This window comes from Nelusetta ayraudi, unplaced genomic scaffold, assembly GCF_046127955.1.
Source record: "Nelusetta ayraudi isolate G7.1 ecotype Tasmania unplaced genomic scaffold, CSIRO-AGI_Nayr_v1 ptg000135l, whole genome shotgun sequence".
NCBI classification, from domain to species: Eukaryota; Metazoa; Chordata; class Actinopteri; order Tetraodontiformes; family Monacanthidae; genus Nelusetta; species Nelusetta ayraudi.
The window spans coordinates 5,948,668-6,092,846 of NW_027466185.1; the positions used below are offsets into that span (position 1 = coordinate 5,948,668).

General features: G+C 41.0%; 6 protein-coding genes and 1 long non-coding RNA gene across 10 annotated transcripts in view; 6 read left to right on the plus strand and 1 right to left on the minus strand.

Annotated features, from left to right (window-relative positions):
* Nucleotides 1–16,247: 16,247 nt before the first annotated feature.
* Nucleotides 16,248–28,743, minus strand: sult4a1 (sulfotransferase family 4A, member 1). Its single transcript, XM_076011669.1, has 7 exons — nucleotides 28,460–28,743; nucleotides 22,468–22,598; nucleotides 20,986–21,066; nucleotides 19,759–19,885; nucleotides 19,572–19,666; nucleotides 18,011–18,149; nucleotides 16,248–16,918 (listed from the first exon to the last, which is right to left on the minus strand). Exons 1-7 carry the CDS (start codon nucleotides 28,626–28,628, stop codon nucleotides 16,806–16,808), a joined length of 855 nt encoding a protein of 284 aa, XP_075867784.1. The 5' UTR covers nucleotides 28,629–28,743; the 3' UTR covers nucleotides 16,248–16,805.
* Nucleotides 28,744–30,127: 1,384 nt separating this feature from the next.
* Nucleotides 30,128–43,638, plus strand: pnpla3 (patatin-like phospholipase domain containing 3). Its single transcript, XM_076011469.1, has 9 exons — nucleotides 30,128–30,738; nucleotides 32,527–32,759; nucleotides 32,867–32,932; nucleotides 36,691–36,900; nucleotides 39,299–39,359; nucleotides 39,438–39,614; nucleotides 40,308–40,440; nucleotides 41,558–41,665; nucleotides 42,403–43,638. Exons 1-9 carry the CDS (start codon nucleotides 30,552–30,554, stop codon nucleotides 42,659–42,661), a joined length of 1,434 nt encoding a protein of 477 aa, XP_075867584.1. The 5' UTR covers nucleotides 30,128–30,551; the 3' UTR covers nucleotides 42,662–43,638.
* A 2,134-nt stretch (nucleotides 43,639–45,772) lies between these two features.
* On the plus strand, nucleotides 45,773–57,921 carry LOC142876935 (sorting nexin-4-like). 2 transcript variants are annotated; one of them, XM_076011212.1, is made up of 14 exons: nucleotides 45,773–45,888; nucleotides 46,979–47,103; nucleotides 47,315–47,453; nucleotides 48,045–48,194; nucleotides 48,289–48,336; nucleotides 48,895–48,950; nucleotides 50,210–50,282; nucleotides 50,515–50,576; nucleotides 51,888–51,953; nucleotides 52,778–52,867; nucleotides 54,603–54,702; nucleotides 54,834–55,003; nucleotides 57,210–57,324; nucleotides 57,409–57,921. In XM_076011212.1, the coding sequence occupies exons 1-14, from the start codon at nucleotides 45,799–45,801 to the stop codon at nucleotides 57,454–57,456; spliced, it is 1,332 nt and encodes a 443-aa protein (XP_075867327.1). In that variant the 5' UTR covers nucleotides 45,773–45,798; the 3' UTR covers nucleotides 57,457–57,921. The 2 variants fall into 2 exon arrangements, with proteins under 2 accessions (XP_075867327.1, XP_075867328.1); XM_076011213.1 differs by having other exon boundaries at nucleotides 54,858–55,003.
* A 7,680-nt stretch (nucleotides 57,922–65,601) lies between these two features.
* On the plus strand, nucleotides 65,602–77,275 carry ttll12 (tubulin tyrosine ligase-like family, member 12). 2 transcript variants are annotated; one of them, XM_076011401.1, is made up of 14 exons: nucleotides 65,602–65,780; nucleotides 66,465–66,634; nucleotides 69,272–69,470; nucleotides 69,827–69,986; nucleotides 70,623–70,756; nucleotides 71,085–71,161; nucleotides 71,686–71,802; nucleotides 72,085–72,279; nucleotides 73,011–73,122; nucleotides 74,226–74,377; nucleotides 74,897–74,978; nucleotides 75,140–75,208; nucleotides 75,460–75,598; nucleotides 77,080–77,275. In XM_076011401.1, exons 1-14 carry the CDS (start codon nucleotides 65,637–65,639, stop codon nucleotides 77,229–77,231), a joined length of 1,902 nt encoding a protein of 633 aa, XP_075867516.1. In that variant the 5' UTR covers nucleotides 65,602–65,636; the 3' UTR covers nucleotides 77,232–77,275. The 2 variants fall into 2 exon arrangements, with proteins under 2 accessions (XP_075867516.1, XP_075867517.1); XM_076011402.1 differs by lacking the exon at nucleotides 65,602–65,780 and adding an exon at nucleotides 66,223–66,361.
* Nucleotides 77,276–78,694: 1,419 nt separating this feature from the next.
* Nucleotides 78,695–85,089, plus strand: LOC142877149 (microsomal glutathione S-transferase 1-like). Its single transcript, XM_076011541.1, has 4 exons — nucleotides 78,695–78,778; nucleotides 81,891–82,019; nucleotides 82,362–82,453; nucleotides 84,340–85,089. The coding sequence occupies exons 2-4, from the start codon at nucleotides 81,906–81,908 to the stop codon at nucleotides 84,584–84,586; spliced, it is 453 nt and encodes a 150-aa protein (XP_075867656.1). The 5' UTR covers nucleotides 78,695–78,778; nucleotides 81,891–81,905; the 3' UTR covers nucleotides 84,587–85,089.
* Nucleotides 85,090–89,323: 4,234 nt separating this feature from the next.
* On the plus strand, nucleotides 89,324–96,308 carry LOC142876944 (uncharacterized). The gene is made up of 4 exons (XR_012923755.1): nucleotides 89,324–89,537; nucleotides 91,262–94,131; nucleotides 94,325–94,387; nucleotides 94,493–96,308. It is a non-coding gene; the product is annotated as an uncharacterized LOC142876944 (long non-coding RNA).
* Nucleotides 96,309–98,043: 1,735 nt separating this feature from the next.
* The window catches only part of dennd5b (DENN/MADD domain containing 5B), a 50,632-nt gene continuing 4,496 nt past the window's right edge, over nucleotides 98,044–144,179 (plus strand). Inside the window, exons 1-17 of one of the 2 annotated variants that reach the window (XM_076051515.1) lie at nucleotides 98,044–98,512; nucleotides 118,207–118,266; nucleotides 121,766–121,875; nucleotides 123,663–124,341; nucleotides 128,982–129,169; nucleotides 133,923–134,528; nucleotides 135,095–135,326; nucleotides 135,611–135,761; nucleotides 136,200–136,299; nucleotides 137,753–137,884; nucleotides 138,585–138,737; nucleotides 138,952–139,048; nucleotides 139,143–139,224; nucleotides 139,457–139,585; nucleotides 140,530–140,651; nucleotides 141,704–141,849; nucleotides 143,964–144,082. In XM_076051515.1, coding sequence (XP_075907630.1) covers nucleotides 98,404–98,512; nucleotides 118,207–118,266; nucleotides 121,766–121,875; nucleotides 123,663–124,341; nucleotides 128,982–129,169; nucleotides 133,923–134,528; nucleotides 135,095–135,326; nucleotides 135,611–135,761; nucleotides 136,200–136,299; nucleotides 137,753–137,884; nucleotides 138,585–138,737; nucleotides 138,952–139,048; nucleotides 139,143–139,224; nucleotides 139,457–139,585; nucleotides 140,530–140,651; nucleotides 141,704–141,849; nucleotides 143,964–144,082 — 3,215 coding nt within the window. In that variant the 5' untranslated portion in view covers nucleotides 98,044–98,403. The remainder of the gene's footprint in view (nucleotides 98,513–118,206; nucleotides 118,267–121,765; nucleotides 121,876–123,662; nucleotides 124,342–128,981; nucleotides 129,170–133,922; nucleotides 134,529–135,094; nucleotides 135,327–135,610; nucleotides 135,762–136,199; nucleotides 136,300–137,752; nucleotides 137,885–138,584; nucleotides 138,738–138,951; nucleotides 139,049–139,142; nucleotides 139,225–139,456; nucleotides 139,586–140,529; nucleotides 140,652–141,703; nucleotides 141,850–143,963; nucleotides 144,083–144,179) is intronic. The other variant, XM_076051516.1, reaches the window with a different exon arrangement.

The window sequence follows — 144,179 nt, forward strand, 5'->3', positions numbered from 1 at the left end:
ACGATCAAGGATCTGTTGAGGGGGGCAGCGGTGCAGATCGCGTCATTCATTCACTGACCACGATCCGTTGAGGGGGGGTGGGGGGAGTGGCAGCCGGCGGTAGAAGGGGGGGGGGGGCAGTTAGCGGTGGAGAAATTTCTCCGTGCCGTCAGGTTTGCCGTGTCTGTTGTACATGACTTTGCAGTGTTGTTGTTCCGCCGCTAGATGGCGAAACAGACTGTGTAATATGTTGATGGTTCTTTGTAATTTGCGGTGCAATGATCTACAAGTTTAATACACATTTGACACACTAAACATGGTTATTTTGTCATCAAATTCAGCAACACGTGAACGCAGGTCCTGACATTATGCTTGCAAAGTATCAGACGAAGCGGACAAACATCGCTAACTACAGCGCCACAAATAGCTGCCCTAGCTATTCCTCCCTTTTTTTAAAGTGCACACACATGAATGGATGCTTGGGTTCAATTCAATTCAATTCAATTCAATTCAATTCAATTCAATTCAATTAAATGTGATTGAGATCATGTCAGTGCTTCACCAGCTATGAACCTCACCGCACATCACTGAGTGCTTTTGACAGCCTTTCCTAAAAATGAATAAATTAATAAAAGAATAAATAAAAAATAAACACCATACAAAATCTGTATTAGGTGCTTCCACATATGAATCATAAGACTTCTTCCAGTTCTCATTTCACCCACAAAACATGCTTCAAAAGTCATCCAGGGGTGTCGGCAGGCGATGGCATGGGTCGCCAGAGGTCGGCAAGGGTTGACAGCATTTGCAAGGGGTTGGGGGGAGTCAGCGGAGGTCTGCGAGGACCATCAAGCGTAGGCAAGGCTCGACAGGATTTTGGAGGGCTGAGTGGGCGTCACAAGGGGTCGACAGGTGTCGGAGGGGAAGACAACAGGGGTTGCCAGGATTCCGAAGGGGTCGGCAGATGTCGGGGGGCGTCGACAGGGGTCGGATGTCGTCTGCAGGCGTTGGCGTCAGTAGTGGGGCATCACCGGGTTTCGGGCAGAATCGCCAGGCGTTGGGGAGCATCGGCGGGTGTCGGGGGCTCGTGGCCAGGTGGCGGACGTCGCGGCAGGCAGTGGCCAGGTGGGCTCAGTCCCTTGAATGCTGCTTGCAGCTTTAATTATTTTTATGGTCTTCAGTCAGTCGCTGTGTCGGTGCCTTCGAGCCATATATTGTTGACTTTAGAAATGCTGTGGGTGTTTTGGTAACGTTATTGTTAAGTTATTTTAGAGCCTACGTGAAGTATTTACGCCAACATCCAGACCTGTTTCATTTTCCGTGGCGTACAGTGGTTATCCAGTGGTATAACATTCCATTAACACTTACAGTTGCTGTTTAGCAATTCGTAAATGACATCTGCCTTCTCCTTCTCTTTAACTGGGGCCCCTTGTCATAAGGTAACCCTTAACACTTGGTTTTGAGGGCTACTTAAATTGATGGTTGAGCTTGGGAGTGGAAAGGAATTGGGATTGAGCCCAAGTGCTGAGTTTCCTCCACTGTGCTCTCTTCTATGAAAATGTCTTGCAACGCTAACGTGTGCTCATGATAGCTAATGCGCAGCTTGGTCCACAAACACAAGCGACAATGTTGAACAAGCGCAAATGTTACTGTCCCACAGGTTCTGACCTCATCTCAAATAAAATAAAAAAAAATGCTGTTGGGTGCTAATTCAAATTCAAATAACCATTTATGACTTGCACATAACCAAATAAGTCATGGATCCATGCTTCCATCACCACTGGACAAGTCGGTGGGTTATCATGGATACTCCGTACACTTATTCACACTCGTGTTCACACTCATAAAGTTGTCAATGAGCCAAACGTTGCATGTCTCTGGACAGTGGAAGCACATATCCTTCTTTCTGATTAAATTTCTCAGTGCTTAACGGCTGAGTTTAAAAGGTTGAACCATCGATTTAACTCAACATCAACTTGTGCACCGAGGTCAAAGACACTCACAAGGCGACGTTCAGTTGTGAAATGTGATGCAACGGCCCGCAACACTCACGAAAGGCCGTGAAGACAGCCGGAGGTTAGTTAAGAAGAGCTGTCTGTCTGTCAGGCTCGGGGGGGGGGGGGGGTTTAGGGAAGGCGGTGTGGTCTGGTGCGTACATATTATAAAGTATCAGATGTTCCAGTCAAAGAGAACACTGGTAATGAGCGACGGCAAGGAGATCAGGGCGCAGATGGAGTTAATAAATAGTTGTGAAACGTCTTTCATTTCGCTCTCGAACGGCTACTTGAGTGAAGGTGTGTGTGCGTGTGTGCGTGTGTGCGTGTGTGTGTGTGTGAAAGAGAGAGATCTTAATTGAATATTGATAAGTGAAGCAAGCACAAAGGGTGAACATCTGTGGCTGGTGCTTTATCATCTTGCGTGCATGTGCATAACTCATTATCAGTCCCAGCTGGTCCTCTAGGACGAGTCACCAGACAGTGACCACGGACGCGCACACACACACCTACACACACACGCACTCACACACACACACACAGTCTTTTCTCGCACAAAACAAATGACAAACTATTTTATCAGAGATCAAAGCCTCTAAAAAAAAAAGTGTGCCGAGACGGAGGGGATTCCCTCGGTGGCCTTGCTGTTAGTTTAGATGACAGACCTTTGAATATCCAAACATCATTCATCAATATTTTCTCTGAAAACTGAAAACCCTTTCACCTGATCCAAAACTGAAGGATTGCCGCTGATCTCGACGCAGTTACGAGGGCAATTACCGTCAACATTAACGATTGAATGCTGAAGGTTCTGGGAAAGTCTGAAAAAAGAAACGCACAAAGTGTTTTTTTCCTGTTGTTTTCCTGGTAGTAAATTCCACCACTGCATATGGATTTCACTGGAAACTATCTGCATCAAAATGATTCCAAAAGAACATGGAGAAATTTGTCTTTGATGAAATTTTGAAATACTGAAAAAAAAACTGTTGCAAGGCAACCTTTTGTAATGGCGAATAGTGAAGCTGTTTTTTGGGGGGTAATTGGGTGGTATTGTGACATAAGTGAATACTAAAATAATTAGACTAGACGTTAGACAGAAGATCCAATAGGCAAAACAATACAAGATGCCCAAATCCAGTTTACAACCTGCTTTCATTTCAGACATTAATTTTGTGTCTTCTCGTAAATAAATGCAAATTCAAACAATGGCAACATCCAGCAGGTAAACAAACAGCAAAAGAAGGCAGAAGAAGGACTTTCTTATTAAAATGAAATAAAAAAAAAAAAAACTTTGAGATGAGAAAAGACGGAAAGCGTTGCAGAATGCTAAATGATGTGTCATTAGCCGGGGACGGGGGAGACAGAGCGTCTGCTTGCTGAAGCAGAGCCCCAGTAGACGGCACATTACACTGGGCTGCAGTTGTTCTCACAACTTCTTAGACTGTTTGGTTTTTTTCTTTTCCAGCTGTTTCTTCACGCTCTTGTCAGGACAAGCGTTAATAATAAGCAATTTCCCCTCAGTGACCCAACCACCAGTGGCCACTCCACCACCTTTGTGAATTGCAATCACCACTTCTTTGAAAATGAGTTTGCAGAAGGCTGAACAAAGCGTTCCTCTGGATATACGTGGGAGGGAGAGCGGTCGCTGGATAGAAACCTAATGAAATCCTCCATCACATTTTTAGCTAACATTAGCATTAGCATGTCCAGCTCCATCACTCAACATTCATACGCTTACGTCATTATTATCATACTTACATCATCATTTGACATTTTCTTGCTTGCTAAAATGTATATATGTATACACACACACACACACACACACACACACACACACACACACACACACACACAATTACAAGAAAAGCAACAAGTTAACCATGAAATAGTACAAAGTATTAATGCAAACTCAAAAGCTGACTTGTTGACTAAGCATATAGAATGTAGTGACCACCTGTTCGCCAACACAGTGGACAGGATAAACTGGAAAAGGGGAGTTGCTGGTAACAGGGAACAAGTGGGAACAACCTGAGGGTTATATTTTAGCGGTAAAACAGGAAATAAAGACCAAGCATTGAAAAGACAAACAAAAAACTACTCCACATACCAACATTTCTTCCACTGGACTGAAAGGCAGCTGTGTATTTGTACGCATACTTGGAACTACTGTGGCTGCTGTTGGCTGCAGTAGTAGTTCTCCATCTACTTCAGTCTGCATCCACTCCAGCCCAGACCTACTGAGCTAACGGCGCTGGTGATGGCCTCCCAGCGGAGACGTGCAGATGTGTCTGCTCGGCGTCGGGTGGGTTGAGCCGTGATTTTCCCAAACAATGATCCCTGGGAATGTGCTTCCGTGCTGTTTTGGCACATGTGGGAAATAAACTTGCATGCTTCAGTTATTTGTAATTTTCACACACACACACACACACACACACACACACAGGAATATTGTATTATGGAAAAACTGACTTTTTCAGCTCTTTCACATCTTACTGCATTAACTGGCATTACTAGCCTGCATTAACACACTGAGTACAAAAAATTACAACTTGTGCATTTCCCAAAGTGCTAGCTATTTCTTACTGCGCTGAGACTGTTAGGACTGTGCAAGACTTTGTGCGTCACAGGACGAGCTGCAACAAGATGAGAAGTGGTCAGCAAAAGGCTAGTGAGTGTCTCACACGGCTTGTTGCAGCTTCAAATCATCTGCCTATTTGTTATTATTATTATTATTATTATTATTATTATTATTATTATTATTATTATATTATCTGTTTGAAACCTGCCTCCTTTAGGGCATTTTTGACACAGTAAATAAGTCAATAAAGTGTTTTTGTACACTAATTCCAGCCACAATGCTACTTTGAACTCTTTTCTTTTGGTTGTTTTTCTCTCAGTTCAAGTAATAGCATGTTAAATGCTAGGTTGTTGGTTTTTTTTTAGGTTACAGGAAAATGCTGTTTAGTGCTTTGGGTAAGTTCTACTGAAACAGTAGAACAGACATGGGCAAACCACGGCCCGCGGGCCACATCCAGCCCGCTGCGTGTCTCTGTCCGGCCCGCGTGAAGCCAGTAATACCCGGCCCCCCAACGAAACTTTGTTGGCACGTAACCGCACTATGCCGAGTTGGCATAGCGCGATAGCGATAGAGTGCCGCCCCCCAACGAAAAAAAATGCCGGGACGTTAGCGCAATAAAACTTCCATGGCCCGCCGACTCGACGCAGGTCTGTCATGTGGCCCGTTGCTAAAAAAAAAGTTTGCCCACCCCTGCACTAGAATCATTTAATTATATATTTTTTAATGTTTAAAAAAAACATTTAAAGGTTAAGCGTGTAATGTTTGGAGATTCTGAAGAAGAAACAGCAACATCAAGTGATTATATTTCAGATTGCAGTGTCTTTCACTTTCTCTCCCTCTCCTGAGCTTGCCAGTGAACTACGGTAGCCTCACACCAAAACCTGGATACGTTGCCCACCTTCTTCTTCGTTGGTTTATTTAGAGACACCAGCGTTCACTCTTATCACGAAACACTATGTCAGGAAACTGGATTGTCCACACCATGCTTCCTTAGAAATATGGCAATGCAAGCACTATGAGTGCACACTTTTATTAATTTATTTATGTACAGTATATTCAGCTTGTACAAATATAAAAAAACATAAATCAAGTCAATTATTACTCTCTGGCGCACTCTGGACCTTTAAAGTGATGGAAAGTCAAATATTACAGACACATTTTCAACAAAAGCACAATGTAAAGCACAGTTACTGCAGTCAAACTTGAAAGTGAAAGAAAGGCTGGTGTGACTACAAAGATTTGAGCTGTTTTTCCCTAAAAGAAGACAATATAGAAACACTGTTATGCCTCTGTGCGCACACAGACGTCTCAGTCTGTCTCCGGATAAGGACGGGCCTGCGAGCCCTCAGGCAATCATGTACCCACAGAAAGGATTTCGACAAAAAAAATAAAAAATAACATAAAAAATGTTCCACATTTCACACCAACGTCAACAGCCGCCTTTAATATGTGGAACACAAGCAGCACAAATCCAGAGTTGGTTTTGTCACGCTTCCTACGTAGTGTCTGCAATCTGTCACAGCTGGGCTTTTATACTGACGCCTGAATTTACCCCATAAGACGCACGTGTGCACCCACGTGCACACACGCACACACACTAAAAAGTTATCGTGTGACTCATGTTGGAAGATTTTGTTAATCTTTCTATCTGTAATGTAGGGACAATTGCAGTAATACACTGATGTACATGAAGCTGAGGAAGCCGATATCTACCTGATTCTGTAGATGCCGTCAAGTCACGATGGTATTTCAAAGAGAACTTTATGGTCTGTCTGCATTTAGAACTCTGAGAGCTGCATTTTCTGTCATTCATTTTCAAAAATTCAAAGATTTGTGAGAAATGGGCAAGTACAGTTTGTGAGGGTGTTAAAAACAATACAAGGTATTTAATTGCAAACAATAGAATGCAAAATATAAAACAGTACCTAATAATAATAATAATAATGATATTAATAAGGAGAAGAAGAAGAAGAAGAAGAAGAAGAAGAAGAAGAAGAAGAAGAAGAAGCAGAAGTGTTTTATTATATTGTATTGTTGCACTACTGTTTTTGCCTGGAGACTGACACGTTTGTCTTGAGTGCCGTCATGCACATTAACCTGACAAACACATAGTTTCCTGCATTCACTGGGTTTGTGTTACACATTCGTTTGCTAAGGAGCCTGAAGAAAAATGTGAAAATGCTCTGAAGAAGTGCCAGGAAAACACGAAAGGAAAACATGTGCAAACAAGCGTGTTCAACTTGAAAAATATAGTTCAGTCTGTTTGATTTTTATTTATTTTTTCATTTTTTTGGCAAGAGTGTAGTGCAGATGCAGGTGTGTCTTTGTATGCATGCCTCAAAACTACTGGGGGTTTGCCTCAGACCACTGGGGCTCCACTCAGAACCTGCATGTGGTGCACAGTGTCGCCCCCTCTGGCGTCACACACCTGCACCTGCCACAAAGACCAAGCACATTAAGTAAAGCTGCATCGCTATGCAATTGATGGTGAAAGAAGTAAGAAACTTGGTTCTTTCTCATCTCGGATGTGTGTGTGTGTGTGTGGGGGGGTTAATCTAGTCTGGATCCACCCCAGTCCAAACCCACTAGAACCAGCATTTGATGTGATGCTAATGCTGTATAGACCCTGTTACAGTTTGTAAACAGCGGTTTGTAAACTTTGGCAACTGAAGTCCTGCTGCGTTTGTGAGCTTGTCAGGCTACGAGGGGATTAATAGGGCTGGGTATCACTCACATGTTTTTGACACAATGTCAGTTTCAATATTTTGCAGTCGATACCGTTTCAGGAAGGATTTTTTGTATAACAGATGTTTTAAAGGTCCACTGTGTAATGTTTGGCTTGTTTTATGCAAAAATAAGCGACCCAACATGCAATACTGCATGTTGCTTTATTTTGATCCACCTTAATGAAGCTGAGGCACACTTGAGACTTTTTTTTTGGCATGACACTAATTTCCACTCTAGCATAAACAAAAGTTTGCGAGTGTCAATCAATCGCCAGCGACTTTGGATCAGGACACACGTATGCTAAATGATCAAAGATGATTAACTTTTTTTATTTTTTTTATTCCCTTGTATTATTTCGATCATTGCTGGAAATGTATCGAAGTTTGATTCCCAGCCCTTCTGGCCGGCCAATGATCTCGTAATCTACTTATCTTCAGTTGGGTTAAACACCAGTTGCCAAAAAACAATGATTTTTAAGTTTTTTGTTTTATGGGCACACATTGGTGATGAATTTACATGCTTTTGTTCCGAGTGAAGCCACGCAGGTACGCACACGTACAAAACATCGACAAACAAATGCAGCATAACTGGGAAAGCTGCTCAAACGAAACACACACACACACACACACACACACACACACACACACACACACACACACACGTATGGTAAAAATCAAAATATGCAGAGTCGATGATGTACAGGAATTTTCCACAGATAGTTTAAATCTGGATGACAAATGCTTACTCACACACGGGCCGCCACACCCACACAGGGATATACACACACACACACACACACATATATATATACCTATTTTGGTGGCTCATAATCAAAGAAGAGTCCCTGCTGCCTCGCCCTACATCCTTCCTTGGTGTAATCCGGTGCAGCGGCTCCCAGCGGAGCTCCCAACACCGAGTCTTATTATAGACACCACACCGTCCAATTATCACTGCTAACCGCAGTAGCACTGCCTCCAGCTCGTGAGGTGCGGCAGGGGACTGCTCTGTGTTGCACCTGTGGTACCTGTGTTGCACCTGCAGTTCAGACTGAGGCTGGAGGTTAGATCAAGGTCACAGATTAATAGGTTTGAAAGGCCTGATTAAATGGGTTGGACTTCATCTGGAAGGTATTACGTGAGGTTGTTTTATTCTATTGGTGTCTATGATGTCTATTCTTTCTGCCGTACTTCAGTAGTTGCTGTAAATCTGCTGAAACGACAAAGCTCAAAGACTTTATGGTCCTTAATAATTCAAAGAAATATGGCTCTGTTCTGGGATCTGTTTGCCTTTCTGTGTCATGAATTGAAAAGTTAAAAAAGAGCATGCACTCACAAGTGTCTAAAGAATTCTGTTCTGTCTGTCACTTCCTCTTTTTTTATTGTATAACCTTAAATGTACAGGGAGTGACATACAAAATAAGCCCGAGAAAGGTGTGTGTGTGTGTGTGTGTTGGGAATTTGTCCTGAAAAGAGTTTTTGCTCAAGACTGCGCGTGTCCTTTTGACAGTGGGATAAAAAGAAACAACGTCCTGCTCGAAGAATCCAGAAGAATCCTTGTACTGCTTAGCTTGTCAAGGGGTAAAAAAACAAAAACAAAAAAACAACAGAAGGCCGGCCCTCCTGCGACTGTTCTGGCCGCTTCCTGAAGTACCTTCACATGACTTGACTTTAAAACTATTTCCAACAATCTCCTTCAGGAAGCTCAATCTGCTGCTGTTATGAATTATGGATTTTAAAAAAAAAACAAAACCTTTAAAGCTTGAAACTGTCGAGTCGGTTCTGAGGACGCGGGTCGACCGCTGTGACGTTAAAGTGAATCAAAATCAATTCTAATCACACAGAATAAATAGAGACGCTTGGAGCCCGAGAAGGGATGAAAACTCAGCTTCTCTGCATGGGTCCCGCCCGTCACCAGCTTCTACTTTAATAACGCATTTGTCAGCTCAGACTGTCGGTGTCCTCGCATTATAACCAACACTGCTCGAGCAGTGAAGTTTCTCATAGAGACCCATCTTCCAGGGCATATTTATAATTATACTATTACATTTTAGTTTATGTTGGTGCATGTAGGTATGTAAATATGAGGTAAGTGTTTATGTATATATATGTGTGTGTGTGTGTGTGTGTGTGTGTGTGTGTGTGTGTGTGTCTGTATGTATATATACATATTATTTATTTATATTTTGAGAATGGGGTGCGAGCTAACAAGCTATGCCTCTTCTCACTCTTTTTATATATATACATATATATATATATATATATATATATATATATATATATATATATATACATGTGTGTGTGTGTGTGTGTGTATGTATAAATATATACATACACACACACACACATATGCATGTGTGTGTGTGTGTGTGTGTGTGTGTGTGTGTGTGTGTGTGTGTGTGTGTACATAAATTTAGTCAGCTTTTTTGGAAAAAAAAAAGAAATAGGAAGTGTTGCGCAACATGGACGAGACTGACTTGAAAATGAGGGAAGGTGAGCTTGTTGGTCTCCTTGTGGCCTCCAGCACGGGGTGGGGGGGGTCTTTAGTATTAGAAAGTCACCAGAAGAACAACAGCTGCTGCCGCTGCTGCTGCTGCTTTCTTAAAGTAAACTTTCCAAACCCTCTACACAAAGCACACTCACCCACACAGTTTAATGTCTTTTAATGAAAGAGATAGTAAGTGGGAGGTAGTGGGCATCGGTGAGTGGGGGGAGGGGGCGCTAAGTGGTGATATTATGGAGGGGAAACTGTGCCGGAAAGACAGGCAGTCAAACTGTCAGGCTGAGCACCGAGACGGAACAAAGAGGAAGAGCGGAGCCGATTACAGTGGCGGAGCAGAGTGACAGAGGCAGAAGATGAAGATGAAGGCGGAATCCAAGCACACACACACACAAAAAAAAAAAAAAAAAGAACTCATGCACACAACGTACGTGTGAGAAGCGAGTGCGAGCCAGCGCGAGACCTTAACGAGGCCTCGGCAACTTCCTCTGCCTGTGTCTGTCGGCCATGATATTTCTGCCACTGGTGTGTTTTGAGTGTCAGGTGGCGCTACTTCAAGGAGAACATTGTGGAGACTAAGCCTGTGTGGGCTGCTTGGACAAGAGAGAGAAGAAGAAATTTGGCAGAAGACTCTGAGGCAGAGGGGCAAACAGAAACGTCTGCTCCAAACAGCTGCCAGAGTCACTTTCTTTCCTCCTCAACGGTCTGCGGAGCCGCGAGCTTCGTTCGTCAACTGGAGAGGATAAAACAGAGCTTATACTGCCATCTTGTGGCTGGTGCCTGACATTGGCAAATTTAGTCATGCTTTCTGTGTTTTGTTTTGTTTTTTTTCATCTATCGAGCGTATGAATTTTTTTATTTTTTTTTTTAAACAAAATGTTGGCATGGTATATATTTTTTGTTGTCATTCAAAATAATGTTAGAAGTCCAAATAGTTTGATGGAAACTCCTTTTAGTACATCAATATTGTTTAATTCATGTTTGCATGTTCTTCCCCAGGCTCATTAGGTTCTCTCTGTGTGCTCCGTGTATGTATGTTTTGTAAATTCCTTACGAGTGTGCATCAATGTAGGAATACAGGAATAAATGGACAAATTTTGTGACGTTCGCCAAAAAAATACTGCTCAAAACTGCTCAACTAACACAATGCTCGAACCCACAACCCTCGTGCTCAATTGACTGAGGCTGCTATAAACTTAACATTACTGTTTGTCCTTACAACAACAATAATAATACTAATACTAATACCAGTACTACTACTAATAATAATAATAATAATAATAATACTAATACCAGTACTAATAATAATAATAATAATAATAATAATAATAATAATAATAATAATAATAATAATAATAATCACCACGACCACGAAAATGGCTTTTCATTTCATAGAAATGAAAAGCCATAAGATTAGCAGATTAGAAAGCACTTGACCTACCTTATATGCCACAAGATTTAACAAATAATGATAAAAAATAAAAAAAAAAACAGTCTTAATGTTACACACAATTATACATATAAAAAAAACATTATATTCATATGAATATGCCTATATTGGTTTTCATGGATTAGCAACCTCTATAAATCTCCCTTTCCTTGAGAGAGACAGCATAAAACTTTTTGCAAATGTTGGTTCTATTGGAGAAAAAAGGAGACCATATGACATCTCTGGATATTGCCCAAAGACACAACTTTATTAATAATAAACCAGCACGCAAGCAAGTTCAGGAAAGGATGTCCAAGAAAATGGAGGCTGGCATGTATAACAAACCAAATTAATCATGAAAATGTCCATCGGCCACTTGGCTGTAAACACAGAGCTAAAAGAGAGAGAGAACAATGAAAGGGGGGGGGGAAATCAAGCAGTCCAAAACTTGTCAGCGTGAAGAGATGGTGTCAAGGTTTCTGTCTATTACATCCACACAATAAAGACATTCACAAGTGTCTGGTTGAGAACAAGGATGTGAGACTACTACTGAGGCTGCAGGGGGCTTGGAGGAGGTGCTGGACTGACTGGTTGTGAAGCCTTTGGCTGATGGTGGTGAAAATTAGAGAAGGAAGCAGAACATACTGGGTGCTGGTTTTGTCTAAATGACCTGCTTGTTCCTTTACTGTTGCCAACAACTGACATGAATCAGGGAATGGTGGCGCTACTTCAGTGGGGGTTTATGACAGTGGGAAGCATTGACATGCTGGACTTTGACCCCATCCTGGCCTCAAGTCATGTAGGCACCCCCAGATGAAAAATGAATAAGTGCAACAGCTGATTATAAATAATATATGTGTATATATATATATATATATATATATATATATATATATATATATATATATATATATATATATACATATATACGTGTATATGCATATATATATATGCATGTATGTACGTGTATAGGCATATATACATATATATGTAGATATGCATATACACGTACATACGTGCATAAATACATACATATATATTCATTTATAATCAAAAACAATTTTTTTTTTAATTCAGTGTTTCAGCTGACACACTGAACTGCTGAGTTAATCTAGGCATGATTAGCTTCGCTTTGTACTATCATCTGCTAGGATGCTTATGCTAAAGGTTGTTTTTTTCAGTTTTTGCACAATAAACTGGTTAAAGAGTTGAGACATTCGACATCAACATTTTGCTTTGTTTATTTTTTTAAGTGATGAAACTGCTACTTGTTTTATTGCTGATGTAATATTTTAGGGAGGGCAACACGGTGGTGCAGTGGTTAGCTTAGCGCTGTCGCCTCACAATGAGAAGTTTCACAGGTTCGATTCCTGGGGCCTTTCTGTGTGGAGTTTGTATGTTCTCTCTGTGTCTCAAAAACATGCATGTGAGGTGAATTGGGAACTCGAAGTTGTCCCTACGTGTGTGAGTGTGAATGGCTTCATCTTTGTTTGTCTTTCAATGTGGCCCCTTGTTCAGGGTGTCAACCTGCCTTCATTCTATGACAGCTCGGAGAGGCTTCTGTAGACCCCCAGGACTCTGAGTGCAGAGGAAGTGGTTATAGAAGATAGATGGATAATATTTTATCTCCTCATTGAGGATTTCAATCCTTAAAAATAGGACACACTACCCCTCTGAAGTCATGTGCATTTACTCTCCCCTCCAAAACTACTTGAACTGTGAGACAATCATTTGTAATTTGTTTTTGCTGTAAACTGAAAAAGTTGTGTCTGACAACAATAGAAGAATTTGAGGCAAGAGATCAATATTTCAGCTCTTATTTCGAGGTATTTACAACTGGACCTGATCCACAACTTAGAGGAAATATCATCATTCGTAACAGAACACCAACTTTATAGGTTGAGAAAAAACATTGGAACAGATTAACTAAAAATTTGATAAATTGATTAAGACTCAGCATTTAGTTGCAAACCCTTTGTTTGCATACAATGAAATCGAACCTGTAACCCGCTGACGTCACCAAACTCTTCTTTTCTTCTTTTGTGATCATTTTCCAAGCTTGCAATGAGACTTCTTTCAGCTGTCTTTTCAGACTCCCCTTCTGCAGGTGGACTGAAATTTGGACATTGACTTGGCCAATTTAAAAACGACCACTTTTACCTCCTGATCAACTTCATTGCTCTTTTGGCAGTGTGTGTTGGGTCTTTATCTTGCCACATGACGAAGGATCTCCCAATCGGTTTGATTGTATTTTTTTTTTTTTTAAATTGGCAAAGAAAATGTTTCTGTTGACTTCTCAGTTAATTTTGCTTCCGTATTAACAGATGAATGAGTGCGTTTCAGAAGAAGCCATGACATCACCTCCAGTGTATATCACAGATGAGCATATAGGTTTGGGATTGTGAGCAAATTTACCCTTTCCACCACTTTGGTAAAATGTTGTTGGTTAAACTTTGTCCCAGAATATTTGAGGCTCATCTCTGTACTTGATGGCAAAATTCCATCCTGGCCTTTCTATTGGTCTTGTCATGGCTTGGTGTCCTGCACAGCTTCTTCTGTGACATTAATAGACTCATTCATCTATTGATAAGGCAGCAAAATTGACTCAGAAGTATACGGAAAGATTTTATGTGCCAATTTCAAAAACATACAATCAAACTGATTGGGAGATCCTTCATCATGCAGCAAGATAAAGACCCCAGAACACACTGGCAAGACAACAAAGGAGTTCATCAGGAGCTAAAAGTGGTCAGTTCTAAACTGGCCATGTCAGTGTCCAAACTTCAGTTCACCTGCTGAAGGGGAGACTGACAGCTGGAAAAAGTTGCATCGCAAGCTTGGAAAAGTATCACAAAAGAAGAAAACAAGAGTTTGGTGATGTCAGTGGGTCACAGGTTCGATGCATCCTTTGCTTGCAAAGGAATTTAAAGTAAATACTGACTCTTATTCAATTTAAATGATGTTAAGTCTATCTGTTCCTATGTTTTTGCTCGCCCTAAAAAGTCGATGTTCTGTTACAAATGATGATATCTCCTCTAAGTTGTGTACCAGGTCCAGATGTAAATACCTGGAAATGTTGGTTTCTTGTTTCACATTCTTCTTTTGTTGTCAAACCCAATGTTTTCAGTTTACAGCCAAAAATAAAGGCATTTTCCACAATGTTGCAGTACTTTTGGAGGGAAATTGTGTGTTATGGAATTAATCTCAATCCTTAAAATTAATCTCACAAAGTTGGTCTGAAGAAACAGAAGCTGTCTGTAGGGTTTTTGTTTTTATTGTCATTCTTTGATTTCTCTTATAGGGGCGTCTAAATTTTTAAATCCTGTCAATGGTATTTTTCACACGCTATGGATGTTAAAACATTCCACCCTGCATGTCAGGTCCCATCCATCCATCCATGCATCTTCTATACTCTCCTACTCCTGCACTCAGGGTCATGGGGTCTGCTGGAGTCTCTCCCAGCTGTCATAGTTCAAAGGTAGGGTGACACCCTGAACAAGTGGCCTCTTCATCACAGGGCCTCAATGAAAGACACACAAACATACAGCCATTCACACTGACACACACACACACTCACCTAGGGACAATTTCCAGTTCCCAATTCACCTCTCATGCATGTTTTTTGAGACCCAGGGAGAACATGCAAACTCCTCACAGAAGGTTCCCCAGGCCGGGGAATCAAACCCACAACCTTCTCACTGTCAAATAGTCATAGAACATTAAAGGATGAGTGACTGTCTGAGCCAACCAGCTTTTATTTGCACTGGTCTCAAAAAGTTCGACATGTAAGCCAATTCTGAAATAAAATACGGATTGGCTATTATATGTTATTTATTTCAATAAAATATGCAATATTACCTTTGGCAACTTATAATTCAATGGCGCTGAAGAAAGCCACATCGTAAGATGCTTAGGCCTCAAAAAAAAAACAAAAAAAACCCTGATCTGTTAGATCAGTAGATCTGTAGAGTTGTTGCTGCAGTTCTTACATTTTCTGGTATCCTACTAAACCAAGAGTCCCAAACAATTCTGATGAATCCATGATCATGTGAGGGTCGTCATGATGATCACTGGCAAGGTGTACACCTCAAGATATTGAACATGGATGATCGCATTGCACCAGTGGTAATGACACTGGTGCAATCCAAAAAAGATATTTTCAGAAAATATATATATATGTCTGCATAGCACTGGAGCTTAGACCTTCGAGCTGATTGCAGCCTTTATTATTTACCTTCACTGAAAATGTGCAGCACTAAAGCTCAGACTAGGTGTTTTCCTGGAAACCTCGAATTCTTGACAGACGTTATCGTTTACTGAGAGGCAGAGCACAGCTTGACAGTTACATGTAAGGAATGTAAGGAATATCATGTTTAGTGTCAATACACAATATAAATAAAGTCAATTTATTACAAATATTCACACATGTATAGCATGAGACCCAAACCTTAAAATCACAGTATTGGCCATGTCTACACTGGTTATTTTTCACTGTGGTGCTGAAGCCTCCACCCAGTGAAAATGGGAGAAAAAAAAAAAAAAAAAAACATATTGGGTTTTCCAGTTTGTTACCAATGCTCACAAAGCCTACAGCAGGTGTTAAACAGACAGCGCATGGGACACAGAATAAAGAATAAACCACTGAAGATGAGTCTGTTTTATCAATGTCTGCTGTCTTGAAGATGCATTCATACGTACAGTATTTTTCCATGCTTCTAAGAGTCAAAAGAGTGTTGTTTTTTTTATCCATTTCCTCATCTTGATTGTATATCTTGCCAAAAAATCACTGTGAGCACCAAACCTACAGACTGATTGATTATTTAAAGAATCAAGATCTGTGTGTTTTTGGACCAACATCTCCAAGCACTGAATTTTGACTGTTATAATATAAATAGATACTTCTCAACGTAAAATGTTTTTAACGATTCAAGGTTGCCTGAAATGCTGGATAGTCTTGCAAACGTAACTGCCTCATTTGGTGAAGCTAATGTGAGCAAATAAGCTGAATTTGAGTTTTTGGACCGTTTCCATTTAGACACACTCCATTTCACTCCATTTTTTTTTTACAACTTTGGTTTCTACAAGTCCTACAGGTGTACACATTTTGTAACAAAGCCATTTTAGCTTGTTGGTCTGCGCGATGTGTTTTTTGCTGCAGGGAAAACATGAGAATGTACTTTTCCTTTTCTTATTTTCTCGTCTCATTTTCAGGCGCTCGCAATATACATATTTGTTGACAACTCCCTGACATAATTAAGGGTCAGGCTCTGAGAAAAATCTAGAACAGTCAACACTTGGTTTTTATATATATACACATATCTATACAAAGCAGTGGGAACACACTGTGATGGTAGGAGCTCAGGCTGGTTTGCTGATAAGAATATTTTCATGAATGCAGGCCCACCACGGCAGAATCTGTGATGAGCTGTTGACAGAGTGCATTCTGGGAAGTCTTTTCTTTTTTTCTTTTCTTTTTAAGTAACTCCACTATAGTGTTCATTTTTAAGTGTAAGGATTGGATTTGTGTGGACCTGTGCACTTGTCAGTTGCAGATGTGTGGTTTGGAAAGTGGTGGAGCAGTATATGGAGGTGAGGTTGCTCCTCAGACGCCGAAGTCAAAGGTCAGGTCAGACTTGCCCATCTTTTGCCTGTAGACACTTTCAAACTTGTCGTTCATGGACACTGTGAAGACATCCTTCCAGAGTCCCAGGCGGCCTGCAGGGGGAGCACATGGTAATAATATCTTATTGTTAATGATTAACAAATGTCTAATTTCTTTTATTTTTATTTTATTTATTTTTGGGGGGGGTTGTTGTTGTTTTTTTTATCACAGCCGTAAGCATAAGCTAATGGACTCATTTCCATTTTTAATTGACATGAAGAGAAAAAAATGCTTTGCCCACAGTACTTGTGACTCACCTGCTGAGGTGTGTGTGTGTGACAGCTCAGACTGACTGTCAGCTGTGTGTTAAGGGTATAAGAACACCAGACACCAGTCTCCCATGCACTACAACATAAAGGGTTGGAAAACAGAAAAGACAAATACAAAAAAATAGATGACAGAACAACAAATGGAATCAACTGAGGAGTGAAAAGTCATTTAAAGAAATTAAATAAAAGAAATACTAAAGTAAGTTCAGGTGCTAGTTTGTGTGGAAAACGCTAGCATGTCTAGTGTGTAGTGTCAGCATGTAGCCACATGGGGGTAGTATAATCATACTAAACTGGGTATTGAAAAAAAACCTCTAAGAACAGTAAACGGGACTCTATGAGTTTCAGCAAACTAAACCGAGGGTATTATGTCGTGTGTTTAAAATATTATGTCTCAAAGTAAAAAGAGGGCACAAATGTACATGTATTCCTATCGAGGACGCCGCTTGTGTCAAAAGCTGAAAGATCACTTGAGAGGTCAATGACCTGAGGTCACTCCCATATATGACTATACAACTAACACATCCATTGGTCTTTATATTATTATCGAGGAAATTGGTAGATTGAATGCACCTTTCATTCATTATCATTCATTGAATAGCTTTCTAACACTCTTTGGCGGTACCTGGGTATGTTAGCATTTCAATATTAGCGATTTCAAAAATAAAGTTTAATCCCCAGACTCCAATTCAAATTCAAACTTCACTTTAGACTTGAAAACACGTCTGTCCTCAATTGACAAAGTGCTTCTAACGCCTTGAGGGGCTCTGTCATTTTTTTCTTTCTATTTTGTTGTTTGTTGTTGTTTCTTGGTCAAATTTAGGAAGCCATTGTGAAGGGCTGTTTGCTGTGTCTTTCATCTCATCTCTCACTCACCCCTGCAGACCGAGAGTGCCTCCGAGTTGGAGCACTGCTCGATGAGCTGGTTGCAACTCTCCACTAAGCTCTCGAGCTGAGCCTTATCGCAGGTAACACCCAGGAAGCGGGACAGCTGCCCCACAAACGTCCCCACATCCTGTGTGATTGGGGAGAAGATTACAGTAAGAAAAGGCATCAATTCATGAAATACTAGGAAATATGTTCAAAAAGTATCCATCCGCTGGTGTGAACGCAGTGTTCTGAAGGTGCACAGGGTACACAGGGTATACTGGCCTAATGTACAGACAAAAGGCACGCCTCTGTATACAGTACATACTGTCTTGAAATGTAGGTTATCAGTTCATGGGGTTATATAGACATATGTACAGTATGTTCCACCCCTACACTACATGTAATCAGTGTGCAGCACAGACATGTGATATGAGCTGGAAGCAAACCCAGGTCTGCAAACAGGCTGTCTGAACACTTGTGGGTTTATAAATCAACAATGTCAGGTTGTATCAAATCAGAAAATGAGGGATAAATGCAGGATTTTCATAGTTTGAGTTGTTTGTTTCATCAAAAAGTGGTGATTTTATCAAAGGTAAATAAATTGTAAATCACACTGATACATTGCTGCTTTGTACACTACAGATGGCATACACATATAATCAGTGACTTCAGCTTTTACCAAACTCACATGAGTAGCTGAAGGCTTTCAGCTGCCCACAGCTCAGATGTTCAGACAGTACAAAAAGGAGGGGGATCTAAATCCATTAAATAGAAACACTATCGATCCATTATGTACAAAGCTTGTGCTTCAGGCAAAACTGTTTATAGTCAAAGTGTGCTTATGACTTGTTGGCTCTGAAAAAAAAAAAAAAAAAAAACTTCTGGCCCTTTCACACCAAGTAAGACATACTTTTATCTGTTTCTCTCAACTTTCTGAATATAGTGAACACTATATGTTCAAGATTTTTAGCACAACTTGAATGAGCTATGTTTGTATTTTTTGCAGAAGACTCCTTTTTGAAATAAATATAAATTGTATTACTTCATCAGTGACTGCACATATTTTCCTGAATTTGGAGAAGAGACTGGGTTGCAAGTTAGTAGTAAGTAAAGCTCAGTTCCAGTCCTCCAACAGTACACTGAAGGAACTGCACGTCTAAGCAACAAATCATCTCTTCATCTTTGTTTTAATCACAATTGTTTATATATTTCAACACCGATCAATGCAGTTTTGTTGTGAGGAAAAAAAAAATACATTTGTCAAACAAAATTTGTTAGTTTTCAAATCTTGAAAAGTACTTGCCTTGCTCTACACCACCAGTATCAGTGGTATCAGTCTTAATTGTGATTTAAATGCTCCTGGAACTAAGTTTTGCTCAACCAGGTCGCCTATATGAAGGTGATGTAATGTGTGAGTGTGATTCTCTATGGATTCTCAAACCTCAGTGTCATATTGAGGGTAATATGAGTTGCATTAATTTAGGGTGGACTAAATGTGATGTTACTGATGTCCTAAGACAAGAACTGACTCATGTGCCATGTAAATAAGAGAACGTTAAGTGGCCACCTTGTACATGTCTTCATACTTCAGGAAGAGGACATTTGAGTCCATGCGGTGTTCCCAGAATTCCTGCACGTGTTCAAACCAGGAGCCATATCCCACTGTGGGGAAACATGAGGGCACAGAGAGAGACGGCTGACACATGAGGGTAAAATACGAGCACCGATTTAGATCCAGAGGCTAGACCATTTACATTTGTCGTTCATGAAGCGGCGGCAGAACTCCTGGAAGGTTCCCCTGTAGCTCATGGTCCTCAGAGAGCGGTGGAACTGGTAGTAGGACACCACCAGGTCCTTCGGGTTACGGGCCATGTAGATCACCTGGAGGACACACACAATACTGGATTGTTGCCTAAAACTCTGCCCTGTTGTAGTCAGGAGAACCAGGGACAAACACTAAAAGATGTCCTAAGGATTGAGTCCAGAAGAATGTGAAAATGTGAAAATGAACATGAATAAAAACCAATAGGGTAGCCTAATCCAAACCTTAAACCTACTTAATCCCTCATTAAGTGTAAATGCACAATCAGGAAACATAATACTGTAGATGTGCTTACAAATCAAGAATCAATTGCTACCTAAACTGCTACCTAGTTTTCTGAGAAACATGTAACTTTAATGCAATTGCACGTTAAGAGTGAAAGATAGATATGAAAGATAGATAGATAGATAGACAGATAGATAGATAGATAGATAGATAGATAGATAGATATGAAAGATAGATAGATAGATAGATAGATAGATAGATAGATAGATATGAAAGATAGATAGATAGACAGATAGATAGATAGATATGAAAGATAGATAGATAGATAGATAGATAGATAGATAGATAGATAGATAGATAGATAGATAGATAGATAGATAGATAGATCAAAAGTTGGAAAACGAGATTATGGCAGAACTAAGAACAATACAAAAAATGAACTTGACAGCAATTACAATGGATTGTTTAAAGAAATGTTGTTTTCCTATGTAACCTATCTAATCCTTTGTCTGGCTCTGGTTGAATTTGCCACTATCTGTCTCAAAACTAGTGCGGACTTACAATTGAGATTTGATGGCAATCACATCTGAGTGTCTCTCTGATTTTAGAATCATGATTTTTTTTTTTTATTATACGTATGTATACATATATATATATATGTACATATATATATATATATATATATATATATATATATATATATACATATATATATATATGTGTATATATATATATATATATATATATATATATATATATATATATATATATATATATATATATATATATATATATATATACATACATATATATATATATATATACATATATATACAATACTGCCATAATTACTGAGATCAATTTAACAATAAAATAAGTGGATGCAGTTTGCGTTTAAATGTAAATGTATATAAAGCAGATAGAGGAGTCTGACCTTGGCCTCTCCGTTATGCAGGGCTGTGGGGAGGAACCGATAAGGCAGATGGCTTTTGATTAAACGAGGGGACGTCAGTTCCTGAAGAGAGAGACAGAAAGTAGTCATTTCTTTTAAAGATGGCCAGAAGAAGAAACGTGAATGAACAAAGGCAGTTTTCCTCCATCCAGGCTGTGATTTTTTTGGACATGAGAACATGAGAGGCGCTCTTCTTGGCTGCGCCGCAACACTGTTTGACCTTTTTTTTTCATAGGGCCCACATTGACAAAGAAATTGCCCCTAGTCACACAAGCAGCTGATCCAATTTATTTGAGTCAGCTCGGTGAGTCATCGGAAGCAAAGAGTAGCGTCTGAGTCGCTTTGGTTCAGCCCAGGAACACTTTCTCACGCGTGGTGGTGGTGGCTCATCATATATCTCATCAGCTGGCCTTATCCCTCATCCCGTCACATCATGCAACATAAATGTACATGCGTCTGTACATTAATAAATATTTAGAGGTGTTCCCTCTGCAAACCTCTGTCTCTGCCCTGGAGGAACCTGTGGCTTTTCTCATTTGATTTGATGAATTGACTCCGCTGGATTTGATTTAACGCCTTGACTGATTGAGTTATCGCATTGCTTTGTTTTTAATCGATTCCTTCATTCACTCTTGCAGATGTTATTTGTTTTTTGTGTGTGCCTCTCTTCCTCCCTATCGCACCAAACCACCCTACACAAGTTCATCAGCATATCCCTCTCCCACCGACCCAATTGGTCCCATGCAAGCATCAAAGTTCTTCAGCCCGGTCACGCTCTCTGTAGCTGCAGCTGTAATTAACAAAATCTTCATCGGCTGGCTGGTGCTGTTGCCTCAAAGTTTTTATTTGTTTTTCTTCACTTCCTGGAAAAAACTGATTGAAGGGTTTAAAGGTAGAAAGGGCAAAATTTGGCCTACATTTGATTGGTCCGTTGATTGATTGATTGCGTTAGCACTTCAATTAAGTGGCAATTTGCAAAGAAGTTGAAAATTAACTTGAGGCAATTGGATACTGAAGATAGTTTAAAAGGTCCTTAAATCTTCAAGTGCTACGATGACTTTGGCGAATCTTATAACTGTCACAGATCAGACAAATGGGATGGAACAGCAATGGATGAATGGTTTAAAATTAAATAGAGGGTCAAATTGAGAATAGTTCCACATGAAATATTTCTTATGACATGGTCTCTGGGTTATACTGAGATTCAAGAAGTAATTTATGGTGTTTTGACTGATTATAATAAAAAGGCGTCCACTTCTCCTAAACAAGTACAGACTATTGATAGATGGTCAGCATGATTTGAAGAACAATATGTGATAAATCCTTTGGCGTAATCTACTGAATAGAGAGTTCCCTCTCGTGGGTGCTATCAAACTTTTGGTTCTGTCATCATCTCCAATGATCGAAGCCAAGATTCTGTCGAGCGCAACCTAGATGGTCACCTGCTGAACCCCCCTGTGTTACCTGTATGATGTCCAGGCCTGGCTGGGGGTACTCCAGGACGGGCAACTGTTCGTCAATGTTCATGAGGCCGATCTCATCTGGGTCCGCACCTTGACTCACAAGATAAACAATCTCCTGAAGTAAACTGGTCCCTGGAAAGGAAAGACAGAATCACTTCAACTGACAGGCAGAAAAGGAACGATGGGAAAAAAAACATGTTTTAACAATAAATGTCCTATTTGGGAAAACTGGGTGGCTGGACTGGGAATTTTAATCAATTAAAATTTGTTAGTTTTGGTTCTCGGATTTACGGAAGCGTATTGAATTCACTTGGCAAATAAAAAGAGATATCTGTTTTTCAGTTTATTTCTGTTTTTCGTGCTATTTTTTATCCAGCCCAGTTTTTCGTGCTAATTTTTTTCTGCCCTGTTTTTCATGTTAATTTTTTTTTTTTTTTTTTTGCCCTGTTTTTCGTGCTAATTTTTTTCCGCCCTGTTTTTTTTTTATTTTGAAATCCCGCGTGAAAACAGAAGACAGGTGACTCTACGGCATGGATGTGCTCGTAGCCAGTCTGAATGCACTTCAAATGCATCATTTTGTATCCATGGAGCATGCCATATTTATCCAATTGATCCCAGAGAAACATTGCGATGTCGAGAATATCTGAATGGGCTTTCCTTCGAAACAACCGCAAAGTCCTCAGATGCCTACGTAAAGTTGATAAACTGATTGTAATGCCATCTATGTCACTTAAAGACAGGACTATTTCCCAGTGTCTTAAACCCGTGTCAAAATAGAATTTGATTGAACTGAACAAGCTGGCCATGTTTGCTTCCATGATATCTAGCTCTCAATGAAAGAATGGATGCCATTGTTTCCTTGTTTCCTCTAAACTCGGCAAAATAGGGCGGAAAGAAATTTGCACGAAAAACAAGGCTGGAAAAAAAGATAAGAAATAATTACACTGAAAAACAGAGATTTTTTTATTTGCCAAGTGAATGCAATACGCTTCCGTACGAATCCACCAAAAACAAAAACAATAAAAAAAAACTTTTTTGATACAAAGTAAAATTAAACCTCTTAATAGGTCTCACACACTGACACACTGTAAAACCTGAAACTGAAAATCATTGTTTTGTCATGGAGGGAATTGTATTGGTTTCATCTCTTTATCCACAGACAATCAATTTTGCATGGTTTGAAATCATTTAGAAGGGTTTTTCTTCTTATATCACTGCCAGACCACATGCTTTTATAGCAGTTGCATTGTGTGGTAGGGTATGTGGTAATGTCACGTCACGTCACTCCCATAGTCCGTAAACCGTTGGGGCACTTTGCTGTATCTTTTCTTAAAAAAATGAAAAATAGTTGTGTTTAACAAAAGGAAGAGTGGGGACTAGGTTGACTGCATGTCAAAACAAAGTGATCAATTCTTTAGGAATTTCCACTGGGGGCTCAATAAAATCCATCTGAAATCTTAAATTCATCCAAAAGTCTCTTTTGACGTGTCAGTCATATTTTGTAACCCACTGCTCACTAATCACTTTGAGTAATGCAACAACCAGTGCCTCCGAGAAATTGAATTAAACTGACAACTTTCAGCTGAAAATGATGAAATGACTGCCAGGTGAAGTCAGCCGACAACTTATTCAATGAGCGATGAGCGATTGCAATGCGAGTAATACAAGTAGAACCAGAGATGTACAATACGCATTGAAAGAAAAACATCATATTTGTTTTGTTGTTGTTGTTGTTGTTGTTGTTGTTTAAAAAAAAAAAAAAAAAGGTAGCCGTTTGAATCACACAACCATCATATCATTCATATCAAAAATTGCTCTTACTTTCTGAAGAATGACAAACCAATGATTAAGTAAATAAAATGCTCAAGATACACTCCTCTTTATATCAGGAACATATGCCCGAGCATCTTCACTTTCTTAAATTGTACATCAACCAGGAAAGAATTCAAACATTGTGTTGTAGCTCTTATATGGGATTATTGACCATGGCTTTGGGCTTTGGCTCATTCATAGAAACAAAATACAAATCAAATCATGCTGTTATCATGTCCGAAAAGTGAACACGAAAGAAACGTGAATCAGTGTGCCTACAGTTTGCACAACAGTTCTATAAAATAGTGAAGGTAATTAGTGATAACAAAGCCTGACTTATTGGTTTATTAAACACAGGCTCGGTTTTATACACCTTTATTTAAAAAAAATAATCACGGCAGCTAAGTTTAGGGCCAAACTACATTTGACATGTAATAGATCTATGGGTTTTGAAAACTGAACGTGAAATTGAAAAAAATCTATTAAAAAACAATTATGCGGTGCAATTTCTTTATGAGGACGAGTATCAGGAAACACAATAGAATCTTGCCACAGAGCAGAATTCTCTTCTCTGTTGTGTCTGTGCCTATTATTAGAGTGTGGGCTTGCTTGTGTGTGGGAGGGGGCAGAGGGGTTGTTCCAGGGGGAACCATGACTGGGCGTATGGCCGACACCAGAGCAGGCACGAAGCACCATCAGCCTGTAAACACACAGCGAAGGCCTTTCTCTCTTTTAATTTTCTTTTACAGAATCTTGTGAGCCTCATTTTCACCCAGACCATCAGCTAATGGCATCGCAGCTCTGCATCTCCGCCACGTGGCCAGACACGTGTTCGCTCTCATGCTCTCCATGTAGCAGACATGAGGAGTAACACAAACACCGGGCTCTTCTTGTGTCAGGTAATTTACCAGCATCTTGTTTTGAATTTTTTTTTTTTTCTGATATCATCTTACTTATTTGTTAAAATAAAAACAAAGTTTGCCGCGTGTTCATTAGCCTGGTTTGTGTCTGTGTCTGCTCTTACGCAATACTTTTTGAGCTGTCAAAGCAGCAGGAAGGATGTGCAGTTGTGGTTAAAAGCGCAAATAAAGGGAAATTTTCAACAACAAAAAGACAAAAAACAAGCTGTGACCAATTTGTGGAAACATGCTCAAATGTGTAACAATATTGGTTAACGGAGCATAGAAATAGAATTGGCAAGATATGACTGATTTAGATTATGACTCTGTTGTTGTTATTATCTTATGTCATGCAGGTTAATGCATCACCAGGCTCTTTGTTGTGTTGTCGATAACTTTGAATGATCCGACTTTAGTCCCAATTAGATCAAAGCTTTGCAATTAAAGTTTGCAACGCTTACGGCCTATTTCCGGTGGGAATTCAGGATATCAGGATCGAAGACAGGGGTGGGCAAACTGTTTGACTGGTGGGCCACAATGGGTTCCAAAATTTGCCAGAGGGGCCATAGCAGCAACAGATGGATTGAGTGCTTTGGTGACCCACCTCGTAGGAGAAAAAATATACAATGAGATTTGTAAAAAACACATGCTTTCATGTCCATTGAAAATGAACAAAAGCATTACAACAGAATATCTGTCTTCGAAACCATACGGTGTTTAGATCTTTATTGAAATGACTCTTGAAACACTGAAAAACTGGATGAAATACAGCTATTGTATGACTTACTTAATATAAGTTAATATAATTTCTTCAAGTTCAGAGGGCCGGATTAGAAAGCTTAACGGGCTGCATGTGGCCCCCGGGCCGTAGTTTGTCCATGCCTGATCTAAGAGGTCAACAAACTGCCACCGTGTTTGGGGTGGAAATCATAATGTTGTTAAAATCACTTCCAGTCTAGAATTGCTATAGAAGTTGTCTTTACGTCTTTTCCTTCTTCCAGAAGTGGGACTTGCTGAGTGCTCCACTTCCTTTCACAACCTGAAGCGCAAAATAAAGTACGAGAATTAAATGGTCTATAAATGTGAAGCATTTTAATCAGTCATGCCCAATGACCATGGGTTTTTTTTGTTTATTTTGGACTTTGACTAATTACAGTTATAAAGCCATCTTTATGTCTGGGCAAGTGCTTGCAGACATTTGTTCCATTTAAAATATGAAAAAAAAAGTGACTGACTTTAAAGTGTGTTATGCTCTGAGGAAGAAAGAAGAAGAGAAGAACTCTGCTCCAGATTTTGTGCATTAGTTATTGAAAACCAAAACTAGATTCCAAATGCAATTATTTGAGATGTCAAGTGTTGAATTGACATCATTGCACACGGCCAGTGTAAGATGACATTTTCAGGAAGATAAAGGACAAGGGGGCAGGGGGGGTTGATGAGGTGCTGCTGTCAGTCAAAAATCAAGGCACAAAGTATTATTTGACAGTTGGGATGATCAACAGTGAATTCCGACACCCTAATCCAGGGCACCCTGAACCTGGGAGCTACTTCATGGCTACCGGGTCACACGAACCTCTCAACTGATATTCCCCAAACTCCATTATGCTGATATTGTTGACTAAAAAAAAAGTTGATTCAATCCTCAAACCCCACTATATTCTCAATAACTCACTGTGCAGGTTTGTCTTAAGATGTCCATTCAGAACTCACCACTGCCTCATGCATGATACCCTCAACTGGCTTCATCCTAAACCCTGGCGCCAGTTTCATTGGGCCTTGTTTCCTTTGAAATGTATTCACCATTGCTCCACCATACTTAAAACAAATTCTAATACAATCTACATTCCCACATCCTCTTAGACATATGGCCTATCTGTTTTTCACAGTCCCAAAAATCCATAGATAAATGGGTCGCAGGTCATTCGGGTACAAAGCCCCATCCGATTGGAACAATTTACCGTCCATTTTAAAGTCCATCACTTCTTTAGACTAAATTTATTTTCCCATTCAGAACAAACTGTTTGTGTTTTTGATATAATTTCTTTCTTTATTCATTTCATTTATTATTTTTTTTAAAACTTCTTGCCTTCAGTTGCTCTTGATGTTTAATTTTGATGCTTATTTGTAATGCTACGTGAACATATGATTGGCAGGTGTGCATATATGTACTGTGAAAATAGTATTTGAAAGCCTGTGATGTGATGTGGTGGGATATGTAAGTTGGAGAGCACTGTGTTTTGTGTATCTTTGTAATTTATGTCTTTGTGTTATTTGTATGTGGGACCTCCTTGAAAATGAGATGCTGCACCTCAAGAGGCTAAATAAATTGAAATTGAAGGGCAACCAGTTTGCTACACTCTCCTGAAATAACACATTTTCTCAGTTTGTCTTTAGTTATATGTTATTATTAATGTTACTCATCTCTGTGAAGACAAACATCTTGTTAATTTCTCACTATAATTATTAACGGTACAGATACGGACAGTTCAACCAACCCAAACTATACTTCATGTATAATAAAATATTTTTAATCATTTTATTTCGAATATAGATAAAAGTGTGATCACAGAAGAATAGCAACAGAAACGACTCATGTGGTCCTTGCGGGCTACTGTAGCTACCTGGTTGGTTGGGGACCCCCGCCCACACACACACACACACACACACCTCGCCGCCTAAGGAGGGTCTCCTGCTTCGTCTCAGCATGGAGGATCAATATTTCCTCTGCATGCGCCACCAGCACCACCATTGGCGAGCCACGCTCGTCACGTGACCAGACCCACCCTGCGCGCGGTGCTCAGGAATTGCGCAACAAAATCCGCCGCAGATGTAAACATCGAACCTAACGTGGCGGCTGCTGAGAAAAAAAAAACGCCAATTATAGGAGGAGAAATGGACTCGTCGCTTCTTAATGTGACAATTCTTTGCGACAGAGAGGCCTTCAAAAGGCAGGTAGCGACGAACGTAAACAGAGATCATCTGTCGCGTGTAGTTGTTGGTGTGTTTTAATAAGGATCCCCCATTAGTTTTCACTACGTTCACACAAAAACACACAACAAATGACAATAATCACAAACCAGACATTCACCAAAATTGCTTAAAACGACCCGTTAGGACATTTTGCCCATTTCAACACAAAAACAACAAAAATGCGTAATCAATGCAGGTGATGGAGAAGGGAAACACTGGTTGGCTGTTGGCCTTTATTATTCGAGAACTTGATATCTCCCGCAGCGAGATGTGGACGTGCACGGGCCGAGAGAAGCACGGGCCGAGTCGTACCTGACTTGGGGTAGGTGACGATCCAGATGTCGCTGCTTCTCAGGGAGAAGTCGGCGATCTCCTCCATCTTCCCCCTGCAGAAGGGCGGCAGCCGCACTCCGTCGAACTCGAAGTATTTGCTCTCGAACTCGATGGGAGTGCTCGGCGTGTCTGCCTCGCTCTCGGCCATCCTCGCTCACGAGCCGACACCCCCCCAAAAAAACGAAAACACCCCAGAGTTCTCTATCGACCCCCGTTTTGTGATGAGCGGTGATGGAAGTGACGTCGGAAGGGGACGAGGCTGTGTTTTGAGCTTGCCCCCTCCCCCGCCCCGTCCCCTGCCTTCGGTCGGCGATGATGCTCAAGGAGAAGGGCGAGTTGACTCAATGAGCCAATCAGAGGAGCGAGAGGTGACGTAATGCGCGCGCACGGACGCCAGCATCAGGACCAGATCAGTGCGTCGAAGCCGAGGATGCGCTCGTCGGTCATGATAGGCTGGTATAGCCATCACTGCCATCCATAGAGCTGGAATAACACCGTGTGTCTTTAAAAACAAACAAAAAAATCCATATAAACACTCACACTAAACAAATGTTACGGTAATAGTAAGGTGTAAAATGCATTTGGTGAAAAGTAATTCTGGATGTGTTTAAATATATGTATATGTATATACATATAATGTAGACTGTGAATGTCTGCCATGCCTGGAAAATATAACCCTTTTGCTTCCCACACTGTATGAGTGAATAATTAAGAGGACAAACTGCTTGGTGCCATTTGCTAAACTGTCAACTAAGGAAATATTAAAACAACACAGAGGAAATTCCAAGAGGGACATTTGAGGACTTTTGTATTTACTTTGTCACTTGACAATACCCATTACACAGCAATGATAGATTGCATTATATCCATTATGTCCTTGTTTACTCAGTGGATTTTCATTGTTTGGTCCACCAAAGGCTACAGTGAATGTGGGAATGTGTGCTGTTTTTTTTTTTGTTGTTGTTGTTTTTTTGTTTGTCATTTATTTGATATTTGGGATTGTTTTGGGTTTATTTAATACATCTGGTAAAATTATATCCCATATTACCCATTAAAGCTTGACAATTATGGAACCTGGATTAACACTGAGTTGTCACACAAACAAAATGACATTCTTTTATTTAACATTATAACTCATTGAGGTCACATTGTTGACATACAGTGGCCAGGTTTGTTGTTAGCACGTGCTCATGTTGTGTCGAGGGGTTACATTTTACCAAGTTAATTCAACAGAAATTATCAATTTGACATTTTGTGTGCGTGAAATGAAATTATATGAATGACATTAAAATACGTCAGAGAGAATCCCAAAAATAAAAAACTGTTACAGCGTTTTCCCTTACAAGGAACCCGTGACGTCCCGTTCCGAACCACCTGTCACTGATTGGCTGCGTTGAGAAAGCAAAGTGTCCGAATCCAATCACTTTCCAGGGACACATGCCGCTTTTACTGCCCATCGTAAATCGGCACATTCAGCGCCGCCCGCCCCCCCCCCCCCCCGCCCCCCCTTCATTATACACGATTAGTTGCTTAATGTCTATTGAAAATTAACAAAAGCAAAGTTGCGACAAAATGTGTCTTTGAAGCACTACGGTATCTAGCTCTTCATTGAAATGATTCTTAAAACACTGGGGGAGATGATGAAATACATCTATTTTATGACCTCCTTACGATTAATATCGTTTCTTCAAGTTCGGTGGGCCGGATTTGAAACCTTAACGGGCCGCATGGTCCCCGGGTCGTAGTTTGACCATTGCCTGTCCTATGAGCATGTGACGAATAAATTTAATGAATCTTGCGCTTCAGTTAATGCTACTGCTGTAATGACGCTTATATAACAATGCTGCTGTTGCTTTCAGCTGCTCGCAACCTTTATTTTTTTTAACTTGTGCACTTGAACGCACCATGTTGCTCCTCGCGCCGCCTTCCCTCGGCAGTATAAAAACAGTTGTTGACTCGGTGTTCCTCCTGAAATTCCTTCCGTTCTCCCCGCGTCATTCTCGGCACACAAACCCGCGGTTCCCGTTGGTCGACTGGGCTTCCCTGGACTGAGCTGGGGTTATGTCCCGCCATGTTCGACCTTAACGGAGGCTGGAACCTTTCATTCGCCGGCTGCGGTTTCCTGGGGATTTACCACATCGGGGTTGCCAGTTGCCTTCTGGAGAAGGCGCCCTACCTCGTCAAGGGGGCCACCCGGCTGTACGGAGCCTCGGCCGGCGCCCTGACCGCCACGGTCCTCGCCAGCCAGGCATCGATAAGTAAGATGCAGCAACACGCAGCCTGTTATTATTTATCCCAATTGCAATATCAATGCCGTTGTACTTTGTTGGCCTTTTAGGACCTTTATTGAAATGAAACTTTCTTCACCGAAATGAGCCTTTAAGTGCCCATATGTGTGTTTCAGTTAATTTGTCGTGAATGATAGTGAAACCTTTAAATACAATCAGAGGTGGCAAAAGTATTCACATACTTATGTACTTACATGTACGTAAGTGAAAGTGCAGATACTTGTGAGAGAAAAAATACTCTGGAAAAAGTAAAAGTACTGATTTTAACTCCTTTACTCAAGTTAAAAGTAAAACAATACAAGTACTGAAATGTAGTTAAGTAAAAAGTATTATTTCTTTATTTATTTTTTGCCATTAATGAAACAATAAATCTGTTGATCATTTTGCAAAAATTAAAGGTTGTGACAGAATTGTCTGGACTGAACTGACCAGAGGTTTTGATGCACATCATTCTTAACAGCTTTGGGACTGTTGATACTGTGATATTTTTTTTCCTCAATTTTTCAACTCCAGCACAATCAAACTGTAATTACCAGTCAGCCATTCTTCGATGTTGACACTTTTAATAACTATAACCAGTGTAATTTTCTACATTTTTATTTTTCTCTGTCATGAAAACGTACTGAACAGAAGTGAAGTACTTTTCACAGAATTTGTATCTTTTAAAAACAAAAGTAACCAGCTTGTTTTTCCAATGAAAGAAGTACAAAGTACAGATATTTGTGTATGTAGGGCGTAAAAGCAAAAAGTCGTCAGAAATATGGTAATTCATTATAACCTCTTTGCCCCCACAACAGTGCACAACTTTGCACACCATTGGAACAAACAACAAATGTGTGTACAAATTAAATGAAAATTGTGTGAATCCGGCCACAGAACGCTATTACTGTGTAGTTATGACACTTTTATTGTATGTCGCAGTCAGTTCACTATCTGGTTAAGAGGTCAAATGTGATACGATAGACATCCTGCAGATAATGGCTTTCATTGATAATATGCACAGCACATGTTTACATGGGAAAACAGCTGTGTTGAACCACTGGAGCATGAAAGGAAAAAAAAAACAAAAAAACATGCTCGCTCTTGCTGCAGACCGTGCAATCCTCCTCCTAGAGGTCCGCTGTTCCAGTCAGTGACTGAGCACTTATAAAGACAGATACTAGTAAACAACATGAGCAGCAGGAGCCACTAACCTTTCTGAAACCGAAAGCTACTGCATGGGTACTGAGTCATAGGAAGGGCAACCAGTTTGCTACACTTTCCTGAAATAACCCGTTTTTTTTGTTTTTTTTTCTCACTTCGCCTTTAGTTGTACACACTGATCTATGTGAAGACTCTGATCGCGTTCATGAGTTCTCAATAATTATCAACAATGACTTAACAAGGTTGGATACGTTTGAATTTTAGATGCTGCTTAACGAGTTGTGCTATTTTTAGCACATGCGGGGCAGGGCTGTGGGACTCCTGTGGTCCATGGGGGGCGACTGTACTGTTGGTGACCCCTGATGCACCGTGTTAAGGTTAACGGTTGCACGTCGACCAACATGATGCTGAGGATTTCCGACTAATGCCTCGGAATGCTATCTAACAAAGGTCACTACTGGTCAGTGACTCTCTCGGTATCTTCTCCCAGTATTGATCCAACCATAGGTGGAAACCCAAAGATGTGCGTTTGTCCGTTCGCCCTGTCAGTAAACAGGCGTGGCTCCAAAGATCCTAACACTTTGTTTTGTTTTTCCGATGTCTTTGTTTTCCTAGCGAAATGCTGCGAGGATGTCATTCAAGTGGCAAAGGAGGCTCGGAAGAGGAACCTGGGGCCCCTTCACCCCTCCTTCAACCTGGTCAAAGTGTTAAAGTCCGGCCTGGACCGCGACCTGCCCTCCGACGCCCACCTCCTGGCCTCGGGGCGGCTGTGTGTCTCGCTCACCAGAGTGTCTGACGGGGAGAACGTGCTGGTGTCAGAGTTTAACTCCAAAGAGGAGCTCATTCAGGTAAAGGGAGGTGTTTTGCCGCTACGATATAATATAAGTTCACTCTAAAGCACCGATTCGAGCAGCATCACTTGCTTTTGTAATCTAATGCGGGGCTCCTTTCACAGGCACTAATCTGCAGCTGCTTCATTCCCATCTACTGTGGCCTGATCCCTCCATCCTTCAGGGGAGTGGTAGGTATCTACGGCTGAATTGCATGGTTATAAACCTGACGTTGCTTTCTCTTACATACGTATCGCCCTAAAACTGCTCAGTCAAGTGCAAGAGAAACTGGGAGTGCCTGTTGCAAACGACAAAAGACAGAATCGAATGGCAGATTTAGCAGTTGTTCTTCTTAAATATTCTTTTAGAAAAAACAAATAAAGCACACAAAACTAAATCATTTCCACCAATAGAATTATAGGCAGTTTATGTAACAGATTTGTGCTTTCTATTTGCAGGCCTTTATCTTTTTTTTTTTGTGTAGATTTTTTTTTTATCAAAAGCAGAAACAACGTGTTGCATTAGCATATAAAACATCAGGGGAAATATGATTTTGTGCTCAGTCACTGGTGTGAAGTCTTGATAGAATAGAAAATAAGTATTATTAATCCTTTATTAATCCCACATTGGGGAAATTTACATAATTACAGCATCAATATAGTCAAACAGAAGAAAATCTATATTAATTAAAAAGAAATAAAGAAATAAAATAGAATATTTACAGGGTAGAAAAGGAAAAGAACAGACAATATATACATATTATGGACAGTTGGACTATTTACAAGTTACAAGCTGATGTTTTACATCTGAGTTATGAGGTGAGGTTGTTTGTGTCTTTGGAAATAGAACTGTGGTCATCAGTTTTGCTGCAAGCTGCAGCTCCTGATAGCAGCCTCACTTTGCTTTGAGCTATCAGCTCCATCTGGACTTTGGCAGTGATCAAATTGGCCTGCTTCAGTGTCTGCTCGCCACCGTTCACAGAAACTTGTTTCCTGTCCCCAATAAACACATGAAAAGGGTCACGGACTTATGTTCAGAATTGGCGTACCGCTCAAGATGAAAAATACAGCTTCGTCTTAATACAGCATGGGTAACAGTAATGGGAGATACCATGTGTACAAGTTTGAAGATACAGAAACTCAATGAAACACGGCAGCACAAAATCTTACCTAGATTTAAACTACGGTAAAAAGAGAAGTTGCACATTGGCTTGTGTAGAACCACCTTCAAAGCTCAATCTCCTGTGTCAGCAAAGGTTGTTTATCCTCCACACCCTCCATGAAATTGTTTTCCACTTTAATGTCTAATGCAAAGTTGGACTAAAATATTTTTTAGCTGTCTTTCACAGCGACAAACAAATGAACTGCATGAAGTAATTCCTAAATCTTAAATCTGTAAGATCTGACACATTGTAATTATTTTACTTGGCCAAAATGAGTTGCTGATGCTTTTAAACTGGAATAAACACAGTTGTTTAGTTAACCATTAATAGAAGCCTACCATCATGGTATGGTAGCCAACAATATAGTAACTAAACATGGTAGCACAGCATCTAGCGTTGGCAGCATATCAGAAGGTTGGAGACTTCTGTATGTCGTTAGATGCTGTTCATAAACACAAATGCTACAAATTCCATCACTTTAGATAATATCAGACAGAAACAATATAATTTGCACAAGATAAGAAAATACCTGTAGTACGACTGACATATTTTGGAATATCCGAAATGAATTCTATTCATACTGAAGGATTTAATTGACTGTGTGTGTCAGAAACCTATGACACAGAAAACCATCTCCATGCAGTCTGTCGTCTGCGTTTGGTCCCAATCAAACTTGAGCCTCTTTTGGTCACAACAGAAGAGGAACGTTGACATTTTTTCAGGCTTTTTTTTTTCATATATAAATGAGCAAAGTAATTGTGGTCGTCTCTGTGCAGCCCAAAACACAAAATCGTTTAATGCACAGAAGACGTTTTTTCAATCATCATGAAGTCGCAACCCCAAATTTATTCCACAAAAACAAAAAACATGTGCCCACTTTCTGTCATGCCTGGTAAAAAATGATTGAAGTTATTGTTTTGAGTTGTGTGTCCTGCAAAATAAATACCCAAATCCCTTTTAAAGTGGGTCGCGAGCCGCCAGTTGAAAAAGGCTTTTCTAGATCATATGGGTTCAATATGAGCCAAAGGAAAAACCTGTTTCTCTTTAAAAGAAAGATATAAATCCAGGCTGGCAGGTTTCCAGTTCTGCGCCAAGATTCGCTTGCAAATCTCTCTGCGTGTTGTCCGTGTTAAAGTCCGTTGTCGTTTGATGGCAACAGAACATCTTCATGGCAACCACAAGTAAATATACGTGCCTTCGCAGGACTTCGTCATGCATTATCTAATACATTATCGGTCGCTGAGTACTTTGCACGTCACACTGGCAGCCAGCCCAGTCTGACTCAGCAGTGTGAGACAGTGGCAACTCCTAGAACAGTTCCTATGGACTGGCAGCAGATGGGAGATTAGACAAAGCACCATAAACGTGCTGTCTGGTCTAGTTCTTTGGGTTTTAGGTGTCATCGCGTGCGATTCTAGGCCGTGCCGTGCTCTTTGCGGAATTGGGCTGCCACGTGCGGACCTAGCACAGCCCGTCGTGCCGCAGTCTGTCACTTTTCTGTGCGCAGATTAAATGAATCCTGACCTCCATTCCATCCCTGACCCACATTCGCCACTCCGGGTCCCAAACACACGCACGGCTCGCTGCCTTTTCAGGGGTTTGCTGGTGCTGGTGTCATCTCCGCCAAGCTGGCCGGGATTTTTACGACTAGATCATGAAATGAGGTTAATTCCATCTCGATGACGTTTTAAGCTCTTTAAATGGGGGAAAAAGTCATCCTTTCATTTGAGAGTCTCTCACACACACAGAGTTTTATAAGTGCTGAAGTGGTGAAATGTGACACACATTCTGTGTCTTGTGCTTCCAAGTGGTTGGGTGCTGTTTTTTCAAATGTTTCAGATGTACTTTATTGATCCCAAATTGGGAAACAATGCAATTTGGGATCAATAAAGTACATTTATACTATTCTATAGATATCAGAGGGCTTTCACTTCCAGAAGTGTATCACATACTTTCTGAAAAGTGGAGGAAGCCAAATAAGTAAGTGTTCATTGGCAAGCTCGAGACAATTATTTATTCTGAGAACACATTGATTAAGTGAATTTTGTTTGCATATAAGGCACAGTGTGCGACATCTGGACATTAAATCACTCACTTGGACTCTTTGAATAAATGTTGAGATGGTGGCAATGAGAGATCAGACAACCAGACCCTGCTTAAAATGTTGACAGAGAACAAATTATATTAGAATTTGGTGGTCAAAGGAGATTGTAATATATAATTTCGGTCCAATGACTCTCTTCATACGGTGTTTTATTAAATGGTCATTTTTAGCTTCTTCCATTTTAAAAACACACACCAACACACACACACACATTGTTGCAGCCAGACAGACTTGTGGTATTGCGTTCAGTTTTGTAAGGGAGGAACATCTACAACTTACACGTCTCTCAGTGTGGAGTTGTGCTCTGTTGCAGTTCACCGTGGAAAGGTTTTATGTCACCAATGATCAAAGCTCACTTGTCTTGCAGTAATAAAGGAAACATCTGTGCAGTTATTAGATTTAAACCGGCAAACAAGCGTCTCACAGAAATTCATTCCATCTGGGTGTTTCGGACATGTAATCAATTCACTTGGCTCATGCTTTGAAATAGGAACAAGTCCACGATTGTGTTTGAAAACCAAATCTTTCCAACTTTATGGACAACAGTGTAGTTTGTTATTAGATTTAGTGAATCCTGACCACCCTCAGTATAGGCACGGACTACTGTTAGCACACACAGGCGCATGAAAGCAGTTATACAGTCAAAGCAGTTGAAAACATCCACTGTGTCTGTGTTCGCTCAGCGGTACGTTGACGGAGGTATCAGCGACAACCTGCCGCAGTCAGAGCTGAAGAACACCATCACCATATCGCCCTTCTGCGGCGAGAGTGACATCTGTCCCCGCGACAACTCCACCAGCTTCCACGAGCTGCGCTTCACCAACACCAGCATCCAGATCAACCTGGGCAACATGTACCGCCTCAGCCGGGCCCTCTTCCCCCCAGAACCAAAGGTAGGGGGCGCCGCAGCACCTCAGGGGAGTTCTGTTTTACAAAAATAAGGTGTTCCCCTCCATCTACTGCTCTTTGTTTGGTGTCGTTTTAAGAGGAAAAAATACTAAAGCGGTCTGAAGCATAATAATCATATGAACAGATACAGTCATTTACTTAACATTCAAAATGTATAGACACCTGGGAACAGCAGTGTGGCGGTAATACAGGATTTATTTCTATGTAGTGTTCTAGCACAAAGGTAAAACACGCACACACCCACACACACCCACACACAAACACACACACACACAAATATTACAAAATATGTTATATTATTACATGTATATATTATTATTATTTATAAACACTTATTTTTAACACTTTTACAGATATGTAAATAATTTGTGTGTATATTTCATTTATTTATCTTTTAATTCACTCTTATTCACTTAATTCACTGTATTTCAACTCTTTTTTAGAATTCACTCTTTGAACTGTAATGCTGCTACAACTATGCAAATTTCCCCATTTGGGATAAATAAGTCTTTCTTATTCTTATATTTGAAAGGTGGCACTCTGTAAGGGTGTTTTATAGAATGCATTACAAGTGCATTCATAAGATATATACATACATACATACATACACATATATACATATATATAATATAGGCATATATTGTATTTATATAGATAGATAGGTTGATAGATTGCAGCACTGTTTTGCTCTCCCTCCCCCTCTTGAGCCTGTCAGTGAACTACAATGGCCTGCGCATCCAAACCTGGACAGCTCGTCCACCTTCTTCTTATTCGTTGGTTTATTTGAGGACGCCAGCATTCACCCTAAAATACCAAACGTGCTGTCAGGCAGCTGGATTGTCCACACCAGGCTTCCTTAGAAATATGGCGGTGCAATATAGACGCTAGCTGGAAGCAAGACCCTGGATCTGTGGATATTCTTATATATAAATAAGAACCGTTCAAAGGGGAGAAAAACCAAATGACTTTCAGTGTTCAGTGAGTTTACACTTTTATTACTGTACTGATAGGCAATATTTTAGCTTTTACCAATGACAAATCATAAATCAAGACAAAATTCACACACTGGACCTGTAATCCTCCTGCACCACCCTCACTTTAACGTTTGCAGTGCCCCAGTGAACCTTTGAGTCCACACCCTGTCCTTCAGTCCCGCATGTTGATCCAATGTTTCCTCCTGTTATTCCCTGTGGTTTCCCTGTGATTGTTAGATAACAGCTTAAATAAAGTGAGCTTTGACCTCTGCAGGGCAGATGTAATGTGCCATGTTGCTCCTCACCGCCAACCCTCACGTGTGTTTCTGTGTGTGTTTTGCCATCTGGGATCTCATGGTTATGTAACGCGGCATAATAGCCTGCGTGCTCGGAGCGTGTGTGCGTTGTTCCCACATTCTTCGAAAGAGGAATTTACCCTCCACACCGACGCACACGTGCACAAACAACTTCACATGGAGCCCTGTTTGTTTCACGTACACTAACACAGGGCAGTACAGGGCTGTGCCAATGTATTCAAAGTTGAATGACACAACACAGATTTTTAATTATTATTATTTGTTTTAGAAATGTTCCCTCCACCTCTCAAAAAGCTTTTTCAGTTTTTTCAGGCTGCATTTGGAATTAAGAATCTGTTCTTAATTGCTTGCATGGATAAATAAAGGTTACACTTAAAAATAAATCAATGACTAATGATCTCATCTAGCATTGACGTCAGCTGATAATAGAGAAGATAGAAGCCTCATCGAGGAAGATGCCACCATTGAGGTCAGACTAATACAGCTTTACAGATAAAGCTGTATTATAATGGCCAGATAACCTGATAAGAATGGAGCAACTGTTATTCTAGTGCAAAATACACAAGATATGAAAGACTTAAGACTTACGGCGCATGAAGCCAATGATTAAGTTATTATTTGAAGTGTGTATTCTGGACTCCAGAGTGGCACAACTTTAAACAATGAAAATGAGAAACTTGTTCACCAACCTACAACGACGTCTGTGCCGTTGAGTTTCCTTTTTATTTACAAGGGATATGAAATGAGTGAATTGATTAAAGAGGGCAAAGGGCTGCATGGGTTGAACTGAATCACTCTAATCAGCACAATAAAATTATGATAAAAAATGTGAACCAAATCAGTCTATACCTTACCAACAGTCAGCACTCAGGTCTAAACTCTTGATGAATTACAAGTACAATGACTTGGTTTTTATGCTGTTAATCATTTTTTCCTTCTGATGATATGATGAGAGCACAACAGATTACTAAAAGTGTGCAACTCCCCGCTTTTTTCTAATATGCTTATATTGTGATACTGTTTCAAATAAAAAAAAAAGATAATAATACATTTAAATTTGAGTAACACAGCTTCTCTGAACATTCCCACAGGTGCTGGCTGAGATGTGCCAGAGTGGTTACAAGGACGCCCTGCGCTTCCTGCAGGAGAACAGTGAGTGTGTGCGGTCCTTCTGCCTTCGCCCTCCTCTCCGTACCTGCGTCGCGTGACGCCATGTCTTTCTGGTGCCAGATCTGATCATGCAGGAGAGGCTGACCCCAAGCCCCACCCCCGTGGAGGACCCGTCCACCTGCTGCTGCAAGCACACAGAGACCAACAAGGAGTGGCTGCTGCGGAGGCTCCGCCTGATGCGAAAGCAGCACTGGTGGATGGACGAGCAGATCATTCTGCCCACGCCCATCAAGAAAGGTGTGACCTCATACCAAACTGATTTTTTTATTTATTTTTTTGCTGTTAAAGAATAAACTATATAAAAATGTAGCTTGATTTATGATTTTAATATTGGCAAAAGCTGCCCATAAATACATTAATAAAAGTGTATACTCATAGTACAATGAAAGTTATCTGGTTTTCCTTAGAACAGTTCTTATGTATGTATATATGTATGTGTATACATACTGTATATATGCATGTATATGTATGTATGTCCATGTATATATACATATAAATGTGTGTATATGTATGTATGTCCATGTATATATACATATAAATGTGTGTATATGTATGTATGTTTCATATAGATATACATATCTATATGTATACTTATAGGAATGTACATCAAGCAATCAGGGTCTTGCTTCCAGTTAGCTGCCATCTTGCACAGCCATATTTCTGCAACTAAAAAAACAAGTTTCCCTTGTTTCCGGGGTAACATACTCAGAGTTGTCACTGAAGCTGCTTTCTGCTGAACTTGTATTTTTTAGTAAGACAAGTCAACAACATTTCCAGAGGTCAACGGTAGAACTGTAGCGGGAAGTGAATTCATCACAACCCGAGCGTTTTCATTACGACAGAACATTTCCCTCCACCGTGTCTAGATACACCTCCGTTCCATTGCAGCTGACTTTCATCCCTTCTTTGTGTGCGTGTGCTTTTTGTCAGTGTTCTGCGAGGCCTGCCAGGACAAACCAGGCCTGTACGCCAAGGTGTCTGAGATGCTGCCCATCAAAGTGGCTTCCTACATGCTGCTGCCGTACACGCTGCCCGTGCAGTCGGCCTACTCAGTGGCCCAGAGGTGAGCCACCACAATAAAATACTTATTTTGATCTCAATGTTATGCATATAATTTGCAAATAATCCAAACTGTCAATGAGATGTAAAGTTTTTCTTTTCTTACTCTAGAATGATTTTATTTTATTTATTTTTAATTACTATAATTTTACTTCTCTTTGCACATCATCATCTTTCTTTTCTATTCTATTTTTAAATAATTGTAGAACCTTACAACCACCGCGATAGAAATTGCAAGAGCGGGATTTACCACAAAATGTTTTTGGCTACAATTGAATCAAAGAGGTTTTTTTATGGCCAGTGATTTAGGAGTACACCGTTTATTTAAATCAGCAGGTTGTTCACTGTGGACTCATTAAAAGTGAACACCAACCTGCTCTTAAACAATCAGTCTCGACTGTGAGATTTGAAGCGACCTATTTTCTTTTTTCTCAAGTTCTTCAGTTTTTTCGGAACAACGTCACATGTTGACCCAATAGTGTTTTTGCCTCAAGCATCTTTGTTCCACTTTTTGCCTTGTGTGCACAAAGTGCAAACCTTGTTTTCCATGAGCAAACTGAAAACCTCAGTGAAAAACAAAATAAATAAATAAATAAATCACTTCTAAGGAAATGAATGCCTTTTTTTATGGGCATATTAAATCATTTTATTTTTCCGAGCCTCCTTCCCCCTGTGGCGGTTACATCATTGCCGCTATTGATAATCAGGCCAACCAGTTTAGTCTTGAAGATACTTCTTTGTTACTGGAGCTTTGTGGGTTTTGTTCCTTCATTTATTTCATCCAAGTGGAAAAGAAAAAAACTTGAGGAAAGATGTCGGTAACTCTGTAGGATTACATGTGTGCGATGATTATTTTTAGTCGGGGCAGTTAAAAGTAAATTAGATCATATATGATATATAATAATATGAAGTCCCACTGATTTTTCCATCCTAAAGGAATTTGCCATATTTGCCAACAAGTCCAACTGTCACTGCTGAGTAGGCAGCGGGTTCCAATTTATTTTTGCACTCTTTGCTGAGACCCAGCAGGGGATGGAACCCAGGACCTGGGTCCAGGACCAGGATCTGTTTACTGCTTGTTCACACGTGAATCTCTCCCCCCCTTTCTGCATCCTTCTCAGGTTTGTGGAGTGGATCCCGGAGGTCCCTGCTGATGTCAGCTGGCTGTTTGGGATGGCTGGTGACGTTTACAGGCAGGCGTGGAAAGGAACGACCGCCATCTCCGACAGGTACGGAATGATTCCTATGCACAAAACTGCACCCAGTTCAATTCAAGTCAGTCATTAGTCACATTAGTCTTGCATTCTGCCATTACCGCTACCTGTAAGACCTCACCGCCTTCAATTCAAATGAAGTGCTCTTGCGTATCATAGCAAATGAGCGGTGCAGTCTAAAATGTAGCTGCTTAATGTCGCTATTACATATAAATCTCAGAATATTGCACGCTGGATCTTTAACTGCTCTTGAATATTGAAATACGAGTCGAGCAGCATCACATAACAGGGGGTGCCGTAGCACCGAATATCAACACGACACCATGTACTAACTACACCAACTACCACTTGGAGATAATCATGTTAATTTGCATTGAAATTATAACTTTTATTCGTAGAGGGCTTTTCGAAGTCCTCAAAGATGCTTTACATAATAAATGCGGATCAACAAGTATCCGAATTAAATTTGCAGATAAAAAAAATACTTTCAAATTTGCAAACTAATAAATCAAATGCAGATTACAGTAAAATAAGCGAAAACAAGGATGTTGGTTTCAATTGTAGTAAAAAAACAACAACAAATGAGTAAAAAATATTTACAATATACATATATATATACACATATATACATATGTTGGAATTGATTGAAAGGGGTTTATATGAATTTATTTATTTATTTATTTATTTATTTTTTAATGACGTCTCATTACTGCATTGGTGTAATGTCACTGTCGCTCTCGTGTCACTTTTAGTGACCACCATTTGCGAAAATGCCTGAGTGCGCCGCCGCTGCACCTGGAGAGTGAGCGCCAGCCCGTCGCCCAGATGGACCACCTGCCCGCTCTCTCCTCCCTGGATCTCCACGGCAGCTACTGGGAGATCCCCCAGTCCAAGTCCCAGCCCCACCAGCACCAGCAGCACCACCCCACTCTCACCGCCCCCTCCTCCCCCCAACACGTCTGCTTCTTCGTCGGCCTGCAGGACGAGGCGGACGGTCAAGCGCCAGAGTAGAATCTCACTGGACTATTTCAACATTTGACGTTTTATTGTGATGTCTGTAAATATTTTTAAGGGGGATCCTGGAAGGTCCACTTTGTAACTTTCAAAGACATTAAAATGTCTTTTTTGCAAAGTGATTTTTTAAAATACGACAGAAATTTGCCTAGCCTCACAGTATTGCCTTTTATCAACTTTCTTTCAAAAATAGTTCTCACTCACACAAACACACTCACCTGAGTCGGTCGCTAACTTTTTGTTGCCAGAACAGGATTAGGTAAAAGGATGTCTAGTTAAAATTGACTTTATAATTTTCCATCACTGGATTTAAGAAGATATGACGGACATCTCGAGTGACATGTCTGCATTTGTAGGGTATAATAATAAGACATTTATTTTATTTGAAAAAGGAATGGTATTGTGGTATTTCAGGACACCTGCTTTGCCTCAAATGGATAACAGCTTGTCATTTGTGCCGGTAAGAAGATTGTTGTCAAAAAAACATTAATGATAGCACTAATAAGTTTTGTTCACCTCAAGTGTCCTTTAAGTGAGATTTTGTCATGTACAGAATAGTAAAACATTAGATTGCGTTAAAAAAAGATCTAGCTGTATTATTTTTTTTATCAGGACTTAGCCAGTTAGCTGCTTTCCAATACACAAACCCAGTAGTCTAACTAGAAGATAACAGATATGCAAATAAAATCTCTTTTTTGCCAAGTTCCTTGATCAAAACCATTCTCATGTTGACATCATCAAGCCAGCAATGCATATGTTATTATTTATATCAGGTTATATAAAGTTGTGTTTTGAGGTTGTTATCTCCAGAATGTAAAGTTGCTGTAACACAATTGCAGTGCTTTCTAAGTATTAAACGTTTTTTTTAAATTGGTTTCCCGATGCATTTAAAGGTGACAATGACACCAGTAACTGGACAGCCACAAGGTCACTTATGGAGACTTTTGCATGAGATTAACATAAATGGGTCAATATCATTATAAAGTGCCTTTGGTGTCCTCATCAGAATAACTCAGTCATCATGAAAATGCAGCAGAATAATTAAACTCTGAAGTCTTACTATAAGTGACCAAAGGTTTGCATACATATCAGTACAATAATATGTCTCTTAAAATGTGTTTACTTCATTTTTTACCATTTTTTTCCTTTGGATGTACATGTTTTTGGCATGTCCCCGTTGCTAACTTCAGTGTGTGTCATAAATGGTTCCATTCTGTCTTAGTGAAATATCAATTAATATAAAAACCTTTCAGAAACTCAAAATATCTGTGTTAAACAGCACACAGTCCGCTTGCTAACTGAATCATTAGCTAGCTGTAAGGTCCACGTGTGCTAATTAAATGCTAACATTAGCCAGAAATGTCCACCCTGACATTGTCCACCCTGTCAGCAAGCCTTCTATGATATATGATGACATTTGCATTTGCATAGTTTGCATGCTGACAATGTTACGCTTATTTCAACAGCTATTAGAGACATTTTATAACAGTACATGCTATACATAGTAATGTGTCAGCAAGCCTCATTTGATTAGGCAAGTCAAGTTAACCAGGACTCCCAATTAAAGTGTTGAAGGGAATATGTTGATTGTCTTTTTCAAGGTATGAGTTCGAAGGAGCTGAGATAGCAAGGAGATATCGGGAACATCGTGATGCTGACCCAGAAAGAAGAAGCACGTATCTTGAGAAGGAAAGGCACTCATGGAAAAAAGACACAGACTGGAAAGAAGAAGGGTATCAATGAGCTCAGTGAAATGGAGAGAGGCAAAAAGAAAGAAATGGAGAGAGGCAAAAAGTGGAGCCAGAGCCAGAATCAGGGCCAGTGCTTTGCTACAGGCAGAGAAACCACCCAAATCCCTTGCAGCTGCTGAAACTCCTGGAAATAAGCGCGAGCCACGGCCATCCAGGTCAGATCACTGAAAGTTTAGCTAATGAGACTCATTATTACTTTTACTTATTGTGTAACTGTCCACTCTGTTATTTTCATGTTCAAAGAAAATAAACAACAATTTATTTTTCATAAGTTAGCAAACTCTTTGTGTGATTCATTTATAAACAAGTTAGGGCCAAATAGTATTGTTGGAAAGTTTGACCAGATATATTTGTTGTTAGATTTTATCTAGAAGAGATTCTCGCTGATTTCATAGACAAACCATAATTTCACTACCATCCAAATACTTTTCCCATTACCTAAAACATAGTGTTGAGAAAAGGACTAAATAGCTTTCTGAAAATACACATTTTATAATCACTATGTAATTGTAATGTATTTATTCTACTTTGAAATTGTCCATGACAGGGTTGACATATTTTGCGGTTTGCATGTACATTGTCTGCTTGCAATTCATTTATAAAAAAGTGTGGGAGCTTGACCAACATGCATTTCTCACAGCATAGCATCTACTTAATACAATAAATGTGTAGTTAAATGGAAAATCTCTGCTTTGTTGGGGGGAAATTGGGAAGTCTCAAAAGCACCTTATAGTGATATTGACCCAAATATAACAATAAACAAAAAGAGTCTAAAGAGAAATTTGTGTAAATGGCAACCCTCCAAGTGGAATTTCCAACAAATGCATTTCTTTGCAAAAAAAAAAAAAAAGTGAAGGCAAAAAAGGAATTTTTCAGACAATATTTTGGAAAACAATGATCCATTTAGGATTTTCAATGTGAATGCATTAATAAAAGTGTCTACTCGCAGCACAAATAAGTCGTTTGGTTTTCCTACCCATAGAATGGTTCTTTCATATACCTGTACATACATTAAGCCTTTCCAAAGTACATAACGCGCTATCACAAGTGGCGAGTTTGACAGGTAAAATAAATTAACAAGATAAAGAGATAATTACATCTCTTAATGTTTTGAAGTGACATTTCAATCAATTAATTAATGAAACGTTCAATAACACAATAAATGACGCATTTAATGAATATATTGTAGTTTAAAGTATTTTTTGGCAGTTTTGCTCCTCTGCAGGGAGGTAGACTAGGGTTGAAATAAACAGTGCTGCGTTGAAACGGCTGCTTTTATATGGATGGAGTCCACTCCAGGATGCCTAACAGGGTAGCTCCACCACTGACGCATGTTCTGCGCATGCGCCCCAGCTCAGCGGCAACATCAGGATCAGGGGAAGGATGGCGGAGGATAGTAAGGACGACTCTGTGGCTACTGACGACGATTCGGACTACACAGGTGCAGACGGCAACCACAGCTTGAACAACGTGGTAAACTTGACGCCCATATTTTATTTTTATTTTCAAGTAAAAACGCCATGAAAACGTCTCGTTTCTTTACCCAACAACCCGTTACCGCTCAGAGCTAGCTTATGTTTTGGTCGAGCTCGACAGATGTGAGTTAGCTCAACAACTCACTTCCGGCGCAGGTTGCAGGTCGTTTGACGTACAGGATTATGGATTTGCTCGTCACAGTGTTTCAGGGTTCATAATGATTATAATGAATGAAGTTCATTATGAATGAATACACTGTGGGGAAACAGAAAAAATTACCCTGGGGTGGCTACAGGGTTGAGATCTTCACATAGGAATGTCAATAAGTATATTTATATATATATATATATATATATATATATATATATATATATATATATATATATATATATATATATATATATATATATATATATATATATATATATATAAGTATATACCTGAAATGACTTCATCATCATCATCATCATAATTATTATTATTGTTATTGTTGTTGTTGTTGTTGTTGTTGTTAGTAGTAGTAGTAGTAGTAGTAGAAGTAGTATTTTTCCTGTCGTTTGTTTAGTTGTTTGTATTCATTCAAAGTTCTCAGTGTGATCCTGATAACAGGAGGCCTGTGGATTAACTGTGGAACGCCACTGTGTCGCCCCTTCTCAATTCTTCTTACTCTAAAATAGTTTATTTTATTTTATTTATTTATTTTTAATTCATGCATTTTTTTTCTTCTCTATTGCACTGCATGTTGCTGTAATTATGTAAATTTGCCCATGGAGGGATAAATAAAACCATTCTAATTCTAATGAATAATAAACCAATGGCATCAGGTTCATACTGTCTTAGTGTCAGGGTTAGTGTTACACTAAATTTCTTCTTCTGAGTTTCTATCCATTCAGAGTTGCCTCAGGAACAGATTCCAGGCCAATTATTAAGTCAGAAGAAACTGTACGTCAATCAGAGACATGAGATGCTGTAGTTTAGAAGTCTGAAGGCGTTGATTCAAAGTATCCCTCCTCCGCCACGGATGTTACGGCGCTAGCAGCTGGTTTGCAGGGGTGACGCGGTCCTGCTGTGTGGTAACGTCCCTCAGATGGTGGAAGAAGGCTCCACGCTGCTCCGCAGGATGGAGATCTGCGTCGCCGAGGCCGAGAAGAGGAGCGGCAAGAACGGCGTGGGCATGCAGGAGACCTTCACTGTGTACCTCATCGAAACGCGGTAAGCAAAGTGTCACCCCCAAAATAGAATAGATTAGAATAGAAGCTTTTATTGTTACCAATAACAGCAACAGTGTAGTGCAAAAGAATGAAAATGATATTAGAAGAAAAGAAACAAGGTATTAAAATAAAATATCGATACAATAAGAAAGGGAAAAAAGGAGGCAGATGCATTAAGTTACTTATAATGTGCCAAACTTCAATCTTCTCAGGTTGATGGATGCGCTCGCCGATGGCCGCCGCCTCGCCCCGGAGTCGTTGTGGAGGAGGTACAGCGAGTTTGAGCTGCTGAGGAACTACCTGATAGTGACCTACCCCTACATCGTGGCCCCCCCTCTGCCGGAGAAAAGGGTCCGTTCACTGTGAATGTGCTTCCTGTGCAGTCATGCCAAAGGACATAGTTAAAGGTCCAGTGTGTAATATTTGGAGATTTAGAAGAAGAAACAGCAACATCAAGTGGTTACATTTTAGATTACAGCACTCATTCACTCCCCCTCCTCCTCCGGAGCTTGCCAGTGAACTACGGTGGCCTGCACCACCCAAACCTGGATACCCCGTCCACCTTCTTCTTCATTGGTTTATTTGAGGATGCCAGCGTTCACCCTAAATACCAAATGTGCTGTCAGACAGCTGGATTGTCCACACTAGGCTTCCTTAGAAATAAGGGTGGTGCAAGATGGCAGGTAAATGGGTCAAGACCCTTGATGTGTGTGCATTTTTATATATAAATGAGAACTGTTCTAAATGTATTTTATAGTACTGTCAGTATACACTTTCCTTAATATATTTATGGGCAGTATATTAAGCTTTTACCATTATAAATATCGTAAATCAGGCCAGATTTTGCACACTGGACCTTTTAAGTTACACAGCATAAACGAGAACATGCGATTCCTGGAATCGCAGATGGTTAAACGCCATGTGTGTCCTCTTGCATTGCAGGCCGAGTTTGTGTGGCACAAGCTGTCTGCCGACAACATGGACCCAGACTTTGTGGAGCGGCGGCGGGTCGGCCTGGAGAACTTTCTGCTGCGAGTGGCGTCACACCCGATCCTCTCCAACGACAAGATCCTCTACCACTTCCTCACTGAGGTACTACAAGCGCTGTAGCAATTAGCGGGAAAAGATGTCTGCATGTCTTTGAACTGTTGTACGACTGAAGGACCCTCTCCTTGTCTGCGTGCAGGAACACGGCTGGAAGGAAGTGGTGTTTGACACTGGATTTCAGGCCAAGGTATTTGACTTTGTGGAACTCAATGGTCCAGTGTGTAATATTTGGCTTGATTTATGATTTTTATAATAATCTAATAATTTTCTAATATGTTTCCCATAAATACATTAATAAAAGTGTATACTCGCAGTACAATAAAAGTCATTTGTTTTTTCTTGCCCTTAGAACGGTTCTTATTTATATCTAAGAATATCCATAGATCAAAAGTCTTGCTCCCAGTTAGCTGCCATCTTTCACCGCCATATTTCTAAGGAAGCCTGGTGTGGACAATCCAGCTGCCTGACAGCGCGATTTGTAATTAGGGTGAACGCTGGCGTCCTCAATCCAACGAAGAAGAAGGTGGACGGGATATCCAGGTTTAGGTGCACAGGACACCGTAGTTCCCTGACAAACTCAGGAGAGGGAGTGAGAGCGAAAGACACCGCAATCTAAAATGTGACCATTTGACGTCACTGTTTCTTCCTCAAAAACTCCAAATATTACACACTTAAGCTTTAAACCCCATTATTTACAAGTAAACAAAGTATTAATTAATTGCAATGCAATGTGATTACTTTCCAGGCAGATTCCAGACTGAGAGCTCTCAGCGCCACCTTCAGGGTGAGAAATCCAGACAAGTAAGTTGATCATGTTTAATGCGGACTTGCCAGCTCACTTAGGACTTAGTTTAACGCTGTGCTATTTCTATAAATGTAAATGAAACTTCTATGAACAACCTGCATGTGAGCTTAATTGTTTCCGGGGTTAAAGAATGTCTAGAACAGCGTTTCTCAACAGGTGGGTCGCGACCCACTTTTGGGTCATGGAGCTGTATTGATTGGGCCGTGACTTTATTGGCAGTTTCCCTTGGCAGTTAAAAAAAGAAAAAGAAATTAAAAAACAATATACATGTATATTTTCTTATTTGAGGTATGTGTAAATACTCAGAATACTTAGAATTATTTTGTTTCTACCCAAACAAACCTCATATGGAAGTTTGCTACAGAAAACTAACTGCAGATGCTACAACCGTACTTTATCAGTGCATAATCTGTAGACTAGCATTTCTCAACTGGTGGGTCGCGACCCAAAAGTGGTTGCAGAACTATATTGATTGGGTCTGTGCTCTGTGGACACAAAAATGGATTTTAAAATGTATATATTTCTAGAGAAAATGTTGGGCATGGGCAACACCGTGGCGCAGTGGTTAGCGCTGCCTCCTCACAGCAAGAAGGTCGTGGGTTCGATTCTGGACCTGGGACCTTTCTGTGTGGAGTTTGCATGTTCTACCTGTGTCTGCGTGGGTTCTCTCCGGGTTCTCCAGCTTCCTCCCACACTCCAAAAACATGCATATGAGGCGAATTGGAAACTCTAAATTGTCCGTGTGTGTGTGTGTGTGTGTGTGTGTGTGTGTGTGTGTGTGTGTGTGTGTGTGTGTGTGTGTGTGTGTGTGTGTGTGTGTGTGTGTGTGTGTGTGTGTGTGAGAGACCAAACGGTTGTTTGTCTCAATGTGGCCCTGTGATGAACTGGCGACTTGTCCAGGGTGTCACCCTGCCTTCGCCCTATGACAGCTGGGAGAGGCTCCAGCAGACCCCCGTGACCCCGAAGAAGCGGGTATAGAAGATGAATGAATGAATGTTGGGCATGGCACACAATTCAAGTCGAATCATTTCAATCATTTATTTGCTAGACATGATACAGAGTGGGCTCGCTTTTTTATTTCTGTGGAATAAATTTGGGTCCTGACTTCATGATAAGGAAGAAAAAATGCGGGTCTTGAGACTCCACCAGTTGAGAACCACTGGTATCGTTCTGCCACAGAAAGCTTTGAGCATTCACAGTGTGTCGACATGCAGCCGCAGCAATGTGAACACGTCCTGATCTTTGTCTCACTCAGACGCTTCTTAGACATGAAGCACTACAGTGACCAGCTGCAGTCCCACACGTCTCAGCTGCTCAGAGCGCGAGCAGTAAGTCCCTCGAACCCAAGTTAACACTCGCTTGGAGAAACAGCAGCAAAAAAAGGAACATATCAGTTTAAAAGTCTGTTATTTATCTGTTGCCAAATAACAATAATATATACATATATACACATTCTTTACATCTCTAAAGCAGTGTTTTAAAAAAATAAGTAAAACAAATAAGTAAGTAGGTGTAAGTATGGTGTCTTATTCATTTTCAGTTTTTCCTTCTGTCCTGCAGAGGGTTGCTGATCGACTTTATGCTGTTTACAAGGTGCACGGAAACTACGGAAGAGTTTTCAGGTGAGACTGTGTATTTTTATTGTGTGAACTGCGCTGCAAACAACAACGCGCAGACGTGTTGTGTAAAGTGGCCGAGGCAAAGTCATAACAGTGACGAAGTCATCCAACCTGCCAGATGAGATGCTGCACATATTTTCCAGGAATAATTATTTGCACGCCTGGGCCTGGGACCTTTCTGTGTGGAGTTTGCATGTTCTCCCTGTGTCTGCGTGGGTTCTCTCCGGGTTCTCCGGCTTCCTCCCACACTCCAAAAACATGCATGTGAAGTCAATTGAACACTCTAAATTGTCCGTAGGTGTGCATGTGAGTGTGAATGGTTGATTGTCTCTATGTGGCCCTGCGATGAACTGGCGACTTGTCCAGGGTGTCACCCTGCCTTCGCCCTAAGACAGCTGGGATAGGCTCCAGCAGACCCCCGTGACCCTGAATAGGAATAAGTGGGTATAGAAGATGAATTAATTAATTAATTAATTAATTATTTACACGTCCCTCTAGAAAAACAATCGCAAGACAACGGTTAAATTAAAAAAAGGAAGCGCCCCTTTGTAGACAGCTTGTATCATTGGGGGTAATGGCAGAGGTGGGAAGTTGCAAAGTACCAATACTTTGTCGCTGTACTTGAGTAGATTTCACAGGTGTCTGTACTTTACTTGAGTGTTACTTTTTACTTTTACTCCCTACATTTGAACACATAATAGCTGTACTTTCTACTTCTTTACGTCGGAAAAACTCACTTCTGCGTTTAAAAGATGAAAATTCTGTTAAAAGTTTTTGTTGTCGTTGTTGTTAATTAAAGTGGAGCTGTTTGAACTTTGCTGTTGTGTAGTTACATACAGAAGTGGATTAAATTTTACAGGCAGATTATTTTACAGTACCTCAGCCTCAGGGTCATTGGTGAGTTCAGTCATGATTGATGTGTGGCAACGTTTTAATTTTTTCAAAATCATTAACAAATGTATTTCTTGTTTCAAAAAAATATGTAATTTTTACCTTTTACTCAAGTACATTTCAGACCTACATTTCAGTACTTTCTTACTTTTACTTGGGAAAAGAAGTTGAATCAGTGTTTTATTGGGGTATTTTTCCATACAGAATACTTTTGCCCTCTCTGTCTAATGGTCATGCTGTGTGGCATGTAATTCACATTAGTGTACCACCAGATGTCTGAGACTCTGTATGGCAAAGTGTCTTTATGAAATCTTAGAAAATCATAGAGGACTTATTGTATAATTTCTCATAATGCGACGTTCATTTTTGCTCGGGCCCTGGCTTGTATGTCTTGTGATGATGATGTTCACGTGTTCCCTGCAGCGAGTGGAGTGCCATCGAGAGAGAGATGGGAGATGGACTGCAGAGTGCTGGGCATCACATGGACGCGTGAGTGTTTCGCTCCAGATTTGCATTCTCTTTGTTTGCAATGACATTAAATCCTGGCGCCAGCCTCCTGCTTATCTGATGAATATTTGAATCCATGGATTTTCACAGCTATTCTGCATGGAAACGACTTGATTTCACACTCTTTTTTTTTGCCTACATTTAATTCAATACAACATAGAGGTTGTTGACCTATATAGTTAATATACTTATTTTATGACACGTGTTAATCATGCCTTTGACGTACTGACTTGGTCGAAGTCAGCTGATGCATAGAAACCTTTGCACCAGTGCATATTGTATAAAAAAACACATTTTCTACAGAATAGTTGGCTGCAAATCTTTTTCCTTTAAACTTTTTATATCTGTGTGTTTTTTAATGTGTGGTGACTTGTTGCCAAAAAAAATATGTGTAATCTATGTTACTTTGCATTATGTTGCGTCAGCTCATCTTTTTTTTTTTTTCTAACCTATTATGAAGTGACAGGCACATTTAACAACGGGAATTTATTGCAGTCCGCTTGTGATTTGCTGTTCAGTTTAGTTGAGACAAAACAACGCTTCTTTCTTTTTTTCACACCATGAACCAGGTGCTGGCAACATTTTACTGAATGACTTTTTTTAAATGCAAAAATCACTGTATATTTTGCAATATTTTGCATATTGTAATAATATTGTAGCATGACCTGCAATTGTGATACTATGAATACTATTGTGGCTGGACCTCTGCCCAGTCCTGATCAGTGACTGACACTGGGGTCTTCTAAGCTAGCCACTGTTGCTCAGCAATACATTTGTTTCTGTTTGTTTACCATTACGAATTGCAGGTATGCAGCTTCTATAGATGATATCTTAGAGGAGGAAGAACATTATGCGGACCAAATCAAGGAGTATCTCTCCTATGCGGAAGCTCTGCGGTAAGACACAATTTGGAAACGTCTTTGCTTGTCGTTGACCGTTTCCACCAGGGAGTAAAATCAGTGGTTTAAGAGGGTAAAGAGTGGAGAAAAAGATCAATCCAGTAGGGAACAAATTCACTGTGGATACGCAACTACTACCTTTGTCAGTTCAAAAACATGAGCAAGAGGGTTTCTCGAAAGCAACCTCTATTTTGATATCAACTAAATCACTCTCTATTGCTATGTTTGGCGTGAAATATGATATATAATGATATAGTGTTGTGGTGAATTCTTCTGGTGGATTCAGGTGATGTAGATGTTGAAGGAGTCTTCACTGACACAGACTTAGTTGTATAAAAACTGGTTTATTTCAAAGAAGTCAAAAGTCAGACAGGCACCATGGAAAGCCTGGGGATGTCTCTGGGCCAGATGTGATTAACTCCGATGATGCTTTGTTGACATCACCTTTTATACCTCCCAGCAACCAGGGAGGAAGATGCTGGGAGTGGAGGAGAATGTATACATTCCATAGTTGCACCCCCAATGACCATCTGGTTTCAATTTGGTGGCCGTTGGCAACAACAAGACCATATATGGACCCTGAGACGCCCTTAGGGAAGAAGTGCAGCAGGTTCACTGCTGAGTTCACATCAGGCCATACACATAAGTTCAAATGATGTCATATGCATAGATTCAGATACTACAGTGTAATAATTATGTGCGGCCACCAGTGGCGGGGTGTTGGGAGTGGCTACTTGGGCTCAAGCCCCGGATGTTTTCTCAAGAGCCCCGGATTTCGCTTCTGAGCTGGTCTGAGTATAATGTGCAGTACTGGAATTCACCAGAGTGGCAGCATGCGCAGGAAAGCAGCCTTGACCACAGACGGAAATCAGATGAGGTTTTGTCATTTTCTCTAAAAAATGGGACAAATCGTGTCCCTGGAGAGATTTTATTTTTCCTGGGACAGGTGGTGAAAAAAAAGAGAACAATTCTGGGAAAAAGACCCCACCCCCCCTCCCGACGAACTGACATCTGCACCCTCAGGGCTAAGCCCCTGATCTCGTAGAATCCTAGATCCGCCCCTGGCGGCCACAGGGAAACACGTTGACAGCAAACGCTTTTCTATGGTGCATTGCTGCCATCAGCTGGTGAGTTTTGGGTCCCTCCCTACTGCAGACCAATTAAGAGCAGCAGTTCGTTTCTATTAAACGTAGCGCTTCAAGTTTTCTCTCTAATTTTCTTTCTTTACCAAAATCCTGCATTTAGACTTTCCAAAGGGTCGCTGCAGTAGCGGCTCTTTAACCTGCTTTGGGGAAGAGATAAAACACAATGACTGTTAGCTCTGTCAGCTAATATTAGCTGCGCATCATTACCTTGTGGCCATTTGCATCTGGAAGCATTGAGCTGTAGCAACTTAGCAAGAGTGAGGCAATAAATGTAGAATGTGGACGCTACTCTAAGACATGTTGAAGGGAAGTATTAGAGCATTTTAATATGGAAAATCTTCAAATGAATACAGTATATCTACATGACCATTAGGGTTGATATGTTTTTAGTTTAGTTTGGTTTTCAAATACATATTAGATAATAAATATACTAAGTATTGCTTTATTTGAGGAATATTTGAGGCGGGTTTCTTTAAGTTCACAAACTGACGAAAATAAAAGTATTTTTACTGTGCAGTATTTCTCTCTCTAGTTTTTTCCATTAGATTCTATTATACAATATACTTTTTACCTTTCTCCGCCTGCAGAGCTGTCTGCAGGAAACACGAGCTCACCCAGTTTGAGCTGGAGGTGGCGTCACAGGACCTCATCTCCAAGAAGCAGCAGCGTGATGAGCTGGCTACTGGGGTATGAAGTATTTATTGTAGTTTCTTGTACGTGCTCAATTACCAGTACACCTTTTTTTTTATCATCTCAGATTATACGCAAGGTTGTTTTTAGTTTTTAGTTTTTTAAAGAAAGCAACGTTTTTTGGGCAGCACTGTTTTGTTGTCCCTGTGCAGATTGTGCGGACGTTCTCCCTGAAGGGCATGACCAGCAAGCTGTTTGGCCAGGAGGCTCCCGAGCAGAGGGAGGCCAGGCTGAAGCTACTGGAGGAGCTGATAGCTGAGGGCGAAGATGTCGTCAAGGAGAAAACCCTCGAGTGCGAGTGAGTTACAAATCCAACTGGTACATATAAGACAAACCTTGTCCCTGCTTCCAAAAGGCTCTGGAGATCTTTGCTCTTCAATCCTGCAGGAAGGCACCATCGGACCAGCAGGGTTTAGTGCAGCAGCGTTTTTATAGAGAGCAATTAAACTGCAATGCAAAAGGTCTCCGACGGACTGGGGCTCCGCCTTGTTTTGTCAGTCATCGCGGCACGCCCATTAGCTTTCAAACAAGTAAATGAGAATGCCTTTTATCCCTCATTGGGGAAATTTGCATAATTATTGCAGCACGTACAGTGCAAAGAGAAGAACTACAAAAAAGAGTGAATTAAAAAGGAACACGGGAAGCGGATGATATAGATGAAACGGCCATGTCATTATCAGCAACTAAGACTTTTTATGTTGTGTGGAAGCACAGGTCATGAAAGGTCTGGAAAGGTCTGGAAAGGTCTGGAAAGGTCAGGAAAAGTCAGGAAAGGTCTGGAAAGGTCTGCATAGTCCAGGGAGGGACAAACCTTCTGACTGGTGGGCCACAATGGGTTTTAAAATTTGACTGATGGGGCCGGAGCAGCAGCAGATGGAGGGAGTGTTTTGGTGAGCCACCTCATAGGAGGAAGGAATATACCATGGGATATGTATAATAAAACTGAAACTGATGAAGATGAAATACAGCTATTTTATGACTTATTTACTATTAATATAATTAGAATTTGCTGATTTTTTTTGCATTTCCGTATTATGGGGAAGACACGGTGCTCTGCCATGCAGTGAGAGTGTGTCACTGTCTCTCTGTAGTTCAGCAACCAAATGTTTCAAACACTTTTGATACATGCATCCCCTCCCCCCAAACCTCGACTATCCATATTTTAGCTGATTGGTATAATATATGTGTGTGACCTGTTTCGTGTGCCCAGCAATATCACAACGGCAGTGAAGAGGCGCTGGGTGAGGGAGGCAGTTCTCTTGCCTCCAGGTAGGGGGCAGTCGTGAGCCCAGACGCTCTGATGCTTCTCTGTAGCTGCAGAGTAAGCATCAATAACTGGATACTGCACTGTCAATATGGCGGCACCTCGTTTTTCCCTGTGGCCACTCGTAGTACTGCAGCAAAAAAATAAAAAATAAGAAAACAATACCATTAGGCCCAAAAAGCATTTTCGCCATGGACCGCAATAAAATAAATAAATAAATAAATAAAGGCTTCTAACATGGCTGACAGGACGACTGTGACCTGAATCGCGGTTCATTGCAAATCTTTCTATTACAGATCAAATGGTGAATAGTCTACTTTGTTGGCTTCATATATTTGTAAATCTGATTCTTGTGTCAGTGCCTCACCAGCCACAAACCTCACTGCATGTCACAGCACACATTCCAGTGTTAGGTCTGTTCTCCTCGGCACTGATGAGCCAGAGGACTGTGCTCTGTGTCCAGACGTGGTCTCCTGCTCTGCTGCTTCTTGCTGATCCCAGTGAGCTCCTGGCCTCCTGGTTTGGTTGGGTGGGGGTGGTGTTGGGCTCACTTTTGCTCTGGTGGGGGTTATAATTCAGAATGGACCTTTCTCTGGTCTTCACCTCTTGGTTGTTCACTTTTCACAATGTGACCTCTGCTCCTCTCAGGTATTTATTGCGTTAGTAATTGTTTTAGCATTTTCCTTAAAGGGCCAGTGTGTATTATCTGGAGATTTTGAAGAAGAAACAGCAACCTCAAGTGGTTGTATTTCTGATTGCATCGTCTTTCGCTCGCCCTCCCTCTCCTGAGCTTGGCAGTGAACTACAGTGGCCTGCTCACACAAACCTGGATACCTCATTCACCTTCTTCTTCTTCTTCGTTCGTTTATTTGAGGACACCAGCGTTCACCGTAATTACTTAACACGTCAGGCGGCAGGATTGTCCACACCAGGCTTCCTTAGAAATGTGGTGGTGCAAGATGGCAGCTAACTGGGATCAAGACCCTTGATCTATGGATATTCTTATATGCATATAATCATGAGAACTGTTATAAGGGTAGAAAAACAAAATGATTTTTATTGTACTGCGAGTATACAATTCCTTAATGTATTTATGGGCTGTATGTTAAGTTTTTACAAATATAAAAATCAGAAATCAAGCCAAATGTTTCACACTGACTGGACCTTTAACAGCTTTTACTGTACCGCAACATTGTGATGGGTGCTGTGTGTGAGCGTTGTTGGGTTGGTTCTCTTGCAGAGAGCACGTTGAGAAGGCCTGGGTGGACATGCAACACTTCAAGGAGCAGAAGGACAGGGACCTGCGGGAGGCACTCGTCAACTTTGCCGTCATGCAGATCGGCATGTGCAAGAAGGTACGGAGCAGCACACGAGCGGGACTCGGCAGCGCACATTGGCTCCGAATTTTAATTCTTACTCTTTGTTCTGTGTTCCTGCAGGGAATACAAGTGTGGAGCAATGCCAAAGAGTGCTTTCTCAAAATGTAAAGTTGGAGGGGGTACTCTGAGGAAGGTCTGATGCCTCAGGAGTACTACAGTGCAGAGTAACAAACAAGTAACACCATGAAAAGATGATAGAGGGGGAGGAGAATTTGCTAAGAAGCAAATTCTAGTTTATTATCTCTTGTTTATTATTTTTTTAAGTTTTAAAACTTGAGCTTTGCATTCCAATTTTCTCTTACCGTCTTTCTGACAACAACGGAAATCACGTATTGCCCCTTTAACACTTTAACACAGAGACCAGAACAGACCAGAGACGACAACAACAGGACCAAAAGAGATATGACCAAGACTGTGCTGAGCTGAGACCTTCTTCTTCTTCTGCCTCTGTACTATACGTACTATACTGTATCATCCCAGTTTTGAGGAAAATGCTAGAACTTTTTTTAAAAGGGTCATGCACTTCTTTGTGGTATGGCATTAAAAAGGTAATTCAGTTATAGTAGAGTACAGTTATATATCAAGATGTATAACTGTACATATATACACACATATAAATATATATGAATCATCCAATCAACTGTTGTAAAAATGTTCAAAGCCCCCTTTGCTTTGACTGCTATGTACTATGCTTCTACTAGTTTCTTTTGCTTTAAGGAAAATTTCCCCTTAGAAAACAGCAGGTCTGGACACATGACACTAAGAATAATTTGACTGACAAACAACTGCACAGAGCTGATTGATTTGGCAGAATATCTGCTGAAAGGTCAGATTCAGGGATTTTCTCTTGACTCAATGAGTAGCAAACAGTAACTGACTCAGTGCTGCTGTATAGTGGTGAAGATAGAATTGAACCATGTGCAATATTTCCACAGAAGCCTGATGATAGGCGAAATGACAGGGACCTTGAGATGTGCTGTTTGTATTTTGTTTTATTTTATTTATTTTGATTTTTTTTAATTTTTTTTTTTTTTTGTTAAGGAAAGAAGTTGTCACCATTTCCTCTTATAAGATACATGTTTGTCGTTTCTGCCTCGTGTGAAACATTTCAAAAGGCACCTGGACATATGATGCTTACAAATCAGTTCTCTCAACATCATCAGCCAAAATAAACTCAGTGGATTTAATGATGGAAAGCACAAAGTCAGTCTGCAGAATTGCACTGCAGCGTCATCAAACTTTTCTCAGAAATTATTTTCCGTCACAGGTGAACCAAATTAGCGGAGAAAGAAAAAATCTCAAGTGAAAAGGATAAAATGAAACTGATTCACTTATTTGCTTTATTTTTGGAAAAACTTCCAAAAATAAAAGGAGTGGCTTTAGAAATGTATATCTACACAATATATGTTTGGAAGTGTGTTTTAACTTTTTCTTGCCATCCTGATTATATATTTTTTTTAAGTCAGCTGGTTGCTTTGTCATAATGTCCCATTTTATTCTTTTTTAATTCTATTTGTAGCTTACTTTATGCAGTGTGTTATAAACACCAAATGATCTTCGGTTTGATATCTTTGCTCAAATATCTTAAAACAAGTCCAAAGGATAAAAATTCATAGGCTGAAAGTTTGAATGACTACCAAGCTAATATTTACGTTTATTTGATTTATTGTCGAATTTATAACTTTTAGGATGAATGAATAAAAACTTGAAGGAGGCAAAGGGCTGTTTCTTTTTTATTGTTCCACAGAAAGCTACAGAGAACATTTATTATATTCTCTCTAAAATATTGTGGTTAATGGAATTTATAGTTGTTTAATTCCTACCACAGTCCAAAATATGCATGTGAGGCAAGTAGGGAACCTTTAAATTGTCTGGAGGTGTGCGTGAATGTGTGGCACCATGTGTCCTACTTGTGGCTTTGCGATGAACCGGCGACTCTCCCCGGATCTCACTGCCCCTGCCCACGTTTTCAGCACAGAGAAAAAATTGTGTCGAAAATAATATAAATTATTGTGCTTAAAACTGTTATTAAAACATCCAATAATGGCTCATTGGTCATAACTAGTGTATTGTACTATATTAAGAGAAATAAAACTGTTGAAAGAAAATTTTTGCAAAATTACAAACTGATGTATTGTTTTATTAATGGAAAATATATATATATATATATATATATATATATATATATATATATATATATATATATATATATATATATATATTCACTTTTTATATAAGTACATTTCAGAACCTCTACTTTCTTACTTTTACTTGAGTTTGGGAGTTGTGTCAGTAGTACTGACACAGTGCTTTTACTTTTGTAGTATCTTCGCACATCTATTTCCGCTGCCGGTGCGTCGGAAGGGAATAACCAACAAAATTAAACTAACCAAGAATGCCCGGACACGTGACCAACGTACATAATTTTGCTTGACAAAGGTCTAGGTTCGAAACATTGCAATAACATTCTGCAAGTTCTTTTTGTTACGTTTGTAGTATCTGAAAAATTCTTTGCTAGATGTTCAGAGCCTTTGTGTTAGGAAACAGGAACAACATGCAATACATTTAAATGAAGCAGTCTGTGCTGGCGATGTTAGCTGCACTTGGTCTTTTGGGGGGACTCCAAATTTGACAACTTTACCAATGACATTATGATAGTTCTCATTTTTCAAGTGGATTATTTCAAAAACTATATAGTACACATGGACATTGTTACGGACTAGACAGGTCTAGGGATTGTAAACAAAGCTAGTCCTAACCTGGAGTGTGCTAGAAGATGGGGAAAAAACAAAGAAAAAGGGGAACAGAAACGGAAAGGACTGGTTCACCAGGAGAAAACTGAGTGAGGGGGTCAGTTTACTGGTGTGGCAAGGTGGTTGAGGTGGTTGGCGCGACTTCGAGTCGCTGCTCCCGGCGAGCGACGAGCTCCGTCTGGGGTTGAGGTTCAGGTTTTTTATTAAAATGGATCCAGGACGGGTCTAACGGGAAAAGTCTGTGGTCGTGGCGTGGGTTGCAGTGTCTTGCTTGGCAGCGTCGCTTCACTACTCGCACCTGAGTCTGATTGCATCGATTGATGAACCCTGGTGCGTACACCTCCATGAAATACTGCGCCCACAACTGAGCCACAACGCCACAACTCCTCAACCCCCCCCCCCCCCCCCCCCCAAAAAAATACAGAAAAGAAGGGAAGGAAAGAAAAAAGGAAGTACAACCCCCTATCATTCCTAACAACATGTGTAATGTATGTAACCAACTTTATAGTTTAAGTGTATTACACTTAAAAAAAACTTGGACCAGATCGATCAGAGGTCACCAGATTTGTAAGGAGCCATTACAATGAGCTACAGGGAGAGAGACAGACACAAAGATAGCAGTTGAAGTAGCCACTCATATAATTTGTGATTTCACCTTATACATTGAAACATACAAAACATAAATATGTATATATATATATATATATATATATATATATATATATATATATATATATATATATATATATATATATATATATATATATATATATATACACACTATATTACCAAAAGTATTTGCTCACCTGCCTTGACTCACATATGAACTTAAGTGCCATCCCATTCCTAACCCATAGGGTTCAATATGATGTTGGTCCACCTTTTGCAGCTATTACAGCTTCAACTCTTCAGGGAAGGCTGTCCACAAGGTTGAGGAGTGCGTTTATGGGAATATTTGACCATTCTTTCAAAAGCGCATTGGTGAGGTCACACACTGATGTTGGTGGAGAAGGCCTGGCTCTCAGTCTCCGCTCTAATTCATCCCAAAGGTCTTCTATCGGGTTCAGGTCAAGACTCTGTGCAGGCCAGTCAAGTTCATCCACACCAGACTCTGGCATCCATGTCTTTATGGACCTCGCTTTGTGCACTGGTGCACAGTCATGTTGGAAGAGGAAGGGGCCCGCTCCAAACTGTTCCCACAAGGTCGGGAGCATGGAATTGTCCAAAATGTTTTGGTATCCTGAAGCATTCAAAGTTCCTTTCACTGGAACTAAGGGGCCAAGCCCGACTCCTGAAAAACAACCCACACCATAATTGCTCCTCCACCAAATTTCACACTTGGCACAATGCAGTCCAAAATGTAGCGTTCTCCTGGCAACCTCCAGACCCAGACTCGTCCATCAGATTGCCAGATGGAAAAGCGTGCTTCATCACTCCAGAGAACGCGTCTCCACTGCTCTAGAGTCCAGTGGCGGCGTGCTTTACACCACTGCATCCGGCGCTTCGCATTGCACTTGGTGAGGTATGGCTTGGATGCAGCTGCTCTGCCATGGAAACCCATTCCATGAAGCTCTCTGCGTACTGTACTTGGGCTAATCTGAAGGCCACATGAAGTCTGGAGCTCTGCAGCAATTGACTGTGCAGAAAGTGGGCGACCTCTTTGCACTATGCGCCTGAGCATCCGCTGAGCCCTCTCCCTCAGTTTACGTGGCCTACCACTTCCTGGCTGAGTTGCTCTTGTTCCCAAACTCTTCCATTTTCTTATAATAAGCTGACAGTTGACTGTGGAATATTTAGGAGCGAGGTAATTTCACGACGGGATTTGTTGCACAGGTGGCATCCTATGACAGTTCCACGCTGGAAGTCACTGAGCTCCTGAGAGCGACCCGTTCTTTCACAAATGTTTGTCAAAACAGTCTGCATGCCTCGGTGCTTGATTTTATACACATGTGGCCAGGCCAAGTGATTAGGACACCTGATTCTCATCATTTGGATGGGTGAGCAAATACTTTTGGTAATATAGTGTGTATATATATATATATATATATATATATATATATATATATATATATATATATATATATATATATATATATATATATATATATACATATATATATATATATATATATATATATATATATGTGTATATATATATATATTCATATATATATATTAGCCTCTTTCAATGAACTCCAAAACATACATGGTCAACATACATGGTCAAAATCCATAATATAACTTGTATTTCCACCAGTTTCATGTTAAAAAAATAAAATAAAATAAAAAATACAGTCTATTTGTAGATCACATCATCATCATCCTTCTTCTTCTTCTTCTTCTTCTTCTTCTTCTTCTTATTATTATTATTATTATTATTATTATTATTATTATTATTATTATTATTACTATTATTACACTGGAAACCATACAATCATCTAGTGCAGTCAAACAGAAAATTGCGATACAGTCCTATTTTTCTATTTTTCTATGCCTTCTGTCAGTCAGAAGTGCTGTTTTGGTTAGGAAGAATCACATGGTTGATGACGTATAAACCAGTGTACTGCTTCATGAAGTATCAAAACCCTACCACTATCGACTCAGAGCTGAGTTGAGCTTTCGAAATCAATTAAGAATTGACCGACAGAGGTTTGGTTTGACAGTGTTGCATTCAGTACTAAATATTCTATAACATTTAAAATCAATTGCAACAGTTGACGTAAGCGCTGTAACATGCAAATTGGTGGGAGTTGATGTGGAATCACGGTGTGTAGACATTAACGCTACTCAAACAGTTGAGATGAAAAAAACGGAGTGTGATTTGGGTTTTTGGTACATTATGACAATCTTGGACTTGCAAGACTGAGGCGACGGTTCGATTCCCATCAATGCGTATTGCATATGTGTCATTTAGCTCATCTATTCTACATTTTAAATAGATCACATTTGACATCTGACCCACTGAACACTTAGTATTGAACATATTTTTAAACTATGGGCTATTTAGTCTTGTTTTAGGATATAATATAATTCATTGCACAAACTGTCAGGCTAAGTATAGAGCTATAGTCTACTACACTCAGTCGTGCCAAATAAGAAACATTGTCTTCATTTTTCATTTTTATTTTATTGTGTCAGCATTGAACCATACAACCATGCAGTGTTGTCCAACAAGAATGCATGGTGAATCAAATCCCAAACAACCTGTGAAACAATGAACACGTTTCCATTGCACTTCCTCAAGCACTGTGTCATTGAAGCCTCGAGAAATGAACCATTTTTTGAAACAAGTGTCGAAGCTTCAACAAAGCCTCGATTGGCCATCACTACCTCCTCCTCGTGTTCGATTACTACTGTGCTTTCTCTCCTCTCGCTTCGACCAGGAGAGAAAAACCGGAAGAGCAGTGCGGCAGTGCTTCTTATCCGCGCCAACAGGCTGAACCTACCTTGCGTGATTTTTGATTGGCTGCTGAGGGCTAGATGCCTCACATTGCTGAGGGTTGCATTCAAACGCAATCAGACATCTAACATGAAAACCAAAACGATAAACACATTCATTTTACACCTGGTTACATGTATATATAGTGTATAGTACTGTAAGTTTGGAACCTCACCCCTACTGGGTGTCAGGGAAAAACCAATGACCGTTCCTCTCCTACTTTCACCAGTACCTCCCTCCTCATCATCTTTCTCTTCTTAGTCCTCCTCCTCCTCCATCTCCTCCAACTGCAAGGCTGACCAGATAGTGTAATTAATTGATAAAGTGAAAGATTTGTTCAGAACACGTTAACAACACAATAAGCTTTCAATCAAAATAAAGCATTTACTTGACTTTATTGACTTTGCCATGGCCAAGACAAGTGTGGGTTAAGACATAATGCAGCAATTTCAGCCTTTGAGTATTTTGGGCTTGTTTTGAGGGTGCTCGTAGAAATATTGCCTGAGCTGCATGTGCAACATCTCTTTATCATATTAAAAAAAACTGCATAATCCAAAAGAACTTTTGATTTTAGGATTAAAATAAGACAATGATATTTATAATTAACGGATTCACTTTAGAAAGGGGACATTGCTATGTTTTCCAATGAAATTTACAACGATACCTCACATGTCCTTTTCTACTGTGGAACCTCATGCGCTAGAAGCCACAACTTTGAAGTGGGTGTTTCTGAGAGGCTCCTAATGAAGCAGCAAGTGGCCTCATGTTTCTCAGACATAGTTGACCTTTGACCCTCCTATACTAGCATGGCATTAGGGTTAGGGTTAAGGCTGAAGTTAGCCAACGTGGGACTCCAAAGTTGACAGATTTGCCATTGACATCACGGTAGTCCCCCCAAAAAGGCCAAAATTGATTTCCCGTGAAATATGTCAACTGATTATATAAGTAGAGCTCCTAGGCTTTACAATGATACCTCACATGTCCATTTCTACTGTATAATTTTGGGGGGAAAAAATACACCTCAACATAGACAAAATGATTATGATTAAATTATATGTTGAATAGTTTTGGGATAAGCACAGCCATCTAGCGGTCAAATTACAGATTTATTTTTTTTTAAGGTGGAATCGAAACCTAAGAAGCACCGCGGCGAATGCGGTCTTCAGCTTTGTCACCTGAAAAACTGAAAAATATCATGTCAGTGGTAAAGTTGTCAACTTTGGAGTCCCCCAAACAGGCCCAAAACGATTTCCCGTTAAATATGGCCCCTGGTTATAAGGGTAGAGCTCCCAGGCTTTACAATGATACATCACATGTCCAATTCTACTGTATAGTTTTTGAAATAATCCACCTGAAAAAATGAAAAATATCATAATGTCAATGGCAAAGTTGTCAACTTTGGAGTCCCCCAAAAAGGCCAAAAATAATTTTCCGTGAAATATGTCAACTTATTGTGATAGTCGAGCTCCTAGGCTTTACAATGATACCTCACATGTCTATTTCTACTGTATAATTTTGGGAAAATCCACCTCAACATAGACATAATGATTCGCTGAATTGTATATGTTGAAACGTGTTGAGATAAGCACAGCCATCTAGCGGTCAAATGTCGGAATTTCTTTAGGGGGAATCGAAACCGAAGTACCGCGGCGAATGTGGTGCCAACTTCAGCGTCGTGTTATCTTCTTCCCATGATATGGGAAGAGTATATATGTAGAGTATATATACTCTCCCTCATACATGTATGAGGGCAGAGGCGGTGCTAGGGTCTCTTGGGGCTCCAAGCAAGAAGTTACCTTGGGGCCTCACCTTACCCGTGCACGCTGAAAAAATAAACGCACTGACTAAACGCACATTTTCCGGGAAATTTGAGATAAATTGAACACTCTAAACTGTCCGTAGGTGTGCGTGTGCATGTGAGTGTGAATGGTTGTTTGCCTGTATGTGGCCCTGCGGCGAGGGAGAGTTGCGTGGTTCCCCTTTAACAAAATCCCCCAGAATGCACCGCAGCCCCATCTCTCTGGCAACAACCTCTTCGTGGTTGAATCGTCAGAGTGTCACGGTCCTCCACCACGTGAATTTATCGTGCTCCATCCATGTCAACGAACATGGCAGCGGTTCTGAACGGGGATGAGGACGAGGAGTTCGCCGTGTTTGTGGCCCTTCACGCCGCGGCGCTGCGGTCCTGCGGCCTGCCGGAGCTCTACTGGAGGAGCCTCCATCGCAAAATCGTGGACGAGGTTTGCCTGCCGCCGCCGCCGCCACCACCTTCCGCTCGCGGCGTCTTCCCACGGAACGTTCTCGTCGTGAGACGTTCACTTTTCTGACACTCAGAGTTAGAACGCAGCAGAAAAGAACATTCCGACACAGTCAGATCTCATCCTCGTCTTAATTACATCTCGAACGAGCGTTCTTGAGTGTAAGAACGTAATTATTCTTTTTTTTTTTTTTAAGTTTTTTTTTTTTTTTTTTTTTTTTAAGAATAATCTTTTTTCTTTTTTTTTTTTAACTTTACGGAATTAATTGAAAAAGATTCCACTTCAAGATGCTAGTGTAAGACCCTACGGAGACGGTAGTGCAAGACCCTACGGAGACCTCTCAGTCGCTTTCAGAGAATGGTCATGTTGCGTTTGAAAATAAAGTTCCTCCAAATATGTAGATTTTTTTTTTGTTGTTGTTGAATCTACATGATTTCAGATTTTTTTCTGAGTTATCACCGGAAGATTCCACTCCAGGCTAATGATGCAAGAACCCAGGAGACCCCTGACTCAATTTCAGAAAATTCTGATCTAGCATCTCAAAATATTAGTCCGATTTAAATGTAAATTGTGTTATAATGACAAACTCTAAACTTTCACATTCTCCAAGGAGGAGGTTTGGTGTTGTGTAAAAACGTTGAATTTCCACTCTTGACCGTACCACAGATTTATGATGCCGGGGAGGTTTTTGGAATCATGCAATATCAAGATGAAGAGGAGGAGGAAGAAGAGGAGGAGGAGGAGGAGAAGAACAACAACAACAACCCAGGACCAAATGTGCGACATAAAGTGATGGTGACCCGCGACAGTGGACTGTCGGCTTCAGAGCCAAACAGGTGAGGCGGTGAATTTTCATGATAAAATGGTCTGTTTGACCAGTGAGAAAATGATACATGAAAACAAAAAACAAATTGCATCACAACTTTTATTTTTGTGCTAAACTGAAAACTGCCCTCTGTTAACAAAACTTGCAAATTTGTCTACAAAACTTGCAAATTTGTCTACAAAACTTGCACATCTTTCCCTATATTTTTTTTCTAAATTAATCAATCAATAAAGTCTTATTTATTTAACGCCAAATCAGCTGTATTAACATTAACGTTGCTCTGGCATCAATATGTATTTGTGTCTTGATCGGGACCACTTGCGCCAATGAAAATGACATGGGAATGCAATGAAAGTATGTGTAGTTTCTTCTGCAGCGGTGAGGAAGGAATGCATTTATTTTTTTAAAAAAAGGGCAAAAGTTGAGTGTCACTCAGGTACCCACATTTACCTGAGGGAGACCAAAGTTGCAGCTCCAGCCTCCTCACATCTGTAAGATCTGTGAGAAAGCCCTCTTATACATAAATAAGCAAGGTTTATTCTTTACCAACCAATCGAGCTCAAGTAATGAAACCAATTTGTCAAGACGTCAAAGCATTACTTGATCTTTGGCTTGAACAACCTCGGCTTTGGAACCAGCAATCGTTTTTACTGTATTGGGTATCAGTACTGATACCACTGTTGAGTACTTTATTCATACTCATAAAACACGTGCCGATACCAAGACACCGATACAGCTGTATATGTATGTATGTGACAAGTTTGTGTTAAATTTGTCTTTGTACTGCAGTGAAACTGGTTCTCGAAAAACATGTTGAATAATGTTGTTCAAATAACAGAACATCTGTGGAAAAATTACAAAGAAAATCAAAGTAATTCTATCATGTGTAATGGCCTTATTAAGTACTCAGTATCGCAATCGGTGTGTACTGAAATGCAAGTACTCGTACTTGACTCTGGTTCTGTAAAAAGTGGTCTTGGTGCAACCCTAGTTTTTACATCTGGTATGTCATTAAACATAAGGCATAGGTCATATAAGCCATATACCATAAGGTCATAAAATTCTTTCCGTCCAAGTTTCTTCTTCTTTATATGAGAGATCCGTAAATACTCGTCCTTAGAATTCTTCTTTTGTCTCTACCCAAACAAACCTCATATGGAAGAAGTCATAACAGTTGCTCTGACTGCTACAGCAAACTGCAGATGCTACAACCGTACTTTATCAGTACGTAATCTGTAGACTAGCATTTCTCAACTTGTGGGTCGCAACCCAAAAGTGGTCGCACAAGTATACTAATCGGGTCGATATTCCGTGGGAAGTCTCCCTTTTTTTTAAAAAAGGGATTTCAAAATATATATATTTATGGAGAAAATGTTGGGCATTCATTTTGCATGACACGGAATTCAATTCAATCTTTTCAATAATTTATTTACTAGATGTGATAGGAAGTGGGCTAGCGTTTATATTTTTGTGGAATAAATTTGGGTTGCGAAAAGTATATGGGTGCTGAGACTCCACCGGTTGAGAACCACTGCTAGAGGCTACCATAGGTGTCCAACTCTGGCCCACAAGGCAATACAAACCCACTACAAGAGCTGGCCCGCTGCTACTATAAAGCATATGTACCGCTATTACTACAAATCCCAGAATGCTCTGCTCAATCAAGACAGGATGTACATTGAAGGACATTATTATGACTTAATTGGTTTATTGTTGTTATTAGCCTGTGGAAAAGGTTGCTTTTAAAAATAATATATTTAATAATATTTTGTTTTATTGGAAATTAAATTTTGCTTATGTGCAATATTGAGTTTAAGTTTATTGTATAGTCTTGAGCTTTGCTTGTTCCATATTCAGGTTGAATCAAAACTTGTTTGCATATAAAAAGGTTCTCTGTTATATCTGGAGGAAGATTTATTTCAATAAATATCAATGTTGGACAGCAACTTTGTTCAAGTTTTACATTTTGACCTCACTGTGTATTTGAGTTTGACACCCCTGGGCTACACAGTTGGGTCCTTTTGCGCCCAGGAAAGACTCGGGGCCAGTGCAGGTGTTTCCGGGTCCTCCGGGTCAACTAATGTTCAATTGCTTGTTCGTAGCCATTGACTAATCAGTTCTCAGTTGAAATAAGGCAAAGCAGAGTCATTTCTTGCAGGTTTACTGATAGATGGAAAAAATTGTACAGCAACCTGTGGTCATCCAAAATTATCACAGCAAAACACAACAACAACACCCAATGGTGAACTGACAATGAACCCTTGGTCAACCCATGATGAAAACCCATGATGAACCCTCGATCAGCCCACGATGAACCCAAGATGTGACGGAGTCCACGCGGTTTTATGGAATCCAGACGTTCAAAACTGTCTGTCTCCTGTCTTGCAGATATCCCAATATGGAGTTGTTCTTTTTACGGGTAAACAAATTGACAACTTATCTCACAGCAGGTGGCAATGCAACCTCCTACTTGCTTGAGGTTGTTTTTGTATATTTGCCAACTGTAAGTGTCCATCATACAGAAGACTGATGTTCTGATGTCATTATCAGGGTGTCTTTTCTGCTCGCACCAAACAGATACTCAAGTTAAAACTACCACAGTCCCAAGGTAAAGCTCAGTGTCCCTCTGTTGTTTGCATCCCTGCAGTGTTTTCCTGGTGGACCACGCCTGGACGTACCGTATGGAATACGCCCGGCAGCAGCTGGAGCAGGTTCCCGGCCTGCTCCCGAGAATGGCCGCCCTCATGGGCGTAGACTTCCACGGTGAGGCCCCGGACCCAGACACAGTGGAGGTGGTTATGGAGCACATGTGGAAGTACAACCAGACATATCAACTCTCCCTGGGGGTGAGTGCCAAGCCTCCGCTCGCAATCTCTTTGTTCATCAAGGTTCTGGCATTAGCTTCTGGCAAACGGGCCAATACAGGTGTGGGTAAACTACGGCCTGAGGGCCATATGCGGCCCGTGAAACTTTTTAATCTGGCCCACTGAATAGTAATCTCATTAAAGAGCTAAACACCATGGGGCTTCAAAGACATTTTGTTTCAACGCTTTTGTTAATTTTCAACAGACATGTTGTGCTTCATCTACATTCATTTAGTGTGTGTGTGTGTGTGTGTGTGTGTGTGTGTGTGTGTGTGTGTGTGTGTGTGTGTGTGTGTGTGTGTGTGTGTGTGTGTGTGTGTGTGTGTGTGTGTGTGCAGTCTGCCGAGGAGAGGGTCCCAGTGTGGTACATCATGGATGAGTTTGGGTCCCAGGTGAAGCATTCCGACCAGCCCAGCTGCTGCCTGGCCCCCTTCTTCTACACTGAAGGCGAGATCGCCTACTCTGTCCTCTGGCCTCTGAGGGACCTGAGTGAAGGAGGTAAAAACACACACACACCAAGAGAGACATACACTGTACACTGCACTTTGTTTGTAACGTAAACCTTTGCACCTGGCTTTAAAGGTGTTTTGCATGGATGCTGAATTTAAAGGTCCAGTGTGTAATATTTGGAAATTTTGAAAAAGAAACAGCAGCATCAAGTGGTTACCGTTTAGATTGCAGCATCTTTCACTCTCCCCTCCCTCTCCCGAGCTTGCCAGTGAACTACGGTGGCCTGCGCACCCAAACCTAGACACCTTGTCCACCTTCTTCTCCTTCGTTGGTTTATTTGAGGACACCAGCGTTCAACCTAAATACCAAACACACTGTCAGGCAGCTGGATTGTCCACACCAGGCTTCCTTAGAAATATGGTGGTGCAAGATGGCAGCTAACTGGGAGCAAGACCCTTGATCTATGAATATTATTATATATAAATAAGAACCGTTGTAAGGGTAGGAAAACCCAATGACTTTTATTCTAATAGACTGTATAAATGCTTGATATACTGCCCATATAAATAGACGCCAGATAATAATGTTTCCAGTGACCTGCATGTTTTATCACACCTGGTTTTGTTTGGGTAAATGATGCTGAATGTCATTGCGTGATTTGTTATCGTAACCGTGCAACTGCAGATGAAGTGACTCGAGATTACACGTACGGTGAGCCCGACCCGCTGGTGAGGCGATGCCGCCTGATACCGTGGATACCTACCGAACTCGAAGGCATCAGCAGCCAAACTTCCGAGCCCCCGGACTCCTACTACGAGGTGAGGCTGATCCACACACTGAATATTACAACCACCCTCATGTGTCAATGGCACAGGAGGTAACACATGACAAAACTGGACACACATTTGCTTTTCACCAGTGTTTATTTATTTTTATTTTTTTAATTGCTCAGAGATACACAAGTGAATCTTCTATCTTCTGTGCATCAAATGGAAAAATCTGATTTCAAAAAAAAAAAAAATTTTTTTTTGTTCTATACTCAGCAGAATTTCGCACACATCCGTGCATTGTAATTCATTTATTATTCAATTATTTATTTGTTTTTATCTTAACATGGAGATCACATTTGTTTTTTGTCTTCTGCAGGCCATTGTTCGGGAGAACCAGGAGAAATTTCCTGCTGAAATCCAGCCGTTCACTTTCCCCAAAGATAAAACCTTCAAGTGAGAATAAGAATAACAATTCCTTTATTTATTCCACAAAATAGGGTAGTTAGCACAGTTAAAGTGGCATGTGCAGTGCAGAGAAGAATTAAAGAAGAGTGCAGAGAGTGAATTAAAAAGAAATAAAGAATATAAAATATTTATACAAATTATTTACACATCCAAATAAGTGTCAAAATGTCTTATAAGTGAGGGCATCATCTTTGTTACTTAGTGTTGTTAAAGTGATGGAAGAGTTCAAGCGCATTCACACTGGCCCTTCAAACTCAGGTTGGTTTTTGAAGGGGAAAATCCAATTGGTGTGAGGATGTGTAAACTCGTCTGCTATAGAACTTAAAAAGTATGTCCTGTTCAAGAGAGTATTAATACAGTTAGACTGAAAAACCAGGGGGGAAACCCCATTGAAAACAGTGTATGACAAAAAGCAGTTTGTAAAACAGGGAAGCTGAAGTTGAACTTGTTCACACAGTAAACCATCCAATATCCTGTGTGATTTTCTGTCTTTCCCCTCTCCCCCCTCCCAGAGTTTACTCTCAAATGTCCCAAGTTACAAACAACCTGACACACTCACGGTTCCAGATGACGGAGGACGAGGAGGAGGCCGATATCTTATGGAACTACAATCACATCAAAGACTACAGGTCAGTGGTGGAACTGCACCTCCGCAGGCAGACGCTCGCTCTGTCTGTTTTCAGTCGGCTTTAGTGATGAATAAAATAATAAATTCCCAATTTCCTTTATGTGGCCCTGCTTCTTAAAAATAGACTTACCCTGAAAGTAACTGTTGCAATTTCGCTCTCAAGTCGTTAAATATTACTGGTTTGAGCTCAGAAGAAATTCCAATGTCCATTCATCCCATTCATTTTTCTTGTTTTTTATGATTTTTAAAAAGAAAACAGAAAATAATCTGTGACCTCTGACAGGAAGCTGAGTGAGGAGCGACCTCACGTGATGCTCAACCAGTTCCCCTGCGAGAACCTGCTCACGGTCAAGGACTGCCTGGCTTCCGTGGCTCGCAGGGTCAGAGGCCGCCCGTCTCCTGATTGGCTGCCGGAGACCTTCAACCTGCAGACGGAGCTGCCGCAGTTCATCAGGAATTACCAGCAGAGGCAGCAGAGGTGGGCAGCGCTGAGTGAGACACATTGTTGCTAGGGTGATGAGCGTGATGGCTGTAGTTTGACGACTGGTTGTAGTTTAATGTCTGGCTGTAGCTTGATGACTGGGTGTAGTTTGATTATTGTGTGTAGTTTACAGTCTAGCTGTGGAATGACATCAGGGTTTCGCTTAATGTATTGCTATAGTTTAACGTCTGGCTGTAGTTCGAAGTGTTGGTGTAGTTTGACGACTGGGTTTAGTTTAATGTATGGCTGTAGTTTGATGTCTGGGTGTAGTTTGGTGACTGGGTGCAGTTTGACGTCTCGGTGTAGTTTGGTCACTGGGTCCAGTTTGCTTCCTTGGTGTAGTTTGACAAATAGGTAGTTAATAGGTAGTTTGAGGACTGGGTGCAGTTTGATGTCTGCCGTTCATGTAGTTGTCCCTGCTGAATTTTATTTTCATTTTCAATTCTTCACAACATACTATTTCCCACCCCAAGAGAACACAACACTAAACTAAAACCAAACAGTGACCCACAATATTTATGACAAACTACAAAACAAACCCCAACAGCACACAATAGACAAACAAGCTAATGTCTTAACATTTGGTCATATAATGTAAGACACAATCATTGTATAATATAATAAATAGAATACATAAACAAATGAAGGAAACAGAGAACAAAGCAGAAAAGTCAAAGTAGAATTGAGTGAATTGATTATTTAGTTGTTGTTTCTGCTGTTGTTTTCAGAGGAGAGGACAACCACTGGATCTGCAAGCCCTGGAATCTGGCCAGGGGGTTGGACACACACATCAGCAACAGCCTGGATTACATCATCAGACAGCGGGAGAGTACACCCAAGGTGCCAACACATTTGTTTAAGGTTCACAAGTAAAACACAATGTTATAACGATCCTCGAAAACATCTTTGCTTGATACATCCCCCTGTTCCCCTGCTGAAATCTGCCACAGCTTCACTATCAGACTACTTAATAGGATGCAGGATCTCCAGCTGCCTTTAAAAATCATCTGAAAAAGTTGTGACCAGAGGGTTAAAAATATGTTTAACCCTCTGGTCATGTTCACGGTAAAATCCTGGGATGTGATTTGGGGACTTCTTAGGATCCCTTATGGACATGCATGCGATAAAATTTCATTTTAACTTGCACCAGTCCAATATTGTGGTATTGAACAATTTATTTTTCACCATTTCTGATTTCTATCAAATATAAGTGTGTGTGTGTGTGTGTGTGTGTGTGTGTGTGTGTGTGTGTGTGTGTGTGTGTGTGTGTGTGTGTGTGTGTGTGTGTGTGTGTGTGTGTGTGTGTGTGCAAAAAAAGCAGTGTATCAGAAAAAAATCATCCTGAAACAGAAAGACAAGAAATGAGAGGGAGATGATTTTTGCTTGACATGAATGGTTTTAGCGGAACTGCAGATATTTTTTCAGAAGGTAATATTTTGCTGTCATGATGCTGTTACTTCCAGCAATATTTTGTGGGGGGTAAAAAAAAAAAATCATCCAGTGTGTAATATTTGGCCTGATTTATGATTTTTTTTTAGATTGGTAAAAGCTTAATATACTACAAATACATTGATAAAAGTAATTTGGTTTTCCTACCCTTACAACGGTTCTTATTTTTATATCAGAATATCCATAGATCAAGGGTCTTGCTCTCAGTTAGCTTCCATCTTGCACCACCATATTTCTAAGGAAGCCTGGTGTGGACAATCCAGCTCCCTGACAGCGTGTTTGGTAGTTAGGGTGAACAGTGGTGTCCTCAAATAAACCAATGAAGGTGGACGAGTTATCCAGGTTTGTGTGCCGTGGCCGTAGTTGAAAGAGTGCTGCAATCTGAAATGTAACCACTTGATGTCACTGTTTCGTCTTAAAAATGTCCAAATATTACTCACTTTTCATTCATTTATATTTATTGCATGCGTGTGTCTGTTTGCCTTTGTGGGCAGGTGGTGTGTAAGTACATTGAAGACCCAGTGTTGTTCCACAGGGAGGATGTAGGGATGGTCAAGTTTGACATCCGCTACATGTTGATGTTGCGCTCCGTGCAGCCGTTGCGTCTCTACGCCTATGACGTCTTTTGGCTGCGCTTTGCTAACAGGTGCCTCATATGTTGTCACTTCACATCTGTACCTGTTTCGCCTCAACTGGCCATTCATTTTAAGGATATTTGGGGTGACTGACCAAAGAAAAAGATACATTTTATGTAAAATTCTCGGGAACATGGTTTTCGTTTACGAGTGGAAGAGTTGAACCAAGGAGCAGATTTATCCTGCTTCTAATTCCTATTTTCTACCTCTAAAAAAAACTTCAATGACCTTCAAATCTTTTCATTGACTTCACTTCGTATGTCACCTTGCTTTGTGATGTAAGAAGCAGAATTCTGCTCGTCAATTTTTCAAACTCTGAAACAATTACAGTTCGTAGCAATAGTTTTATATACAACACTGAACCTGCTATATATTTGTATGTTCATTTCTACCTCAAAGAGCATTTGCTCTTTGTTCAGGCTGCACTTGTAAATTAGAATCTGTTTTTAATTGCTTGCCTGGCTAAATAATGGTTGAATAAAAATAATAAATTCTTTGTCTGGACCTGGTGTTTTGTTTTTTCTTTCCAGGCCCTTTTCCTTGGACCACTATGACGATTACCAAAAACACTACACAGTGATGAACTATGCTGAGGGTGTGCAGCTGAAGCAGGTACTTTTAGTTTATTGTTTGTTTGTTGTTGTTGTTATTGTTGTTTTCTGGTAGCTAATGGATGCAAGGAATTGTGCGTAATTTTCTGCAATGGTTAGGGATACGCGGTCAAATCAGGCAAATGCAAAAGGTTGCAAGAATGTTTTCGTGTCTCTCTCCAGGTGCACTATGATGAATTCATTCCCATGTTTGAGGAGCAGCACCCACAGTTTCCATGGAAGGAGGTTGAAGTAAGTCTACACTCCTTATACCTGCAGGATTGTTACTGTTAGTGCTGGAAAACTACAGTGACATTTTACAACACATGGATTTTCGGATAATAAACTCCTTCCCAAGTTTGGATGTTAGCTTGTAATAACTAGTATTTTTGTTGTTGTATTGTCTCTGGGGATGTTTTGTTTTTTGATTTTGTTTTTCCCAAGCTCAGATTTTGCTCTTACGTTCTTTCCTTATGATTTATTTTTATTTTGCTTTTTATTAGGGGGAAGTCTTCAAAGCGTTTAAGGAGTTGTTTGAGGTGGCTTCGTCTCGACCAGCACCTTATGGTATCTGTCCCTACCCATCATCACGAGCCATATATGCAGTCGACCTCATGCTAAAGTGGAGCACCAGCACAAATGGTGAGACCTTTCGCATTTCAACCCGCTGCATGTGATGCCTGCAGGCCGGTAGCAGCAGCAGAGTTTGGGCTAAGCACAAACCGGTGAGCTTAAAGGTCCAGTGTGTAATATTTGGAGATTTTGAAGAAGAAACAGCGACATCAAGGGATTATATTTTAAATTGCAACCATCATCGCTCACCCTTCCTCTCCTGAGCTTGCCAGGGAACTACAGTGGCCTGTGCAAAAAAATATACCTCGTCCACCTTCTTCTATGTTGGTCTATTTGAGGACGCCAGCACTCACTCTAAATACAAAACACACTGTCAGACAGCTGGATTGTACACACCAGGCTTCCTTCGAAATATATAGTGGTGCAAGATGGCAGCTAACTGGGAGCAAGATCTATATATATTCTTATATATAAATGAGAACTGTTCTAAGGGTAGGAAACCCAATAACTTTTGTTGTACTGTGATTATACATTTTTGTTAAGGATTTATGGGCAATGTAATTTTTTTTACCAATCTAAAAATCATAAATCAGGCCAAACATTACACACTGGACCTCTAAAGCGCCATCAAAATTTCAAAACAAATACTTGAATATCTAAAAGTGGCCTCCCAGCAACCAGGAATAACACAATTTGTGATTATAATATTGTCCACACAAGCAATGCCAAAAGCATTGGACTTAGATGCAACACCATTTGAAATTATTTGGGAATTTTCAGAGTGATCCGGCTCATGTTTATGAGCTGCCAAGTGGCGTCACTAGGGGGCACCGTATTATTCTGTCACAGGGGTCACCAGCCTTTTTGAACCTGAGAGCTACTTCATGGTTACCGAGACATAAACAATGCAACTATTTTGCTACACTTTTTTCAGTTTGCCTTTAGTTATATGCTATTATTATCATTATTATTGATTATAATGATATTCATCTACGTGAAGACACTCATTTCGTTAATGATTTCTCACAATAATTATCGACAATGACATGACAAGGTTGGATACAGATAATATCAATACTCAACACTTTCTTTCTATTAACCTCAGCAATTGTTTAAGTTTTCAGATGATCACTTCAACAACATTTGATAAGAAAAAAAAAGTCCCATTTCCACGATGTGCCACTGACAAACACTTTTAACCAATCAAAAGCAAAGTTGCAACACGTTCCTAAACATTTGCGTGCGCAAATCTGGAATTTGAACAATTCTGTCTGATTTAATGAACTCACTTTTGAATTGGACACAGTTTTTAAATGTTCACCTTAACTTCTCTCGACTTCAGGTATAATAATCATTTTTAATTATTTCAATATTTAAGATATTGTCATTTTCGAAACCATCTAAGTGATTGCGTTATTGTGTTAATGTGTGTCTGGTGTTGGCGTCGGCTTCATTACAATTATCATCCCTTTAGGAGAATGTTTGCTCGGTGCATCAGGAGTTCTCATTGTCTGTTTCTCCGACATTTGTCCGTTGTGATCCTGTGCCAGGTGAGAGAGTCATGCAGCCTCAAATCCTGGAGTTGAACTTCAGCCCAGATTGTGCACGAGCTTGCCTCTACCATCCTTCCTTCTACAACCACATGTTCCAGACACTGTTCCTGGACCAGCCCGAGGACTGCCCTGTTACACTCATTGCGTAGGGCAGTGTATATGAAGCAATAAAACATTTTTGGACAAACTAAAATTTTGTCAAATGTCTTTATTAACTTCTAGTTAGTTATTTCTCACCATCACGTTATATTTTCAGAACAATTTGCTGACTGGATCAGGACAAAGTTCAAGTCAAAACCTACCTTAGAACAACTTCTTACATTTTGACTTGATTGGATTTGAGGGTTCTGGTGGTTTCTTTTGGTTTTGTGTTCTCTCTTTACAGTAAATGCCATTCAGATTTTTTTTTCTGTTTTAATTGAAAAGTCCTTTTTGTTTTGTTTTCTTAAATTGTGTGTGTGTTCACTTTCAATATACAAACCTACAAAAGACAGGATCGGACAGACAAAAAAACAGGAACCCAAAATGACAGATCAGCTGAAGATGTTGCGTGGCTGAAAACTCTCCACACACACACACACACACACACACACACACACACACACACACACACAAACAGGATGTAGAGGTCAGCGTCTCCTTAATAAGCAGTGCACACAAATCTTACCCAACTCAAGGTTACGGGAGAGGAGCTCCCCAAGCACCCAGAGGATCCAGTACTTGTACCTTGTTGCAACAAAGATAAGCTCAATAACTCCTGACCTGAGAGCGGTCACAGGAGTCTGAAGTCGTTTTTCACCCAGTTGTTAAAGGTACAGTGTGTAAAATTCTGCCTCCTTGTGGGTAGATTTCAGATGGCAACGCTCATTCACTCATCCGTAGTGAACTACGGTGGCCTTGTGCACACAAACCTGGATACCTCGTCCACCTTCTTCATCTTTGTTGATGTATTTGTGGACGCCAGCCTTCACTCTAAATACCAAACACACTGTCTGGCATCTGAATTGTCCACATTAGGCTTCCTTAGAAATATGGTAGTGCAAGATTGCAGCTAACTGGGAGCAAGACCTTTGGTTTATGGATATTCATATGAATAAGAACCTTTCTAAGGGTTGGAAAACCAAATTACTCTTATTGTACTTGGAGTATGCACTTTTAACAATGTATTTATGGGCAGTATGTCAAGCTTTTACCAGTTTAAAAATCATAAATCAGTTTCAGTTTCAATGACCATGTCTACCCCATTATCTGAGGCCGGGAAATGGTTTAAAAGTAAATTAGCTAAAAAGCTGAAACTTCTGCCTCCCGAAACTTGCAGGAATGAAATCTGCAAGAAATCTGACAGTGTGTCTCATTGTCAGGGTGCAACTTGCAGTTGAAAAAAAGGCTCAGGCCTCCGTGTGGTGAAGTACAAAAGTTATCGTGCACAAAGGCTAACACTCAACACAGTTGAGTCAGTTATATAAATCAAGGCAATGTCCATTGATAAGATTGGACACACACACACACACACACACACACACACACACACACACACACACACACACACACTATTTTTTTTTTTAAACGAAGAAAAAAAAAAACATAAACCCCGCCTACCAGGAAGTTACATAAACTGTGACCTCCTTATCTGGGAAGCCAGGTGTAGAGTTGAAGAGAAGATTTCTACTCGTCTACCCACGTCTCCAAAAAAACCGTAAGATAAAAAATGTATTAAATGTGATTTTTGAACTTTGACGTGAGCAGCAGCATATTGACCAGGTTTAAGAATTTGAGCGTTTCAGTAACTGTTGCTTTTTTTATTATTATTATTTTAACACTCGACGTGCAGTATCGTGCAGCGCAGTTTTGTTTTTGTTTTTTGTTTTTTTCTAATGTAATAGTAATTGTAATTGTAATTGTCTTTCTGCTGGTGGGCGTTGGTATGACTCGAATGGCCTTTCGAAACAAATGTATCCCCTAAACGGATAGAATCGTTCAGACAGGAAGTCAGTGATTGGGAAACATGGCAGGTGTGTGTGTGTGTGTGTGTGTGTGTGTGTGTGTGTGTGTGTGTGTGTGTGTGTGTGTGTGTGTGTGTGTGTGTGTGTGTGTGTGTGTGTGTGTGTGTGTGCGAGAGAGAGAGAGAGACGGCGTTGCATCCCAGCTTTTGTTGCCTGATGTACTGTATTTTTTTCAGTAAGTATTAATGTATCTAAACTAGGGCTGGGCAAGTTAACGCGTTATTATCTCGTTAACTCATTTATTTATAAACGCACAGTGCTCGAGAATCGATCGTGGATTGTTTGCAAAGTGAAAATAAACACCACGGAAACGATTTGCAAAAATCCTGTTTTACTTTTTATTTATTCTCTTTTGGGTCGGCGGACCGGGATGTTGAGGCAGGAAAATGTTAGCGAACTTTTACTGGCACAACTCCGACTCAATTTTAGCACGGACCTTTTCAGGCTTTGTGTTTCTAAAGTTTCTCGAAGCAGATGTTGAACTCTGCCGTTTATCCACACCGTCTTTTCAAGAGCGATCTTTCTTTCCGCTCTCTGTGGCGTTTGTTTTTAGCGAGCTACTGCTTCTGTAAACACGGCGCGCTTCAGGCGTTCTTCTTCTGCCTTCAAGGAATAAACTTGCGGCGCCACACCAGGCCGGGCATAGGTACTACATCGTTTCCAGTGTAAACGGGATTTAATTTAATTTAATTTAATTTAATTTAATTTAATTTAATTTAATTTAATTTAATTTATTTATTATTTATTTATTTTTAATACGGCTTCGTGTAAATGCGTTTTTTTCCGAGTGCGGTTTCAAATATATGCAGTTAAAAAAAATAATCCCAAAACATGCATGTTGAATTGTTTTATATTTTTTATCATCACTTTTATCGTTATCGCAATAAATGCCAGAAATTGTTGTGATAAAACTTTTAGTCCATATCGGCCATCCCTAGCCGTGAGTTTCTAATGTTTATATTTGTGAGCGCACTTCTTTGACACCTGGGTAGGGTGTGTGTGTGTGTCACTGTGGTGTGTAGCCACAACGCTATTTAATGACATTCACCTGTGCGCCTCGGATGGCTTGGTGTGGTGGGGTGAGCGTCGGAGGTCATTGAGATAAAGAATAAAGTAAATAAAAAAGAACCTCGAAGATAGACTGGATTTATTTTTGCATGCGCGTCAACAATTACTCCGTCGTTTAGCCCACCGCGGCTTATTTATCGATCGCCAGTTAGCCGCAATACGTGCTTTTATTTTGTGAAAGTGTGTTGCTGGCTTCTGCGGAACCAGAAAAGAAAATACTTCGTTCATATGATAGAACATTAAAATAAAAGTGCACTATACACTTCTTTTAAATTCATTATTGGATTTTGCGAATACAGTGTGATTAATCGTGATTAATCTGGGAAATCATGCGATTAATTGCGATTAAAATTTTTAATCGTTGCTGTTGTGGAAAAAATAACTCTCTGACCAGATCACCGAGTGAGGACTTTTTTTTTAAAATAAGAAATAGAGTACAACGCAAATGAACAACAATGCCATCAAATGAGAGCAAGTGAACAAGTGTGTGTGTAGTGAGAAAAAGAGTTGTAGAGTGAGTGAGTGAGTGAGTGAGCCTACAAAGGATACTTATAGAGGAGGAGAGAGAATGTGTGATAAGGAGTCTCGAAGATGCTGAGAGGCCGAAGCACACAGTCTATTGCTGGGAAAACAAGTGATACCAGACTCTCCCAGGTGTGGGAGTAGACAAGGCAATAACTCAACCAGAAGGACCCTGCTCAACAAAGTAACATTAACGAAATGCAGGAACAAGTCGTATATTAAGACGTACAAACAAAGTGACACCGTCGTGCCTTCTCCCAATGGGAACAGGGCCAGAACCCCCTTCCCAGGAAGACAGGGACAGACAAATGTAAACAGAGCATTTAGACATACAATGGTGCGCTTAACATGGAAAAAACATCATGCGCTAACATGTGAATAACAGACGTGAGAATAACAATTTTGCGTTACATTGCCCTGCCTTAATTTAAACCTTTTAATATTGTAGAAATTCTGCTGTTTTATTGTGTTGGGTCTGTTGAGTGCTGTTAATGTTCGGAGAGTTTGTTATGTGCCTGAATGCACCTTAGAAGTTGGGCTGAATGTGAATGGCTGAAAGAGAAGAGTGGGCGGGACAGAGGTGAGAGGATGAGGACGTCTGGTGTGGTGCGGTGCATAGATATCTATTGTGCGGTGTGCCGAGAGTGAGTGAGTGACGAGAGTCTAGAGAGGAGAGCAGCCGCACACTTTTTGCTGTGCCTTTTTCTTGTGTTCCGTTTGGCGTGGTTGCGGCCAACAGTGACCAGGGTTAATCAATAAAACAGCCTGTGAAAGAGACTGCCATCTTCCTCTCACCGTTCGGCTAAACGCTACAATATATTCAAACCTGTCTCTGGATATATACAATAAAATAAAAAAGCCTAAGCTACTATGGTCGCAGAATTCTGTGTCTGAGGCAGGTCTGTCACTGATAGTGGTCCTTGGAAACATGATATGGTGAGAGAGTTCTGGTAACAGACGGTGACCCTATCTGATTTTGGGATATATCCAGCATAATTTTAGCTAATGTTTATTTGCAGCATGTTGTGGTGCACTTGCCCACTAAAGGGCCAGTTGCTATTTATTAAAATGGAATAGGTAATAGGGCAACCTTAGTTTGTTTCCTCTTCATTAGTTAAGGCTTTAAAAAAAAAAAAAAAGCCAACAAGAAGAATTAATATGAAATCTGCGAAAAGATGTTGTTTGCCTAATGTCCATCCTTTTCTTATTGTTCAGTTATAAACCGTCAAAATGGCAAAGCTGGGAGATGAGGTGTTTATGGCCTACACCACCTACTCTGTAATCGTCATTGTGAAAATGATGCTTATGTCGCTGATGACTGCATATTTCCGCATAACCAGAGGAGTAAGTATTAATGAATTCATCTTTAAAACATGTTTCTTTTATCACTCCGAAATCATTTTCTAAATATACAGATAAGCTTTGTAATTATGTATAATCAGACACCAAATTAATTTTTGAACCATCAAAATAAAAACATTTTTTTTGAAGCATTGTCGCAGTAGTTGGTTTTGAGATGCCAGGAATGAAGAGATATGGTACATTAGACTGTGGAAGAGACATTAGGCAGTCAAGACACCTCAATACAAACTATGAAGTTATACAAGCACAACACACGTTTAAGAAATCCATGTATTCAACATTAAGCATAATCAAGTTATGAATTTATTATTTGTTTAATTTTAGGCTTTCGCAAATGAAGAGGACGTCGCCTTAAAGCCTGTAGCGGAAAGAAAAAAGATGTTGCAGACTCATCCAGATGTGGAACGAGTCCGAAGGTCAGCTGATCTTTAAATATCTGTCAATGTTTTTGTTGTGTTTCTTTGAAAATAATGTCTGATTTATTTATTTATTTATTTATTTTAAAAATCCATATTTTTTTCTGACTACCAGAAAGGAGGTGGAGTTTAGAATGTCTCTGTTAAGATGTGCACACTGCTTGCCCTTCACTCCTTTTGTTCCAGGCCTTGAACTTTGACTGTCTTGGTTTGTATGCTAACTTTGACAGTCAAGTAAACAGACAGGAAAAATGACCTACAGAATCAACGTGGAGACGCATTAACGCCTCACGTCACCTCAATCGACTTCATTCCCCTGACACAAGCGAGCTGTCACTCGCTTCTTCCCTCCGTCATTTAGAATAGAATAGAACGCCTTAATTAGTCCCACATTTGGGAAATTTGCATAATTATACAACAAAAAGTAGTGCACAAAGAAGGAAAATTTATATTCATTAAAAAGAATTCAAGAAATAAAATAAACTATACAGGTACTACCCAGAAAATTAGAATATCCTGAAAAGGTTGTTGTAGTTCTGCAATTCAACGTAAAAGGTGAATTTGACATATTATATGAACAAATAATATGCAAATCAATATATTTCAAGTTTTTATTTCTTTGGATTTTGCTGATCAGGTCTTGCAGCTTAAAAAAAACCCTCAAATTTTATAATAATTTCAGTTTGTGGGTTTGTCGTTTTAATAAGCTGAAAATCTCAATCGGCAAAGTTACAACAAGGAACTGCATGAGATGTCAATTTGCGTGTAATGGCTCAATAAAATTTGTTGGTTTCATCTTTTATGTTAAATTGCCAAAATAAAACAACTTTTACTTTATATTCGAATTTTTCGGGTAGTACCTGTAGAGGAAGAAGGAAAAACAAGATTTTTATGTTATGTTATGAACAGTTGGATTATTTACAGTCATCTACACCAGTGGTCCCCAGTCCACAACTCCGTGGGTCATGTGGTAACGGGCCGCGGGACTTTGGCACAACCCCCCCGCAACTCCCCTGGCGAGTTGTATAGTACCACTTTGAAAATGACGTGGGGTCAAATTATGGAACAATTGTAATTGACAAAATCAACCAAAGGACAAATATTAATCAGTAAAAAAAAAAATATTTTGTCTTATAAAGATACAAGGGAGAATGGTAAATTTTAATTATAATGCACTACTGCTCACTTATTACTGTTTATTATAATGCATTATGACATGGACAGGGATGAGAGACAGATGAGCATATGTGAATGTGATTGTATGTGTCTGTTCATGTGTATATATTTTCTATGTAAATGTGTATGTATGTATTTAGAGAGAGAGACAGACAGTATATGATGGGTAGGTAGATGCTGTTGTACATGTGTTTATGTGTGTGTGTGTGTGTGTGTGTGTGTGTGTGTGTGTGTGTGTGTGTGTGTGTGTGTGTGTGTGTGTGTGTGTGTGTGTGTGTGTGTGTGTGTGTGTGTGTGTGTGTGTGTGTGTGTGTGTGTGTGTGTGTGTGTGTGTGTGTGTGTGGATACACACACACATATATATATCCTTTACATTTAGAGAAGAGGTCAGAGCTAACAAGCTAAATATGCTTCTTTTAAATTGTTTTCTTAATTTTGCTTAGGAAGCCTCGTCAAATTTGCATTTTCCAAATAAATCGTTTTTTAAGATGAAAAAAAAAATAAGATAAATATTACATACATGAAGTCAGTCACATTGCCTGGCTCTTGTGGATGGATGGGTTTTATTGCTGTTGTTACTTGGCAAATTAAACGTTGAGCATCTCTATCAACATTATCCTGATCTCTAATGAGCTAATTCCAGATATACTCTCGAGTCCTGTCCCACAGTTTACAAGTATGAATCATTTTGTGCATTCATGTCTTTTCAGAGGCCACAGAAATGACCTGGAGAACGTCATTCCCTTCGTGATGGTTGGCTTCTTTTATGCACTGTCCGGACCTGCGCTGTCTACCGCGCTGCTTCACTTCCGTCTCTTCGCTGGCTGTCGAATCCTTCACACCATCGTGTACGTTTTTGCTTTCCCTCAGCCGAGCAGAGGTCTGACCTTTCTGGCGGGCTATGGGGTCACCTTCTCAATGGCTTTCAGTGTGCTCAGCACCGCTCTCCGACTGTAGAGTACCTTGAGTGTGTGTGTATTTGAGGGGATTGCTCAATAGTGTGGGCCAGAAATGTCAATTATCAATAAACGATGATGATTTTTCAGCACGTTGGCATTTTGGTCTACCCGCTCAAATTCTACTTAGACCTGCCTTTTTTTGTATGTTTAACTGCTTATCTGCATCTCCAAACACTACTACTGCTACTACAATGGAATGACAAAGTAATTATAGAAAAACAAATCTGTGGCACTGTGGAAAAAATGCAACAATTGCATTTTCAGTGACGCCCCCTGTTGTCAGTCTGGCAAACTGCGACAAGTCTTCCTCTCAGTGGAATCTTTTGGACTTAATGTTAAGAGTCAACTGTCTTAAAATTCAAAAAAATTGAGTGACATTAAGATAAATGATCAAATCACTTCGTCTAACTACATCTGTCAATCATGAAATGCTGAAACGTATTCTATTTCACCACACTTAACTTTTTTAATACACAAAATAATTTGGAATAAAGTTATGTTTGTTGTCAACACTTGTCTGGTGGTTACTTACAGCTGTGTGTGTGTGTGTGTGTGTGTGTGTGTGTGTGTGTGTGTGTGTGTGTGTGTGTGTGTGTGTGTGTGTGTGTGTGTGTGTGTGTGTGTGTGTGTGTGTGTGTGTGTGTGTGTGTGTGTAAAAGAGCGAAGATGCTGATGCAGAAATACTGGGAGAATAAGCAATTTAATAAACAGACAATCAAACAATAAGATCGGAGCTCCGAGACACAAACACAGTACAACCAGCGGAACGGAAGCAACAGGTGCAACAGCTCAGAGGTATGCGAGTGTGAGTGCACAGAGCCAAAAGGAAGAAGGTCTCTTATACGCTGGACTGGGAGGGGATAAGATAATGAAAGAACAGAAGGAGAACACAGAGAAACAAAACAACGATTATAAGGCAAGTGGCTGATTTCACGGCTCATATCCTGCACGGCAATAAAGAGGCCCAACAGGATGGGCACATCCAGGGCAGGCAGTAAAAAACAGAATAAATACAATGCATATATGGACAGAGAAAACAAGACTATTATATGGTATCTATGGTCACTATAGTCATGAGTGCCTGTGCGCCATGAGCTCTACACATGAGTAATACTCATGTGGTAGCCGCCTGATGACCATGCGGCTGCTATGATTCAATCAGTTTACACATGCTACTAATGATACATACATACAATAAGAATCAAGATAAAAGAATGAATCAAGATAACCTAAGAACACAGGAATACTTTTCCATTACAGTGTGTGTGTGAATATTACTGAACCATGTGATCTGTGGCAACTGGACTTTTTGGGAAGTTTTCTGAGGATGAACAAACCTTCAAGCCTTTTACCTCAAGCTGCGTAACCTAAATATCGCAATAAGAAACTGGTAATGGAAAGACCTAAATCCCGACAAACCTCTCAAATATCGCTAAAACGTGTTTACGCTCTCATGAGGTGGTTTTTCAGACGTATCAATTTCGACGTATAGCACAAAAGTGTCATGGAAACACTTCTTACACCTCACTAGGCGTGACATACGGGGTCACATGACCAGTTCACTTCAAATAGCTGCTCCAAAACGCAAAAAATGTTTTGTACCTCCATCCTCCTCAAAGTGGGGTCTCGCGGAACAACATTTTTACGAGAGTTACGGCTAAATCACTTCACACCATTCAAAGGAAACCCCTGCAAATAACAATTGTACTTCGTTGAAATTTTTGAATTTTTTTATTTTGTGAAACACTGATGGAAACACAGCTAGTGTGTGCAGGCTAGGTGGCGATCCACACCTAATTAGTTCAGGCTGAGTGACAAGCATCGTAAACCGAGGTCAAGCAAACCAAACAGGCTAGGGAAGGCGCCGAATAGCCCAGATCGGGTTTGTATCTTTTGCCTGTCTGCACTGTGTCTGAAGCTAAGCCAGTGTTGGCCCAAGGAAAGACTCGGGGCCAGTGCAGATGTTTCCAGGTCCTCCTGGTCAACTAATGTTCAGTTGCTTGTTTGTAGCCATTGATTAATCAGTTCTCGGTTGAAATAAGGCAAAGCAGTCAAGGATCTGAGTAATTCCTTGCAGGTTTACTGATAGATGGAAAAAAAAATTGTACAGCAACCTGTGGACATCCAGAATTATCACAGCAAAACACAACAACAACACTCAATGGTGACCCGACGATGAACCATGGGTCATCCCATGATGAAAACCCATGATGAACCCTCGATCAGCCCACGATGATGATAGTGTCTCCTGTCTTGCAGATATCCCAATAAGGAGTTGTTCTTTTTCAGGTTACTCCGGTAAACAAATCGATAACTCATTTCACAGCAGGTGGCATTGCAACCTCTGACGTGCTTGAGGGTATTATTTGTACTGTTGCCAACTGTAAGTGTCCATCATACAGAAGACAGATGTTCTGATGTCATTTTCATGGTGTCTTTTCTGCTTTCACAAGACAGATACTCAAGTTAAAAACTACCACACCAGATACTGTTGGGGAGGTGTTCAACAAATGACATATGCAGCTCTTCATTATATGCTTAGGTTCATACATTACATGTTTATGTTTATTCCATGTTATAAAAGACTTTGTCAGGTGTGTCAGGTACTCGCACCGACTGCTTGTCTCAGACACCTTTGTTCCTCTTGCGAGATTAAAGGCTGTCTTTTTTCATCAGCCAGAGTTCAGAGCCATCCTTTCACTCACACTACACATACATACGTACATTCATTCAATGGCAACAACGTTTGACACAAAGTTTGAGCTGAGGTGTTCAAAGCATACAGCTCGGGAAGAGCGGAAATTTGGAATATAGTTGACGATATAATGAGTAGTTTCATATGCATGCCCCCTCCCCTGGGTGCCACCGAGGACAAAAGACTTAGAAAGCACTCTGTGGGCCGAGGAAGATAAGAGGTGTCGGTGTTAACCCAAACTACTGCGAATCCCAAGGCCCTCGCAGGGTGGTGTGATATGCAAGGAGATTTATTGTTTTCTGACATTGGGATAAAATGCATGTTGGAGGTCAGGAGATCAACTTAAAAGCAAGTGTTAGCTAATAGCTTGTACTGCACATCAGTAGGATATAGGTTACTGTTAAGGTCCTTACACACCGGGTAATACGCAAAGCGTATAAAATTCGCTAAACAAATAAAGTTTGGGGCTCTTTCTTTTGCGGTGAAGGAGAAACAATGGAGTCGATTACATCCTCAAGTGATGATGTCCTGATGATGGTTGAATTAAATACAGAAAAAGAAAAAAAAATAGAAGTCCTTGGGTACATCCAATATTGTTCTTGAGAGAGGAGATGGGTGAGTCAACACATCAATCCAGGATCTCAAATTTTACCCTGTGAAATTTGGCCAGTACTGTAGAAAGTTTGTCAGACAATTTGAAGGACTGCTCCGTCAACTGGCTCTACGTTTGCTGCGGGAGAGAACAAATTACCGTGAGCCGATTGATCCAAAAAGTTTTGATGTGATTGTCATCAACATGCCAACATCATTTTTGATAGGTCAGAGGTCTAGCTAGTCGCCTTTTCGGAAAAAAAAAATAATAGCCGCTTTTTCACTATGGAAATTTGCTGCCGGTGTCCAATTTTTTCACTACAATCATGCACTAATACACCATGTCACCATCTCATAACCTCATTACAGGGGAGGGGGAGGAGAAGCCAGTGACAATGTAATATAAAATCTGAACTTAGATGAAACTATTTTACAAACTGTCCCTTTAAGTTTCTTTTCCCAGAAGTAAGAATATTTTTTTAAAGAAATTTCACAGAAATCTGCTGGTTTAGCGCGACGGTCTTCTCATACTTTGAACTCTGTAAAGACTGCTGTCTCGATCCAGAGAGCAATAAAAACTCTTTAATGACCTTTGTTTCCAAAACTTTACAGAATTATTTTCCTTCAACAGTTGATTGCGCTGCACAGGTGTGAAGTGGTCGATCTGAAGAGGCAGAAGTGTGAAGGTGATCAAGACAATGCCGATGTTGTTTTTCATGTAACTTTGGTCTGTATAAGGAGTGTGAAATAGGTTTGTGGCCTTGACGGAGTGAGGAAAGGGAGGGAAGGAGGGAGGTTTCAACTGAGCTGGGATGTGAAACAGGGTGTTGTGGGTTTGCTGACATTTAATAGAGAGTCTCAAGGCCTCCATCTCACAGAGCATGCTGTCGAAATGGGAACCCAGACGGGAGAACAGTGCATCCTTTTATGCAGTTTTTAAGTGTGTCAGAGAAAAATAAAAATGGAGAGAGTTTTTAAATGTCACAGTTTGGTTGTGCTGCAGTTGAAAAAGAAATGAAATACAATATTGAGAGCAGAAAAGCTGTTAAGAATTATCAAGATGTTCATGTAAGACCTCTAGTCCGTTCAGTCCAGATTATTCTGTTACAGCTTTTTCCATTTTTGCTAAATGTTTCATTCATGACAAAAAGGAGTTGTTTTTACGTTTTGCGTGATATACATTTCAGAACCTGTGCTGTCTTACTTTTACTTGAGTAAATGAGTTGAATAAGTGCTTCTACCAGAGTACCGTTTGTTTGTTTGTTTGTTTGTTTGTTTGTTTGTTTTACACACGTCTCCCCACTTTTACTTAAGTACAGAAAGTGAATACTTTTGTCACCCCTGCTATGTGTGTATGTGACTGCCTGTAACCTAATAGGCCACCTCCCACTGGTTCCGAAAAAGAAGTAGAGGCGAAGGAGAGGAGGGGGGATGGGTGGTTGTGACACTTCCGCTCACCCAGGGCTCTATTTAAACCGCACGTCCAAAACACGGCAGTTCCCAACCTCCAACTGGCGATAAAGCACGGCGACGACCGTGGGAATACCTGGAGGTCCGAGTGACGTAATCTGATTCATCTGATTGACTGATTGCCTGGCGAGCGTCGAGGTGATATTGTGTACTTTGGAGGAAGTGTGACAAGTTAACGGAAAAAGTGGAAGCGGTGAGTACGACCGGATGCAATAGATTTGTCTTTCCCCCAGCAAGCTGTACTGCAAACAAGGCATCAAAGTTGTTACGCTCTCTCGTATTTTATTAGTTGCTGCTTATTTAGAAAAATTGTTGTTTTTTTTGTTGCATTTTTTTTCAACAGTCATTTCGTGTTTTCTTGATGGATGATGATGTGCGGGGTTTGTACCTCTCGCTCCCTTGACAAGTCAGAACGTCAGAACTGCGTTCCGCTGTCTCAAGTTGGACACCGTATGAAGTCCCGAACAAGTCCTGAAGTCATTGTCTGATGTTGATACCAGGTGTTTTAGAGTGGCTTCTTCTTGTTTTAACCCTTATCTATTATTTGTGGTCTGAATACTCGGGTTTTCGCTAACCTTTTTTTGTTTTTGTTTTTGTTTTTGTAAAATTGCGAAAGTGCAGTGAATTTCCAAGTCGTGTGTGTGTGTGTGTGTGTGTGTGTGTGTGTGTGTGTGTGTGTGTGTGTGTGTGTGTGTGTGTGTGTGTGTGTGTGTGTGTGTGTGTGTGCGCGCGCGCGCGGCCATTTCCTTTCATCTTAAGTGATGCTATCAGAGTGAAGTTACGAAGGCTCAACTTGGGGGGGGGGGGTTGCCTCTTAAGAGACACAAGGCAATCTACCTGTCAAGCTGGAATGTCCTTGACAGAAGCAGCTGACTTGGTTATATTGTATCGAATGCTGTTCGCAGTCTTTTATCTTGGTTTAACTCACAATCCCTCCCTTCTGAATTCCTCAGTAAATTGTAAGTTGGGTACGTATTGAAGGAGCTGAGTGTTCAAGTAACCCTATTCAGTGAGCCATGCTGCATTCACAAAGGTGTATCTGAACACTACAGGATTACACAAAATGCGGTCACCTAGTTTAATTTTATGCCTCAGTATCACAGTGACAGTATCTTGTGGCTGTTTTATCTCAGATAAGAATAATGAAGAGTGAAATGTTCCTTTTTAAGGCTATTATGGCGATCACTGAACACTAGCTAAAGAATGCTGGCTATGACCCCAACTCCTGAGGGTCATACATATATAACCCTGTAACCATGGAGTCACCTTCTGTTCCCCGGAGACAATTTATAACGGCGTTTGGCTAGCGGTCCAAATGTGTGTGAGGAAGCAGAAACATGCACACTCACAAGCACTAACACAAACCCATGGCCCATCTGGTTGCGTAAGCAAGAGGATGGAAGGCGCGAGGGTGAGCGATGTGATGCTCTACATAAGAAATGAAAACACTGAGCGACACAAACTGATTTTTTTTTTTTTGTTGCCTCATATCTGACAGAACGACATTCTTGAAATGACAACATGAGTGGTATTCATTCATCTATGTAGTTAATTTATTTTTTAATCCAAGACTGTGGTGTAGTTGTCTTTGCAATATGCTCAATAAATGTCTGACAGTAACACTGATTATGTGATCAAATACAGTTTGACCACACAAAATACAATTTTGATTTCAGGTCAACTTTTAGTTTTACTCCTGTGGAAATCTGGACAGAATCACCGCTTCTAAATTCTACTTCATTCACAAATCTGGTCCCTGGTGCTTCCCATTAATCAGTTTCTGGCATGTGTAAGACTCCGTTGGGCAAACCTGCCACTGGATAAGATAGATTTCTGCTGGAAACCTTCTGTCTCTAGTCATATATTTTCAAAAATGCTGTCATCATTGCTGTTTGATTTTACATTTTTGTTTCCTAGATCTGACAAGACCTTCCTTCCGTGGAGTCATTTGCTGAATGCCAAATCTTACGCAAGGAATCCATTGCTCTTCCAACACCAGAGAAATGCTGGTGCATCAGTAGACCATACTGTGCATGCAGCGGTGTTTCATCCCGTTACTGGAACACAGTAACAGCATGGTAGCCATCGTTTAACCTTAGATATGAGGTGGCTCATTTACCACAGGAGTATCGCATTGAATTTCAGTGCTGAAGAAACCAAATAACTTGGGCCTAATCGCCTCAGAACAATTTGTTGCTGTGCAGTATCTGCCAAACAACCTGGACGATGGACAAAAGAAGTGCTCAACATTAAAGAGCTCAGCAGAAAAACACATTTCAATTTTTTTTTTACTTTTGTCTCTTTGTAAAACTGCAAATTAATTGGATCTTCATCACAAAGACAGCACCTTTCGCTAAAGTCAGTTTTCTTCTTTTTCTCTGAGAAATGGAATAAAAGCTAACTAATGACTGCACTCCCTTTTTTAAGAAACGTTTTCACAAAAGCAGACCAAGTGCTCTGCAGTCAGTCTCAACCAAGGAAGCATAAATTTTGCCCTTTTGCCATCTTGGCATCATCTAAGCCATTCACAAGACAAGTCTAACATTTTGGAGTTATGGGTGCATCTAACCGTGACCCAATACTTGATTATATTGAACAGAAAGTTGAACTTTATAAGGCTGTTTTAGCAAAAAAAGCAAATTCGCCCTCAGATTTTGCCCTCTCTGAAGTACAGGAAACCGATAGCAGTGGTAGCTTACACTTAACTGGATCAAACAAATGTTCATCAACCCAAACAGAAAAAGACAAATATGTACGGAGTCAGACCCAGAGGGAACGGGTATTTTCAGAGAAAGACCCTGTTCCAAAGAAGTGGGTTTCACAAGACGATGAAGAATCTCATCCCAGGCCTCACGATGGGCAAGATTTTGTGGAGGCTGGCAAAGGTGTTGCAGAGCTTTTAAGATGCGATGAAATATCTGAGTGCCAGTCAAACCAACTGCAACAAACGGATTGTGACCAAAGTCTGAGAGACTGTAGGGCTAATTTACCAGCTTCACAGCGTGAAGCCACGGTATTTCAGTCTCCAAATGATTTTGAAGTGGCAGCATGTTGGCCCAGACTTCAGCTTGAAGATACAGAAGATGACGGAATATCTCCTGGTATGAAAGAGTCATACGCTAATTCTGAAGGTAGTTGTGAGACGGAAGATAGTTGTGATTACTCATCTGGAGAAGACTGTAAGGCTGTGTTTCGACCCTTGAGGAAAAGTCTCTTGCAAGAGGCCACGAATCCATTTGAAAATAAGAATGAAGATGAAGTTGCAAATGTGCAAAAGGCTCACAATAGCTTTAGCTTTCAAAGGCTAAAAGAATTGATGGTTCCGAAAAAGCTTTCTGAAAACCAAAGAAATGGAAAACAAATTTCAAATGAGACTTCCATCATTACAATTGAATCTTTTTCAGAAGATGAACATGTGGCAAGTTCAAAAATGACAACATCTTCAGGCTTGGATGACGGTGGTGACCGTGGTCGTGTTGAACCAAAGAGACAAAACCATTTGTTGATGGACGTCGTTGTAATCGACTCTGACACTGAGGACGATAGCGACCAGAGCATTGAGAAATCCACCGGGGAAAGATCTTTGCCTTCTGTTGGCGAGGATAACGCGACTCTTGCGATTACCAACCAACATGATCAGATGGAAAACAAAACTGCAAAAAATATGCTTACTTCTGCAGGCCTACAACAGTCAAGTTCACAGTGCCAAAATACACCAGAAGATACGCTAAAGGACAAGCCGGAGGGAGCGTGCTTTGATTTGTTACATGGGACGGAACTGATGGAATCTAAAGATGTCTGTGACAAAGTGGAAAACAAAATGATCTGCTCAGTGACACTTGAAAGAGCAAAGGACAGCACATCGTCTGACAGTTGTTACGACTCCAGACAGTCGACACCAAGTTCAACCAAAAACGGAAACCAAAATCTGGAAATTAATTCACAGTCTAAACTCAAGATTTCGTTCGAAAATTCAGCGAAGACGCTGCCACATGGGACTGCATCAGCGCAACCTGCTGATTTCTCGACGACAGGCTGGAAGAAGACTGACGCCAGTGAGAAAAGTCAACTTCGGTTTTGTAGGAACAAGAAGGGAGAAAATTTGTCAAAGTTGAAACTTGGAAAGCCACCAAAACCAAGCGTGCACCAAAATGTAGAGCAACAAGGTACGCAGTCGAGACGTCTTTCTCCAACTGTTAGAGGAGATTTGTCCATTTCCACATTTAGCTCAATTTCAAGCAGCAGAGGAAACTTTGAAGCTGGACAAAGTTCTCCCTCAGCCGAAGGCTCGTCTCAGGTGGAAGAACCAACCACCACCAACTGCAATCGCAAAATATTGAAGCGTGTGACATTTGCTCCCGAATTACATTCACCTTTCAAACGACTTGCTCGCTCCACCAGTGCTCCCTCAACCGCTGCAACCCCTGCATCGTGCCATCAAGTCATATCCACAAAGGGCATCTCACCGTGTACGGCGACGAAAAGCTCACCGAGGATGAAAGTCCGGGAAGACTGGATGAAAACACATTACCCAATCAGGATTGGGAGAAAACCCTACCATGAGGTTGAGCAAAACGTGGAAACCACCGACCGCACCATGGAGACCACTAACCATACCTCAAATACTGATTCAGACGGGCCTGTTAGATCTGAGCTGGCTCAACACAGCGAGGCACCCAGGCAACGGCGCAGGTCTCAGGACTCAAATACCAGTCTGATGAAAAGGTGCAAGAATGAGGCCATGATGTGGAGCAAGGCCATACATCGGCGGCCGACACAGACAAAAAGTGGGTAATATAAATGAATCTTGCATTTTGTTTGAATTACCCATATTACATTGATATAAGAAGATAATTTAATATAATTTTATTAATTGAATATTTCACTAATGTGGGCTAAAGGCCTTCTATTCTGTTCTAATACAGCCCTTTAAGCAATTGTTTTTCAAAAATATTTTTCCTTCCCAATTCCTCCTTCTAGGAGTTGCTGTGGGTGTCGGTTACAAGTGGTCGGAGAAGTCCTCGGCGGCTAAGTCAACGGAAGGTGCTTGCTTGCTTGCTTATTTTGAATATATTCTTTGCAGGGTGCAGACACTATTCCTCCATTTTGATTCTAATGTTTTGTTGTGACTTTGTCAATTCATTGTAGGTTTCGGCATAGAGTGAAGAGTAGAAAGAATCTCCCCAATGGCCCCTTGTGTGAAGACAGGACGTTGCCACATGGAACAGTGATCAGAGAGGAGAAGACCATGTTTCAGTTGTAGGTGATTGCCACTGTGTTCCATAAAATTCCATAAAGTCTGTTTACAATAAATGGACTGCCCTGTTCTATAAAAGCATATTGTTTGTATTGTAAATATCATACAATGTGTGCTGTTTTTTCTTTTTTTTTGTATCTGCATTATGGTTTTTATTTTTAGCCTTGCCAGCAGCTTCTCTTGTCGAACCCTACCTGTAATTGAACTTAATATTTTATTACATTGTCATAACGGAAGTTTTAAAGTTAAACTTTGTTCATGGTTCTGTTTCTTTTTAAAGAGACATTTTCCATCTAATTCTTGTTGAAGTTTTATTCAATACTATGTTGTTTTCATACTGTACTATTATTTGTTTAACATGCTCGCCACAAATAATTGCTGTTTTAATTCTTTTGGGAGTCAAAACTGCTTATGTGTTTTATACAGTTGCAAGAAAATGTATGTGAACCCTTTGGGATTACTTGGATTTCTGCATAAATTGGTCATAAAATATGTTCTGATCTTCATCTAAGTCACATCACTTGACAAACACAGGCGGCTTAAACTAACACCACACAAAAAAGTAAGTTTTTATTGAATACAACATGTAAACACTCAGTGTATGGTGGAAAAAGTATGTGAACCCCGAGGCTAATGACTTCTCCAAGAGCCAATTGGAGCCAGGAGTCAGCCAACCTGGAGTCTAATCAATGTGGTGAGATTGGATGTGTGGGTCAAAGCTGCCCTCCCCTATAAAAAAGACACACCAGTTTTGCGTTTGCTGATCTCAAGAGGCATTGCCTGATGTGAACCATGCCACGCACAAAAGAGCTCTCAGAAGATCTGCCATAAAAAATAGTTGGCTTGCATGAAGCTGGGAAGGGTTACAAAAGTATCTCTAAAACTCCTGATGTCCATGTGTCGACGGTAAGACAGACTGTTTACAAATGGAGAAAGTTCAGTACTGTCGCGACTCTACCCAGGCGTGGTCGTCCTGTAAAGATGACTGTGAGACCACAGCGCAGAATGCTCAATGAGGTGAAGAAGAATCCTAGAGTGTCAGCTAAAGACAAATCTACAATAAGTAAAGCATCAAACAAGAATGTATTTAATGGAAGGAAGCCATTGCTGTCCAAAAAACAAAAAACAAAACATTGCTGCACGTTTGAAGTTTACAAAAGAGCACCTGGATGTTCCACAGCACTACTGGCAAATATTCTGTGGACAGGTGAATAAAAATTGAGTTGTTTTCTTGCAACTGTATGTTATATGGTCCTTGTTGTATCTCTGTCTTACAGTTAAATCAGCAGCTAAACATTTTTTACTCTATCATTGATGATAGTGGAAAGCATCATCAATAGCATCATGCTTGTCTCCTGTTAATCTTTCCATGGCGTGAGCTGACTTGGTGCCATATGATTTGATTATGTAAATGTATTTTTTCTATTCACAAACAAGCTCTGTGGCGTGATCTAGCTTGATGCCATATGATTTGATTATGTAAATATAGTTTTCTATTCATAAACAGTTGAACAAGTATCAAAAGCTGATGGGCGCCCCCTGGAGTCCAGATCTACTCTCGTCTTCTTCCTACAGCGGAGTTTTTCCTGGCTGCGCTCACACTTTGCTCGCTCTGGAGAGTTCCGTTGGGTTTCTCATCATTGTGCAAAGCGCTTTGAGACGCCTTTGGCTGAGATTGAGCACTGTACAAATAAAAGTGTATTGGTACCTCTTGCAAGCAAATTGAATCTATTTGGCAGGGTTTTGTTTTTGCATAGGTTTTTACATGGGATACTCTTCTTGACGCAATCCTTGAATGTAGCCCTGGTGCCCGTTGTACGAAACTTCCAACATCCAGCGGCCAGGAATAATCTGCTGCACAAAGGCTCAGCCAGAATGAGCAGACACAGATTCATACAGCCAGGTGGATCAGTCAGCACACATGGCTTCCTCCAGTAGATCGCGTTATCGAGCTTAAAATGTGATAAAGTCTAGACAGGCTTAAACCCTCTGTGAGAAACAGGGTCATGTTTATCAATGTGTCAGCATTACTGAGTAAGACTGTTTATTTGAGTCTTAATAATCTAAATATCACCAAACATTAGAGAGTTAAATATCAGTGAATTACCACTTTGGTCCTTGCTGATTGGAGTGTAAGCTGATTATGAAATTGATTACGTCTCAACAGAAAATTGTTTCCACCATGGTTGAAAAAAGACTTGAAAAATACAGTACAAGTAACTTTAACTTAAGTGATTTCGCAGAAACAACTAGTGTTGTTTTAAAACCATCACTTTAAAAAACAACAACAACAACAACAACAACAATATTATTAATTTAGAGAAATGTTACTGCTAACTTCGAAAGATCACAAAATGCCTTTATCTGACGTGTAAACTCCTATTTTACCTCTAGAGGGAGACATTGATAAGCAAATGTACGTGGAGTTATTACTTTATTTGCTTCAACGTTTAAGCCGAACAGCACGAGCACGCACATATGCAACTTCAACAAGACTGAATTAATTTCTTGCATTTTGTATATTGTGTGTATTAATAGGATATTTTCTAAAATGTAAGATGAAATCAAAGGAGTTGGTCATTTTAAGTTAAGTGTGGTCAAACTAGATTAGTTTCAAAATCTACAGTATAGTCAGACACACCTGAATTTAAAATGTATTCGGCACTAAAACAATGAACCAGTTTGTGTCTGAGATCATTAAAAAAAACAAGAGTCAAATTAATAGAAAAGTAATAAATGGACAAATGAAATTATGTTTCAATGACGAGAGAAAATACAGGAAGTGGATGTTGAGGAAAATACGATAATTACAGTATTTTTTATTTTTTTATTTATTTTGCCATTTTTATTGTTTCAGACCAGCTATTTAGAATTATGTCAAATCTATTTTGTTGATGCGATATTTTTTCATTATAATTATCATTGCTGTTGTTGCCCTGTGGTTTGAACACCAAATGTTTTATTGACGTTATGGTATTAAAAGCAGCATGTAACATTTAAAAAGATCAATCGATATAAAATGAAAAATAAGCATATTTTAGTTACATGAAATCACTTAAAAACATTTAACTTTTTTTTTTTTTAACGTTTTACTTTGCAATTTATAAAGGAGATTTTAAAAGGGTTTATTTGGGGATCAACCCCTGTACCGAACGAAACCTTTTCACATGTTTGTTTTTAACTAAAAATTTGTTTACGGTGCAATGTGTTGTTCAGAAGCGACGACTAAACCGAAGTATGTTGGTTGGTTTGTCGTTCTTTCGTACACATGGTTCAACGGCTTCAACAGCGCCTCCTTCTGGGGGTTCACAGTACGAATTTATAACGTTGCATCGTTCTTTAGTCAGTGCCCAAACAAAGGAAGTGGTTCCAAACTCGTGTTTATGAATATTTGACGTCGCGTATGTATGTGCTGACATTAGTATGAGCTCGGCAGCGGCGTTTTCGCTGTGCAACAGGCCAGAACGCGCGGTCCAACTGAACCCTTCTCATCCAATTTTGGTAGCGGGCTTGATTTGAATATCCCGCCCTCTTGTGGTTCCACAGAGGCGGAGGACGTTCACCGCCAGCACTTTCGGTCCACAAGCAGCAGTGTGTCGGGAAGCGTCCGACGCAATACGTCGAGGAAAAGAAGACGTCCAGGGGGAACTACAACAAAGCGTTGTTTTACGACGGTAGCTAACGTCTTGAGTTGAAGAATTATCGCCACGGTTCGGGAATAGAACTAAAAATCCGCCTCGCTTCCCACGGGATGTATCGCTTCGAGCACTAGGAGCGGGCAGCGCTGCACACCGAGTCCGGGATGAGTGGGGTCTCCGCGGGATCCAGCACGGCGCCCTGCCGCTTCGCCCACTACTTTGGGATTTGCGGTATAGACACAGAAACTGGACTGGAACCGGACGAATTGGCAGGTATGGGCTCTCTCGCTTAACGTTTAAAGTGTTTTAAACGGCTATATAAGGCTGAAAAGAACCGAATGAGTTTCACAAGCACGGTGTGGGATTTCTGGATTACAACTTTAAAGCCCCACTGCCGCAATACAACGAAGACCTGCTAACTGTTCAAGGCTTTAGATACTCATTTGAGACTATGAGGTTTTTAGTTTGAACATGGATGGAGTGATTCACAGTACTCTAATGCGCATCGAGTAACGTACGGCTCAACGTAGACTTTAATCGTTGGTTCTGTAAAACAGCGACGATGACTACGACGACGACGACAACAACAACACATGCTAATAATTGAGATTCAGCAACATTCGTGTACAGCCGTTACTATAAATGAATGTGATTAATGTGAGACTCAAGAGAATGTGAACGAACCTTATACAAACAGGTTAAAGGTTAACACAAAACAAATCAATCAATGCATTTATCAAATCAAATAACTGCGCATCAACGCAGTTGTTTTGGTGTTGGCAAAACATCCCCATTACTTTAGATTTTGTTGCGAGGCTGCCAATGTGTTTACAGCATCCACAGCAGGACAAGAGAATACAAGAACCGTGTTTGGTGAATGTTGATACCTTTCCACACGACCACGTGGATTTTGTCATTAATTAATGAGCTGCTCTTTGTCCGCTTCGGGGTCAGGTATTCGGTGTGATCTCACTGTAGAACCATGTTTTTGCAGCACGTCAAGTCTGACTCAAATTCACTCATTTGTTTATTTACTTGCATCCGATAACACAACAGCCATATACATTATTGGAGAGAGTGGTTCCTTGAGCGTGCAGTGTCATGCTGCCTTGCCGTGCAGCTGCAATCAAAATTCAAAGTTCGCTAGTTTACCCGTGTCAAAGTTCAGAATGGTGTTTGTCTTCAGAGCAGCTGTTGCACCAGTTTAGCCTGGTTTGTAGATGTCTTGTGAAAATGAGACGCATCAAAGGCTGAATATGTAGATGTAGATTTCTCTGTGTTGTGAAAAACAATTTTCACAACTGTGTGTGTGTGTGTGTGTGTGTGTGTGTGTGTGTGTGTGTGTCCCCGCCTGCATGAGCCGGCGTTGCATCCCTCAAGCATAAGCGAGTCTCAGAGGTGACACTGATAAGCTTGTGTAAATTGAGTCCATATGCCCGCAGTCTGCTCCGCTAATAGAACCAGACCTGCGTGTGTCGTTCAAGTGTTGGAAAATCACCCCCATCATTCGTACAGACAGAACTACAGTACTTGTTATATCAGCTTGCATAACAAACACACACACTCTATTTAACAAATAGTCGTATGGTCAGGGTGATGTCAGTGGTGGACTTTGTGATGTCACCTTCTTCAGACTGATGAGATCATGTGAGGTGACACATTTCCAAAAGAGCCGATAATTGACGCTGCTCGGAGCCATTGGTAACGGCATTGCGTTCAGCTGTGTGCGGAACGCTCACCAAGGAAAACGTATTGCTGGAACAACGGGAATAGCTTAATATCAGTTTCTTGGAAAGTCACAGTCGTTCATTTTTCAGCAGTAATTTACTATTCTGACTGGTTGTGGTTGAGGTATATCTTGGTTTATCCCATCTCCAGATTGATTCATCTCTGCTTTGAAAATCAGGCCTTTGTTGTTTTTTTTAACCATCTAAAGCTGCTCATTAATCAGCTGATAAACTATATAATAGACCCCACAGAGGTTTCCATTCCATTTAGGGCATCTCTTTATGGTTGTTTGCTCCCAAGGAAAGGGTGAAATCAGATTGAGTTCATGTTTGAACTCAGTAATGACAATTTCTGAATGCGGCACACCTACATTTGCCTCTGTAATAAAACGCAGCAGATCAAATTCATTATCATTAAATTGTACATGAAAACGGAAAAATCTGAAACAGTAGGAAGAGGAGTGTCCGTAGTTCTTGATTTGTGTGAGCATCATGCCTGCCCTCCCTCTTATTATTTCTCCCTAATGCTCCTAGCCCCCTTGCTTTAACCCTTTTAGTCCTCATTTCCAATTCTAATCAGGTCTATTTCCCCACCTCCCCTTTGACACACCATCATCCAGATGACACTAATGCCGCCGTGATTCATACCAACCTCTTGTTGCCGGGGCTCCCTTTACCTTGCATTTAGTTGGGCACAGAATTGACGGTACCATGACATATTCTTGTACCCAAAGTATCAGCTGTCGATAATTGAGGTGACCCACATTAAACAGGCTTCTATTTTATGTCTTTACTGATATTAGGCTGCGGTTCACCCCCCTCCTCCCTGATCTTTGTTTTGCACCGTGGCCTTGTTTCCATCAGCCCATTGTTGTAGTAAGAGCTCCAGACTTCCTGTAGACCTGCCTCTGGCTCCATGAACAACCCCCCCCCCCTCTCTGCATTGCTCTTTGTGATTTAACTCATGGAGCTCATTTAGTATTTACCTTCAAATCCAGTTTCACATCAATAGCGAGCCGTTTTCGTAGCTGGAATGCCAATTAGCTGCCTGATTCCTACTATAAATAGTGCGTCCAGACGCTCACCCCATACCATGTCGTTGAGCTTCAGTGGTATAAATACACCCCCTTGGCTGGCATAAGAACCCTAAAATAGAAATTGTCCCCACATTCTATGAGTAGATACCGTTAGTCAGTCGCATTGTGGACTTGAAAGGTGAGAGGACGTAGAAGCTAATTTGAGGTGGGAGATGCTTGTCGTGCCAGTTGTAGATTGAGATATGGGCACACACACACACACACACACACACACACACACACACACACACACACACACACACACCTCCCTCCCACACCCACCCAGATGGGGGATGCTGTGTATTCTAGGCCAAGTAGCTGTCGTCAGTTATCACAGTTGCTTTCTTACCATTCAAGACGGCAAAAATGTTATTTCACCACCATCACAAGGGAGCTTTTTTGGGGGGGGGGCAATAACAAATGCAGCAGCTAGTGAATGTTGTCCACGCTAGATGATTTTCCATTTCTTAGCTAATGGGTTAATCTACGGAGAGTCCATTCTTAGGATTCTAAGAATTCTTCTAAGAATTAACTTAGTCATTGTTTGACAGATTGTGTTGTGACGGCAGTGCAAGCTATCTTTCATGTTAATGCATTGTATTTAGTTTTACTGAAGTGCTAATTGGTATCGTCCAATCATAGCCTCCGGTGTCAGTCAGTTATCTGTTTTCCCTTTCATTATTTTGCAAATTGCTCACTATAAAGTCATGCAAAACAACAATTTTGGATCAACTTGAACAAATATGATCCCTAAGAAAGTGAATGATATTGGAAAAACAAAAACAAAACCCTCAAATATTGCCTGTTACAGGTGGAACCTACATGTGTGTCGTCACTGATACTGCACGCCTGAACACTTCCAGGTGTACAGTTCTCTCATTGCTCCAGCTCTTTGTTTTTGCACATGATTGGTTCCCCTTTCCACAGCTGGGTTTCACCCATTGCCCTCTCCAGCAGCCGTTAGCCTCCATTTCTTTAGGTCACACTCAGCACATGAAACAGGCCAATGTCAGTATTTACTTTCGTGACAGTTATTGGCAATTGGTGATATGAAAATAAGTTTACACCATCTCAGGGAAAGCTTGTCAGGCCTGCTCAAAACAAGAGGAATATCAAAAGTAACCGCGGATTATTAGCTTAGGCCCAAGACGCACTCGACATGTTATCGACATGTTATCGACTCGACTCAACATGTCAAAGTTATCGACTCTACATGACTTTTCTGCTCGGGGAACAAAACTTCCCTTTTCTTTTTTTTTAGTTTCCTGCAAACATGTTTTAGACATAGAATGACAAACACAATTTAAGGCAATGCTCAACATGCTGTATTTGACCAAAAAGGTGTAATATATGTATATTATTCCAACTTTCTTAATCTAAGTGAATACTTATATCTGTCCTTTGCATCATTTTAAGAAATAAGAGACAGGGCATGCATTAAATCAGTTGAAAAACTTGTAGAAATGAAATAATACTAATTATGCAATGAAACAGGGGTTGGCTGGTTTGGGTCAATATCAACCCAAAGGAACCTCACTGGTTGGAAACAAAACAGTATTTGACTTGGTCAAACCAAAGCAACACATCGGGGTCTACGCCACTGCTTGGATATGATCACCAACCACAATATCCTGTTAAATATAGGAAGCTGAGTTTCTTCCTCAACTGTGTGCCCGCTAGCAGTACTTGGAGCTACTGTGGGCCAAATTTACTATTTCCTGGACCTTTTAATATTCAGTCCACTTAAAAAGAAAACCCACATCCAGCAATTGTAAACTGTTCGGTTGCCTGGTGCAGCTCTAAAATGTGGCTGGCTCGCAAAAGGTGTGCAGGCCAGGGCCGAGGTGGAAGCGTCCTGCAGTTCGGACACAAAAGGATTTGAGAGGCTAAAGCCTCAACCATCTGTCTGCGCAGAATCGGCCAGTTGTAACGCGGCCGCCTGGGTGCTGTGTGCTAATGACGACAACGGCTAACAGGGCTGACACAGGGCTACTGTGACCTGTGCTGACAATGTTAACTCTGGGTAATGTGAAAACAATACCACATGTCTTTTAGTTAGGGATCCACGATACTACTTTTTTACAAAGGAGTAGAAAAAGTACAAGTACTTGCTTTTTCAGCACTCATTGATTCCGATGCACATTAGTAGTCCATTACAAGAAGTCCATTAAACATCATAGAATGACTCGATAGCCTGGTCACGTTGACACTGCACATAGGAAGGCTTCTTTTTATTACACTCGGTCCTGAAACCCGATACTGGTATCGGTATCGGTATCGGCGCATCGCTAATTTTAATAAAATGAAAGAAGCGACATCTGGAAACCTGTTACTTGTCAGGCAGTAACTCTCACTTCATTTACATTTGTAACTTTTTTTCTGGAATGTGATTAGCTCCCCTCCTCCCCCTTTTTTTCCACACAGATCTTTCTCTTTTTTACTTTTACTTTTACTCTCACGGATCGCCAGTTTCTTCCTCCCCTGTAGTGATTTGTTCCATCTCTGAGATTTGTGCCCCCACTCTGCGCCCTGTTGGATTGGCTGGGAACAACATTAAGCCTGTTAGAGTAATCCATTTAGACAGCTCCAGCTCCAGGCGGCGCACAACTCATCCCTGTATTGTAAAACAGTCAGACCTCACCAATGTTTTGTCGCCGCAAAATTACTTGACTTCCACATCCCCCTGCAATCTTTGGCCAGGGGCATCCTTCTGTCTTCTTTTATAAAGCCGCTGATTATTTTGTTTCTTATTATCTCTCAATAGTCTTAATTACTCTTGATAGCTTGCCCTTACACAGCAAGAAATAATTGTGTGGCAAATTTTGAATAAATCACAAAATAAAAAAATAAATGGTATCCATTTTCTCCGGATCCCTAGAGCCCAGTGTCATGAGTGCTTCTATAGCCGAGGACAAAACTGAGTTTCTTCAAATAAAAGGGAAAATTAATTTTGACACATGGTTAATTAATTATTTTTTTATTTGTGTTTTTTTTGTTTTTAGTCAGTTTTAAACCCTCTCAGCTTAAATTTTGTATTTAACTATGTAACATAATGTGCCTACGTATCAAAAAGTAGCAGCAAACAGTAGCCACAGTAGCAGATGTGGGCCTCAGCCACTGATAATGCCCGCAGTTAGAAAAACATCCCCAACAATTTCTTTAAAATTTTTATTTAGCCTTTATTTACCCAATTATTAAATATTTACACAAACAATTAAGAACATATTTTTATTTACAAATGCAGCCTGGACAAAGTGCAATGGCTCTTTGAGTTAATCATGACAAAAGAAATAAGTGAATTTTGTAAATTTTAGTGACAAATACCCAACAGGCCCAACAGTAAATTACTGTTGCAAAATTTTGGGTCTGTCTCTGATTCCGCTTTTAACAACCAAGTGACCATTTGTGATGACAACTGTTGCAAAGATTACATTATAAAGCAGCGAGCATCAAGGCCACTTAAGGTGAACCAAGACCATAATAGTGCAGTGTAGCAATTCCAATGCACCTTGTTGTGCCTTGCGACCCTGATGGCTAAGCGCACTTTGAAGAAGGAAGGTCAAGACTGACAGAAGTTAAACGTCAAGGATGCGTGGGAGAAGCCTCCTCCATGTGCAGCCAGTCAAAAGAGGGCAAGGGGGGGGGGGGATTCAGAATGACATGGCAGAGCAGTGATGATGATGATGATGATGGATCGTCTGCCTCAGAGAGTCAGCAGACCCAGAGACCTCTGAGGGGCCGTTTGGCTCTTGGTTGACCTGCGACTCTTCCATCTTCTGTGGCAAACTGAGCAGTCGACCGGGAGGTGTGAGGATGCCATTTCACAGCCCCGCCCTCCGCTTGACCTTTGACCCCCAGCTCCATATGTTCCCTTCTCGGCATGAGCAAAAAAAAAAAATAGACAAAGGGAGCTGAGGTGGTTGTTGGGGGTTGTTTTGGTTGTTTTGGTTGACGTCTGGGGCCTGGATTTCTACTAAAGTTTTACATTAAATGTAGTTAATTTTCCCCTCTCTCAGAAATTCCTAAGCAGAAGGAGATCTATGATGCTGCTGATTTGAAGACTTAAAATGCTCAGTGAATGGGCAAACTTAAAAGTTGCCACTGTGTGCTCACTTTTACTGCAAGAATATCGAAATCGCGCCAGTACATATTAATGTGTGCATGCACAATTCACAAGATGGGTTTTGTCTGTCGGGTCTGCAGCAGCAATATTGCAATGGTTTGAAAAACCAGTTCAGAGATTATTCTTTCTGCATGTCCTTTAAAAATGTAGAAAAGCAGAGTCACTCACAGGCTCAGTATGTTGTTCTATATAGCAGGGTATCTGGGCTGTAAGAGGTTAATAACTCCCATCTGAAAAACAAAGCCTGTTTGTCCCTTCGGATCCGTCTCTGAATGTCACATCGTATCCACCAGGCAGCCTTATTGTTCATCTGAAAATGTCACTGACTTTATTCTGGTGAATTGTTTTGTTCACGGCCCCTCAGAATTTTGGGAACTGGGAAGCTGGTCTGCGCTAGCAACTGCGTGCATCAGCATATAAATTGCATTTTGATATTAAAGTGAATACATTCTGGAAAACAAATGTGGCCTCATCCCTTGACATTTTGAATGTCATATGTTTTCAAAAAGCATCAGAATTGTTTGGCGGTGCAGCAGTCCAGCGGTTGCCTTAGAGCACGAGGGTCTCCGGTTTGACTCCAGTGAGCGGCCCCGTTCTGTTTGGCGTTTTGCATGTTCTCCCTGCCCACATGAGTGCTCTCTGGGTACTCAGGCTTCCATTATTGATACTGATGCATTATTGATCATCTATTTGTAATTATCGATCATCTGTCTTCTTTGAATAATATGTTACTTTCCAGGGAGGGATTCCTCTCGAATATGAAAATTTAGTATTTTCAACAAAATATCTAAAATCCCTGTGATACCTAGAATGGTTACTTGTGGTTCTATTTGATTGCGCAGTATTCACAAACATCTGTACCTTGTAATATTTGGCCTCAGCCTTTAGCTTGTATTGTCAAAGTAATGTGTGATTTTTATTTTTATTTTACCACAGCTTATTTCTACTTCCGTGAGTTCAAAGATCTCATCCCATTTTATTTGCTCTCTGTGTGTACACTGTGCTGGCACACTTTGTCCTCTGCGTGTTAATGTGTATGGACAGCGGTGGTTTCCCTACTGCTCCATTACAGGCAGGAAAAACAAGCTGGCCACGGCAGTACTAACAGCTGGGATTGATAAGCCAAGGCTAAATTTAATTGATTGGATGGATGCAACGGTGCACATTGCGCATCACTCACCAAGGTAGTGTGCACATCGGCTCGCACAAAGCCCAGCGTTGTAACGTCACGCAGTGCAGTGTTATGTCAGGCAGGCGATAAATCTTCTTACATAACTGTGATGGGCTGCCCAGTGGTAACTAAGGCCCCTTATAACAGATTATAGTCACTGTGGGAGAGGGGTAGCCAGATGACCTCTGACAGACCTTATCTCTCGATAAGTCATAATATGAGCGCGCACACACACGGTCTATCCCAAATTCTTAGCCTAACTCTACTCACCACAGTATGTGTGACACTCAATTCAAAACATAATCTTGTAAATTAACCCTGAAATTGAATGATGATTTGCATGAACTGGCCATGAATCAATCAATACTTGGGACAAACAAGAAGTAGTTTCCCACATTGGGAAAATTTGCGTAATTACACCAACAATATAATGCAAAAGAAGGAAAATTATGTTATTGTATTAATAATTAATTCAAAATAGTAATAGTAATGTCACATGAACACATCTATTCCAGAGCATTGTACACCTTTTTTCTTTTAAATTTTTTTGATATAATTGTTATGGACTTCTTACTTAAACTGCCTGTAGCCCTGTATTTTTGGTGTCTGATCTTTTGGACTTTGGTCTCTCTCAGATGTAGTTCCAACTCATCTAATGACCTCTGGTCTGTGTGATAACGCTTGTAAACAAGGCTTGACTGCTGTGGGCTGTTTTTTGCTGCCTTATAGCTCCTCAACAGGCTGTCAGAACCACCATAATAGTTGGAAGTAGAAGGATTTGTATATTTCAATGTTTATGTTAAAAAGTCACCTATCCATTATTTTCCTGTCACCATTTATAATGCACTCAGGGTTGGGGTGGGGAAAGTAGCTTAAGTTATGGCAGATATCTCAGGGCAAAGGCAGGGTATAGTGTAAAACAAATTGCCATTTTAGTGGGAGAACGACGAAGAGAGTCATCCACATTCACGCTTAAACCCATAAATGAATTTGTGGGTTGCAAGGTTTTTGGACTGCGGAAGGAAGCCAGACATTGTTAGCCATCACACTACCCATTAAACAATATCTATTTTAAATAAGTCACACAAATATTGCATAAATCCATTGGAGGCAAATAAGTAAGAAGCTGAAACAAATCTTTTTTTTTTTTTTTTAACTTAAATTATTTGTACTTTTAAAGCACATTTTGTGAAAAATACTTCATATAATCTACTTTGATTGTTTTTTTTTGTTATTTTTTTTTTTTTATTCAATGAATAATTAAAACATTCTAAAATGACTCCAAATGAATTCTGCTAGCATAGCATTATTAGCTAGGACTGGATGGGGATGAGGGATTGGACCACAGTGATTATGTCACGGCACACAGTCCTCCAACATAAATCCCCCAGAATGTGCTTATCGTACAGACTAAATCTGCTTTGACGCCACATCAGCACCAATTAACGGACTTGGTTTTTGAGCTTGGGTCACATTCATTCCTGGCAAGACATAAGCGGGTATCTGTTGCCCCCTGAAAAAACAACATCAGGTTACGTAATTGGGCCACTGGAAAAACTTGTCAAAGCAGATTATAGAAGTATTTTTCTAAGCCAGTGGCAGGATTGTTGATGGCTTCACAGTGAAGGGTAAAACGTGACAGGACGGAGGAAATTAAAACTCTTGAGTAACCCCGCCCCCTCCTGATTGCAAGAGAAGAGGAAACTTTTGGATCCAATCAGCTCAATTAAAAGTTCCACATTTGCTCCTTAAGATAAGACCGATCTGATATAACCAGTTATGATGTTGAACAGGAAAAACTGAACATGTTAATCATGCACTCTTTTTCAAAATAATTAATATTTGGACTGATTTACAATTCTTATATTGGTAAACGCTTAACATACTGCTCAAAAATACATAAAAGAGTATACTCCAGGTTTCAGGTTTGGGTGCGCAGGCCACCGTAGTTTACTGGCAAGCTGGGGGGCGGGGGGGTGAAAAAGCGTTGCAATCTGAAATGTAACCACTTGATGTGCCGACTTCCTCTTCTAAATCGCGAAATATTACTCACTTTCCTTTCTGTCTTAATCATTTATTTAAATTCACTGAAAGTAGACATTGTGCCTCACAGTTGTTGTTATCACTGATTAATCGTCAATTTCATTGCCGCTGCCTTGCAATCTGACCTGGCCAACAGCTATATTAGATTTGTGTTGAGGTGAGAGTGAGGTACCCCAGAGTTCACATTGCTCAGTTGTGTTGCTTTGCTCTTTGACCTAGTCACCAAGTCGTTGTAAAATGAATCTGAAATAAAGTATTTTAAAACAGGGAGAACAAGTTACACTCAAGTTTTATCCTATTACATTGTAAACTTTCTGTCCTGGTCTGATTTCATTCTGTCCTGCGAGTGTCTGAGGCAAAAGGACATCCTTGTCCTCCCCACTCATACTCTTCTCCTTTTATAACGTCTCAGTCACTTCAGATCTTGAGGGAAAAAATATGGGACGTGCAGTTGGAGTAGCTTATGCAACTGTCCACAATGTCCCGCCCGGCCTTCCAAGCCAGTTAAACAATCAAGTCTCTGTCTATGGTCATTATTTCACCCTGACTTTTTTTTCTTAAATGTCTTGTCAAGGCTTCTGTCTTCACATCTTGGTGTTGTCCTCATCTTCACTATGCTCTGGATTTATTCAGAGCCAGTTGTGAGTGCAATCGCAATTGTAACCTGCCCTTAAAGGTCCATTGTGTAACATTTGGCTTAATTTTTTATTTTTATATTGGTAAGCTTAATATACTGGCCATAAATACATTAATAAAGGTATATACTCACAGTAAAAGTCATTTGGTTATCTTACCCTTAGAATGGTTCTTAGATCAAGGGTCACACTCCCAGTCAGCTGCCCTCTTCCACCGCCATATTTCTAAGGAAGCCTGGTGCGGACAATCCAGCTCCCTGACAGCGCATTTCGGTGAACGCTGGCGTCCCCAAATAAACGAATGAAGAAGTAGAAGGTAGACGAGGTCTGGGTGTGCAGGCCACTGTAGTTCACTGGCAAAACTACACTGGCAAGCTCAGGAGAGGGAGGGTGAGCGAATAAGTGCTGCAATCTAAAATGTGACCACTTGATGTTGTTTCTTCTCAAAATATTACACGCTTAACGTTTAAGTACTGCTCCACAAAAACCCAAAGTGAAAACCCAAGTGAAAATGATACATTCTAGGGAATTTGAAAATTATGCACAAAAAAAGAAACACAGGCATTGTAACGAATGCATGGATGGTAGGTTTACCATGAGCTGTGATGTCTGCTCTGCAGCAGTGCCATTAACATGGGCCTGGCTTCCATGACGTAACCTCGATTAGCCAGGTCCGCTCCAGGATGCACAGTGGGGTTGCTATAGGGACCAGAGGACATTTAACTGACACAGCCACTGATTGCACGCAGTAATTTATGTTGAGTGGCCCAGGCTTTGAAAGCTGTTTGCTGCATCTTTCACCCACCCATTTTTCAAAGACATTTGCACGCACACACAAACACACACAAACACACACAAATGCACATTTTTCGACGTTTGTTTCTGGAGAGTTATTTAAAAAGAATATCTTGAAACTGTCAGTCTGTGTTGATCATTGTTAAAAAAAAAAAAACTGTTTTTGTTTTAATCTTCCAAAATGACTTGACATATATAGATGTACAATGAGCGCGGGTTCAGTTGTGCAAACGGAAGTATGTGATTTGGGATGCAGGGCTAGTTTCGTAAATGCCTTACAATAAACTAGTAGCTGCTGTACTGCTCAAACTCTTTTTAAATAATTTTTTTTTTTTTTTTTACAAATGTTAAATTCTTCTGTGATAAAATTGAGGTTCGAACCATCGGACCACATGATGCCGTTCTGGGGATTCAGACGCCATGTTGTATGTTTCAGAAGAGCAGAGTTGGTTTTTTTTTGTTCTGCTTAGAAGCTCGGGCAGCTGTCCACTCTCCTGTTTGCTCCCTTTGTTTCTCGCTCTGGCGGTCTGCTTTGCATTACCCGCATCGATTTTGATGTGTCTGCGTGTTGCTGTCACACATTTTCTGTTTCTCAGTTTCTGTACAAGGTCCTGTTCCATCTCTGATCTGACTTCCTGCTTGTGTGTGCGTGTGCGTGTGCGTCACCCCTCTCGCTGTGGGTCTCTTGTCTTTTTGTCTGATCCTTGTCACACTTTTGCCTTTTATCTTTTCCATTCGCTCAGATAAGCCTGCGCTTTGTCTGGACTGCCTCTGGCAATTCGTGTTCACCATCCTGTTAGCCTCAGTACATGAGCACAGCATTAAAGCTGGCACAAAAAAGTTGTTTCGCTATAATAGTCCCATAATCCCCTTTCCGAGTTTTGATGCAAGGAATCGTTGAATCCCTCTAAATCCGTGTGTTGGAACAGCTCATTCCCTTGTGATTGGCTAGCTGGGAAGACTACTGCCATCTCTCATGTGGTGAAGCTTCGCCCACAAAAGTCTCCACTAGCGTTACTATGATAATCTGGTGAGCTTCTTATGTAGATAGCCCCCCCAAAACCGGTAACTCAGGGAGGAAGCCAGCCCATCTAGAAATGTCTAGGTCAGGCATGGGCAAACTACGGCCCAGGGGCCATATGCGGCCCATTAAGCTTTTTAATCCGGCCCGCCGAACTTGAAGAAATGATATTAATTGTAAGTAAGTTATAAAATAGCCGTATTTCATCCATTTCTGTGAGTATATTAAGAGTTATTTCAGTAAAGAGCTAAATATCATGGGGCTTCAAAGACATATTTTCTTTCAACGCTTTTGTTCATTTTCAGTTGACATTAAAGCACGTTTTCTACGTATCCCATGGTATATTTTTTTCCCCTTTGAGGTGGGTCACCAAAACACTCCCTCCATCTGCTATGGCCCCTCAGTCAAATTTTAGAATCCATTGTCGCCCACCAGTCAAAAAGTTTGCCTGGCCCTGTCCTAGGTTGTTTGTTTTCATACGTACTTCTATTCGTAAAGCAAAAAGGGCATGTTAAAGATCTGAAAAAAATCCCCTTTGAGGAAGCCTTGATTCTCACTACTGTGAGTACCAGCAAAATGGCAAACAGGAACAGACTTTTACACAACCAACAGGCTGGTGGATTCATCTCAAGAAAACAAGAGCACATCAGAACATCCTGGTAGACTCTTATTTTATTTTATTTTATTTTTTAAAGATTAGATTACTTTATGTCTGAGGTCAGAAGGGGCCAGGACATCCCAATAAGTGGAATACACTGTGTAGTGTATTTATTACTACATTGCGAGAAGGCAGATCATTGATCTTGGTCGTCGTGTCTGTCACTGCTTGGTGATTACTCACACTCTCCTCATGGGTCAGGCAGCTGAGAGCTCAGGGCAGCAAGGTGCTGACAAACAGCAGCGTAATGGACCAAGCCAATCAGGTGAATGCACTGTTGTCATGAAGCAGCGACACAAAGGCCTCCAGTAGTGAGAGGACTCCTGTGGTGAAAGGGCTCAGGGGAGCAATCAGAGCTCCTGCCTGAATCAAAACGAGTGTGCAACTTTCAGCAGCACCTTCTCAGGCCTCCTCTCTCTCTCTTTCACACACACACACACACACACACACACACACACACACACACACACACACACACACACACACACACCTGTTGCAAAGCAGACAGATGGGTGTTACCCCCACGCAGCCAGTGCCAGGCGTTGGCAGACAAGCTCAGCTCAAGGAGCCAGACGGCCACTGGCTGCTTCTAGAGAGAACCATAAGGTTGTGCGTAGCATGTTGTGTGCGCATATTGTGTGAGCTGATCACGTGTGTGTGTGTGTGTGTGTGTGTGTGTGTGTGTGTGTGTGTGTGTGTGTGTGTGTGTGTGTGTGTGTGTGTGTGTGTGTGTGTGTGTGTGTGTGTGTGTGTGTGTGTGTGTGCAGTAGGTGTTGCTGCTAAAATCCTGGAATGTGTTGGTGAATCAGAAAAAAAGGATGAGCAGATTAACCCATCCTGCTCCCCATATTGAGTCTTTAGAGGTCCAGTGTGTAAAATCTTGCCTGATTTCTCATTATTATGTTTGTAAAAGCTTAGGGGTAGATCCTCAAAGCAATTGCGCGGCTTTTGCGCCTGAAAATCCGTGTTAATAGCGCCAAAAACGGTGATTCCGATCCACAGAGGGGACGCAAACGTGAAAATCGGCGCAAAATGCGCTGAGGCGCAAGTAGCGACAGGGTTGCACCAGATTCATTTGAATGTATTGAAATGAGTCATTGCGCGCAAAATGACACCCCCTTCCTTGCAAATATGCCTAATTTAAACAGCGGCAGATCCAGAAAGAGTTTGCGCTCGTGTTCGCACGCAGTTTGACAGAGGGAAACACCGCAAACCAAAACCAGGCGCAGCTTCTGTCTGTCAAAGTGTTTCTGGCTTCTGAGTGAAACTTTCCTCTCTGAAAAGCCTGAAATATGTATATGGCTCCCCAAATCTTATATATAGCTCGGCATAGACTACAGTATATATGCCAATAATTTAGATAAGCTATGGAAAATACAAATGGTGCTCAGGTGTTGGTGACTAACGCGTCTTGACTTTCTTTCCATTATGGCAGCAGTTTTGGTAGACGGAGGAGGCATCGTAATGCAGGCGCGCACAGGAGCGCGTTTATCGTAGCAGAGTTTCACTGTCAAGCACACGCACTCACGAACAACCTCTGGCGCAAACTGCTCTCAGGTTGCCAGACCGCAACATTCGCACCTGTTTCAGGTGGCGCATTCGTGGGCGTGTTTGCGCCTGCATGTCATTAGCGCAAAAACCTTTGTGGATACCCGCATCTGTGGTGCAAATTGCGGACGCAATCCCGCCGCAAAATGCGCCGCATTTTAGCGCTGCACGCCCTTTTTTGAGGATCTACCCCTTAGCATACTGTACGTCACATAAATACATTATGCCATATAGCTAAGGAAGTCTGGTGTAGACAATCCAGTTTCCTGACAGCGCATTTGGTATTTAGAGTGAACGCTGGCGTCTTCAAATAAACCAACAAAGAAGAAGAAGGTGGATGAGTATCCTGGTTTGAGTGCGCAGGCCACTGTAGTTCACCGGCAAACTCGGGAGAAGCAAAGAGCACAGAAATCTAAAATGTACCCATTTGATGTTGCTGTTTCTTCTCAAAATGTCCAAATATTACACACTGGACCTTTAACTGGTAAAAAACAAAAACAAAAAAATATTTTTTCCCCTCATGCCTCCTTATCCTTCAAGTAATTGTGTGCTTTAAGACATGATGCATAAACCTCTTTCGTTTTGCACTGCAATAGAGATCAAGAGTATTTCACAAACTTCTAACTAAGACAGTAGATGACTCATATGATGCACACAGCAATTATGACAAAGGGGACAAAACATATTGAGATCAAAATTGTCTTTTTGGACACTTGTCTTGTTTTTCCACGCAAATGCTGCTATGGCTTGTAGGTTGTGATGAGAATTTCAACAGAAACAAATAATGAACTGTTGCCCAGTTTCCTGTGGTCTGACGATTCTTTGACAGAAAGAAAACATGAATAAGTGGATCCTGTTTGTTTCTGTGTTCATTTCTAGTCTACTTACTCTTGAATGCAGCCCGAATGCATTTTGCTTTTCACGCTTGACTGATTTAGTTTTTTTTCCTGAGGGGTGTGTGTGTGTGTGTGTGTGTGTGTGTGTGTGTGTGTGTGTGTGTGTGTGTGTGTGTGTGTGTGTGTGTGTGTGTGTGTGTGTGTGTGTGTGTGTGTGTGTCTTATGTACCAGATGCACAGACGGATGTTCTGGATGACAACACATACAGTATCCTCTGGGCCGCCTGAGCTCTCACAGCCATAATAAACATGTGAAGTTCATACCTTCCTTTGCTGCAGGTATAAGATTCAAGAAATTTATTTGTCACATGCTCATAGAATGTGCAGTGAAATGTAAAAGTGGCAGTGCTTACCAGAGATTGTGTGAACGGCAAAAACAACATTTGCAGTATAGAAAGAGCAGCAGGAACAATCTAGAATAGCATTATGTACAACCAATTTTTTATCAATAAAAAGTAATGTACTCTGCAGCAGCATTGTGTGGACACGCAGTGATGTGAATCTGTAGGGGCTGTAGGACTGTCAATCAGCCTGGCTTCCACAGACGTTGAAACACATGCGCGCGCACACACACACACACACACGCACACGCACACACCGTGCAGTCTCCTAGTCTGATCACCCAGCCGTGCAGGGCAACAGGCTCCACATACATTATGTATCAGTGTCTGCAACCAACATATCATTAGCTTGCCTCTTTTCCTGGTAATCATATTGTGTGCGTGCGTGCGTGCGTGCGTGCGTGCGTGTGTGCGCCTTTTGTGTATGTACACCATGGACATTTCTTTATTATGTTGCTGCTGTGTGTTCTGGACATTCTCCTTGCGCATTTTGCACGCAATTACAGTTGCATTAAGCAAGCTGGTGCCCTAATGATGCAGTTGTAGTCATACCCAGGTTCGACCACACCCCGGACACTGTGGGGAGCCGGGTGTCTTTTAATGGATGTGACCTAATTATTTGGATGAGAAGAGTAAGCAAGTAATTAAAACCTTTTTTGTTGTTGTTTTGGCATTAAAAGTAGTTTTTTGGAATATAAATTGAAGAATAAATTAAATTCAAGACATCATTGCCTTATGAATTGCGTATCCGATCTTGCCAACCTTAAAAAACCTTCCTTTCCAGCACAATATTTACATACATAGCTAGACACAGACTCTTCCAACATGAGTCAGTCATCCTCCATTCATGGATTATGAATTAATTGACATAGTTAAAAAGGTGCAATAAAACACTTACTTATACTTCAATGTTATGTAAATATTTTGTAAATTATCCAACCTGTCCATATAGATGTAAAAAATTTGCAATAGTTTCTTTATTTCTTTTATTTCTTTTTACTTCATATAATATTTTTCTTCTCTTTACACTGTATACGCTGCTGTAATTATACAAAATTCCCCAATGTGGGATAAATAAAAGTATTCTATTCTATTCTAAAATTCAAAAAGCCATTGTCTCACTGCAAAGGCAACCAAGGTTTGTCAATCAAACATTCAAGTTCAATTCTTCCCTGTTCCTCAATTTTTTTTTTCAGTTGAAGTTCAAAATTTGACTAAACAAATTTAATTCATACGTGTCTGCCCTTAGTTCCAAGAGGTCAACTCATTACTACTCAAGTCACAAACAATGTCAGGAATTTTTGGGATAAATTGTATGAGTCACACTCAACAGGATGAGGTTTCCGGCTCGATGTACCTCGAGTGCGATGGTCTAAAGGTGAATGTGCAATACAGAAGTGGGTTTGAACAGCCTGAAATCACTCCAGTGTGGGTTCGTTGATTTGTCATCGCAGAACTTTTTGTATTTCCTCTCGGGAAATCCCCCTGAGGGCAGACCACAGTGGCCCCATACACTGACTGTGTAAATTGTCACGCTTGTAATGGTGAAGTGCCCAGAGGGTTCAAAGTAACTGCAGCACATACACAACCTAATGAGTTCAGTTGGGCTCAGAAAGATGTCGGCTGTGAAGAAGGGTTGAAGGCTGGAGGTGTCGGAGAGCATCACAACAACCTGAGCTAACGAGTGTAAAGAGTTTCTGTATCCTGAAGTAGTTCAGCGTGCACTCGTGTGTGGTGGACTGACATTATTACCAGCGATGCACCGATACCACGTTTTTTTTTTTAACAAGTTTAGTACGAGTACTGGCATTTCAGTACTCACCGATACCAAAGACTTAAGTCCTTTTTTTTCCTTTTTTTTTAAAAATTTTTCCACACATGTTCTGTTACTTGATCAATATTCCTCATTCTGCATGTCTTTCAAAAATATTCCCTTTTTGAACAACGCCCCGTATTATACAAGTGCGACTAGCGTACTCCAACGCGGTATCGGTACCAATATGCAATACCGGTATCGGCATCGGTGCATCCCTAATTATTACCATACCAACACTGGCCAAACTGGAAGTGATGAAGTTTGCAAATCATGAACTCTATGTTGACATTAAAAGAAAAATCTGATTAAAAAGGCCAAACGCATTAGCAGGAGAGAGAGAGAGAGAGAGAGGCGGCAGCGGTTTCAGTCTTGGTTGAGTGGAAACAGTTATACATGACAGGTTTTCCATCTCTTTTAGTGCGTTTGCTTTTTGTGTGTATGTGTTAGAAGGTCAAATTTCAAATGGGAAGATAACAGTATTCAGAAAGGTGTAAATACACATATTGAAAAAGCAGATAAGAGTTGATGCGATACCTCGGGGTTTCCCTCTCCAGCATTTCCAACATTCATTTTTAAGAAGATGAACAATGAACGAAAATGTGTCCATAAAGCATCTGAACTTAGAAAACTGAAAACTTTTGTTTCAGCCACTCCATTCAGCCATCCAACCATTTTCTATTCTATCAATACTTAAAGTTCTGTTTAGCAAAAACTGACTAAATAAATGCGATAGTTTAGATAAACAATCAGACGTAATACTAAAACCATTTGTTATTGTAGGATTTTACTTCTCAACTCAAAAGATTCTCTGAATCTGTCTGCTTGCAGCTGCTGCAATTATATCCATTGATTCTGCACCTGTCTTATGCTCAACTTAGACGCATGGAAATGCTGTTGAACAATGTTCTCATTGCTTTTGAATCTTTTTCAATATCATTTTGGCGGTGTTAAAGAGAAGCAAACTTGATAGCTGTTCCCATTAACTGTTCACTGTGCAATGTGGCTGGCAGGGTAGATCACAGCCAACAACATGCAGAGTGGAGATCTCGCTCTGCTGTGTTAAAGGCACTTTGAATTCAGACGCCTCTGTCCAGCGTTGTCCTGACAACTGTACAAAGTGGAATTTTGTGTTGGGACTTGGGAGAGTGCTCATTAAGGCCTCTAATCTTGGGTCGGGTCCTTCACCAGGGGTTCTCACACAGGGATTAAAACCTTGTCTGTTTACTCAAAAGAGTGCTATAGTCAACAGAACGGTAGATAGATAGATGGACAGAAGGATAGATAGATAGATAGATGACACTATGAGTTTTAATCATAAAAAAGTTATTTGGTTTTCCTACCTCTAGAACGGTTCTGATTTGTATATAAGAATATCCATAGATCAAGGGTCCTGCTCCCAGTTAGCTGCCATCTTGCACCACCATATTTCTAAGGAAGCCTGTTATGGACAATCCAGCTGCCTGACAGCGCATTTTGTATTTAGGGTGAACACTAGCGTCTTCAAATAAACCAATGAAGAAGGTGGACGAGGTATCCAGGTTTGTGTACGCAGGCCACCGTAGCTCGCTGGCAAGCTCAGGAGAGGGAGGGAGAGTGAAAATGGCTGCAGTCTATAATGTAACTACTCGATGACGATGGCTTTTTCTTCTTCAAAATGTCCAAATATTACACACTTCACCTTTAAAGGTGGACACCAGAGTGCATCAACACCAGTTCATTGTTTGTTGCACATATTGAAAATGCTTTTTTCTTCCCGAATGACGAAATATTAATGGGAGAAGTCTCAAATAGAGGTGACTTTCGACATAACTAACATCGCAAATCTGCGACTCGGCTGTTTCATGTGACTGTCATGCTTGCTCTGTTTGCACACGCTTTATTCCGTGTTTGATCCAAAGTGCCAATTTAGATTGTAAAACATTCCAAACCCATGTGTCCATTTCTTAACTATCAGTGTCAACATTGACCATGTATGTTTTTTATTGTGCCACATCCATCTTTGTCATTCCATTGACTAATTTGCTTTTCATTATTATGCATTTGTTTTAACATTGCTTCCATTTTTGTTTTCTTCTGTTTTTTTGCTCCATGTTTTTCTGCATGCGTCTCGTCTGTAGCTTTGTACCAGTGGCTAGAAGCTGACCGCCAAGGCAGGGACCCTGATATCGCAGCCACAGGTAAAGCGCCATCAATGCTACTACACCTGACTGTCTGAATGCTTGTCAGATGCCTCTTTCCAATGACTGTTGTAGCTGTGTGATTCCACGGTTGATATTGGTTTAACACACAGCCGCTGATTGAGACCGATTTCATGTTTTTCTCGCTGAATTCATCGTCTCTGTCTTGTCTTTTTAATTTAGGCGTCAGGATCTGCTTGAGCTTTTTCTGCCTTTTCAAAAAGGCGGTTTTGCCTTTGACACGGTGCCCTTAGTGCACGATTATTTTTTCATGATTTGAGATCAGTAAAGTACATCTATTCTTTTCTATTCTATTCTACTTTAATATCAGCACGGTCTAAACCTGCTCTACATCTAAGTGCCCCAACATAAATTTGATGATACAGCGCAACGCAAAATTAGAACAAAGTATAACACTAGAATTGGCTTTTGTTTGGAAAATGGTAACTCTTCTCCACTTGTTCTTCTAGTCTACCAACTACCACTGTTATTATTCCCCCTTTTCACACCATGTTAAGTTACTGTTTGCATATACTGACTATATATCATAATACCACTAATGGCAGCTATCAGGAGCTGTAGTGGGTTAATGTCCAAGGATACATCGACGTGTGGACTTGTGGGAATTGAATCGCTGACCTTCTGATTAGTGATCGATCCATTAGTCTACCTCCTGAGGCATAATATTGTGGAAAGGTTATGCTAATTTGCCCCAGTTGGAAAAAAAATCTTCAGAATACAGAAAACCTGACATTTTACTACACTTTATATGGAACCGACAATAATAGAAAGTTTCTGGCCCACTGAAGGGGAAATCACCTGTAACACTGGCCGATCTCTTTGTGGATTACACTAATGATTTCATCCCCTTAGCCTCTCTCTTCCTCTCTCCGTCTCTCTCTCTGTCTGTTCTCAGAGCTGCATTTGGGTCAACTTCCTTTGAGCTTGTTATCCAAATCACTCTCTTTCCTCCTGCTTGGTCATAGCATAACTATTTTTGTTGCTCGCCCTTTTCTCAAATCAAAGCCGATAATAGATGAAGGGAGGTAGTCCTGTTTACTTTGTTTGCTGTTTGAGGTCAACTTCTGCTTTTTGAGTTCCCATCATCCCAACATTTTACAGAGAAAGAACACAAACTGTGGTCAAGATGCTCTCTTAATTCAATTCCGCGCATTTCAGCTTTATTTGTATTTAGGCTATATTATAACAAAATTACCTAGCTGCTTTATATTTTGAGCAGGTCTTGTCCATGCTCTTAAAGCAAATTGTTCCTACTTGACAGGAAGCACTTGGGTAACAGTGGCAAAGAAAAAAAAAAACTGGCTTTTAAAAGGCAGAAAACAAACAATGGCCTTGTTTCCCAGATTAGTTAAGAAGCTCTAATTGCTAAGAGCTTCTTTCGAACCTTCTTTAGAAGCATGTGAAAGAAAAATGAGATTCCCAGAGTTTCCCAGAAACTCCTCCACCAAGAGGACTTTAAAATCGAGCTGACCCACTCTTTCCGGCCCTCCTAGTGCCCAAACACTCTCTGAGAATTTAAGAAGGCTGGTAAGAAGGGTTCAGTAAGAAGGAATGCTAAGATGCAAGCGTTTTCCAGATTACTCAACACCCTTCTTACGCAGTTTTAATTTGTTGTTTTAATTTATTGCCAAGAACTCATTGACAGAAAAGTATCCAACTCATTCCCTTTCCTTCACATTCTATTTTTTTGTGAAACCCAATTCCGCCAGGTCATCCATAGCATCTTTAAGTTTTTTGTTTGTCTTAATATATAATTAGTTAACTGTTACTTTTCCTGTAACACCTTGGGACAAAATGTATAAAACAATTAAAAGCTGTGAGGCTGAACACAAGCCACCTCTGACACAGGTTATACATGTAGCCCATCTGTTTTCTGTTGTAAATTCTATCTTAACTATTTTGGGAGGTTTTGTCATGAATGCGGTTTCTCTCATTTGTGCCCATGTCTTCAGACAAAATCATTATTGGTCAAGTGACTTGGATGCTCAATCATTCAACATTCAAAGCTCTTCACTAACCTTCCGACCTGGATTTAATCATAAGAAAAGCCCAAACTCTCCGCTGAGCACTCCAGCCTTCCCACTGTCAGAGCCTAATCACTTAGCTAAAATCAATCATCATCTCCACCTAGTTGGAGATCTGGAAATTAAATGGTTTGCCGCCTGCTGGTGGGATGAAAAGCCCCACAGAGAGTCGTTGCAGAGCAGCAGGTTTGACCCCAACAGGCAGTACGTATTAACTGTTTTGAAATTTCACCATGCCCTTTTCTTTAATCAACATCTTCGTCGTTGTCTTATTGGGGATTAATAGAGCTGTTACTGTTGATGCAGCAGAATCCAGCAGTGCAGACGGTGCTGACAGAATTCATTTGTAGTTATTGAATGTTTTTCACAGATTTCTTGGAATTATACTTTTGCAGTACTCTGTGGGACACGAGAGACAGTCACATATGTGCACTTATCACAAATACAGTAAAGACAGTAAACGGATATATACAAATATATTTTTCAACAATTTAAAATACAGTAAAAGTAATTTATTGATGTTTTGTTCATGTCTTTATACATGACACCGTATAATTTCTTCCTCTTGAGCCCCCTTGTGTTGAGGCCAGTCTGCCTGGGGATATTCACAACAAATTCTCTCAATTTCTTTTCAAGCGTTTCCATTTTTAATGTAAAACACCTCGCTGACTGCAGCAGCAAAACGAGCATCGGTGTGTCATACGTAATGGTGTGCCCCAATGAAATGAACAAAAGTCTGCAGAGCAGCATAACATAGCACTGGAAGACAGCCGAAGTGTAGTGAGGAAATAGATTGTAGAGCCGCTTCCAGTGGAAAGCTATAGTTCAATAACCTCAGCAGCTGCTGCCCTGCATTTGACAAGGTTTGTCTCCACGCTGCTGGTCTGACAACTGACTGATGAAATTTGCGTGCACACACACACACACACACATACGGAACAAAAACATATATATAGTAATGATGGGTGAGCATAAAATAGATGTATTTCATAATTTTTCCATTGTTTTAAGAGTCATTTCAATAAAGAGCTAAATACTGTGGACCTTTAAAGACGCATTTTTTTTTACGCTTTTGTTAATTTTTAGTTGACATTAAACCCCTGATCTACACACTGTATGTACTCCACACATGGGTGAGGTAGTTGTTGCTGCCATCTTAGTCTAGTGATATTTCCAAATTTCGCGCATCAACAGTTAAGTGGAGGTTCATGGTCACAATAAGTTAGCATAGTTGATATAATAATCTGTGTGCGCTTTTCTGCCACAGACTAATTTTAAAAGTGATTTGTTGGTCATTGAAGGTCATAAGTAGGGCGATATCTACTAAAGCTCCATGAAAGTGTGGAATAACAAAAGTGAAACAATTTCCTTGTGGCTGTCTTTTTGCAAAAGTTGTGCTTGTTGCTGATCAATCTGCTGAGAAGTTGTCTTTTTTACACATTTTGCCCATTCAGGTGAAAACTTGGAGCAGAGCCCACTGAAGAGGACTTTCAAGTCCAAGGTTCTCGCCCGCTACCCTGAGAATGTGGAGTGGAATCCCTTTGACCAGGATGCTGTCAACATGGTAAGTTGTTCCGTGCATTGAGTGGGAACACGGTACGGTCATAGCGGGTATAGAAGATGGATGAATGAATAAATGGATAGTGCTTGATGTAGCCATTTCTTCTTCAAAATTTCCAAATATTACACATCCAACCTTTAAGCTGTCTCTGCAAAGAGGTTCACCGTGTCTGTTTACAACTCTGCATTGCACCGGTAATGATCTCTAATTATCAAAGCTCAGCAAAAACCTGTTAGCTGTGCCGCTGTCCTCTGACTCGTTGATAACAAGTCAGTGTCTGTTGTATTTATGATGCTGAAGTGTTTATATGTGATATCAGCTTCAAAACCACACAGGCATGGTGTGGATTCTCAGAGCCTTGGGCTCTTGGTGTCTTTCAGTCGTTTGATGGAAGGTTCTTTGCACGGTTTTTCCACCTAGCTTGGCGTCACCTCTGCTGAATAATTCAGTGTCGGTTCTTGCCTTACAGCAGCATAGGAGCACCATCATTATGCAGTGGCACTGGTCTGAAACCAGATGCTCTCAGATTGTCATTGGTGTGTGTGTGTGTGTGTATATGTGTATATATATATATTTTATCCCAATTAAGGAGTTCTATCAATTAAGGAAATGTTCCAGTTGAAAAACTTTATTAATCACTCAGTGGAATGTGTTGAGAACAAAATAACATAAAAATGATCAATGTAAAATTAAATTATCATTCCATGGGGGTCTGAATTTAGAATCCTACTCAAAATAAAAGTGGAATACAGGCTGATGGTACCTCTGGCTAGCACAAGGAGAGCTTTGCGGCCTTCCAAAGAAATGCTTCCGCAAAACCATGACTGACCCACTGCCAAAGCGGTCATGCTGGATGATGTTGCAGGCAGCGTAACGTTCTCCACGGCGTCTCCAGACTATGTCACGTCGGTCACATGTGCTCAGTGTGAACCTGCTTTCATCCATGAAAAGCACAGGGCCCCAATGGCGAATTTGCCTATCTTGATCTCGTAGAGTCTGTTCCTGGCCGATTGAGCAGACACATGCACATTAGTGGCCTGCTGAAGCTCATTTTGCAGGGCTCTGCCAGTGTTCCTCCTGTAGCTCCTTGCATAAAGAAGGAGGTAGGAGGTGCTGCTGGGTTGTTACCCTCCTACGGCCCCCTCCATGTCTCTTGGTATCTCCTCCACGCTCTACACTGTGCTGGGAGACACAGCAAACCTTCTTGCCACAGCTCGCGTTGATGTGCCATCTTGGATGAGCAGCACTACCTGAACGACTTCAGCAGGTGGTAGACACCGCCTCATGGTACCTCCAGGGGTGGGACACTGACAAGATGCAAATGTAACCAAAGCATCAGCCAGAAAGGATGAGAGCAGAGAAATGGTCTGCAGACACCACCTGGAGAACCACTCCTTTATCGGCATTGTCTTGCTAATTGCCTCTCATTTCCACCTGTGGCCTGTTCCAGTTGCACAACAGCAGGTGAAATGGATTCACAATCAGCGTTGCTTTGTAACTGGACAGGCGGATTTCACAGAAGTGTGATTGACTTGGAGTTACAGTGTGTATATGTGTGTATGTATGTATGCATACATACACACACATATACATATGTCTTTGTTGATATTTATAAATATCACAATATAATATATGTTTTTTTTTCTCATCTTGCTGACACTGCCTTATTAACTGCGGTCTCTCCTCCTCCTCCTTCTCTGCCACCATCACCCCATCCTCCTTCCTCTCCTCCCTTCACTCCCTCCTCCCTCTCCACCTCTTTCTTCTCTCTGCTGTCGTCCCTCACACAGCTCTGTCTGCCCAAAGGCCTGTCGTTCAGGACGCAGGCGGAGCCGCGGGAGCCGCACTTCCACTCCTTCATCATCACCAGGGAGGACGGCTCGCGGACGTACGGCTTCGTCCACACCTTCTACGAGGAGGTGACCAGCCCGCAGATCTGCTCGGCCATGCAGACGCTGCACCAGATGCACAACGCGGCGGAACATTCGTCTGGCTGTGCTTCCTCCTCCTCCACCTCCTCCTCCTCCTCCTCCAGCATGGACTCTCTGGCCAGCAACCTGGACGAGGGCGACTGCCACACAGCCTCGTCGACCCGCAGCTACGACTCGTCTCGGGACACCCTCTACGTGACCAAGGCCCTGTGCCTGGTGGCGCCCCTACCCTTCATGCACGCCTGCCGCAGCTTCCTGTCCCAGCTGCACCGGGCCGTCACCGGCTCAGCGCCGCCGCCGCTCCCGCTGGAGAGCTACGTGTACAACATCCTGTACGAGGTGCCGCTGCCGGCCCCGGGCAGGTCCCTCAAGTTCCACGGCGTGCACGAACCCATCGTCTGCCAGAGGCCCGGCGTGGGCGAGCTGCCGCTGGCCGACTTCCCCCTGGGCGAGGCCTTCAGGCTGCTGGGGGTCGAGAACCTGGTGCAGGTGTTCACCTGCACGCTGCTGGAGATGCAGATCCTCCTCTACTCACAAGGTGAGGGTCCAAGTGTGTGGCCATCAAGGGATGGTAACCAGTGTGCGAAATACCGGGGGGTCGGGTGGGGGTCCGATCCCCACCTATGCATTGATTAGAGGTCGGAGGTCAAAATGAGCATCTGGCTGGATCATTTTTTTAGAGCTTTGGTACTTTCAATGACAGTACAACAAAAATTTTAGTCGGTCATAGTTTTGACCAGTCAGCTGTTTTTCGATGTTCACACTTTTAATCCCAATAACCAATGTGATTTTCTACATATTTTCAACTACACTGTTTTGATTAAGTTCAAGTTAAATTTATGTCATCTCATCTCATCTTCTTAAATACCGTAGCACTGAAAGAATTACGTAGCCTTGTGCAATATTCCTGATATCCGTCTAATATGAAAATCAATGCAACAATATGACAAAGGAGGAACATCCAAGACAATATTGTGAGTTCTGTCAATAAATTGGAGCAATAAATGTAGTATGCAAAAAAAAAAAAAAAAACTCATTCAGGCACAGTTCAATTTTAAACAAGCACAGTGGCCGTCTGCAATAACACAGGTTCCGTCTCTGTAGTATTTCCTAAAATGGATATCAAGATGTGAATACACTCCACTGTGTTCAGAATAGAATAGAACAGAACAAAATGCCCTTATTAATCCCACATTGGGGACATACACATAATAACTACAGCATCAACCTAATGCAAAGAGAAGAAAAAATAAATTAACTGAAAAAAAGAGAAGAAAATATTTATAGGGTAAGAAAGGGAAAAAACAAATGAGATATTTACATCTTACGGACAGTTGGGCTATTTACAAGTGATCTGCGTGTTTGTGCTCCTACTTGTGCCCTGTTCAGCCACATGCAGCCTGGCAGAGCCAAGCTGCTCTGTGGACTGAAACCAACCTACTTTTCCTCCATCCTCCTCTTTCTCACTTTCAGTCGACACCTCGGCTGGTCTGCGGTGCACTGTCTGTGTCTGATGACTCACAGACATAAAAACTCTCAGCAAGGGAAAAGCAAATGTGCACGCTCAACACACAGCCCCGTCTGTGTCTGAAGGATTACACACTGTCTCTGGACGCGCTGCCAGGGAGAGATCTTCCCCTGGTGCAGACCAAGTGTTTGGACATAAATCAATAAACAAACAAAAAACAAATAGGTTATATGTCAGATCAGAAAAAAACATGAATTTAAATTGTGGCAAAGTTTACTTTTCTTCTAGCACAATTATTATTATTATTATTTTTGCGCACCCAAACCTGGATACGTCATCCACCTTCTTCCTCTTCATGGGTTTATTTGAGGACGCCAGCGTTCACCCTAAATACAAATCGCGCTGTCAGGCAGCTGGATTGTCCACACCAGGCTTCCTTAGAAATATGGCTGTGCAAGATGGCAGCTAACTGGGATCAAGACCCTTGAACTATGCATATTCTTATATATAGCTAAGAACTGTTCTATGGGTAGGAAAACCAAATGGCTTTTATTGTGCCGCGAGTATACACTTTTATTATTGTGTTTATGGGCAGTATGCTAAGCTTTTACCGAAATAAAAATCAGAAATCAGGCCAAATTCTGCACACTGGACCTTGAAATTTTAATTCCATGCAATTGCATCCATTCGCTACATACCTTGTGCTGCTTTTCACCCAATTTGTAGACATTTCCTGTTAACTTACTTTCACATCACTTGCCGCTTTGCTGCAGTCATGGCAGTCATCAGAGTGTGTAGAACAGCTTTCTACACACTCTGCAGAAATCTGTGTGTAGCTTTCTCCCACCACCACCACCACCCCAGCCCACCTCCCTCCCAGTATCGTGTTTCATTTCATGGGATGGTAGTTTCTGTACGTGTCTGGTTTTAGCCTTTTGTCACCAGGCCAATCAGTGTTCAAAGAATCGGTCATTTCCAGCCTCGTTTATGCATTTCTTTTCTTTTCTTTTTCCATGTCAGCAGTTGAGCTGCTCTAAGCCCTTGACATTTTCATATCAGCTGAATCTTCCTCCTAGAAAGTAATTTTTGTTTTTTTGCACTCTTGTTTTATATCGCAACATCATCATCCTCATCATCCTCATCAGGGTGCAGCTGATGGGGACTCTTGTCATCTCTCAAGTCAGGCCTGCATCACACTCGGCTCACCGCTTCCTTTGTGAGATTGAAAACTCACCGTGGCTGTCGGTCCCTTCACGCACCATGCAACTCTCACTATGACACGTCCCATCCTGTTTTTCAGCTTCCATAAAGTCTGCTGGGGATTTCTGCACAGCTACCCTTAGTCTAATCAGGTTTCTGTGTGTGTGTGTGTGTGTGTGTGTGTGTGTGTGTGTGTGTGTGTGTGTGTGTGTGTGTGTGTGTGTGTGTGTGTGTGTGTGTGTGTGTGTGTGTGTGTGTGTGTGTGTGATATTATTATGAATCTAATCTGAACTTTGCCATGACTGAAGTTGTTTTACACTTGATTAATAGCAAATAAAAAGTTCCTTGTGGGTAAAAAAGTAAATTAATATATTGATGTATTGTTTAATTTTGGTTAAGGAGATCTATAAGATGTCTTCTTTGAATCTTGTTTACCCCTAAAACCATTACATAAAAAAAAATATATATCTCCTATTGCTGATAAAAGATGTTTTGTTTTTAATTTTCAGTACTTCAGTTCGTTCTTTTAAAAGATTTCGTTGAAATTGTGGTAAAAACAAAACCAGTTCGGACACAAAACCTGAACACGTCCTTGTTTTCTGTGCGGTCGGCTTTTTGGCTGTTGAGGATCTGCTGGAACTTGTGAAATGAGAAACCGTCAGACTTCCTCGCTTTGTTTCCCACAGAGTTGTGTGTGTGTGTGTGTTTGTGTGTGTGTGGGAGCCACTCTGAACCTGTTCAGACTTGAACAAAAGCAACGATAAAGTTTGACAGCAAAGTAGCATTTCTCCTCATGTCTTTGAAACAAGTACAAGGACAATTTACAGTGCCGCATAATACTAAATATAACGTAAGATTAAAACATAATTCTAAAATGCTTTGTTCTCTGGATTACCAAAGTGAGAGGGTTACATAATAACTAACAATCCCTCTTAACAATTTTTTAAACTCTTCAGTTTCTGTCCCCTGACTGATGGATTCACCAACATCTCCCTATTTTTAAATTCTAAAGAATGATCTGCCAGTTACTGACGTTAGATAGAAACTCTTCAATCTTTTTGTCCCCGTTTTTAAGTTTCTTTGTAGCGTCTTTTTGAAGAATGAGACGGTGAGAGATGACATGGACCAAAAGCTTTTTTGTATGGTATGATTATTATAAAATGCTGTGTTTGTGGTTTGAATATTCTGAGGTAATGTGACAACACTGAATTTCAGTTCCATTCATTGCTTTCCATGAACCGCTAAATGGCCATTTAAAATACAGGACAGACTGGGGACCCATATTCTTTTTTTTTTTTTTTTTTTTTGGAAAAGGAGCAATATGTATTTTTATTTATTTATTTATTTTGCCTTGGGATTTCACCACCCAGCCTTTAATCACTCTTCCTCCGACCATCTTCTGATAAAACTGCTGTTGAACTCAATATCAAAACCCAGTCGGCAACTGTTGGCCTTAATCTGTTAGGGAACAGGGGAAGCAGCATCCACCCACACACACGCACGCACGCACGCACGCACGCACACACACACACGCACACACACGCACGTGTGCAGGCGAAAAGGAGATTGAGAAGAATCCATCAGAATGTAATTCCTCCTGTTCTAAAGCCGAACTCTCCCTCAGATTTGATTTGAATCACATGATTAAAGTCCTTCTTTCACATCAGAACTCTTAAATCAATTTATTTCAAAAACCTCCCAACCAACAACTTGCTCTCTTCCCTCTGCTATAATCTTTACATTTCGGTACATACACCATAAATCCAGTAAAATGCAGTGTAATAATCCAGAGAGGGTTAAATAAATCTTTATCTGTTATAGGCTGAGCAATACCAATTGTAATCATTACAGTATAATCATAGAAAACCACATATAAACCATTACTCTGCCACAAGTCACTAAACGCTAAATAAAATTGCACTGTAGCGTTCACTCTTTTTAGGTGGCGTCAATGGCATTTCCAAAGGTATTAGTCGTTAAGGGGTTTTTCCGAGGGATGCACCGATACCACTCGTATTACAGAACAAATAAAGTGCGAGTACTTGCTTTTTCAGTAGTTCTGTTATTTGAACAACATTCCTCAACATGTTTTTCCAGAACAAGGTTCACTGTGGTACAAACACACATTTAACCAATCTGTCATATACAGACATACATATAGAACCAGTATCGGTGTTGTGGTATTGGCACATACTCAAACCGATACCCGGTTCTGGAATCGATATACCAGAATCAGGCAAAGACCGTTTTTCCATGGTATGATTCAATTTTGGTGTTTTTCTTTTTGAAGTTGTCGCATTTCAGTCATGACTCCAAACTTCACCCCAAAGATGGAGCCATGACTGAGATTCATAGACCCTTAGGTTCAACTTCAATATTGTGGACTTGCTAGAGAGCTTTGTAAGCATATACAATGGCAAACAACCAGATGGAGTTGTTATAAATTGGGTCTCCCTCTTTTCTATGATAAGTAGTAATGTTTCCGTCACTCTCTCCAACTCTGTCCTCAGACTATCAGCAGTTGATGACGGTTGCCGAGGGAATCACCACGCTGCTCTTCCCCTTCCAGTGGCAGCACGTCTACGTTCCCATCCTCCCAGCCTCACTTCTCCACTTCCTGGATGCTCCTGTCCCCTACCTGATGGGTCTGCAATCTAAAGATGGCACGGACCGCTCCAAACTGGAGCTCCCCCAGGAGGTAAGGCACTCAAATGACATATTATTATCTTATTAGAGCTAATATATGGTAAAACAGCACACAATAAGGCTCTGATTTTCAGTTATTTTCGTTTTAAAATACAGAATTAAGGTCAACAAATTTGATTTAGTTCCATAAATCAGTAGCCATTTCGTTTTCGCTGTGTACTGTATTGCTTTCTGTGCTTCCTCTCATTAAAATGACTTGCGTTTGTTTTACTGGTCTTGTGCTATGAGTCAGATTCAGAGTAGCTGACCTTTGATTGTTGCCTGTTGCAACAGGGAACCTTGAGAAAATCCCAACCAGATTGTACTCAGTCTGTAATCTCCAGATAATACCTCTCTATAAAGATCTCTAGGAAACTTATAACACCCCCCCAATTCCCTCAGAAATTAGGTCATTAACTGTCACAGTAGCCTCTGGCTTTTAATACAGCTGTTGAAAGTTGTCACAAATTAAGGCTGCACTACAATTTCACCTGAAGTGAGAATTCAGAGCAAAGGATTGAGGTGATATTCGAGTTGCCAGTGTTCCGTTTGTCGCTTGGAAAAGTAAGACAGACACACCCACTTATTCGATGTTATTGTCAGTACACAGCCATAGCATGCTACACAGTGCGAATGGAACTGGCAGGACAAAAAGCAACATATGTACAACATAGGCAATACAACCTTGAATGCCTAAAGACAAAAGCGTATAATAAGAACAGACTTTGGATTGGCCATTAGTGAGCGGGTTAGTTTCAACAAATGATCTCACTTTTTTTTAGGATTAGTCTCCTCAGCGTGTTCAAACAATCGCTTGCAGACTTGTGCACGCCGCAGCCACCAGTGTGGTTGCCTGACATTGTTACTGACGTTACGTAAGCCGAGGCTCAAGGCCATGAACGCACCGTGGAAATGAGCAGGCGGACTTTTGCTTAGAAAGACAGGAAGTCACTTGCTCAAAAAAAGGGGACAATCCCATTGACATACTGCCAGTGATGTCATCTACATGATACGCAGGTATACGCTGTATAACCTTTAGAAAAGGTCCCGAATTACAATACAACCACCTAAAAAAAAAAGCTCAAAGACATCAGTGGGTTTTTCTGACACAACGTTGACTTCCCATTTAAAATTTTGATTAAAAGGTTGTTTTATGTTGTGATTCAGCCGTTGCTTTAGTGCCGCTTTGTGTGTTTGCGCCACTTTTTGCACTTCATTGATGAAGCTATTTCTTTTCTAAGTGTGTTAATTATTTATTCATTTTTCTTTATTTTAACAAATTTCTCTTGTGACTGCTATCGGACAGTTAATTCTAGTCCAGCTGTAAATAACTGTTATATCTCTTGTGTTGCTTACATTACATTTACATTTAGACAATACATCATCCGTCTTTCAAGATCTCACTTATATGTGGATGCTGGATACTTAATACATAACTGAGCATGGTGCTATTGTTTTGTGTAGTTTTGAAGCAGCTGCTGCTGGACAGATGTTTACGAGGCTGGGAGGGGGGGGGGAAATCAGAGTACACCCACTACAGTAAACTAGAGTACACCACTGCATACTTCTGTATGGACTTGAAGCTGTGCGTGTGCGAGTGAGTATTCATGTGGCAAAGTGGGATAAAGCGCGAAACAAAGCGTGACATCCAGACTCGCCGGCTTCCGGCCTCTGCTGACATGCCCACCCTCAGTCCCAGCCACTTGTTCATCCGGCCGCATTCAGCCGTGAAGTGCTAATGATCCGAGGTGGCGCTGTGTGGGGTGGGTTTGGTTTGGTGCCACCACCAAGCCAACCTCCTCCCGCCCCTCGCCGGGCGAATCATCTCTGGGCTTGTAAGTGATCCTTTGAAGTGGCTTTGCCCCAGAAATGGGCCGATGATGATGAAAGAACGGCTCGGAGCGAAGCGGAGCAAAGCAGGGAGGAGGAGACGGGAAAAATGAAAACAATTGCAGAACTAATGCCAGACAAGCTTTTTGCGTTTTTGAACTCTGCCGTCCCCCTTATTGTATTTCAGACAAGAAGATTTTCCACACTGTGTCCTCAGTGCAGGTCATTCCTGCCTGCAGCCATCAGGCTGTATAACTGCACTCGATAAAAACAAAAATTGTCAAACACTAACATTTCATGAACAGTTGATTTCTTCTTCCTTTCTTACGCTATAAATATTTCATGTTATTTTATTTATTTTTCTTTTTAAATCACATTCAATTTTTTCTTCTCCATTGTGGGAGAAGAAAGGCATTCTATTCTATTCTATTCTATTCTATTCTATCCTAGTGCAAGTCCAAGTGTTCCGTGCAGGTCTTGGATCTAAATTGGACCAACACTCTAGTCATAGAAGGCTTTACGATATGTAGAGTTCCTGACGTATAATTTCCATTGTCTCCATGCAGCTTCCTGTCCCTGGGGCAGAACGAGAGGCAGACCTAAGATTAGATAAAAAAGATACAAGTCTGTGTTATTATTGCTGCAACATTCCATGTTGATTTAACGTCTGACTGCACAAGGTGTTCTACATGCTGTTAGAGCAGAGTGAAATATGTGTTTGTTCCCGGTAGGTTTCGTCCCTTGCAGTCTCAAATTAAACTGTAAATGGAGAAGAAATAGAGGAAGCAGTGCACCTGTTGGCAATAGAGGCGGTGGCAAAATATTGATATGGAAATGTATTGTTCAGGAATGTGCCAAGACCACTTTTTTACAGGATGAGTAGAATACGGGTACTTGCATTTCAGTACACACCAAGTACTTAATAAGGCCATTTTACATTATATACAGATGTTCTGTTATTGGAACAACATTCCTAGTTTTTCTAGAACGGGTTTCATTTGCAGTAGAAACACAAATTTAACTAAACGGTCATATACATACATATGAATCTGGTGTCAGTGTCGCGTTATCTGCACATATTTTACGAGTCAACACAGGTATCGTACCGATATCCGATGCTGGTAGTGGTATCAGTGAATCCCTTGTACTGTTATCCTACTTTTTGCGAGAATTGATACACGAGAGCCTAATAACGATATTTTATTTAGTTAATTTAAAAAAGCTCTAAGCCACTCTAAGCAGATTTCCCTCTTGAAGTCAGTATCTTGCACTATTCACAGATATAGTGAACAGATATGTATTAACTGACAGATTGTGTGAATTGTGTAGCAGTGTAGTGACAGTCATAGTAATTGCTTTGCGGTGAGGTTATCGTCATCATGGGCCATCTGTCATATATGATGTCATAACATGCCCTGGGATTCCTGCCTGTCATTGAGCATACAGTGTGCATTTTTTAATGTGTGTTTTGATACTGATCACTGAGTGTTCAAGATTGTGAGAAGGACAGAAGAAAATTATTGTGATCTGTCACGATAAAAACAAATGCTTTTGGTGGTGTAGAAACAGACAGACCAGTCAATACTGCATAAATCATTGCAACCTAGTGTTAAATCATGTACAGATGAATGAGCTTATTTTAATGATTCTCCTTTATGAAGGCCTCTTGGTTTTTCTGTCCTTCTTTGACCTTTTTTTTTTTTTTTTACCATTTCTTCTTTTTATTTTAAATGGCTGTATAATGGTTATTTAAAGACTATATAGCCATAGCCTCGTACTTCAGTTTTTCTGAGGATACCAAAGAGCGATGGAATGGTTAATAAAGAACTGGATTTATATAGCCAGTTTCATGTTGTGTTTTATGTTACTCGGACACGTATAAAGACAGTGAATATTGATGTTTGTGTTACATCAACTCTTCATAAGTGTGGTGAATATATGCCATGATTTTACCTACATTTTTCCCTCTAGAGAGAATCTGTTATTGTATTGATTTGAAGGCCATTTGCACTCTGACCTCCACATTTAAATCTGCCTCTGGTGATTCCTGATGATGAAACCAAATCCTTTCTCAACCTGTGTGTCTGATGGATTTAGAGCTCCGATATTATTTAAGCTTCCGCTTTAATCGCATATCAGGGTGTTGTGGTAAATCCATTATGTCAGATTTAGCTTCATCCCCCCACAACGTGCTCAATCGCATAATGACTGACTGATCCCCCTCCCACCGCCCCCCCCCACACACACACACATCGTAGGATCCCTCATTAAATCTGCAATGTCTATTATGCCTCCAGGTGATCTCTGGAGCTGCACCTGTTTGGGCGCAATGGGACTTTCTTTTTGGTTTGGTTTGGTTTGGTTTTTTTATAGGGATGCACCAATTTTTACAGAACGAGTACAAGTACTTGCTTTTCAGTCCTCACTCATACCGAGTCACTTAATAAGGCCATTACACCTACTATATATTTACTTTGATTTTTATTTTTTTTTCAACAGAGGTTCTGTTATTTTAACAACATTCCTCCATATGCTTTTTCTAGAACAAGTTTCACTGCAGTACAAACACGAATTTAACGAAATTGTCATACATATATACATGTACAATTGGTATCGGTACCTGCATGTTTTTTACGAGTTCTCAACCCCAGTATTGATACTAATACACAATACTGGTTAATACTGGTATTGGTATCAGCACATATACAACTGTTATCGGTGTTGTGGTGTTCGCACGTTTTTTTACGAGTATGAGTATGCAAGCCCGGTATCAGTACCGATACTGGTATTATCGGTGAATCCCGAGATGTTTTATCTTACAATCAAAGTAATGATGATCACTTAATACCAAATAATACCCTAATACCAAATTATTCCAGCCAGACAAACAGTTGTAATTGTTGGTGTAATTCAGAGGTCCTCTTCCTGCTCTCCAGGCCAACCTGTGTTTCGTGGACATCGACCACCACTGCATCGAGCTGCCGGAGGATTTCCCCCACTTCCCCAACAAGGCCGAGTTCATCCAGGAGCTCAGCGAGGTGCTGCTCAGCTTTGGCGTCCCTCCCAACTCGGAGGGGGCACCGCCACCACGGACACGGACGCGTGCCAGCCTCGGCAGTGCGCCCTCCACCCCCGGCAGGGAGCGCAAGAGCGTCGCCCTGAGGCGGCTGGAGGACGACGGGCGCAACGGGAACCTGGGCGGCGAGGACCTGGCGGTGCTGGAGCTGCTGCAGGGCAACGCCACCCTAGAGAGGCTGCAGGCACTGACCAGGCGCACTGGTGTGACGGTGGCCCGCGTCGACGCCCTGAGGGCGGGTGCGAAAATTCACGCGGCCGAGGGGCAGGCGAGCCCAACGGCGCCCACGCCGGTAGCAGCAGGGAAGGAAGAGTTGAGAAACGCCAAGCTCAACGTGCAACTGCGGGAGGTGTTCGCCGGCCGCTTCACCGCCATGTTCGCCGACTATGAGGCCTTTGTCATCCAGAGCGCCCCCGACCTGGAGTCCTGGCTCACTAACAGGGAGCAGATGCACAACTTCGACAAGGTAATTAGTACAAGCAGTACGAGCATCATTAACTTCTCAGTAAAAAGTAACGTGTACTATTCTGAGATTTTATGAGACGAAACGGCAAAATCAAATGGTCACATTTTAGATTGCAGCGCTCTTTTGCTCACCCTCCCGCTCATGAGTTTGCCAGCGAACTACGGTGGCCTGCACACACAAACCGGGATACCTTGTCCAGCTTCTTCTTCTTTGTTGGTTTATTTGAGGACGCCAGCGTTCACCCTAAATACTAAACATGCTGTCACGCAGCTGGATTGTCCACACCAGGCTTCCTTAGAAATATGGCGGTGCAAGATGGCAGCTAACTGAGAGCAAGACCCTTATTGTTGTATGTATATTCTTATCTATAGATAAGAACCATTCTAAAGGTAGGAAAAACGAATGACTTTTATTGTATGGCCAATGTATTTATGGGCAGTATATTAAGCTTTTACCATTATAAAATTAAAAAATCATGTCAAATATTCCACACTGGTCCTTTAATCATGGTTTTCTCGATAAAGATAACTTCTAACGGAATTTTTTTTGTGTGTGTTCTCTTCCAGGCCTCGTTCCTGTCGGACCAGCCGGAGCCCTACCTCCCCTTCCTTTCCCATTTCATCGAGACCCAGATGTTCGCCACATTTATCGACAACAAAATCATGTCCCAGTGGGAAGAAAAGGAGCCGCTGCTCCGTGTGTTTGACGCCCGCATTGACAAAGCGCGCCTTTACAACGTCCGAGCACCCAGCCTGCGATCGTCCAACTATCAGAGGTGTTCGGTACTCAAGGAATCTGGTGAGTCCAAAGTGTTGAGCGTTGAGGCTAACTGGTTGTTTTCATGGTTGTAATGCCCCTATTATCAATTCCATGAGAAGGAATCTGCCACATCAGCCACTTGCAAGGGATTATTGGGCGGGGGGGTTTATATGGATGGAGTTTTATATCCATCTATATATTTTTTTCTTATTGTTTGTCATACTTTTCTTGCTGGATCACATCTCTTTACCCCAAGCTTGTTTAAAAATGCTTTTTTTTTTAAAAATGCAAGTGCAATTTCACACAATACGTGTGTCTTTCAGCCCAAACGATTGAGCAGCGGCTGATGAAGATCGACCACACGGCCGTCCACCCCCACCTGCTGGACATGAAGATCGGACAGGGCAAATATGAGCAGGGCTTCTTTCCCAAACTACAGTCGGATGTGCTCAACACAGGACCAACCAATAACAAGTAAGTAAAAAAAACCAAGACCAAACAGGCACAAAGACGATATGAAGTCCAGATTTCACAGGTTCACGTTCTGCTGCTGTGTTGCTCTAAGTGGATTAAGAGGAATAATCAACAAAAACACAAACATAGTTACAAATCTCATGGCACACAAATGGCAGTGTTCATATTTTCATAAAAGAAATTCATTTAAATGTGAAATTCATCCTTGATTGCTATAATTTCATTTCAAAACATACCAAAATATTTTTGTGTGAAGTATATGATATATTATATATTATTACATGTCATGTACCATGCATGTTCCAAGAGAAACATCCTGAACTCAGCGTGATTTCCAGAATCTTGGGCTCTGTTTTTATGTAAATGCGACCCAATTCCAATCTCCTTTGTTTCCCGTCAGACTCCAAAATCACACGTCCGTTGTTTTTGTGACTGCAGGTGGTCTTACAGGACTGCCGCGGCCACGTCTCAGCGGAGGAAGGAGCGCCACCGGCAGCAAACGGAGCACCTGGGCCTCGACAACAACGACCTGAAGGAGGTGAGACAGAACAGCCCCGGGCTCCAGTCAGTGACCTGCTGCTCCTCCTGCTCCACCTGCTGCTCCCCCTGCTGGTCTCAAACGCTGCGTCCCGTCCGAGTGTCTTCCAGTGTGCGAAATACCCGTCAATATTCCTCCTGATTGTTACTCAGCACCAATCTAAATTTTCCAAACATGCAGGAAGCCTATAATAAATAACCTTACAATATTTCAAGGATGCAACTTTGTAGCTATTTGGCATCAGAGCTTCTAACATCACATTGTTTTTAGCTTTTTGAAATAATTTGAGACCCCCTTAAAATATTGCTTTGAGGCTTTCAGGAGGTCTCATGGGTTAATCAGAGGGGTTCGACCCCCCGGATCCCGCGGGCCTTACTGTATTTCGCACATTGAGTGTCTGTCATTTTTCTCATCCTGCCATTTGTTTTTTGTTTGTTTTTGTTCATTAACGAAATTCCTTGTTTTTGCATTCTCTTCTTGACGTCGTTTCATCCTCTCTTTTTTTCCATGTGCATGCTGCCTTCTTTTTTTTTCTCTCCATTCTTCTCTTTGTTTCTGTCTTTTCCTGCTCGTGTGTCCTGTGCTTGGGCCTCGGGTGGTGTCCACCACCTCCTCCTCCACCACCTCTTCCTCGGCAGGTGGAGGGCTGCCTCAGCCTGCAGAATTCCATGGCTTTTTGGGAGTGGGACAATGCGTCCCCTCCACCTATCAAACCGCCTAAAAAATCTGCCTCTGCATCCTGCCTGGTATGTGGAGGAGCTGCCTGTGTTGTGGGTCCCCCACCTCCTAAGCCCACGTCAGACCTCACACTCTCCCACTAAAGCTTTTGCGGAAGCACAGATTTTCTTTCAAACTCAAGTTCCTAGTGGGACATGTTCTAGTTTTGCCATAATAAAGAAATAGTTCAGCTAAAAAAGAAAATTGAGAACTGTGTGCAGTTCCTCTTTTGATCACTAGTTTGTCACATTGAGCAGAGAGATCTGCTTTCTCTTTCAATGTAAGAGATAAAAATTCTTCACATTAAAATAAAAGTCTTAACATTCCTGAAGACAAAAATAGCTTCACAAATCTTAGAATCAGAATGCCTTTATTTATCCCTCATTTGCGAAATGTACATAACTACAGCAACATGTGGTGCAATAGAGATAAAAACAAACTCCCATACTAACATTCACCGACGCACTTTAGCATATCATGTACTTCCTGTTTCACTAAGAGTTAATTAGGAGTGTGAAGAGTGGAACTATCTTCTCACCCCAGCACAATTACAAATCACTTTCTCAACCCCGGTATCGGTACCGATACCCGATACTGGTATCGGTATTGATACATCCCTGTAGTTTATAGTTATGGAGTTATGTCCCACTCTGAGGTCAACAGTTATATATCTGCTCACTGAAATGATGTGAATTTTGAAAGTGACGCTGGTTGTCTGATTGCGTTGGCTCTCCAGAGGTACATGCAGGAGGCTCGCACCCTGGGCAAGAACCTGCGACAACCCAAACTGTCCGATCTGTCCCCGGCTGTCATCGCGCAGACCAACTGGAAGTTCGTAGAGGGGCTGCTGAAGGAGTGTCGCTTGAAGGTGATTTTTTTTTTTTTCTCGAAATGAAATGAACAGTGAAAAAAGGCATATTTATCAAACGTTGGACCAAGTGTGTTGGATGTGTTGGTACCATATAAACGGAAGAACTGAATGAGGTTGATTCTGCAGAGCTCTTTTTATTCTCCATTGTCCACTGTTCTTGTGCAATGGTTTTCAACTGGTGGAGTCTCAGGATCCACATTTTTTTCCTTATCATGAAGTTGCGACTCAAATTTATTCCACACAAATAAAAAACGCTAGCTCCCTTGCTATCACGTCTAGTAGGTAAATTATTGCAGTTATTGAATTGAATTGTGTGTCCTGCAAAATAAATAAATAAATTGAGAAACGCTCTTCTAGTGGACCTATTAATTTGATTGTGTAACTTATATTTCATTTCAAAACTCCCTGGCAGACCTTTCTTCTTCTTTTTTTGCTCTTTCATCTCATATCAATCTTTCTTGTTAAAAAAATTTGAAAATAACGTACCAGATTTTTGAAAGTTTCGTGTCAAGAAAAAAATATTTTAGATTGACTGTAGATTGTCTGAATGAAGGCGATGCATTTTAATGCCACCTCAAAAAAAAAAAACAGTCAAAGAATCTTGGTCCATAAGCAGTCTCGGCTGTAATCGATTGGTTGGTTCAGTCCTTCAGGCTGCACAGTTGTGTGTAATTGTTTGTTTGCATGTGTTTTCCAGACCAAGAGGATGCTGGTGGAGAAGATGGGACGAGAGGCGGTGGAACTGGGCCACGGCGAGGCCAGCATCACCGGCCTGGAAGAGAACACGCTCATCGCCAGCCTGTGTGACCTGCTGGAGAGGATCTGGAGTCACGGGCTACAGGTCAAACAGGTGGGTCAATCAGGGTGCAACTCCACTAATGGGGTCAAAGACGCAGGGACGGTAGAGGCCAGATCGATGCTAACGCAACAACACAACCAAGTGCACAGAGTGGAAGCTATACGCTTCCGTAATATATATACACACACATATTTTTTTTTCCCCCCAAAAAATGAAAATGAAAAATTTAACAAATGTATGGGTTTCTGTGTGCGTGTCCTCACAGGGGAAGTCGGCCCTGTGGTCTCACCTGCTGCACTACCAGGCTCGAGAAGAGAAGCTGCTGGAGCAGCACCAGCATCAGCAAGCTGAAGTATCACCAGGTATCGCGTGCAACACCAAGGCAGTGTAGCTGATGCGCGCAGTTACAAATGCCAGGCCAGTGAAGCTGTATTTTTTTACTTATGCTTTTTTCAGGGTCAAATATCTTGGAGAGGCGGAAATCCGACGGTTTGATAGCCATCCCATCTCTTCGCTTGTCCCTCCTGCAGGATATGAGGTGTGTACAGCGAGTAGACGTTCTACTACTAAATGCCTGGAGTTACCAAACGCTGGTTGGATAGAGTATATATGTGTGTGGGTGTATATATAATTATTGTTTCACAACTTTTTCATTTCTGCAAAATTGCAGAAATTCAACAAGTGAACTGTTCCAATAATGCCAAAAATCTACTTTTTACTTTAGTACATTTCAGTATCGTCGGTGGTTTATCTCTGCTGTTCCTCTTCAGGCACATTCAGATCATGTCGGAGATAAAGACGGACGTGGGGAGAGCCCGGGCCTGGATCCGTCTGTCCCTGGAGAAGAAGGTGCTGTCGCAGCATCTGAAGCAGCTGCTGTCCCGGCAGGCCTTAACAAAGTCAGTGTTCCTTTGATCAACGCACACTCTTTCTCACACACTCACACACACACACACACACACACACACACACACACACACACACACACACACACACACACTTTTGTGCACATGACAGATTTTTCCCAACCTTAAAATCCAGCGTTTGTCTTTGCTTTGTGTTGCACATCTCATAAAGGTGACTTGGGTTTCCTCTTTGATTCATTGTGCTGGCAAGGCAGAAGTTGATGTGTCAGTGCTGCCACCTGCTGCTGCGAGAGAAGCCCATGCGCTTTTTTTTTAAGTTCAACGCAAACGCCCAAACTAGACCTCTAAACTAAAGTTAAAACGGAATGCAAATTAGATGAATGAAAGAAGAAAGGCCATCCATCTGTTAGAATAGAGTTTTGAATGTCTGAGAAATATTTCAGAAGTACTAAAAGTTGATGCAGTCCTTCATCATCAGCAATCCTCTTACTTCTTTACGGCCGCTGTCTATTGTGTTTTATTTCTACTTCTTATTTTTTGTATTTTATTGCAACCTCAAGTTGAAAATATATATACATGTATGTATATTTATATACATATATAGATCAACTCTACACAAAAATAACTAAATTATATTTTTAATTATAAAGGGATCTGGACACTAATTTGTAAATATAAATTACGAAATACTTAAGAGATTCAGACAGATAACTTACAATAATAACAATAGTCACGTCACATTAGACTCACTGATTACTAATGCTTACGTCAACGCTCCCTACACTCTCTCTTATGTTGGTTTTGTTGTGTGCATGCAATTCCTATGACATCTAGTGGTGAAATTATATCACATATAACCAATGCCAAAGTGCTAAATCACCATGTGCAGCTTCATTAAATACACTGACTGAAATTTGCAACAATCTGTGGAGATGATTCCTTGGCATTGTTCAATTGTATGTGTGTCTGTGTTCCAGGAAGCTGTACAAGCGCTACGCCTTCCTGCGCTGTGAGGAGGAGAAGGAGCAGTTCCTCTTCCACCTGCTGTCCCTCAACGCCGTCGACTACTTCTGCTTCACCAGCGTCTTCACCACCATCGGTGAGTTCTCCGAAATTTGAGCTGCTACAGGTCACAGTCTGGCCTTATCACTGAACATTCTGTCCCCCCACGTGTTCCAGCCAATCACCTTATTGTCAGCAACAGTTACAGTAACGAGTGAAAATGACCTGTTCTCATGAACACAAGCGATACACTCATTTGGCGTTTTTCTTACAAATATGACACCGTTTAAAAGTAGAATTTGCAGGCAGTGTTGCATTTAATGCCCTAAAGCATTGTAGGAACTCATTATAATATCAAATTAATATCAAAATATCAAAATAATCAACCTAACACAAACTACAGCTGTTGCAGAAACTCCCTGTCTTGCTTACTTTTTCTCAGATTACTTGGGTAATAATGTCAGCTGATGCTTGGATGCAAATTTAGGTGTGTAATATTTGGAGATTTTGAAGAAGAAACAGCGACATCGAGTGGTTACATTTTAGATTGCGGCGCTCTTTCGCTCACCCTCCCTCTCCTGAGTTTGCCAGTGAACTACGGTGGCCTGCACACACAAACCTGGATACCACGTCCGCCTACTTCTTCATCGTTGGTTTATTTGAGGACACCAGCGTTCAAACTAAAAACCAAACGTGTTGTCAAGGCAGCTGGATTGTCCACACCAGGTTTCCTTGGAAATATGGCAGTGTGAGATGGCAGCTAACTGAGAGCAATAACCTTGATCTATAAATATTCTTATATATAGATAAGAACCGATTAAGAATAGGAAAACCAAGTTATTAAATTGTGATTATACACTTTTATTAATGTATTTATGGGCAGTATATTAGGCTTTTGCCAATATAAAAATCAAAAATCAAGCCAAATATTACACATTTGACCTTACAAACACAATATGTATTTGTGTTTACAGAGACTTTCGCAAACAAACATTGTGCGCTCGGCTTCAGTCTGTGGTTCCAAGATGTTCTGTTTTATCTATCTGTATCTGTGCCTCTGCTACTTTCTGCCCTCGAGCTGTGATTTTATAATGAAATGGACCCAGTTAGCTAACGTCTGACACCGACGGTGTTCTGCTGCCGTGACAGTGATCCCGTACCGGGTGGCCATCTACCCCATCAAGAAGCTCAGCAACGCCATGACCACCTCCAACCCCTGGGTGTGCGTCTCCGGGGAGCTGGGAGACTCAGGCATCATGCAGATCCCCAAGAATGTTCTGGAGATGACGTTTGACGTGAGTGCAGTGACCTTTGACCCCAGACAAGCTTAAAATTTGGACAGTCAAGTCTGGCAGGTGAAACTTTATGTTCAGCGTTGGCTCACACGAAGTGTAGGTTTCTTCCGCTTTCACAGAATACCTGCGTTGCGAGCGCAACGTGTCCTGCGTATTTACACAAGCGTCCGTCATTGTTTGTGTTCATCCATTCGACCATTCATCCATTGTTTTGTTTTGTTGGTTTGTTTTTTACCAATGTCTCCCTCTCCCCCAGTCTGCTTTCCGGCCGCACACACACATCTCTGCCTTGTTCAAGGTCAGAGGATCCCTCTGCTCCCCGTGGCTGCAGTTAGACAGTGTCCTCCTGCAGCCCTCAGATGTAGCTCCCTTCTTAATGTAGCTGCAGTCACAACCACACAACTAGATATGATACCCTCCATTTGAATTACAATGATGTAATAATTTAGCAAATATTATCAATTTAAGTGGAAGGAAATTCTGCTTTGAATGATGCTGTAAAGCTGCAGAATGTGTGTGCGTGCGTGTGCGTGCGTGTGCGTGTGTGTGTGTGTGTGTGTGTGTGTGTCTAAAATCAAATCACATTCATTTGGACATTCAGGGGGACAGCCATAGATATATACAGAAGGCTAGATGTCTCACGGTGCAGAATCGAACGTCCGCACTGGCCACCATCCTTCAGTCACTGTCTGATGTATTGAATGTGAGGGAACGGGAGTGATCTGAACAAACATTAACACTCTGACCTCGCTGAAAACTTGACGGATTTGCACAGGGTTTGCTTTCTTACAAACGTTCATAATGTAGCAATAATTCTGGATAGTTGAACATGTTGAGAGTGCAGCTTTCTATTAGAAAAAAAAACAAACACATAATGGTGCTAAGGCAGCCTATCTGCACAAGTTAGTACGACTGAGACCACTAAGATTTTCATTTCTTAAGTTAAGTTAAGTTAAGCCAACAACTATTTCAGGACAAACTAGTATTTTGTTCACGTACAATATTTGTGGTGTTGGTTGTAGTTATTCGCTGAGGTGCGTTTCCTATAACGTTGCAAACCAAGCTAATGCAACTTAGCCTACATCCATTGCTGCTGCATGAACGCAGTCTCATCAGTTCATGCAGCAGAGACACGGTGATCAATGAACTAGAGCTGCTGATATCTCATCCCCCACCTGTTTGATTCAGAGTCTAACGGTGACAAACTGAGATTACAGTCCGTCTTTTTTGTTGTTGTGATAAAATGGATTAGGATTGGTAGGTGTAAATAAAACAAGCAATTTGACATCTGGAGAGACAGAATAGCTTTTCTTTTCAATATCATTTAACTTAATTCGCAAATGATTTAAAATTGGATTGCTTTGTTACAGCATCATGCATTATGATTTCTACAGGAAATCGGTGACTGAAAAAATGCCGAACTTCTGTGCCACTTATGGGTGCAGCAATAGTCGCTCGTAGGATCACATTTCATCTGTAAGATATTGTTGGAGCTTTTTGATTAATGTTACGATTTAGTGCTGGTTTGTTTAGTTTAGCGTTTAGCATATACGTTTTTTTATTAAATATGGGTGTGTGCGTGTTTTTGCTATTTTCACATGAAAGCCTATGGTTATAAATGATTAATAAGTATGCAGTATCATAACTATGCTTATAACCTTTATAACAAACCAAACCGCTCGAAATTCGGTTGAAAATAGAGCAATTTAGGGCTATTTAAAATAACATGCACAATAAGAATACATAGTTATGAGTGAGAGAGGCGGAGCGAGGGGACTGTGGCAAGATGGCCGCCAGTGCGGACGTTCGATTCCATTGGCCAGCAGCGCGGATAAGACATCTAGCCTTCTGTATATATCTATGGGGACAACTGTCAAAGCCATCCCATAATGTGATCAGCACATCCTGACTGATTTCTCTGCACTCTCAGAGCATCCCAGTATTTCTCTGATTGTAGGAAGCTGCTTATAATGGAGTTCAATGCAGTCATGAGTCAGTGAGCCCAAACTTTTGAACAGTAGTGTTTGCGTGCGTGCGTGCGTGCGTGCGTGCGTGTAATATGTATATACATATACATATGTCAATGTGTTTTCTTTCCCTGCATCTTGGTTCAGTGTCACAACCTGGGCAAGTTGACCACGCTGCAGCTGGGACACGATAATGCTGGACTCCTGGCCAAATGGTTGGTGGACTTTGTCATGGTGCGCAATGAGATCACAGGCCACACCTACAGGTCAGTGGAGGACGAGTCCAAGGGTCCGTCTTGAAAGGCCAAATATATATATATATTTAGAGAAAGGGGTGAGAGCTAACAAGCTAACTATGCTTCT

Coding starts and splice junctions, on each gene's coding strand:
- LOC142876935 (XM_076011212.1), top strand. CDS start 45,799: ATGGCGGAGGATAGTAAGGACGACTCTGTGGCTACTGACGACGATTCG. Junction 50,283..50,514: donor AGCTGCTCAGAGCGCGAGCA/GTAAGTCCCTCG, acceptor TCTGTCCTGCAG/AGGGTTGCTGATCGACTTTA. Junction 50,577..51,887: donor AACTACGGAAGAGTTTTCAG/GTGAGACTGTGT, acceptor TGTTCCCTGCAG/CGAGTGGAGTGCCATCGAGA.
- pnpla3 (XM_076011469.1), top strand. CDS start 30,552: ATGTTCGACCTTAACGGAGGCTGGAACCTTTCATTCGCCGGCTGCGGT. Junction 39,360..39,437: donor GCGCTTCCTGCAGGAGAACA/GTGAGTGTGTGC, acceptor TTCTGGTGCCAG/ATCTGATCATGCAGGAGAGG. Junction 39,615..40,307: donor GCCCACGCCCATCAAGAAAG/GTGTGACCTCAT, acceptor GCTTTTTGTCAG/TGTTCTGCGAGGCCTGCCAG.
- ttll12 (XM_076011401.1), top strand. CDS start 65,637: ATGTCAACGAACATGGCAGCGGTTCTGAACGGGGATGAGGACGAGGAG. Junction 69,471..69,826: donor CATATCAACTCTCCCTGGGG/GTGAGTGCCAAG, acceptor GTGTGTGTGCAG/TCTGCCGAGGAGAGGGTCCC. Junction 69,987..70,622: donor GAGGGACCTGAGTGAAGGAG/GTAAAAACACAC, acceptor GTGCAACTGCAG/ATGAAGTGACTCGAGATTAC.
- sult4a1 (XM_076011669.1), bottom strand. CDS start 28,628: ATGGCCGAGAGCGAGGCAGACACGCCGAGCACTCCCATCGAGTTCGAG. Junction 21,067..22,467: donor CAGGCCTGGACATCATACAG/GTAACACAGGGG, acceptor CTCTCTCTTCAG/GAACTGACGTCCCCTCGTTT. Junction 19,667..19,758: donor CCGCTTCATGAACGACAAAT/GTAAATGGTCTA, acceptor GTTTCCCCACAG/TGGGATATGGCTCCTGGTTT.
- LOC142877149 (XM_076011541.1), top strand. CDS start 81,906: ATGGCAAAGCTGGGAGATGAGGTGTTTATGGCCTACACCACCTACTCT. Junction 82,020..82,361: donor ATTTCCGCATAACCAGAGGA/GTAAGTATTAAT, acceptor GTTTAATTTTAG/GCTTTCGCAAATGAAGAGGA. Junction 82,454..84,339: donor GATGTGGAACGAGTCCGAAG/GTCAGCTGATCT, acceptor ATGTCTTTTCAG/AGGCCACAGAAATGACCTGG.